This window comes from Vipera ursinii, assembly GCF_947247035.1.
Source record: "Vipera ursinii genome assembly, chromosome: 2".
NCBI classification, from domain to species: domain Eukaryota; kingdom Metazoa; phylum Chordata; class Lepidosauria; order Squamata; family Viperidae; genus Vipera; species Vipera ursinii.
In genome coordinates, this window is record NC_139513.1 from 249,923,261 (window position 1) to 250,067,439 (window position 144,179).

At 37.4% G+C, this 144,179-nt stretch overlaps 3 protein-coding genes across 16 annotated transcripts in view; all 3 read right to left on the reverse strand.

Annotated features, from left to right (window-relative positions):
- Nucleotides 1-21,278: 21,278 nt before the first annotated feature.
- MACIR (macrophage immunometabolism regulator) lies at nucleotides 21,279-36,079 on the reverse strand. 6 transcript variants are annotated; one of them, XM_083354732.1, is made up of 3 exons: nucleotides 35,776-36,079; nucleotides 30,525-30,700; nucleotides 21,279-24,447 (listed from the first exon to the last, which is right to left on the reverse strand). In XM_083354732.1, exon 3 carries the CDS (start codon nucleotides 24,424-24,426, stop codon nucleotides 23,800-23,802), a length of 627 nt encoding a protein of 208 aa, XP_083210858.1. In that variant the 5' UTR covers nucleotides 24,427-24,447; nucleotides 30,525-30,700; nucleotides 35,776-36,079; the 3' UTR covers nucleotides 21,279-23,799. The 6 variants fall into 6 exon arrangements, with proteins under 6 accessions (XP_083210858.1, XP_083210856.1, XP_083210859.1 ...); XM_083354730.1 differs by lacking the exon at nucleotides 35,776-36,079 and adding an exon at nucleotides 33,522-34,273; XM_083354733.1 differs by lacking the exon at nucleotides 35,776-36,079 and adding an exon at nucleotides 32,440-32,456.
- A 4,598-nt stretch (nucleotides 36,080-40,677) lies between these two features.
- On the reverse strand, nucleotides 40,678-104,237 carry PPIP5K2 (diphosphoinositol pentakisphosphate kinase 2). Of its 3 annotated transcripts, XM_083354543.1 has the most exons (31): nucleotides 104,124-104,237; nucleotides 93,613-94,007; nucleotides 92,688-92,883; nucleotides 91,760-91,850; nucleotides 90,026-90,111; nucleotides 88,155-88,309; nucleotides 86,291-86,392; nucleotides 80,331-80,492; nucleotides 79,423-79,544; nucleotides 78,555-78,656; nucleotides 76,833-76,919; nucleotides 74,858-74,933; nucleotides 74,648-74,757; nucleotides 71,640-71,725; nucleotides 71,205-71,330; nucleotides 70,987-71,108; nucleotides 68,273-68,455; nucleotides 66,226-66,367; nucleotides 65,563-65,786; nucleotides 62,210-62,337; nucleotides 61,395-61,509; nucleotides 60,630-60,737; nucleotides 60,432-60,548; nucleotides 59,491-59,664; nucleotides 54,842-55,003; nucleotides 53,567-53,636; nucleotides 51,146-51,265; nucleotides 50,338-50,400; nucleotides 46,376-46,525; nucleotides 44,881-45,009; nucleotides 40,678-43,009 (listed from the first exon to the last, which is right to left on the reverse strand). In XM_083354543.1, exons 2-31 carry the CDS (start codon nucleotides 93,751-93,753, stop codon nucleotides 42,978-42,980), a joined length of 3,681 nt encoding a protein of 1,226 aa, XP_083210669.1. In that variant the 5' UTR covers nucleotides 93,754-94,007; nucleotides 104,124-104,237; the 3' UTR covers nucleotides 40,678-42,977. The 3 variants fall into 3 exon arrangements, with proteins under 3 accessions (XP_083210669.1, XP_083210667.1, XP_083210668.1); XM_083354541.1 differs by lacking the exons at nucleotides 50,338-50,400; nucleotides 54,842-55,003; XM_083354542.1 differs by lacking the exons at nucleotides 50,338-50,400; nucleotides 51,146-51,265; nucleotides 54,842-55,003.
- Nucleotides 104,238-128,387: 24,150 nt separating this feature from the next.
- PAM (peptidylglycine alpha-amidating monooxygenase) overlaps nucleotides 128,388-144,179 on the reverse strand; it is a 159,304-nt gene continuing 143,512 nt past the window's right edge. For 5 of the 7 annotated variants that reach the window (XM_083354552.1, XM_083354546.1, XM_083354547.1 and 2 more), the window contains 6 exons: nucleotides 140,957-141,075; nucleotides 139,014-139,113; nucleotides 135,371-135,424; nucleotides 131,931-132,131; nucleotides 130,294-130,350; nucleotides 128,388-129,596 (listed from right to left, as the gene is read on the reverse strand). In XM_083354552.1, the coding sequence (XP_083210678.1) occupies nucleotides 129,418-129,596; nucleotides 130,294-130,350; nucleotides 131,931-132,131; nucleotides 135,371-135,424; nucleotides 139,014-139,113; nucleotides 140,957-141,075 (710 nt within the window). In that variant the 3' untranslated portion in view covers nucleotides 128,388-129,417. The remainder of the gene's footprint in view (nucleotides 129,597-130,293; nucleotides 130,351-131,930; nucleotides 132,132-135,370; nucleotides 135,425-139,013; nucleotides 139,114-140,956; nucleotides 141,076-144,179) is intronic. The other 2 variants (XM_083354549.1, XM_083354550.1) reach the window with 2 other exon arrangements.

Here is a 144,179-nt window from a genome sequence, read left to right on the forward strand (position 1 = left end):
TCAGAATTCAGATTTATATTCACATGAGGTCAGAATAGATCCAGCAAGTTTAAAACAATAAATCCTCATAGCTGCCCTCTTCCCATAAGGAGAATGTACAGAATAACTCAATGAAAAATCATCCATACAAATGGGACCTGCATACTTTATTTAGAGAAGCATAGCTGGTGAAACCTGACAGATTAAGTGTTGTCTCCATGTTTCTGCCTTGAGATGACCTTGGGCTAATGTTGACACTGCGTAATATGAACACATCAATTACCCACAGCAGAAGGAAAAGTCTGCTGAAATCAGCCACTTGTAAAAGGCACTGGCAAAGGCAAAAGCAAAAGGGGGGAGGGTGGTTGAGAGAGAAAGAGAGAGACAGACAGAATGTGTTCACCAGAATAGAAATATCCACTGTCATTCACATCACTAAATCATGTCCTTTTCTATGCACCACCATTTAGTTGATTTGCCAGCAGTGACTCATTGGAAGGAGTATGTGGTAAGAGGTCAGAAATTCACAGATTATTTGTCATATTATATCATTCCCTTGAAGTCCTGTTCCAAACAAAACCTTATTACTGTGGCATTGTTTCAGAATCCAGCCTTTCAATCACAAATTATAAGACCCACTGTTGTGAACAGAAGGACTGACAGAGGATGTTTCGTTAGCTGATGTAGATGTAATATTATGCACTTCCCTTGACATCTTATTCCAGGATGTCAAGGGAAGTACATAATATTACATCTACATATACCCTATACCGTAGTTGTTCATTAACTGGGGGCAGGGGAGGAAAACAGTTTAAATTAAATTAAATTAGCTGGTTTGGTCTAATGGTTAAGGCCTTAGGCTAGAAAACCTGAGACCTTGAGTTCTAGTCCTATCTTAGCCATAAAAGCTAGCTGGGTGACTGGGCCAATCAGTCTCTCTCAGCCCAATCCACCTCACAGGGTTGTTGTTGTGAGGAAAATAGGAGCAGGAAGATGTGTTGGGTATGTTTGTTGCTTTGATTTGTAAAAATAATAAAAAGGTGGGACATCAAAAAAATAAATACAAAACAGATTAAAATTGGAATTGAAAGGTATTCTAAGATGTTGTTTTTTAAAATGGATATTCTATGCAAATTACTCCCCAAAAAGTCAAAAGCAAGAGCCTGTAGAATCACCCCCACCAGCTGTCTTGTAAATGACTGTTTCTACTAGCCATGCCCATGATGGAAACCATTTTATACAGATAAGGTATCAACAGACAAAATATCTACTTGTAAGTGATCATTTTGTGAGAAATACTAAAAATTCAAAATATGACACAAGCCCTATTGTTTTAAATCTATATTACAAATCTATATTGTTTTAAATCTATATTAAATCTATATTACAAGCCCTATTGTTTTAAATCTATATTACAAATCTATATTATTAAATCTATATTACAATCTATATTGTGTGCCTTAAAGACCTTTGTGTGCCTTAAAGACCTTTTCCCTAATCAGCACATCAAAGCGCTAAGGCTGAGAAGCCATGTGATCCTGGAAATGGATGCATCAGCTTTAATGAACCACAGACAATGCTGCCTTCATGCTTTTATACTTTTCAAAATACATCTTCCAAATTGAATCTGAAGCATTGCATAGCTGAGGGCCAATACATGATTTAAGTGATTGTGTGTGTGTGTGTGTGTGTGTGTGTGTGTGTGTGTGAGAGAGAGAGAGAGAGAGAGAGAGAGAGAGAGAGAGAGAGTTCTTTGTTTCATAAATGGCCAGCATGGACATACTATTTAAATTTGGGGTCAGATAAACACCAGGGGCCATAAAACTTTCTTCTCCATATTTAAATATTCTGGTCCTTAAAAATTGGCTTGCATCCTCTGCACTTGTTATTTACATAATAGAAAATTCCTTACTGTATTGAATTGAAGCTACCAGAAGCCTTTTCTTCAGATAACTTCTTCAGAAGGAGCCTTTTGAAGCAGTATAGCCTCTCTGCATGATTTAAAACTTTAGAAGATCAAGGCTTTAAATTATACAAGGAGGAGGCCTTCATGGCTAGAGAAAACTATTCACTGCAGAAAGTATCCTCAGCAACTAGCCATATTTAAATTCCTATTGCATGTTTATGCCAGTTAATATCTAAACAGAAGATAATAATGACAACAGGAATAAACAAAATTGGAAAATCCTTAGACAAGAAAGATGTATAGAATATACAAAAACCAGGTCAGTACTTGTAATAAGCCAAAAATGTAAAAAAAATTATTGGCTATAAAATATTCAGCCATCCTGAGATATTCTCATGCAGCACATTTCATTCAAAAGGAATGGAGTGAAATGTGAATGCATAACTTGTCTCTGAAGTGTCCCTTCTTTATCCCAAAGTATTAGAATCTGAAGCACAAAGAAATCAGTGGAGATACACCTCCATAGTTGTAAAAACATAATTATGCAGACACAGGTTTTAGCAGTGTATCAGCAGTGACACATTATATCTCCTCAGAAACATACACATTTCTTTCATATATGACAAAAAGGTTCATTTGGAAAGGTTTTTGTTCTTATGGAAAATGAATATCAGCTTTTGGAGAATTGTTCAATGGAAAAAAAATCATAGTAATGTATATATACAAATTGGCCCAAGATTTAAAAGCCACACATTCCAATCCCAGCTCAGCCCTTTTCTGAAACCCTGGAAAGCACCAAGACTGAGAAATTTATTTATTTATTTATTTGCATCCCATCTTTATTATTTTTACAAATAACCCAAGGTGGCAAACATATCTAACACACCTTCCTCTTCCTATATTCCCAACAACAATAACCCTGTGAGGTGGGTTGGACTGAGAGAGAGTAACTGCTTCCTCTGCTTTGTATTTTAAAATTGTTTAAGATACAATACCCCATGCTTAGGAAGGTTTTTTTCCTCAGAGAATACTAAGACATCATATCACATTTATTAAGGTAATATATTTAAATGCCCTCTACAATATTTAACCATATTTTTTTAAAAAAAAACCTGCTTATCTCACCCACAGAGGGACTCTGGACAGGGTACAAGTAAAAAAATATTAAAAGATAAAAAGTCTAGGAAATTCACAATTTAAAAAGGCAAGCTTGGATTAAAAAATATTAAAGTTAATTGAGAGGTGGGGGTAGGCTTTCCGAGTGCCAACCAGCCTCGCAGCTGTGTGCTCCTCTGTGAGCCCCAAGCAAGGTCACAGAGCCATGTTTTTACACCTTTCTGAAAGGCCCAGAGAGTCGGGCCACACTTTAAGTTGGTTTTGCTACAGGAGGATTCCAACTAAGTCATAACTAAATACCTTTGCAATGAAGAGGTCCTAACATGGCAATTATTATTTTTTACATTTTAGAGGTATATCTTATGTATAATAAACACCAATAGTGAGATAAACAGCATATAAATTTAATAAATAAAATAAACAGATAAATAACTTTGTCATGGTACCTCATTAAAACAGCAGTAGTAGACAGCAATAAACTCTGGAAAAAAATAAACAGGTAATATGTTAAAGCTTCTTCCTACAGTTTTGACGCATTTCCCAAAGGCCAAGCACTAACAAAAGAAAAAAAAGCTTTGTTATTTATTGACAGTTGAATTATACATGAGTTACATACATTGTACAGGTAGTCTTGTTTAGTGACTGCCTCAGACAGTAACCATTTGCAGTTATGATGCTGATGAAAAAGTAAGTTTGCAATCAATGTCCACATTTATGCCCTTCAGTGTATTTCTCAGTGACATGTTTGCAATTACAGTCCACACAAGTTGTCCTGTGCCTGACCCATTTTTTCCTCCCCCATCCCCAGTGGAGAAATTGTTTAAACAAGCTATCTATTTCTGAGCTGCTTTTCCCAGGGCAGCACTGCCTACAAAAAGAGCTAACTGCAAGTTAACAAGTTGAGTTCTGTGACCTTAATTAGTTGATTGGAATACTCTACTGACTGACAAGCTGAAGCTTGCAATTGACCAGACCCTAATCAGTTTCATGTTAAAGGCTTTTGTTTGCCTCCTAAGTAGCTGAGGGCTAAGAGCTGGCAGCTGCTAAGTAAACAGCACCTTGCCTTTGGTGTATATTCCCCATTGAGTACCTGCTTACTCTCTTGTAATCTCATCTGTAAAGCAAAGGAAAACTGAAGAGCTACCTTTAAGGTCCTAACATTTATGGGAAGTCAGCCCCCCAAGAGAAGGAAATATTAAAAGGGCAGAATATATTTGTATTAACTCAATGTTTGCAAAAAAGGATATTTTGGGGAAAGAGGAAATCAACTAAAATTAACATATGGAATACAGATTATAGAAATTAATTGTTAAAGATTGTTTTACAAATGTAACCCAGACAACAGACTGTTTACCAATTATTGATTTATGCAGTGCTTTTTTTGTAAAAGAAAAAGGTGCCGGAACTCACACATGTCATACAACCTGCCTTGCCTACCCTACAAGGTTCCATCCAAAAAAGGTGCCGGAACTCCGTTCTGAGCGTTCTATGAGAAAAAAAAGCCCTGGATTTATGCTTTGTTAAAAAAAACAATAAAATATATTATATTAAAAAAAGTCAGATAGCTATCAGGGGAGCATGATTGAAGCCACATCCCCTTTTCACAGGAAAGCAAAGGAAGAAGAATTTTGATCTTCCTGCTGTAACTGCCATCTTGCCATTTTTGAACCCCTCCCCCACAGGCACTGCTGTGTACAGTCTGACTTGTATTGAGTTATTGCTATGAGTTTACCCTTGTGATAGTCCTAAACAGCACGACTTAAATAAAGACTTCTTAATTCAAGCTATTGGGGGGGGGACATGCCAGGAGTTGTAAACATCTCGGAATTCTGATCTTTGGCAATTCCAAAATGACACATAAATTTGAGAGTTGATAACAATGCCCCATATTCTGGGTTTCTTCCTTTGGCATCAATCTGAGGCATTTAAAGTTAAAGTGAATGGCAAGGTCAGGATTTAGCAGATTGTTTTGCCTTTTGCAAAAAAGAAAAAATGTGAAGTGCAAATCTCTGATGCAGTCATTTGTTGTTAAGCAGCTGAAATAGGTCATAGTGCCTAGAGCAGTCAGTAAACTTTTAAAGCTGCATTAGCTTTTACATGAGCCACATTACATTCTGAGGTAGACAAAAAGCTTTTACGCACATATGTACATCCAAGGTAGTGAAGTTATACTGTGTAATCAAACTACAATAAAAATATTTTAAATCATAAACATTAAAAGAAAATGTTAGTATGTACTATTTCAAATATGTAACTTTCAAAGTTTTGTAAATTGAGGGGTGGAATGCCTTTTATTTATATTTCTTTTGTTTAGGCCGTTGGCAAGTTGTCTCAATATAGGTTAATATAGTCTTTCTCAAACTTGAACTTAAACTCTCAGAGCTCACTGGCAAATTGAAAAGTAAAAAAGATATATAAAAATGGAAAACGGGGCTTGTAACTACACAATAGTGGCCACTGTCTAGTGTTCAGCTGATTGGAGAAGTCCACATATTTTAAAGTTGCGATGGTTGAGAACCACTGGATACTGTTTTTGGTATTTGTGGTTTTGCAGCACAAGCCAGGACCTTAATTGATACCATAATTATTCTGATTGAATGCTGATAGAAAAATAACTCCAGCATTTCCAGATGACATCATCCCATTCATTTTTTAAATGAAGGGCAAGAGGGACAAGCAATGCAGAGAAAGATCTTGATGCAAAATAACACCTTCATGTTTGTTTTCTTTAAATATCTATGTTGATTCAGCCTGAAAACACTTATCCTCCTGAATTAATGAACATTGGATTGCTAATATAAAAATAAATCAACAATAATTACTGAATATCCTAATAATGTTACACCCTAGACTAGGGGTCCCCAACCTGTGGGCCATGAGGGGATTCCAACTGGGTTATGGAAATGGCCGGCAAGTGCACATGCGCATCCTCACTTGCACCAGCAGTGGGCAAGCTCATGTGCGCATACTCCATTTGTGTGAGTGGCAGACACGCATGCACAACACTTGTGTGGAACCATTCCTTCTGCCCCCCACCAGTCCGCAAAGCTGGAAATGTTGGGGAACTCTGCCCTAGATTATATGTGCAGTAAGGCATGTAGTTTTACCTACAGTATTACATTTTAACAACTACTTCCTCCTCTTAGTATGTTTAAATTGATTCTTTGCTTTCCAAATTGTTTTCCAAAATTTTCTTTCTTCTGTGACATGTTCTTTTGTTAAATATATCCTAGGACTGAAAAACTTGAATTCAGTAGAAATATGTGAAAATATTTAATTTCTTTTTCATAAACGAGAATATCTTCTACAATAATAACTGTATTGTAGGGATGCTGTATGCAGAAATGCTGCTTAGCAACCACTTGTAGCTAGGAATATCCGTCCTACTGTATTAACAAAATAAAGCTTTTTTAAAACAGCAGCAACTGTAATTATACAGAGCACCATGAAAAGAACTAACCTTTATATAACTGATATTTTTGTATGCCACCATTCTAATTAACAGTGAACAGAATTTCTCTATTTGGACTACAATCAATAGTTAATCTTATTTATCTCCATGCATCTTATATATGAGTTTCTAGTGTACTGAGGCAGGATGAGACTAATTTCCTACAGAGGTGATTCAATATATCTGATTAGACTGATTGCACTAAACTGTTAGGAAAAGCTGATATAGAGGGATAACCTACATTTTAAGGCATGTTTGTATCTGTGAGTGCTTTCTATTTATCTTTATCTTCTTTATTAGACTTATATACCGCCCTTCTCCCGTAGGACTCAGGGTGGTTCACAAGGTTTTTGAAATAACAATACAACAATTACAAAAATTAAGAACAGTTAAAATGATTACATTTAGACCTTGAATAAATATAAAACCCCAATTAAAATCCAATTAAAACCCCAATTAATACTCTCAGTCCAGGCCAGAAAGCTCAAAGAGCCAAGTCTTCAGGTCCCGGCGGAATGAGTGAAGGTCAGGGGCAGTCCTAAGCTCTATGGGCAGCTGGTTCCAAAGGGCAGGCGCACCCACAGAGAAGGCCCTCCCCCTGGGTGTTATCCACCGGTAATCTTTTACCGGCGGTACCCTGAGAAGACCCTCCCTGTGGGAGCGCACAGGACACAGGGAGCTTGATGCCGGCAGCAGGTGTTCCCTCAGATATCCCGGACCCAAGCCATTTAGGGCTTTATAGGTCATTACCAGCACCTTGAATCTCACCCGGAGGGCAATCGGAAGCCAATGCAGCTCGCGGAGCAGAGGTGTTACATAGGAGTATCGGGAAACCCCCATCACAACCCACGATGAGCATCTCTTTTAGAAATGCTCTGGAAAAGAAATTGGACACAATAGAATGGCTACAAGAATGGAGCTAAGAGAAAGAGATAATTTAACTTTCTCCAATTTTTATAACAGCTCCAGTTGTCTGAATGCATCTTCTCACTGGCATATTTTCTTATTTAAGAGTGTGTGTCATGGATGATACCAGTTGAGAAACTACGCTTGAATTCTACAGTCTTCTGTAAACAACAGACAAGCAGGAAGCTCTCAACTGGGTCCAGATACAGTTAATCTCATTGGCATTTAATAATGGCTGACTATTTATATACAGGAATAGTTAAAACCCTGACATCTGAATTCAATTTTAATATTTGGGGGAGGATCAGAAAATGCACAGTGATCAAGGCAAACTCTTAAGTTAGTTTTAGATGCATTAGTGACTCTCAGTTATTAAAGTTATATTTTACACTAAAACTTAAATCTCAGCTGCTTCCTCTTGACAGGGTCCTTTGGAAATAGCACTCAACACATATAGAAGTTCTTTTGTTTTAATGAGCTTAACTGTTTCACTTTTTTTGACAAAAAGACTCATAATACATTTTGATCAATATTATTTCAAACAATATTATGCTTATGTTTTTTAATGAATCCAATTTTCTACCATTGAGGCAAAGTAGAAAGAAAGGAAAAGAAGCAAAAGAAATCCCGTTAATGATATTTAAATGCCTTCTCAAATCCTGCTCTCATGCATTTTATTATCAGCATCTTTTAAGGCTTGTTCTCCTACCCCAATTAACATTCAAACCACTCTAAGATCTTAAATTTCTCTGTGACTAAAGAGTACATAGAGATGTTGATTTAGTCATCAGCTGCTTGATATGAATAAGTTCATTACACTTAAAATCCAAATGAAAGCTAAGATGTTAAGCAGCACTGGGTTTATCATTCAAAATAATATATGTGTGCTGCATTTTTATACTATTCTCTTGTTCTGAACTATGAAATTGTGTCAGAAAGTTCTTTTCTTAAACCTCACGGAAGGAAGCAATTGACTCTGCCCTTTAGGGTCCTAACACATCCAAACTGCTTTAGGAGATCTTTAAAATATCCTGTAGAATACAGATACAAGTATACAAATTGTAAATAAATAGTGGATAATCTAGTTCTGCAGAACTAAAATTTAAGTAAATAATGGAAGTGAAACACGGGTGGTAGAAAACCAGGAAAAAAACCTATGGAAATTAGGGAAAGGAGGAGCAAAGCAGGAAGCTGAAATAAACAGGACAATGGGAGAAAATCCTAATGATCAATTCACACATGCTACCTTGAACCCGCTGGAAGAAAGGCAAACATTCAAATATAATACAAAGATAACCAAATACAGTATGAAGGTGCTTTACTAAACAAGACACATACTATTCTAATGTATGATACAAAATGGGGAAAACCACACCTAAAGAAGCGCCGGAGTCTTGTAGTAACCTCATATGTAAATGTATAAGATAATTGTTTTTCAAACTTGGCAATTTTAAAGTGTGTAGACATGCAGGCTGGGGAATTCTGGGAATTGAAGTCTACACATCTTCTTAAAGTTACCAAGTCTAGGGAATTGGTTAACACATGAACTGTAGTTTATGTGCAGTAGCAGTTTATGACTGTGACAGTCAGAAAGATACATAGATAGCCCTCCAACCCCATTCCTTGTATATACTTTTCCATTAGGAGAGACCCCTGTAGCAGTGTTATGTAGAGCAGAAATAATCACCTGGTTAGGCTATACTAGTGTTTCTCAACCTTGGCCACTTTAACATGTGAACCTAAAACGTAACTCCCCAATGGACTAACTTCCTTTCTGAAGAAGAAAGTCATTTGCCCCACCCCATCAGTTAATACTACTAAAATGCTACTAAAAAAAGTTTCTTTTTTGTATTACACCACACTTGGTAGTTGGAATATATCCAATTACAACTGATTTAATAGGATTTGATGGCCCATATTACATACGAGAGGCAGAACCTAATATTCTATGATTCATCAAATCCCATTAGATCAGCTATAATTGGATATATTCCAGGTAAAGCAATATTAAATGTGGTCTGCTACAAAAAGCTGAAAGTTGCCTTCTAATGATATAAATGGAGAAAAACATTAAACATGATAAATAATTAAAATTTTGATTTGAAAAACTATTTAGTTTTTGTCCTGACTCTTCTCATTTGTTGATTCTAAGTTTAAAGTTGGTCCCTTAGCTCAAAAAAGGCTGTTTGTCCCTATGCTAAGTTCAGTTGTTATGATTTTGAAAATGGTTCAGACCTTGGGCAAGCACAGCATCTCTCTTGGTATTCATTAAAAAAGTCCTCTGTCCAAAACCCTGGACAGAAAAAGTGTGGCTGCTTTAAGGAACCAGTTTATTAACATTACTGGGAATTTCAAAGCAGCCACACCTTTTTTCAGGGCAATAGAAGTTCTCCCAGGATCTGAGCTATGGTAGTTGGAGCCCCTTGTAAGTTTATTCATTTTTTTAAATCTCATCTTTAAATGTAACTAAAGGTGGCAAACACACCTAATACTCCTTCCTCCTGCTATGTTCCTATTTCAAGAAAGAATGACTGGCCCAAAGTCACCCAACTGTATTCATGTCTAAGGTGGGACTAGAAGTCACAATCTCCTTGTTTCTGGCCTGGTTCCTTAACTATTAGACCAAACTGGTTAAAGACTATTTTGTTACTTGCTTTTTGCCTTATTCATTTTATTGGTTTTTTTAATAGCATGCTTTTATGGTTTTTACATTGTGAGCCACCCAAAGTCATTTTGAGTTGGGAAGCATCTAAATAAAAAAATACATTAAAATTAAATAGAAATGTGTTGGTCTATCTGCTTTCCTGAGAGGCAGGCATGTTAGACAGATTCATGTAAGGGTCGTGCAAGGATTCTATGATGGGTAAGCATGGGCGGTTTGATCTTCTTGTACTATCTTTGTTCGTTTTAGTGTATGTGTGTGTAGATATATGTGCATCATTTGTGTCACATGATGATATACGTAAGTTGCTGTTGCCTATTTTATCTAATTATAAGAAAAAAAAACTACCTGATAAAATTAATAAAAGTGGAATAGTCTCCCTACAATGGTTGTGAGCTTTCCATCTCCGGAGTTTTAAAAAGAAGCTGGAGGCTACCTCTCATAGATGGTTTAAATAGTTTTCTTATGCAATAGAGACATTATATTAGATTATCCTTGTGACCCCTTCCAACTCTACAGATCAATGATTCTATGAAATAATGCACAAAACTGATTTTAAATGTAACTAATTTTCTTTTTTCCTTTTTAAACTGTTGTTAAGAATTTTAAGTGCAATAATACAGTACTTAGCTCAACCTGAAGGCATTAATACAGTGTAGAACACAACTTATATATCTGAAATAAATTTGTGGCACAGTTTTTCCCCCCTGGATTTTTAACAATCCTGTCTTATTAAGAATTGTTGGAAACTCAAAACTTTGTATGTTGTTTTGAACCTTCAGTTGGCCTAACAAATGCATTGCCAATTATTATTATTATTATTATTATTATTATTATTATTATTATTATTATTATTACAATTCAGAATGACAGAATATTATAATTATATCATTATTTTTAATGTTCAACATAGAAAAATACAGCTATTCAGTTCCAAAAGAGTTGTAATTTTTACCCTGTATTCTACATTATCAAGACTACATTAATCATTAACTGAATTTAAAGTTGGTGGGTTTTCTTCTGCCTATTTTATTTTAACTAAAACATTTACAAACCTAGAACATATTATTTTCTCTGTTAGACAAAATCCAAATAAGCAGGCTATGAATCTCAGTCTATTGTTGTTGTTTCCAAATTTGCCCTCTAGAAATGGTTCACTAAATTGATTCACATTTCTTTCTACTAACTCAAGCTTGGCTCATTTAATCAAGGAAGTGTCTCCATTGGACTGGGCAAGGAAACCCACTGTTGGGAAGGTAATTCAGTGCTTAGAGAAAGAGGAAGGGAAGATAGAAGAAATTCAGACATTTCTTTCTCAACATTACTCATCTTCTTTCTTATAGGATCAACACAAATTAGTGGTAGTGTAATAGCTTCCTTCTGCTGCAAGTCCTCTGGTTTTAAATAGGCTTCTATTGAATGAATTGATGTTTGTTTAAAATGTTGATGCCATTCCATGGCTATGTTGTTCAAAATATTTCAGTGCTATACCTTAGATAAGACAGACAAGATTCAGAAACTGAATATGGAAGAAAGGAACAGGAAATTATGAATTCAATATAACAAAAATAGGTAGACTAATATGATAAAACTAGCAAGATTGAAACAGTCACTCAAAAATAACTGTAGTGTAAACATATAACTATATGGCCTATGTAAAGAAACAGCCACATCAAGTTTTTTAAGAAACAAGAAATATTATTTTTTTCATTAGTAGCAATTTTGAAGTTGTTGAAAAGCATCATGCTAATTAATGTTCAGAAGATCACTGAAGCAGCAAAAGTGAAGCATTACTGTAGCTTCTCTAGTAGTGCTTGTTAAATTATTTGTCCAAAATATTCAGAGTTTTGAATATCATTACCCCCCACCCCAACAGACTCTTCTTTCACACAAGGGTCTCAGCAGCAACAGTCCCAAATGGAATCGCCAATTCACAAACAAGCAATCATAAATTGCTCCATTACCCACAGGATATGCCCAAATTACTCCCTTAGGTAATTATCCCCAGTTTAAGAATCTCTGTCCAAATGCTGTGCAAAAGTACTGCAGAAGTTGAGTTTGCAAAACTGCTTCAGCAGGATTAGTCAACTGACTCGCCATCTCATTTAACTAATCTGTTGAAGCTCTTCACCTTCCTTACTATATCGTATTTTCTGGCGTATAAGACGACTGGGCGTATAAGACGACCCCCTACTTTTCCTGTTAAATTATAGGGTTTGGGCTATACTTGCCGTATAAGACTACCCCACTGCATACAAAGTCTGCTTGGATTGGGTGGGTCAGCTCTCTCTCCCTCCCTGCCTGCCCAGCCCTCCCTGTCTCCAAGACGCAATTTTTTTAAAAAAAAAATCCCATTTATATCCCGCCCTTTTTCAAAGACTCAGGGCAGCTTACAATCTAAAGCACAAATCAATGTGCTTAGCAATGTACAAAGTACACTTCTGGCATCCAGAGCCTGCCTGCATTTCTTTAACCTCCACATGCTTCCGACTCTCGACAACTTCAGCGTTGTAAACCTTGCTGCTGTTAGTATCCTGGGTGACTCTTCTCCAAACCCCCTCTACCCCAACCCGGGTGAAAACGCTAACGTGCTCCCAGTGTGTGCCTATCCCTCTCCAACCAACTGCCCCCCCATCCGTATCTGGCTCCAGCGGGCTCATCCACACGTCCCAGGGCCGCCCTCCAGCAGTCCCCGGCTCCGGTCCATCTGATACCGACGGAAAACAGCCGGCCCTTGCCTCCAGTGCACAGGCTATAGCATGCAGTCCCGGCACAGGTCCATCGGCAGGCAAGGGAACAGCTAGCATGTTTTGTAGTGCCCAGGCTCCCTGTACGACAAGGCAAACTGGGCTGTCCTCCTGAGTGCCTGCGGGGTCCTCAGCAAAGCCCTGCGATGCAGGCGCATGCAAATGCCGTGAAGTAGCTGGTTGTCGGGTTTGCAGAGCCAGGAACTGGCGATCAGCTGATAGTCGGGCTTGCTGATTACGGGGACCTCCTCCCTTGTTTGTCAGAGCGCCGGGTCATGGAGCGAGCCGTGTGCAGTGTGGGGGGGTGAGTAGGTGAAGCAGGGCTTGTTTTTGGAATGAGACCCCCTGCGTAGTGTCGGGCCTGCAGGGCTCAACAACAGACAGCAATTTTGTGATTCTCTCCCCCTTCCTCCCCCCCTATCAATGAGCTGCCAAGGTTGCCTGCGTGTGTGAATGTGTGGAGGGGTGTTGCCTCTGGTTTTTCCTGTAACATCAGACAATAAAACTGCCCCTAACCCTAACACCCGGCATATAAGATGACCCCCGACTTTTGAGAAGGTTTTCATGGGTTAAAAAGTTGTCTTATATGCCGGAAAATACGGTACTCTTTCCTAGATAGTATAGGAAAATAGAAAAGTTTCTGCACTTGGACAGACTACTATGTAGCACAGTATAGGTAAGAAATTGCTTAGTTCTTATTTTTCTAATACATGTACTTATCTTATTATGCATCTATATCCAAGTAGAGTCTCCTGACACCTACCCTGTCACTAATAATGGCTCTGTAATTTAAGTGTTCCTATAAAGTAGATAGGGAAGTGGTGGCTCAGTGGGTTAGGATGCTGAGCTTGTCGATCAGAAGGTCGGCAGTTTGGCGGGTCGAATCCCGAGTGCCTCGTAACAGAGTGAGCACCTGTTACTCGTCCTAGCTTTTGCCAACCTAGCAGTTCGAAAGCACGTAAAAATGCAAGTAGAAAAATAGGGACCACTATGGTGGGAAGGTAACAGCGCTCCATGCGCCCTTGGCGTCTAGTCATGCCGGCCACATGACCATGGAGACATCCTCGGACAAGCGCTGGCTCTTCGGCTTTGAAACGGAAACGACTAGCACACATGTGCGGGGGAACCTTTACCTTACCTTTATAAAGTAGATATAGCCTGGTTTTGGTGATGGGATGGTATTTTTTACCTGCTAATGTGTCCTTTGTGGGACTTCCAGACTTTCCAGACTCTTGCTATAAAACTACATATTTTAATGTGACAGGAAAAATATTGTCTTTTATTTACATATACATTAAACCATTTGTCCTGGCTCAGCTCACTTCTTGAGCATATCAAGAGATCTCTAGGTTTCTACTTAAAACCTAAATACAACCTTTGCCCTGGAAAAAAACAACAACTATTCCAGCTGTGGGCTCATGTTGAATATCTTTAAAATCAAGGAAATAACTTTAAAAAAAATCAATAACTTTAAAATAATAATATACCTACCCAAAGCACCCAATGAGTTCTGTAAAGTTCAAGACATGCTTTGAGTCTGAATTTAGTAATAAGAGTCTGAAGAGACAGCCTAGAAGGAAAATACAATGCACAATATACTGATACTCATGGCATAAGTATTCAGTATATGGCTTAATACTGAGAGGGCACTTCCCAAATAAGATTATGTCTGCCTACTTCAGGCAGTCAGGAAGCACCTACTAAGGATACCCATCTGCAAACTGTGAATATTGTCTATAGGAAGTTCTTTCTTATAGGACTGCTTTTTTCCAAAGGGAACATGGTAAGAACTAGCATTTCTGGAGGGTCTTTGGGACTTAGCTGTGAAGCTATCAGCACCTACAGTGTTTCCCTATCTCTTCCTAACTGGCTCAGAAAGTTTGGAGTTTAAATTTAAACAGCCTAAAAGTTGTCAAGTTTCGGAAACACTGGTATAATATATTTTTGGAAACATTGTGTTATTCTTAATGTTTTGTTATTTTATTATTATTTTAATATTTTTTAAATATTTGTTAAATATTAACAAATCACCTAGAGTCCTGCAGGCTGAGGCAAGGAGAAATTGGAAAAAATACATTACTGAGTTTTCCTTTTAAGTTGAACTAAGGAAGGTACAAGTTTCTTTGGCTAATTCACTAGAAATTCTTCATATTGTATATATTTGTCCTATCATTTAATTTTTATTAATATTCCTTCTCTGGATTTCCATATTTCCATACTCATCATTGTTCAACCACATCAGCAAATCTTGTATTATTACTATAATTGCATTTCTTGTTTATGACTACAGCTAAAAAAATTGCAATAAATAAGCTTATCATTTCAGATTTTGCAGAAAGTGTAAAATAGCTGAGATTTAGCCAATTACTTTAACCTGCCAGCAGAAATCTTGCTATTTTTAAAAAATAAGGAAACAATGTAAAGAGGAATAACCATGGAATAGCTTTTATATATATAGATAGATAGATAGATAGATAGATAGATAGATAGATAGATAGATAGATATAGATATAGATATAGATATAGATATAGATATAGATATAGATATAGATATAGATATAGATATAGATATCTGACTGTGGTAAGAAAAGAGAGCATTGGAAAGACTGAGGTGAGCATATAGTATTTTTTCCCCTTATATTCCCTTTTTAAAGAGGGTATTAGTCCTTTTGAGTTCTTTAAAAACTTGTCTACTAGTTTAAAAATAAAAGAGGCTACGGTACATTGAGGTTTAATAATCATTGGCAATTAGCAGCAGAAAGGAGTTGGAGTCCAGTGAACAGTCTGAGGAGGCTGCAAATTTCCTTTGTGAACAGATTTCCACCCTTAGTATAACAAGGGCAGGTTACCTTTCTGTGGTTAAGGGCTGCTGGTGGTTGTGTTCCACCTGCTGAGAGGCACAGAAGGTAGTGAGATTATCAGAGGGGGTAGGGATTTTTACTCCTTTGTAAGCTTTTGGGCTTCCCCCACCTCATTTTCCTGCAAATAAATAGATGACTTATGTCTACTGGAGGTTTAACTTATTTCTATCTAATGCCCCAAATTGTGGTTCACTGGCATAATCTTAATTTTAGGGCTGCTCTGATTAACATACCGTAGTAGTGCTCCAGTACAAACTGCAGTATGGTCCTGTGTGTATCATCACGTCAGGACTCTTGCATTTATTGCTAGTTTAGTGTATATATAATTGTACAACAGTAAACTTCATGTGAATATATTGTAGCAGACCTTTTCTACCCTGATAAATCAAGAAAGCCAAGTATTAAAATAACAGTGTGTTTTTGCTAGAGTTCAATTATTATTAAAACTATTTTTTAAAAGTGCCATAATAGTATGCTATGCAGAATGATTGTTAGCATAATGCCCAACATCTGACTGCTGTGATTACAGTAACTCAGATTGTAAAACTCTGTTAAGCCTTGATGGCTTATATATACACTCACCCTGCATTATTACTAAAAGAATACATAGTCCAGGGTGATTCTGTAGTTTTGGTTCCAGGGTTAGTCCATGAAGAAGGGCTTTATTGCAGGTGTTTACTTTATTTATTTTATTTATTTATTTATTGAATTTCTATACCGCCCTTCTCCCGAAGGACTCAGGGCAGTGTACAGGGCAATAAAAGTACTACATACAAAAGTTAAAAGATTAAATTAAGTTAGCCCTAACAATAAATAGTTAAAATACCCCAAATCCTAGACCAGGCCGGCCTGTTCAAATAAGTAGGTTTTCAGATCACAGCGGAAAGAGCAAAGGTCGGGAGCCATCCGGAGCTCAACCGGTAATTGATTCCAAAGGGCTGGCGCGCCCACAGAGAATGCTCTCCCCCTGGGGGCCGCCAGTCGACACTCTCGGACCGACAGCACCCTGAGGAGGCCCTCTCTGTGGGAGCGCACAGGACGAAGGGAAGATGACGCCGGCAGCAGGTGATCCCGTAAGTAATCCGGACGCATGCCATTTAGGGCTTTATAGGTAATCACCAGCACCTTGAATCTCACCCGGAGGGCAACTGGAAGCCAATGCAGCTCGCGGAGAAGAGGTGTTACATGGCAGTATCGGGAGACCCCCATCACAACTCGCGTGGCCGCATTCTGCACCAGCTGAAGCCTCCGAGTGGTCCTCAAGGGCAGCCCCATGTACAGAGCATTGCAGTAGTCTATATGTTACAAGTATGTTACAAGACCATTGGGACTACATAGGAAAGAGTGCTAGTGAACATGAGGGGGAAAAGAATATGAAGAGAAAAACAGAGGATTTTAGACAAGATTCCCTAGAATAGTCCTGGCCCAATATTGGGCATCAAGAGAACCTTCGGCAGATCCACAAAGATTTATTTGATGGGATGAAAGATTTCATGTCTGCAGGTGCCAGAACTGAGAAGTGCTGCCAGGATGGATAATTGCAGCTACAATTAAACTCTCTGGGAAGCATCTGAAGATTTATTTTAACATCTATCAGATGACCTAGATCAGGGGTAAGCAACCTTGGCTCTTTTATGACTCATGGACTTCAACTCCCAGAATTACTGAGTCAGCAGGAATTCTGGGAGTTGAAGTCCATGAGTCATAAAAGAGCTGAGGTTGCCTACCCCTGACCTAGATTGAAATATAAAAGTACATTCTCCAGGCAAATGTTAAGGAAAGCTGAGGTCAGTTTTCCATCCATTTCCAGGCAAGAGAACAGGAGTGAGATGGAGGGATTTTATAAGTTTTAAAGTTCTCTGGAAAGTTAAAGGTCCTAGGATGTAGGTGATGGGAATTAGAAGAGTGGTCATGGAATTGAGCCATGTGGGGCAGCTCTGCAGATGAAACAGCAGAGGCTCAATAATAAGAAAATGGAACTAGAGCAGGGAGTACTGAGTATATTGTTGGGGAAGAAAGGGGATACATACATTAGTTCAGGTTCATTCTAAGCCAATGATTCCCCCTCCTAGAGCCAGGATAGCAAGTTGAAGGGTACTTTAGTCTTCAACTGTTGGTAAATGTCAGGTTTCCCTACAACAAAATTCATCTGATATGGTGATGGACAAATGACTGGATTTCATACTTGCATAGGGCTTAGGGGGAGGGGGTAGTGTCAAAAACTTCAGGACAGTGAGCACGACATAATTGGAGATCTGCTCTTTTTGTACATGTGTGCTATGATCATTCACAGAGGTGGGGAGCACTATCTCAAATATAACCAGATGCAAGTGCCTATAAATGGAATGAGGACACACTGACAAACTAGGGCTGTTGCTGGTGTCACAAGCTTCTGGATCTCATCACAGTGCTGGTGCTGGAGTTCCTAAGACTGTTGCTTGAGTAACTTCATTTTCCATGCCCTGCAAGAGAAGTCTGGTGTAGCTTGTAAGTTCATATTCACAAGTTTGTCACAAGAAATTGCAGATCCAAAATACAGGATATATTTGGTCTTCACATTGGAACAGATGACATTAATACCTTTCCTTTGCCTTGATCAAATCACCTTGTTAAATTACAGATCATAGATAACTTAAAACTCCTGCAAGAGTAGTGGACCTATTACAATGTCGTAGAGTAAATTAAGAAAAGGGAATGCTGTATATATGTGCCACGAGTGCCAGGGGAAAGTTGGGATACAAAATATATATTGCTATGCCAGACTAAGCTAGAGATACTATGGAAATTTTGAATTAGTGCCTGTGACTGACTGACTTACTTACTTACTTTATGATTGATTGATTGATTGATTGATTGATTGATTGGGACTTATATGCCGCCCTATCTCCCGAAGGACTCAGGGCGGCTAACAACAGTAAAATACAAGTAAAAATACAAATATTAAAAATTAAACTATATCTATAGCCCCAACTACAACCAATAAAACCTTAAAACCATATTAAAAACCCCTTATCATCAGTCCAGGTCAGCCTGTTGGAAAAGAAATGTCTTAAATTCATGATGAAAGGACCGGAGGTCTGGGGTCATCCGGAGCTCCAGGGGAAGCTGATTCCACAGGGCAGGTGCCCCCACAGAGAAGGCCCTCCCCCTGGGGGTCGCCAGCCGACATTGTCTGGCCGACGGCACCCTGAGAAGGCCCTCTCTGTGTGAGCACACAGGGTGATGGGAAGTCGTTCCTGGCAGCAAACGGTCCTGCAGGTATCCCGGGCCTAAGCCATGTAGGGCTTTATAGGTAAGAACCAGCACCTTAAATCTCACCCGGAGGGCAACCGGTAACCAATGCAGCTCACGCAGGAAGGGTGTAATATGGGAGTATCGGGATGCTCCCATCACAACCCGTGCAGCCGCATTCTGCACCAGCTGAAGTCTTTGGGTGGTCTTCAAAGGCAGCCCCATGTAGAGAGCATTGCAGTAATCAACACAGGAGGTAACGAGCGCATGAGTGACCGTACATAAAGCATCTCAGTCCAGATAGGGGCGCAACTGGCGCACCAGGCAAACCTGGGCAAATGCCCCCCTGGCCACGACTCCTATATGATCTTCTAAAATGAGTCGTGCATCCAGGAGGACACCTAAGTTGCGTGCCCTATCAACAGGAGGTAACACCTCTCCCCCCATAACCAAAGATGGAATATCCTGGACTACACGAGATGCCGATACGTAAAGCCACTCGGTCTTGGCCGGGTTGAGTTGGAGCCTGTTCTTCCCCATCCAGATTCGTACCACTTCCAGGCAATGGGACATCACGTTGAGGGCATCACTGGGTTGGTTTGGGGTAGAGATGAAAAGCTGGGTATCATCAGCATATTGATACCTTACCTCAAAACCACGGATGATCTCACCCAGTGGCTTCATATAGATGTTGAACAGGAGGGGAGAGAGGACTGACCCCTGGGGCACCCCACAATCAAGGGGCCTCGGGGTTGACCTCTGCCCCCCTGCCAACACCATCTGTGAATAGCCCGAGAGGTAGGAGAACCACCGTAGAATGGTGCCTCCCACTCCCAACCCCCTGAGACGTCACAGCAGGATACCATGGTCGATGGTATCAAAAGCCGCTGAGAGATCTAATAGGACCAGGACAGAGGAATAACCCCTATCCCGGGCCCGCCAGAGATCATCCACCAGCACGACCAATGCCATTTCCATGCTGTACCCAGGCCTGAAACCCGATTGGTATGGATCCAGATACTCAGTTTCCTCCAGGACCAGCGGGAGCTGTCGTGCCACCACGCTCTCAACAACCTTCACAAGAAAGCGAAGGTTGGAGACAGGACAAAAATTATTCAAAATAGCTGGGTCCAAGTCAGGTTTCTTGAGGAGGGGCCTCACCACTGCCTCCTTCAAAGCAGCAGGGAAGCACCCCTCACTCAAAGAAGCATTAATCACTGCCTGGAGCCAGCCTCGTGTGACCTCCCGAGCTGCATAAACCAGCCAGGAGGGACACAGGTCCAACAAACACATGGCGGCACTTAATCTACCCATGATCCTGTCCACTTCATCCAGAGTCACAGGGTCAAACTCCTCCCAAATAATGTTGGCCAGACCTGTCGCTTCCCTGTCAGATACTGCCCAGTTGGAGTCCAGACCGGTCCGGATCTGAGTGATTTTGTCCAGCAGATGCTGACTAAACTCCTCAGCCCGTCCTCGCAAGGGGTCCTCCCCAGTCCCCTGATTTAAAAGGGAACGGGTCACCCTAAACAGGGCGGCCAGGCGATTATCTGCAGATGCAATGAGGGTGGCGAAGTATATGAGAACTATCATCATTAAGTGAGCATTAACATAACATATTAATGGTTTCTTTTAAAGAAATGGATTTGCTTTTATGTATTTTTATTTTTATTCGTTGCCAAGTATGTCTGAATTGGAGCAGGAGACATTTTGCTAAATAAAATAGAAAAAATAAATTTAAAATTTAAAAACTTTTTAAATTTTTTGAATTTTAAAAATAATTTAAAAGTTAGCAATGTTTCAAAAACCTCTGGAATTTGCTCCTCCCTCTCAGATGTGATATTCTAATATTGGACTACAAGAGTGCTCACATGTTGAGAAGAAAGGGGATATTTTTGCCTTTGCCATAAACTTGACTATATTTGATCAAGGTCACCACTCTACTCTCCTTTAAGTTGGCAAAATATAAAGGAGACCAACCAAGTTACACAAAAGCTCCTCTGTGTAATGGAAAGTATCTTCAAATCTTCACATCATCTTGGGCTGGGAGGCATCTCCTCATCATTCCACCAGTTGCTTGAATGAGATATCTTTTATTAAGGTAAAAAAATTGACATTTTTTCATAAAGAAATCTTGTATAGAAAGAGAAAAACCCATATTCCTAGTGAAACTCAATAGTTAATATTTTGGGTTTTGTCATAAGTCTTGATTAAAAAAATATGAATTACTTGCCACCTCAAATGTTCTGGGGGAATCAGGAAGGGAAGGAGCCCACATGAATGGAGTAACAAAGTATGGAAACATGCTCTCAATGTATCAAGGATATGGCTTGTGATTGGTCTGTAAAAATCCATGTATAAAAATACTGAACTCAATAAATGATTACTTGGTAAGAAGACTTCAGGTCATAATTTTCCATTCAAGTTTTACTTTCTTGGTAAATCATCATTCAATATGCATTTCAAGTTATCTAATAAAATGAATGTATTAATTTAGCGTTAAATGCACCCAACTCTCAAAAAACTCTTTAAAACAATGATAAAAGAGCAAACTCCAGGCAATGAATTCAATCACTGAAATAAATTTTCATACAAGACAAGAAATTGATATGCTATAGTTTCAATAACTTTTAGAACAATTTTAAAAAAGTGGGGGGAAATGTCAAATTTGTATTTTCCCACTTTTATCCCATAAGCTGTCAGCAATGGGCTGATTATCTTGCCAGGGAACTGACTTAAGAGATGCAGAGAACTTTAGAAATTAAAAACAAAATTTAAGAAATAACTTTTTTCCCCAAGAAAATATTTCAAAAGCCACATAAATTGAGGCCAACCATTTACAAGCAAATTTTATAACAACAAATCTGAGGATTCTCTTATATGTATTATCTATCTCCCAAAATGCAGTTATTCATTGCACATCATAACAAGAACAGATTCATGCATATACCATGGCTATATCTTTCCAATGGGCAATTCTTTCTCAGATAAATAGAAAATCACTGAGAAGTCTCATAAAGTGAGCTGTAGGCAAATGCAGCTGTTTCTGCTATTACAATGGCAAGGAAAAAGTGATTAGATTTTAGCAGTTCTCTTAATATTAAACGTGTGGTAGTTTCCATGTCACAGTTTCTGAAATATGGAAACCAAATTCCTTTTGTGTGTCAGGGTCTACAATATATATGAAAATATATAAATTGATGCATACATTTATAATATACATACATTTTTAGGAAAGAATGTAAAATGATATATAATCAGGCAGATTTTCTTTCCAGGTTTTAAAAGAGCAACACATACCAAGGGCCACACTAAAGTATGGATATTACCCTTTTATTTTCTATCAATGTTGCTTTCATAGATAAAATCAATTATTATTATTTATGCTTAATCAATAAATGTAAAAATCCTTTCTTTGGCATTGGACAGTACACTTCTGTTTACATTAGAAGGCCATGCAGAGTAGTTCCTTAGGAAATCATTTTTCACTCTAATATAGCAGTGCAACTTGTAAAAATTACAAGCATCTTCTCAAGTTAAAAAAAACCTGATCCATAGTTTATACACTGCCAGTTGGGCATAATTTTTGCACAAGATGTCAAAGAAGAGGCAACCCTTATGCATTCAAAGCATATGCTGTCTGTATTCATTCTTAAGAGACAAGTCTTTTCCAAGTAAATCAAATCTGCAAGGAATGGTTTTAAAAAGGCTTAGTTTCATAAACAATTTAAGCATTCCTTACTTTATCCACAAGAGTTAAGCTTTCATTTCTAAATAATTTACAGATCAAGAACATAACATGATTGCACACTCTTTCTGTAATAAGCAGCATATCTTAAAAGAGAGTAACACTAAATATTAAAATTAAAATATGATTTGTTTGGAGATGATTTACACCAGTACATTTGAAGAAATCAATAATTTAGTTGTAACCCGAAAGGCTTTTTTTTACAGAAAAACAAAACAAGATGAAGTTGTAATGATCAGTGCTGTAAATAAATTGGAATGTTCAAATGCAGTGCTAAAATGTCGTTAACAACCGCTCATCATACCTATGTAGTACTGTTACTGTAAAATCTAAATGTTAAATATCACAGATGCAAATGCAGTTTTCAGCATTTGTGCATGTGTATGTGTGTGTATATACACACATATACATACATACATACACAAATATCTATATTCATACTTACATCACACACTATAAAAGTTTCTGTGTTAAGATAATTATTTAAAAAAACATACAAAATTAAAGTCAGTGGTTTTCTTTCAATATTTTTTTCTTTAAAACACATTTTAGGATTTTGTTTAAAAAAATTACACTGAAATTAGTTTGAAATGCAAGTAGTTCAATTATTATACATTTAAAAACAGTCATCTCTAGTAATGTAAGTACTGAGGCTTAATTTCATTAGTGATTGTTTTCTTTTCTTTTGTTCCCAGTGCAAATCCAGCTACACTGAGTGCAAACTGGACTATTTTAAAGAGCACACGGTTTTAGTGAAACATTTTGTCCTATAATGCAAAACTCATTGCATATGCACATATGATTAATATTAAATAATATATTTCAGTGCTTATCCATGAGTAATTTCTTACAGCAAGCTCAGTCAGAAACAAAATTCACATTACATCAATTTTTGAGTGTTAAATTGCCATAAATTTCAGGTACCCATGTGCAAAACATTTGTTTTGTTACAATATTCCAAATAAACTTCTTGTCAGAATTTTTCAGTATTCCTTTCTCTTTCCATGTAGTTTCCACACACGCATCTGCGCGCGCGCGCACACACACACACACACACACACACACGTACACCTTATCTTCCTATGCTTTCTTTGTCTAATAACACTTTTCTGATCCAATCAGGTACCAAGTGCATGACTGCCTACTTGTATAGACAATCTTAATGCAGTGAAGAATGAAGGATGATTTATGTTCATGTGTTGTTCCTAGCAAACATACGGTCCCCTCTGAGCGTGAGGTGCTGGAGCTGATATTGAAGCACTTCTGTATCAGCTGGTTCCTTGATGTTCATTCTGTCTAAATTGAGGTAGTCTAGGGATTTTGAGTGAGCTCTTTTACCTTTGAAAAGGCAGAGAGGCAAAGGACCATGAAATGCCTTGTATGGTTCATAAGGTAGTGGCTTGCTGCATTTATCCCCTGAGCTGGGCATTCGTCGCCTTCTACGGCCATTGATCGCTGGAATCTCGTAAGGCTGGTAATACCTGCTTCTGGCTTTGCACACTCGGGAAGAACGAGAAAGTCCTGAATCAAGCTGTTTGGAGCGCAAAGTAGGCCCTATCATTTCAACGTTATTCTGTTCTTCTACAGTGCACTTTTGGGCTAATTTCAGGAGCTCCTCTCCGGTAGTGAAGCCAACCAAGTAGTTAGAATCCATGTGGAGGATTTGGTAACCTGAAACAGTCTGGCGCATTGGTGAACATGGGGTGCTGGAGCAGCGAGGTTTCTCGTTGTCTGTTTTGCTTGTAGCACTCACTTCAGCAATAGGCAACGGGAGAGGGGCTAGCATAGATCTGGCCTCTCCATCAATGTCAACTTCCATTTTAAGTAAGAATCCAATAACCTAAAAATACAAAACAGCTTTATTAGCATGACACAAACACAGGTGGAAATGGTGTCGGTTGAGAAATGGCAGTCATTTCTGTCTTTAGACCTTACTTTGCAGAGACTGCATTGTAAACAAGCACACGGTAACAAACAGATGACTGGAACTGGACTTGCATTCCATTTTTGGCAAAACACTGGTCTGTGTCTTTATCTATCATTCTTTTCTTCTTTCCTATGAGGTTCAGCTCCCAACCTTTATCCATAAACTGAAAATACTAATATCCTCTCGCTCTAGTACTACCTGTGAACAGTAAACATGACAGTTCTGAATATAACCGTATTTCAGTTACCAGATCTTACCCTAGTAGTAGAGCCACAAGACAACAAATTAGACATTAGATATTACAGATTAAAAAAGTAAAAGCAAGGATTATCTTCAAGATAAAATTCAAAATGTCTTTTTATTTTCACATACTACCACCAGTTAGGGGCTAAGTCAGTGTTCAATTTTCTTTATTACATGCAGACTAAATCCCTAAACAGGAACAGCCATGTTTTCAGATGATGGCTTGAACCATTCTCTACAGAATGGTGCACAGAAATCCACTGAGTGAACTTGGGTCACTCATTCCCTCTCACCTCTAATCAATCTCAGCCTTTGCAAGAAGCCAAATGAAAAACAAGGTTTATTGCATCATGCATTGACAGGTTTGAGTGTGGACTAGGCAAGTGCAGTGCAAAACAAGTGAGTGCTGCAGCCAAGTGGGAGAAACACTAAAAACACCACCATTACAATTTAATGTGGAACTGGAATGGAAAATAATTTTCCCTGAAGCCACTCTACCCTTGCTTATCTTTTTCCATGCTATACTGAAATGAATCTAATATTCCAAATGCACAGCTAATCAACAGATAAAAAGCCTAGCATGTTTCTAATTACTTTCAGTGCAAGCTCGTTTGTGGGGAACCCCCCTCCCCCAACTCAATTTCTACTTCCTACTCAACCAGAGCACATGACCCTGGGCTCTTATGGTACAGAATTTAGCTCAGATAGAAAACAAAGTGATTATGTCTTAATAAACCCTTTAATAAAAACTGCAGTGATCCAAAGATTAGGTTGATGCCCTTTTGTCAGTAGGTTAAGCTGTTCTTATTTACAAAGGGATATTCTTAGTTGCCACCTTTTATCATATACTTTTTATAATATAACTTATCTGCCACTTTTTATAATATAATTCTCCTTTGCAATTATTTTCTTTTGTGATACGGTGTTGTCATGTACTGACAATAGAAGATGTTGTAGAATTTAGCTGCTCTAAATGACGTTTGACAGTTTTGGAAGGCAGAACTGTATTTTCAAAACGAACATGTTCACTCATGCAACCCTTTGCCCATAAGAATATCAGTCATTAGTATACATCTATTTTCTGATATGCCAAAAGGTCAAATGGATGGATAATTCAGAGGATGAATAAGCCACTATTATATAACCTCACTTACAATTAACAGATTAACAGAGTTGGAACGGACCTTGGAGGTCTTCTAGTCCAACCCCTGCTTAAGAGGAGACCCTGTATCATTTCAGACAAATGATTGTCCAATCTCTTCTTAAAAACCTCCATTGTTGTGGACCACAACTTCTGAGTCATTCCATTGATGAATTGTTCTTAGTGATAGGAAATTTCTCCTTAGTTCTCTCCTTGATTAGTTTCCATCTATTGGTTCTTGTTCTGCCTTTAGGTGCTTTGGAGAATAAGATGACCCCCTCTTCTTTGCAGCATACCCTTAGATATTGAAACAACACTATCATATCACCCCCTGCCTTTCTTTTCATTAAACTAGACATACCCAAGTCCTGCAATGTATTTTTAGCCTCCAGTCCCCTAATCATCTTTGTTGTTCCTCTCTGCACTCTTTCTGGAACCTCAACATCTTTTTTATATCATGGTGACCAAAACTGGATGCAATAGTCCAAGTGTGGTCAAAACTTTTGATTTCAAATTCCATTTGTGATCATTAGAAATGGTAGCAATTTTGCTTTCAATGTGACGAATCTTGAAATGATTTTGACCATGTAGGGAGAAAAGAACTGTGTGCACCTTCTCACTATCTAGCCTATGTCTTATCATGATGCATGTATGATGTTTGAAAGTTATTTACACCAAATACACTATCAGAGCCACAAATTAAAAAAAAATAGACGAGTGCACCTACTGGAATCTGTCAACCTCAAACTAAAAGGCCAGTAAATTACAGTAGCAGCTTATTACACCTCTCTCTCTCTCGCATACCCACCCACACCCACAACACACTCCCTCTTTCTGTCACACACACAAATATCTGCAGGACAAAGACAAAAAAACCCTGCAATTGTTTGTTTCAATCTGGCCTACTATTATTGGGACAAATATTGGGTAGGTTCTTATTCTAAACTATTGATTGCTTCACTAGGTTTACTGAATAAATCCTAACTGGATGTGTTTCCACATCTTCTAGATTACAAACTATGGTTTGCAAGTATCTGTGTCAATAAAACCAGCAACAAAAAGCCATGGTTCTTTTTTGTACATTTGTGCCAGTAGCAAATGCTGTTTTGAACCTATCAAACATTACACAATGAATTTTGAGTCCTACAGTACTGAATAGGCCTAAACCTCTTTCCAGTGCGCTCCCACAAGGAGGGTCTTCTCAGGGTACCGCCGGTAAGAGATTGCCGGCGGATAACACCCAGGGGTAGGGCCTTCTCAGTGGGTGCGCCTGCCCTCTGGAACCAGCTGCCCGTGGAGCTTAGGACTGCCCCCGACCTTCGTTCATTCCGCCGGGACCTGAAGACCTGGCTCTTCAAGCTCTCTGGCCCAGGCTGAGAATTTTAATTTCAATTTTAATTTTAACTGGGGTTTTTATTTGTTCAGGGATTGATATAATTTTTTAATTGTTTTTAACTTTTGCATTTTTCCTTTTAATCATCCTGTAAACCGCCCTGAGTCCTTCGGGAAAGGGCGGTATATAAATATAATAAAATAAAATAAAATAAAATAAATAAATAAATCTTGGACTGCAACCCCTGATCTCAAGAGAGCACCATAGCAATAGTAATAGCACTTATATATTACTTCAAAGTGCTTTACACCCTCTCTAAGTGGCTTAGTCAGCATATTGTCCCCAACAATCTGGGTCATTTTACCAACCTCAGAAGGATGAAAGGCTGAGTCAACCTTGAGCCACACAGAATTGAACTCTGGCAGTGAACAGAGAGTTAGCCTGCAATACTGCATTCTAATCACTGAAGCACCACAGCTCCTCAATAACCACACCACCATCCCTTGGTTATAACCCACTTACTTACAAAAGGGCTGTATGTGATCCTCTACTTGATAAATCTATTTACACTGATTTTGAATGAACAAGATCAGGTATAGGAAGGTTTTCTTTTTCATCACAATCATAGGGAAATTTTGCACTGATTTTCACAGACATTACTTTCAATCTGCAACCTGTTTTACAAAATACACACCTAATAAACACTGAAGGAAACAATATACAATCCATGTGTATAGATGTGCCAAACAAACAAAAAAGACTATGTTCCATTTCTTATTTAAAAATGCTATTAAAAAAAATCTGTGAAATAATATTCACCATAGAATTTTTTTTAAAAAACAAATCCTTTTCCTGCGATCTCAGAGAAAAAGTACATTAGATAAAGATTTATATTTCTAAAATGCAACAGCAGAAAGAGCCAAACTATAATTCCATTTGTGCATAAACCTGCTGTGGTTGCTCTTCATCAAATACATGTGCTTCTTATGCACACCATATAAATAAAATAGTGGTAATCTTCACAGAAAAAAATAATTTTGTTAATTCAGCCTTCACAAAACTACAGTCACGAGTCTGAGGATCACATGCTGTCTGGGAATTATGAGGCTGTAGTAGCAATATATCTTGAAGGCACCAGATATAAAAAGTTGTGAGAGTCTATTATCCAGATTTCATTTTATGAAAATAATAGCTCACCACTATCTTAAAGATGGGATTCTTGAAGTGTTTGTGTAAAGCAATCTAAAATGAAGCTAATTGAACATGTAATCTCCAACTGTAGATAATAATGAATTGTACAAATGGGTACTTTCATAGTTCATCACAGATATGCCCATTTATACATACTTGGCATTCTCAAAGCATATCCTGTTACATGTGTAAGGTTTATTAGGAGTACAATTTGCAGAGTATGTGTACCGTCTTTCTATCCAGAAGTTTATGATTTATATAGCAAGTATAATTGAAGATCAATGAATTTTAAATCACAACTGAACATTTTACTCAGTAGATAGCCAAAGTCCCAGATCTGTTTGTAGCTGATTCTGGTTTTTTATTTTTGATAAAAATCATGTAGTAGACCTTTTCTCCATCCCAACTGTTCTGGTTGGTTTGAGAGAATACTCTGAAATAAATTTTTAGGATATTCCTGAGGGATTAATCATCCTCATCTAGTTTTACTAACAGAAATTGGAATTTGCCATTTTTTTAATGCTGTTATTGTTAGCCTGTCAACCCTTAGTACAAATAGTACAAATAACATTCTTCACAAAATCTTCTGCCTCCTCTCTGGTCTCATTGCCCTTCAGAATAGTTGTTCTTTAGAGTTTTTTAATTCTAGTTCTGATTTATATGGAGCATAAGACCAGAAAATATGTACTGATATAAGCATGGCACATTGAACTGCAATTATGGATGCACGTTAGCAGATCTGCCCAATCTGCAGCCTACCAAGCAGTCTTGTGTGGATGGCTGGCATTTTTTAAAAAAATAGTCAATCCACTGATGCCAGGAAGGATCCACCACTTCCTAGGTTTTTGGAGTCATCTTCATCCCAAAAGGCATGTTGCTGAGTACCTCCAGGCCTCACAGCCAGCTCCATTGCTGCTGCAACGCTGAACAGTTGATCTACCTGCCAGCTATTCCTTTGTGACCTGTAATTTTTAAAGTAGTAAACTTTCCTTTCTACAAGTTTTGTGGGCCTGACATTAGCATGGTAATTATGTATCTGTTTGTGCAATAAATCATGGTAATGCTAATATTGCTGTTAATATGGGCCAATGAACTTGGAAAGTACATTTGTCACATGAAGCCTTGTAGACTGTGGAATATTGCGAACAACTGGCTAATTCTTTCTTTGCTGTTTTGTACAAATTATTTTGAAGGTCAACAAACTTTTGTTTTTAATGTAAGGAATAACATTTTAATATAAAGATCTCTAACATTTAGCACGATGTCTGACAAATGTAGAAGAATAACTCAGCATTAGATTTCTCTAAAATGTAATATTTATATCACTTGCTGTTCTATAAGTAACAAATCTCACACAAATTTCATAGACTAAAAGGTTTAAGAATTAAAAATGACAATGTCTGCATCTCCTTACAACTTCCTTATCCAATTTAATCGTTTCCAGTTATGCTGGGGCTACAGTTTCCAGAATTACCAGTTAATCCACTTAAATTAGCTAGAAATTGTGGCTACTGTAGTCACAAAATATCTGGAAGGAATCATTTAAGTGAAGGATATCTTCCAGTATTAATCAAATAACATTATGAGATGATTATAGATTATAGATTATGAGCATATGCATTATTTATTGACTAAAATCTATATGCCATTCAACAAAACTCTTCATGGCTGTAAAGTTTATATTTACCCATTGTTCAAAAAACCCAGTAAGTCAGTGAGATTTAATTCAGTTTTATTAATTTTATTGTTCAATATGTGCATGTATGAGAAGAAGAGTAATAAAAAAATATTCCAGGGAGCATCAGCAATTTCTTTTTGAGCTCCTCTAGACTGTAAAACTGAAAATTACTTACCCAATTAGAGCGGAAATGCTAATCGGAAACAAAAACTTTTAGAATTTCACAAAGTATGAACCGTTTCAGAAGACGCCAACAAAAGAGGAGCAGGATGCATGGTTTTTCTAAGTCTTGAGTTGCCAGTCAGCTGCATGTAGGGTCATATTTGATAGGAATATAGTACTACCCTTTAAGGATTCAAGAAATGTTCGTAGAACATAATATACACAATATACAGTAGTTTTACCAACTTGTCTCTCTCCAGTTGTTAACTGTCAACATTTCCGGAGAGCAAGGATCTGCTCAGAGACCATTTTATCCAAGACTTCTGTGTGTTTCATTCCATATGCATCCAGGCAGTGCCTGGTTAGGAAAAGCAGGTAGTAAAAAGAGTAGGGTTGTCATCCTCACTGGGATATTGTTCTATAAAGAAACCATAAGAGCATGACTCAAGCAATCATAAAATCACAGCAGGAGTCGTTTAGCCAATCATGTCTGTACTTGGTATAACAATCCAAAGTTAAAAAATTCATGTAATGTTGCAGTCTCTACCTCTTCTTTACATAAGTACTTTAAAACTCTCTTAATGTTAAGACATAATTTCTAGTATTCAGTCAGTTCTTCCTGCAACTGAAATTATTTCTACCCTGCACTCTTAAACGACAAAGAACAGCTTTGACTCTCTGTGTGACATCCTTTCTCCATCACATTCCCTTTCCCCACAAGTCTAAAGTCTTAAATATTTCCAGTTCTTTCCATATCTTCTTGCAGGTTATTTTTTTACCCTCTCATCATCCTTGTGATTTCCCTTGACCTGTCCAGGTGATTTGAATCCTTCTTAAAATGTGTTTTCTTAAATTGACACATTGCTGAAAATGGGGTTTGACTAATATAGAATAAAATGGCATTTGTCTTGTTCTGCAGCTATGTCACATTGCTGACTCATATTGTTTACAGCTAACTGCTATTCTTAGATCATCTTCACATGTAATGCCATTCAGGCAGGTAACTTGCATTCAGTATATATGTATTTTGATTTCTATTTCCTAAGTGAAAAAGTGTACTTGTCTATATTTAATTTCATTCAGTAACTTTCAGCTTATTTCTTTTAGGATTGGATTGTTTTAAATTTCTGTTGTTGATTTCTAGAGTAATAGCTAGCCCACTAATTTTTGCATGAAATCTGATAAGCATTCTGTCTTCATCCAAGTGATTAACATGTTGAAGAATATCAATAATAAAAATGTTCGATATTTCAATTTAATGAGAACCCACTAAACAACACAGATTCCCTGCAATTTCAAGCCAGCTATAACCATCAAGCAAAAAAGGATATAGTTGAATCATTCACAGTGATGACTCACACCCTGGACGGTATCTCTTTACTCTCCTACCATCAGGTAGGAGATATAGGAGTATAGCCAGCCGCACCAACAGGCTGAAAAACAGCTTTTATCCATGGGCTGTTAGGCTTTTGAACAGGAAATAATTTTTATAAACTTTATGCATAATTGACTTGCAAGGCTGGTGTGTTGTGCAATTAGTTCACATGGTGTAATAAGATGGAGGGTTTGTGTCACTGTAAGCTGGGGGGGGCACAAAGGGAGGCTCAGCCAATCTCAATGTATACATGGATGTACTTTGACAATAAAGGTTTATTCTTTCTAGAATTTTTGTCCACTCAGCTATAATAGAAAAATATCCACTGATACAAGTCTGTATTTTTCCTGAGAGGACAATAGTACGAGATAAGGATAAGAGGGGTTTTTTGCCGTATCACCCATGTAAAATATCACTCAATTATTTTTTATGAGTGATAATTAGGCCTGGTTCATTGTGAAAATGAGATCACATCAACCAGTCTTAGTCCCTAGTGAATATTCTCTCCCTAGCAACAGATGTTTCCTAGAAATGTTTTCAGTGTTCAGATGTCTGAATATTTATGTAGTTCATACATATTATTTTTGTCATATTCTCCAGTTTCTTGCACATTCATATTTGAAGATTTCTAAAATTTAAAGCCAGTGGACAATTTCAGAATTCATATAAAGCTTACAACAGAACACTTACATAATGGATTTACTCATTTGTAAAATGGCTAAAACTGTCATTTTAACCAGTTAAAAATAATTCCAAATTATGCTAACAGGGATATAACTTACCCAAGAAACAGCTAAAGTGAGGGCTTCTTTTGAATCTAGATTTTTTTTTACTTTTACTTGTTTGTAAGAAAAAATAAATTCAAAATCAAACTGATGAAGTTCAAAGACAAGCAAAACTCTACCCAATGAGAAAATGACACACAGGCAACATATATTTCATTATGAATACGAACTGGCACACAGAAAAATAGACTATACCAAAAGAAAACCAACAAAATCAGTCAAAAACTAAAACAGAAGAGTGGCAAAATGACAGCCAGTTTGTTCTACTGCAGGGGTCTTCAAACTTGGCCCTTTTGTGACTTGTGGACTTTAACTCCCAGAATTCCTCAGCCAGGCATGCTGGCTGAGGAATTCTGGGAGCTGAAGTCCACAAGTCATAAAAGGCCTAAGTTTGAAGACCCCTGTTCTAGTGGTTAAGGCACCGGGCTAGAAAGCAGGAGAGCCTGAGATCAAGTCCCAGCTGGGTGATTTTGGACCAGTCACTTGCTCTCAGACCAACCCATTTCACAGGGTTGTTCTTGTGCAGAAAATAGGAAGAGGAAGGAGTCTTATGTATGTCTGCTGCCTTGAGTTACTTATAATAAAAGTAGTGAATGAATGAATGTATGGATGGATGAATCAGACATGAACAAAACAATGTCTCCTTCCTACACCCTCATCCTTTATTTTCTAAAATTTATCTAGGGTCCCTGGAAGTCCCAGAGGTGTTCCTGGATATAAATATGGCACTGGACACTGGATTACAAATAAATATATTACATATATTCATAAGCGACTGGGAACCAGATGGGTACCAATGAAGATATCTTTCCATATAAATGTTTCTAGCATATAATTCTGTACCATAAAATCATACATAAGTGTTTAATAAGGATTTTTTTCTCCAAACTAGAGTCTGGCATGTGTCTCTGATAAATTACATTTGCATGAGATTGTATTAAATCTTACTCTACTGGGCCAGGAATCAGATTTATCTTTACTGATCTACTGCTGCCTTTTTATATCTTTCTCTGTATGTTTGTGTATATGTGTGTGTGTGTGTATGTAGTTAGAGAAATAATGGAAATAAATATACATACCTACAGCACACACAAACACGTACACAGAGCTATCTTCAGTCTTAGTCCAATAACAGACCACTTGACACCTTCTCAGTTGTTCTTCATGAATTCATGATTAAATATTGAGACAAGCTACAAAACTATGATGCTGTGGATATTAACTTTCCTTCACCCTCTGCCATTCAAAGGATTATATAATGTATAGTAGATCTTCTGAACCTGTGAAGTAGAATGCTAGAAGCAGATCTCAGGTTTTGCATGTTCAAAAATTACTTATAGAAATGGCAATAGATCAAAACACAGCTTAGCAATTTTATACCAACATAGAAAATATGTAGTTTTATTAGATTGTTGGGTATGATTTTTGGGGTACAATGTTTTTACATTTAGTATTATTGTTGAGCTTAATATTTTAATGTTACTGTTGCCATTAGTTTTTATCTTACTATTAACAATGGTTTTAAAATATATTATTGTAACTATTTATATACTAAGAGTTTTTTCTTTTTCTTTTTCTACTCTAAATGGCATCCTAAAAAAACAAATTTTAGAAGCGAAGCTGCAAAACTAAAAGTCCTGGGATTATTAAAAAAAAATCAGCTGAGAAATAAAATTACTTATAGTATGAAGTCTTTGCTGAAAATATTCAGCTGTCATCGTATCTGCAAAACAACAACAACAACAACCTCTAGCATTTGCATTTTTAAAAACAGCTTTGCTGTTGGTTGAAAACATTACATTCTCAAGTCTAAATGCTAAATTCATTTTATTTGCAGTCATTCATTCTACCGAGATTCCCCTCATCATTTAGATCTGATTTAGGGGAGCAGATCTAAGAAGATACATTTGAATGCAAGCCAGAGGAAAGAGATCTCTGTGTCATGCAGGGAATCTGTAGCTGCCAAGAGCTCTCCATAGTGCTACTTCCTTTTATGGACAATGAGGCAAGGCAGCAGTACCATGGAGAGTCCTTGAAGCACGTGGGCCATACGCACAGGCTTAACAACTATGCTTCAGAATCAGCTCTATTTCTCAATGGGAATAGACAGGTGTGATGAAGTATATGCTGCAAATAGACAGCAAAACTTCAGAGCTCTACTACCTACTATGAAATTGCAAACAAAAGAAAAACACAGGTGGATCAAACATCAAATGCTGTACATAGCTTGAAGCTTGCTCAGATTCGTGGCTTTGCTCCTTGGCTTCTTAAAAGTCTTGTAAAATCAAAGGCTTAGTACAATCAAATTACTTAAATCCAAGAGCTGGAGTCCATATAGTGGAAAAAATATTGACATATCCTACAAGATATATCCTACCTATGCAAACTAAGCAGGATACAGCAAGGATCAAAGCTCCATAAAAGCCACTGAAACTAGCAGCATGTTGAAATATAGATGGGGCTGCTTCTCCGAATAGGAATGTTTACTTAATTTAATAATTTGAATCTTGATCACGTCATAAAAAATATCTAATAAGCAAAGGCTTTTGGTCCAAGAACGAACCTCCTACATGCTAAACTAGAGGAAGCTTAAATAAGTGTACCTCAAAGTCAAAGTTACACGTATTCACACGCCCACAACCGGCATAAAGTAGGCCGAGACAATTTGCACTTGTTTTGTAAATCCCGCACGCGAGAATTCGACCTCCACACGTTCTCCGAACGAAGCAAAAAACCCCCACCCCCCGCCCCCAAACACGTCGCTTGGCCCGTCCGGATAACACGCAGACACAATGAACACACTGCGTCACGGATGCTCGAGCAGGTGCGCGCGCACCGGGATTTCTAAATTCGCACGCAAAACCCCCAGCTAGCGTCGGGAAGGGTTTACCTCACATCCGCGCGTAGGTGACCTCTATAGAGAACCGGCGACCTCTCCTCCGCCGTCGGGAATCGTTAAGAGGCAGCCTCCGGCTCCCGTACAAAAAAAAAAAAAAAAAAAAGCAAGGCGCGCCCGGTCTGTTTACAAGCACCGACGACTCTTCGAGGGTGGCGCCCACCCGCCTATTCCCTCCCGCCGCCAGCCAGCCAGCACACGCGGGCTGGGCCAACGCCGCACCGCAGTCAGCGGGTGCGAGCGCGCTTGCTCACCCTCCTCGCGCCGCCTGGCTGACGCTGCCGTCTCTCTCGCCCGCCCGCTCCGCAGCTTAGGGCTGCCGGGGCCCGTCCCGCCTGCAGGCTGCAAAAGGCGCGCCGCAAAGCCTCCGCCGGCCCCAAGCGCCGCCGTCGGTCTCGCGGGCGCCTCAGCCCTCCGGCACCATCTCGCTCTCCTACCTACGGTCCAGGATGCCGGGCCTGCGGGCCGCCCTCCCGCCGCCCGAGACGCTGAGCGCAGGCTATAGAGCGAGCGAGAGGCAACCGGCGGCCCCTCCCCGCTCTTATTTTGCCGGCTTGGGGCGGGGATTGGGGTTGGCGTGGCGAGGCGAGGCAAGAGAGCCGCTCCTCCTGCTGCGGTCCCGCCCACCGGTGCCTCCGTTAGGGCCTCGCTTATTGCCAGGCCTGGCTCTAACCGTGGGAAATGCGGAGCGCGTAAACTGACTGGTTTTTTTTTTTTTTTGCCTTCTCTTAAATGGCGCTGTTTTTTTTCCCCCCACCCGTCTTTGCTCCCTCGGTCGCCGCCGCCGCCTTTCGCGCGTTTTTGTTTAGTCAGAGCTGATGGAATTTGTGAGGTCATAAAGAAGGAAAAGGAAGGTTGCCGGCACTTGGAAGGACCGAACTCTTTTTCTCCCTATCTCAATCCCGGACATTCTTAGAAATAAAGCCCAGACGTTCTCAGGCACGTGTAGGCCTTCGTGTGGGTGTAAGGCTCCATTTGCCTCAGCAGGTGGCTGACCGGCGCTAGCCCTAAACCAGGGGTAGGCAACCTCGGCTCTTTTATGACTCATGGACTTCAACTCCCAGAATTCCTGAGTCAGCATAGCTGACTCAGGAATTCTGGGAGTTGAAGTCCATGAGTCATAAAAGAGCCGAGGTTGCCTACCCCTGCCCTAAACTGTTAGTACTTGGATGGGAATCTTTTAGGGTTGTTGGTGGCTGGGGAATTCTGGGAGCCGAAGTCCCCGCATCTTAAAAGTTTCCAAGTTTGAGAAATATGTAGGACATAACCAGGGCTGATGGACTTCGCTGGAAAATTGAAAACATCCTGGAAGAACACAAAGATTTTCTTTCCTGTTGTTAAGAAAGCTGTCTGGACAGGTCAATAAAATCACTAGGGTTCAAAGTCAACTTTTTCCCTTTATAATAGCGCTTCCCAAACTGGATAAATTACCCATTATTGTGTAAAGGTGTTTTTTTTTTTCCTTTGGGTAACTATACATGAACCCATGTGGCACAAGATGAATATTGTAAATGACTTAAAGATTGCCAGTTTCCTAGTCAGACAAAAATTGTTCAATGGATATTTTTTTTGAAATGACATGAACATTAGTTAGTGGCGGTGTTTTTATAATGTAGGTAGTCCTTGAGTTAGGATTATTTGTTCAGCTTCGTCAATGCTGAATGAAGGAACTTAAGACGGTCCTCTAAGTTTGATAACTTTCTGATAAGCTGTTTTGGATAATGAGGGGAAAAGTTTGGGAAGCATTACTTTATAAGTTTCCTTCTTGTTTGAACTGAAAGTTAAAACAGTTTTGAAGGTGTGATATTGAAGGAATTATTTCCATTTTTTTAACTTCTGTATTTTATTGTTCTTCCAGTCATCATCAATGGTCCCATTTTCTGGCCAGGTTTTAACTAAATACTCCTATGCCTTCTTAATACAATTATTTCCTTCCTGGATAGACTTAGTCATCTGTTGTTGCTATGAATTTCCCTTCTATGGATTTTTAAAAAAACAAACCCTGAAATGTTGGCTAGGCTGCTGACAGGGTTCTGAAGGAACTAGCTCTTGGTGGGTGAATGAAATATTTCAGTTTCAAACTAATTGTGAGTTATCCAAATGTTTTTATTGGTACATTTAAATAGAAAGGAAACATATACTTAAAGAACTATACCTTAATGTGTTTGTTTAAATTCAGGCTGAGTAAAATCTCGTAAAGATAATTACATTTCTCAGTAGTCCAGATTTCATCTTGCTGTTCTTGTCTCCTTTTCACTTTGACTGGTTTAGCCATCAGAAATTTAGCCTTAGAAATTTTCTCCTTTTCTCTCTCCAAATGTTTATGCCTCAGTGGTGGGTTTGTTGGTTGCAATTCTCATTTCGCTTAAACATCATGACATATGAGGTAACTTAGGATGATAGGAACTAGCACTAAAGCTAATTCATAAGTTTCATGGGCTCAATTTTTTTCCAGGATACAGATTTAAAGGTAGTGTATCATTGAATACACTAAGTCTTTGTGTTGCAGGTCTTTGGGCACAATTTGTGTGTGTGTGTGTGTGTGTGTGTGATGGCAGGTGGACCAAGGCAGTCATAGGAATTGGCTCTCTTGCACCCATTTGTTTGGTGGGGGGAGCTTAAGCTTTGGACAATTCCCCTTAGTTTTAAAAACTTGCATCAAACCCACGAAGTGAATTGCACCTCTTGTTCTGAAATGATGCGATCCGGGATGCCATGGAGTCTGTACGTATATTGGATAGAGTCTGGCTAAGGCACAGGCTGATGGGATCTTTGGATATGGGATAAAGTAGACCTGTTTTGAGAATAGGTCCATAACCACTCAAATCACGGTATTCCCTGTGCTCTCAGGCAATTCTACTATAAAGTCCATGGACATTTCCTTCTAGGGTACATGGGAGCTTGCCATTGGTTGTAAGAGTCCCATGGGCTTCCCTGGCCATCTTTTTGCTGAGGCACATACTGGGCAGCTAGCCACATACTGTAGCTCTCAATATCTTTTTTGAGGGATGGCCACCAAAATTCTCTTGGTTAAATAGGTTTTTTACAAATCCAAAGTGCCCCACTGCTTTTGAGTCGTGGCAGGTTTGTAAAATCCTGGCTGACAAGGAGGCAGGGACGTATAGTTTTGACCCACCCAAGCAAGTCTGTCCCTGAGGGTGCATTGCTACTTGTGGGCTATTAGCCATTCATCTTTTAGAGATGATTTTAGTTGGTTTAGCATTTCACTGGATATGTCTGGTTTGATTTTCTCTGGGCCCTCCTAACCACTGCTGCTGCCAGCTTGTTAGAATGAATGACCAGACTATTTTGGGTCTGGCACTATTGTATTGCAGTAACCTGTACAGGGCATCTGCTAGTTCTTCCCCCCTGGAATATAGCATAAAGAAAAGTTAAATCAATTGAAGTACTGTGCCCATCAGGCTTGTTTTGGGAATAACTTTAGTGAGGTTTTTAAAGCTTCCAAATCCTTCTGATCCATCCATATTTCAAATAGGTGTTTAGCCCCTTCTAAGTGCCATCACATCAGTAACACCTATTGAACTACATAAGCCAACTCCTCCCATACCGCCCACCTGTTCTGTATCACTTAGTTTTTTGGAGGGGTAGGCACAGGGTTGAAGGATTCCCTGGGGTTTTTCTTGTAACAATACAGCTCCTACAGCCACATCACTAGCGTCTGTTTGAATCACAAAGGGGGCATCGGTGTTCGGGTACCTTAGCATGGGTTCTGCTGCAAATAGCCGCTTAAGTTTCTCGAAGTCTGCCTGGCACTCCATAGTCCAATTAAGTGGCAATGCTTAATCCCATACCTTTAAAATTGTATAGTAGATACCACTCATAACTGTGGGATACTACGCTTACTAAATTTCTTCCTGTCACACAAATCTAATGTATTATAATTATGTATACTTTGACCCAAATTAAGAAAAAGAGATTCTTTACTGGTCAGTAGTACTTTCCTATGAACAATTTAGCATCACATCTTTGAAGATTTTACAGTATATCTTCTAGTATCTGAGTTGAGGACGTGGCAACCCACAATCTACTGACATTCCAGATAGTAATAACTCTCATAACAGTATAAACAATAAATGTATAGCTGTTCCATTATGACATCATGGTATTACTTATGCCTCTGTAAATTAAAAGGCATGTTTCATTAATAGTTTAAATCATTAACATAGCTATCAATAGCTATTAATAGCTATTAAGTATTTTCTTTAAAGCTGTCTCAAAATGTCAGCAAAATATAGAATAAAGCAGTATAAAATTTGGTACAAACCTATTAATAGCTTTAATTCTATTGCAGTGAGCTAAAGTAATAAACAGTAATGAGAAAATGTGGCTGTAGTCTAAAATGAGACTGACGTAAAATTGAAATTTCGGAGAAAATTTGAATTTAGACTATTTTGTGTTACTAGCAAAGGAACTAGAGCACAGAAAGAATCTTAAAAATATTTCATTTTGAAAGGGTTAGACGATCTAATGTTGAAATGTTTTATCAGTCTTTTTTTCATCATTCAAAATTTTATTAATTTTTTTACAAAGCATAAAATACAAAAATATAAAGAAAGATGAAAGTAAAATAAGGGAGGAAAAGGGGAAGAGATAAAAGTGTAGGGTAGAGTCTTTAGTCTTGTAGGAAGATCAACGAGGGAAAAGAGCAAGAACCATCTTTGTAGAATTACAGGAGACCATTTAACATTTTGAATCCAACTCCCTTGTCACTAACAACATCAAAGCAAACATTCTGCATAGATCACTGCCTAAGCTTTGCTTGAGCAGATTCGGGGAAGAGAACCCACAACTATTTGATTAATTGGATCTATTGTTAAATTGTTCTAATAGCTAGGAAATGGGGTTCTTATAATCAATCTGCTTTCCTATAATTTCCATTCATTACTGTGTGTTTGGCACTCTTATGTAATGGTTAAAGGTTCTGATCTAATGTCACATCCTTTCAGATAGTTGAAGAACAAGATATCCTGAAAAACATCCAGAATATTACGTGTATCTGTCAATTAAGAGCTTATCCCTCATATTTTGCACTGTGGCTCATAGTGAGGTGTTCCCTTTATTTATACTAATGCATAGATTTATACCAAAGTGTCATATCATTTTGATTTGAATATAGAAGAGCTATTTTCAATACACTATTTTGTAGGAGAAGGAGTGGCAGAACCTGGAGGCAGAATTAAAAGAGGATTCAGCCTATCAACTCTATATAGCCACAAATGAACTAAGTCCAATACCGCTTGAATTGTTGACCCTTGTCCAGCATGTATAAGCATGAATAGCAATAAAAAAATCCTGTAAAAGATCAAGTAGAATGGATGCTGGTTTTTTGCAGACTCTCTTTTATTCAAGAGCACGTTCAATTTTTATTCTTTGGTTGACTGGAATGTTACACATAAACATTTTGTATAGAAAAAGAAATATAACATATACATTCATAGGTGAGCAAGACAAACATTGTCCATATTAAAAACTTGTATTTTAGAATGCAATGAGAACTTTGAACCCATCATATATTTGGTATCTTAATAATTAAAAATTGCTTATATAATCCCACATAATATGCACAGCAATGCCATGGCAAGCTTTATAAGCAATTACACTTTTATGGAAAATTACTGAACGAGAAGTATTTTTATTCTTATAAAGGCACTCCATCCAGGCCTCTTGCAGCATAAAGGAAAATATTGCCATTCATAAATTACAGAGTTACTGCAGACTGAAAATATATGAACCATTCAATAACTGAACAGGATACATATGGTAAGTCAAAAGACAATTAATATATAGATGTTGACAAACCTGAATATTTTTTTTAAAAAATCACAGTTCCAGTTTTTGGGAGATCTGATAATGCTGATTATTATCTTTAAACATTGTCCGCCAGTAGGCATGATTAAAAGATCAGTGATATGCCTATTTTCTATATGGGGTTATCCCCATACATTCAGTGATGAAACAGTTAATTTCATAGAATTAGTTCTGTTGCAACTTCTTTTCATTTGAAAACAGACAAATGACAGCATGTACAGATATATAAAATTACAATCATGAATGTAAACAGACCAGCTGTTTCTGCTTTTCTAAAGCCCTGTTAACCTTTTATAGGAATATACTTTTAAACAGTGTTCTGCAGAAACCTTTGTTGCAAACATTTTTTTTTTAAAAAAAGAACCTTTGGAGAGTATGTAAACAGGAAATAAATTCATAAATAATGCAATCAAAATTAATTCATGCCCTATACTAAAGCATAGGTTAGAATACACTTGCACAAATTCTAGATATTGATGTAAACAAACAATGTGGTAAATCATGCATATACTGTCCATGACTGACTCCCAAAATGCCTCATGTTCAAATAGGAAAAAGTAAGAGGTACTTCTATACCAAGACTGAGCACAGGTGTCTGCTTCGGGCAAGATACTAATTTATGAGTACATGACCTTTTGGACAGTGCAACTTTAGCTAAGAAATCTCACTAGAGGTACCTCGATATAATAGGAAAGGATGCAATGCTTCCAGAAACCATATTTAAATTGAAGCATGGAGAGAGATTACAATCTAAACCTTGCATTTGACAGACGAAAGACTGAACAGAATGGAGTTAACACCAAGATTTTGTTCCCTATACAACTGCTGCTGACAGAGAAAATAATTGACATAGGATGAGAATGAGTTTTTAACTTAGTAGTGAGCATGCATGAAATGGAAATAAAATACATTAGCATTAAAATGTTTTCTTTTTAATTTGTTTTTCCTGGCCCTGACTCTTGTCAAGTTAGAATAAATTTTCAGTGAAGCTGATCTGTGAACTGAAACCAAACTTAACTTTTAACGATACAATTGTACAATATTATATACAGTAGATGCTATTAGTCCTTACATGACTCCAAATATATGACACATTAGCTTTAGAGTATTAGTTTCTACAACAGGTTGTTCAATTTTCCTTGCATTTTCAAAGTCCAAGAACCTAAACAGTTTTCATCTGTAAGTCAAACAACATTCATGTGTACCAGAAATAAAGTATAAGTTGCTAAATTCTAGCTTAGGGATCAGTATTCAGAAAAGTAGCCATTAACCAAAGCCATGTTAATATTTCTTGGTAGTGAAAAAAGGCTTATTGTAAACTTTTAAAAGGCCTATTGTAAATCTATCTCCAAATAACAGCCGTTTAAAAATATTTTTGTCTTCTCTCTCTTGCTAGCTGTATCTGCAATACAAACTACTATGCTAGGCTGTTTTGGTTTTGCATTGTGCGCATATTTTAGACAACAATGATGGAAATATTTTGTGCAGTTTTTACATTTAAGATATTGGTACCTTAAAATTACAAGTGTAAACTTTGTTGCTTTTTATATTTTAGAAAGGAAGTCACCTTCAACCTGAAAAATATACAACTTATACATTCCAGAAATTATTTGATATACAATGAAACACACACTGTGTGGCAAATATGATTTCAAAAACTGTCTTTTTCTTTAAGGATTTGTTCGTTATAGAAGAGGCAATGAAGTGTTCCTTCAAGTTTTGACTGAAGTGCTTAATTCCTTTTCAGAAAGCATTTTACTACTAACAACACACTAGTATTATTTAAATCCTTTTTGTCTTCTAATGGTAGTCAAATATCAGGAACTGAAGAGCAAGTGGCATCTGTACAGAAACAAAATATTATTTCAGTCAAATTTTAACACCTCATAACTCACTCTGAATTCAAAACAATTTCTACAAATGAGTTCAAAAATTTTCTCTAACAACTAGTCCGTCTGAAACTTGCATTGTACTATAAATAACTGGGTTTAAATTCAGAATGGTGTTTTGCACACCATTAAAATACATGCTTATGTTTTATGAGCAAAACTAAATCAGAACAGCTGAAAGTCCTTTCAATGCTTAAAACTAAGCTCCTTGCCAAACCTGACTAGATCAAGAGTTTACTCAATTTTTTCAATTATTTAAATGTGTGTTTATCCACTTTTTTGAATCATTCTTAGAACTAAAACTTCTGGATATGTGTTTTACATCATATATCAATTTAAAAATTGGTAATCCTCCACTAAACTTAAAATTATAACTACACATAACTTACAGAAATGTTTACATAATTGGCCTCACATGTGGCTTTTAATCTGAACTTGCAATATTTAATAGAATCCCAAGAAATGAAAAGGACTGGAAGCAAACTGAACAGTTCTGGCAAATGATAGATAGTAAATAAGTCAAGATATTATGAGCAACATCACACAAAATACTTTCAACTATAGTCAGTTAAATCAAGATCTGCAACATATGGGGAACACTACTTCTGGAGCATTCAAACTAAGTAAAAGAGTCTGAAAAATGTGCCAAGCTTCATATTAAACATGATTATTATACAGTACTTTAGAGCAACTCTTTTTTCAACTTTTTCAAGTCACTGGTGCAAGCAAAAACATTTTTAAAAAGGGAGTTTAGAAGAGTTTCTTTTATGTACAGTATCACTTCCATAGGTCAAACTATTTTTTCCATTTGTGTATTAAGCACAATTGTAAACACAGATAGTCCTTGGTTAACAACAATTTGTTCACTGATTGTTCAAAATTACGATGTAAAGAGACAATGCGTGCAGTTACGGCTGTTGCAATGTCTGTGATCATGATTGCAATCTAGTTACTGGCAACCTATTCACACATTACCATCAAGTGCCCCGCAATCATGTGATCACCATTTGCAATATTTCTTGCTGTCTTCCCTAGAAAGTCAATGGGGAAGACAGCAGGGGAGGTCACAAGAACTCCCTCTGGTTTCTGGGGGCTGGGTGGAAATGGTCCATGCCAAAATCCATTTGCAGCATGAGGTGTTTGCAGGCAGCCCCCAGAAACTAAAGGTTATGGGGGCTGACTGCTGAAAACACTCCATGCCAAAATCCTGCTTGGATTTAAGGGTGGACCATTTTTACCCAATCTTTGCAGGACAATGCAGCATATGTCTTCTGATCTTGGGAGGCTGGCTGCAAAAACTCAATAATTATGCCAAAATTCTGCTGGGATTTTTGGATGGACCTTTTTCAGACAGCCTTTTTTGAGAACAAGGCAGAATTCCTCCAGCAGGCAGTTCTTTGACAGGAAAAGAGTAGCTTATTGGAGGGATACAACTCGATATAAAACACTCTTTTTGCTCTGTCCACTTGATCCAGGAGATTGCTTAATGACCACAACCAGGAGTGCTAGGACTGCATTTGTTAAATAAATGAGTTGTAATATTTTGCTTAATGACTGTTTCACTTAATAACTGAAGATTGTTATCTCACTTGTGGCTGTACGTTGAGGACTACCTGTACTTATATGTTATCAGTTAAAGTAAAAAGGTTTTGCCTAATAAAACATTTCTCATCTTTTTAATTCAATGCTGATCAGATAAAACAGAAAATCAGGTTTGTAAAGATTTTAATTAGATTAAAAGTATATAAATTTGATTGTTAAAAGTATGACCAATTAAAAGCTTACTGATATGAGAACATTTAAACTTTTTCAAGCATTACTTACCTGAGGGGCTTCGCTCAACAGATCTCCGCCCTGCAAAGTCTTCAAATGTTGTTGGTTGGATTTTAGCAGGGGTATATGTATTTAAAGAACACTTTCTTTCTGTAATGGATTCAATAAATGATGGAGAACCTAAAAGATTAATGGGGCAGGATAAGTTCTGTAACAAAACCACATTATTTTTTTTAGCACTGCTACGGAGAAATTTCCTCAGTAGAGAACAATCAACCTGTGGAATGGCTTGCCTTCAGAAGTTGTGGGTGCCCCATCAGTGGAGGCTTTCAAGAAGAGACTGGAGAGCCATTTGTCTGAAATGGTATAGACTCTCCTGCTTGAGCAGAGGGTCAGACTAGATGACCGCCAAGGTCCCTTCTAACTGTTATTCTATGTCTATGTGAATCTTTAGGCAATAAAATTACTCAATCTCCCTTAGATCATGAACCACATCATTGAAACACTGGACAGATCGTCTTTGGAATGGTAGTGGAAGTACACTTTCTGGAATTTTCAGTCATCAGTATAAGCAGCTGGATATTGTTTACTGTTGTACATTTGGCTATAGGTTTATTCTTTTTTTTAAAATTCATTAGATTTATCTCTTGTTCTTTCAGGAGTTCCAGACACTATACATTATATATTATCTTCTAGTGAGTTTCCGTGGAGTTAAATCTGGGTCTTTCTCTCATAATCCACACCTTATGATACTACCTTATGATATTACTTCGACTGTTCAAAATTATGACCAAATGGACTTACAACCCATGTCTAAAATTACGGCATAGTTCTCTCACTTGACAACCGTCAAAATTTGCAACCGTAATGGGAAGGCTTATGTGATATTGTAATTGCAATATCATATAAGTTGGTACATGGAAAAGTTTGTAAGTTCTCTTGAGCCTTCAGATGTAGGTGAAGCTGATTGAAAAAGTAGTCTTGAACAAGAGATTGTTGCTGTGGATGGAATAATACAAGCAACTTAAGATTATGGGGATCTTCAGTATTTGTAGAGGTGGAAATAACCTTTGTTATTATATATTCTAAACACATAAATTTGGCAATGTTATAGTATTGTTAAGCAAGTTTCAGCTGAGCAAATCTATCAAAATCCTAAAGCAAAGGAAAAATAAGAAATGCATATTTGTTTGGAAATTGTCTGGCATCCACTAAAGGTCTGGCCATCAAAATGAGTTTTTTCAACAGGCCTTAGGATGGAATATGTACCCTGCATTGTTTGGAATCAAGGTTTTTTAAAATTAAATCTATACAAACAAACAAGCAAATTAATACAATTGTAAGGTAGCCCCTTCTGTAATCTGAATTTTGTTTATCTTAGACATTGTTTTGTACAGTATCTGTGTCTTAGATTCTGTTCTTCTAAACCTTAAGTATATAAAGAGATACGTAAGGAACTCAAAGTGCTAATTCTCATTTTTAATGATTTGTCTACACTTAGCAATGTTTTGCAGTTTGAAAAATAGAATGTATAGTAAATAATTACGAAAGGAAGCTGTAGATGTACGTGGAAAATTTTCACACGAGGTTGAGGCTGTAATTGAGGCAAGAAATTCATCCACTTGCTTTAAAGACAAGGAGTTATGGAGAGTTTCTAGAGGACAAATTGAAGGCACCATGGAATATAATTCAAAGCCTAAAAAAGAAAAAAAACCACAGATTTTTACCATAAAAGCCCTGAAGCACTGAATTCTTTTTTTTTTTGGGTAGTAAAGTGATCTACAAAAGTTTAAAGGTACAATAGGAAAAAAAAAGTACCCGAGGCCATGTGTAGTGAAATATGTTTCAACAGAGCAATTTTCTGATTTTGACAATTCTTTTGTTCTCATCAAAAGTAGTTCCAAAATTTTGCCTGATTCTACAGTGTAAATTTTCAGAGATAGTACACGTCAAACAGGAGAATAAAGAATGGCCAAAAATCACTCAAGTATATAAATACATATAAATACACTGACCACTTCACAAACTAAAGCAATACTTAGACCAAAGGATTCAGAGGTTATTTCACATGAAGCTTATAATTCTATATAATCTTAATAGAACATGCATATTTAAATTAGCAATTTATCCATAACTTACATAGCTGTAATCTTACAGTCACATATATATGCATTTTAGCAAAAGACCTATTTAAGAATTAGTTAAGTTAATGTTGAAATATATCCTATGAAACTGTTTCCCACCCACATTTGAAAATAATTTGGAAGGTTTTAAATTATACAATTCTGAGTTAAAATTTAAGAAAGCTCCTTTCATAAAATATCAACATGCAAGACTTTACATGTGTTAAATAATACTTGCCTCATTAATTATATAATTATTTTAGACAAAACTATAGGTATTCTACTATTTAATAAGAAAACTTAACAAATAAACAAATAGTTGATTTTGTGTATATGTATACATACAGACATACATGTGAGATTTAAAGGAATTTCATGAACTGATTATGACAGTGGCCCACAAAATGATGTCCATATATTATATTGTTTAAAGAATGAAACTGTATTTCATTCAATAATTTAGATCTCTAAATTATTTTCAAGGCATTTATTTCAAAAACAAGGACACATTTAAAATGTAATATTAATGTTAACACAATCTATCAATGATTTCAATATCACTTTTGCCTCATTTTTTTAAAAACCTGTAATATTTCATATGTAAAGTAATATTTATTAAGGATATTTAGGCATTTGGTTTAATTGTAGCAATTAAGTTTCTATGGATAATTCAAATTAATTGTATTTAATGCTTGGTAAAATAAACTACAACAGTATACATGCAGGCAAGCGCAAACCCTTTCTTTGCATTACAGTAAATTCCACAAGAACTGCAGCTTTTCTTTACCAGAGAAAAATCTATAAGCACAAGTAACTCCAGGATTACAAGAAGGAATTTTATAACAAACTATTTTTTCTCTTAAAGAGCTCATGCCTATCCAAATGCTTAGATATCAGTACCTTGGAAAAAATGTAGAGGAAAATTGTGTTATAATTAGTATCTTTCCTTGGCTATAGAGTAGTCACGCAAATACTCAACCTTTAGCAGTTCTATTATCTAATTATCAAATGCTCTTAGATATTTCCTAAGAGGCTGTTTCTGTGAAAAGAAAAAGAAAACTTCTTTCTTAAGTTAATGTCTTAAAAACAAGCCCAGCTTTTAATTAAACAATAGTTCTAGGGTGATTTTTATTGCAAGATATACCTCTATCTCAAAATGGAAGACAATGAAAGGGTTAGCGCAGCAAGAGAAAGCCACCCTGCCGTCTTACATTTGTAAGCTATAAAGACGTACCACTGAAGCCTAGAAATTCCTCAGAGGAAACCGACCAGCACCTATAGAGGTCTGGATGCTCTGCACAGAGGCCCAGAAAAGGTAAAGCACTGTCAGTAGGTACTGATTTCACCGTATTTCTTTTACTCAAGATGAAAAAAAAGGGAAAGACTGAAAAAAAGGTTAGGGTTACCAAAGTCAAGAGAAAGAGAGGCTCCAATGAAAAGGTGAAGAAAAGACAATAAACCACACCTGTCTCTAAGAGTCAGTACCAATGTATCAAAAATATCTTTAACATTCAAATGAATACCTAAAGCATACAATAATTTATTAAAGATACTTAGAAACATATTTAATAGATCAGAGAAAGCTTTGTAATATAGTTGTGCATAATATACAAAGTATATTAAGAACATAATTTAGGTGAAATGTATTTAGCTATTAGAATTTTCTTGCTTATGTAAATATGTAATAGTTAACATTAAAAATCCAACGTTGTTGCTTTGCATTATTGCATTAAGCTTCTCTCTCTTTTTAGTTGGCTTAATTTTAGAGCTCAAACATGTTTTCACATGTTCCAAACAAATTTCCAAATCCATAAAGTATTTAAAATATATACAAAATGTCTTCAAAAATATTTTTCATAACTAAAGTAGACCTGTTACAGGTAGTCCTTGCTTTCTGACTGTTACTTAACAACCATTTGAAGTTATGATGGACTCAAAAAAAGTTACAACTATCCTCAAGTTACAATTGCTGCACCATCCTATGGTCACATAATCACAGTTCAGGTGCTTGACAATTTGCAACCTGGTGCACTATCCCATGGTCACATGATCACATTTTACAACTTTTTTGCCATTTTCTGGCAAAAAACACCCATTGGATAAGCTGGATTTGAAGTTATGAACATGTGATTTGCTTAACAATCATTTAATTTGCTTAACAACCACAGTGAGTCACTTAACCATTGTAAAAACAGTCATAAAATCAAGTCCAGTCATACGGTGACTCAACTTCGGACCACAACAAATTATGACGAAAATTCCAGGCTCAACTATGATCATAAGTCAAGTATTTCCTGCGTTATTTAGATTGTTTCTAATAATCAAGTGTATCAAAGAGTTAACAATAATTCTGTAACTTCAGTAAGACCCCACATTTCTTTTTTACTTATTGATTTTTTTTCTTACTTAATAGTACTGGAAAATATGGAATTAAGGACTAAGGGAGCATTATTATTGTGTGGCAGTCAGTTCAGTTTCTGTAATAAAAAGATTCACTCTGGAAAAGTTTGTGCAAAATGTTTCATATGGGAATTGAAAAAGGCTGTTTTCCCCCAACATTTAATTTTAACAACAAGAACAGTTTTGAATTCATTCACAGTCTTGAAGGGAATTCAGCTATATATTGATTAAATAAAACCCGGTTCCATCATAATGGGAAGATGATTTAAATAAGGGAAACAACTCATGATAATGTTAGTATAGTGTACTGTTTTAACTTTTATTTTAATGCAATGCAATTTCAAGAAAGATGATTGATAGATTTCATTTTAAATGACAATTTAAATTAACAAGGTGCTCTTATCAATAACTGTTAATGAAATTAAATAAACAGTACCCCAAGTTTAAAGGCAGTGTAGCTTGGGGTGCTGGAGACAAAAAGAAGTAGAAATGCCTTTTCTTTTTTGCCTTCTGCAATTCTCAACACCACCTGATGGTTGCTATTGGAAACAAAATGCTTAAGAAAATACACTTTAATCTGATTTAGCAAGACATTTTTTTATGCTGTGGTACAAAGGTTCAGGATGAAAATATCTAATGCAGCAAGAAGGCAAAGAATATTATGAAGAGAGTCCAAGGAGCTTTAAGATCAGAAAAGTTTTTAAAAACATTAAGATGTATTCATTGCAACAGTCATTTGGATGAATGTGTATAATTAGACTTGAACTAATTTTTCATATTATTTCCCCAAAAGATTTGATGTGTGAATTAAAAAAAATAAAATTAATATATGAAAAGGGATTAATTAATTGCCATACCTAATAATTGGATAAATGTCTATGTGCTTAAGATGGAATGTAGAAAGATAGTGGAATAATAATATGCATCCCATTTTTGAGAGGGATGAAGCAAGGGAATATTTTTTTTAAATAAAAGCAAAACATACCATTGGTTGGGTGTCGAGCAAATGTGATAGAAAACCTTTTAACAGCAGAACCACGTGTGGTGTCTGAGAAAGAGAAAAACAGGTACCTGAAATTCAAACCAGCTACCGGAGAAGAGGGACATTTCAAGAAAAGACAGGAAGGTGGGAAGAAGGGAAATTTTAAAAAAAAGGTTAGAATTAAGTGGCATGCAAAAGGTATTGGAAAAAGTGCATAGGCCAGATAGATTTAAAAATAACTTTTGCTTGAGATTAACTAGGATTTGAATGGAGTGCATGGATTTAAAGGAGTAACTGCAAATTCGATGCACAAAATTATGCATGATTGGCATTTAATGTTCAGGTAGTGACAGCAGAAAAAAGGTGTATGTGTTTTTATTCTCAAATATGTTAGAAAACATTGCAATACCATTCAAAATTTTGTGCTGTCATTTCCATTAACTGTCCAAAGCCTAAACTATAATTTTAAAACATCTATATTTTTATTGTTTCATTCCTTACCAATTTCAAGAATTTTCAAAATACATTTTTCAAAACACTTTTGAAGTGATACTTCATAACATTAATATTTTTATAGATTGTATTTCTTAAAGCTTTTATTCAGAAGATATGTTACAGAAGAACTGAAGAAACATTAACCACAACCTAATGCTGAAAAAATAAGCAGTAAGATTCACTGTACTTAAAGTGCCAAATAATAACCTAGCTTTCCTCTCAGTCAAAAGATTTAGGCCTTTTTTAAAGTTTTCCTTAGTGTGCAATATAGAGGGCATGTGTAAATGTAAATGCATGTGCGAAAGTGTGCACATACCATCTATGCAGCCAGAAGAAGTCAGCTTTTTACGATGAGTACGAGCATAATCCTGTAGATTAGGTGCACTTGAAGACCCCCCGAGCACTGAGGTGCTAAACAGGCTCGCACAGTGAGACCCTGATGGGAGTTAGAGAAAATACATACAAAAACCAGGTGTTCTTCTATTCATATTGGGATGCATGCAGCATGCAAGCACTTTGATCTTACCACACAGAAGGCACCTTGTGGCATTGCCTTGGACAGATTTACATTATGCTTGTAGCATCTTAGTGATATTTACAGTAATTTCCTATAATAATTTGTGTTTAAAGTTCTTTTCACCAAAGATAAGGTTGTCCTTAAATGAAGGATAAACAAACTTGGCAAAGGAAAAGCAGGCAATATAAAATAAAAAGAGTGGAATTATAAAGGTTAGATTTCAGAAACTGTACTTGAACTGGAAAAAAAATGAAGATAGAATTCTAGATACAGCAGAACTGAACACATATTCGTATGCAAATTTTCCTGGAATTCTTGAGTATTTATCAAACAATGTGCTTGTGGCTTACATCCATTTGGGTCTTTGGTAGATGGATCCTATGAAATATACCCAGTAGCTAAATTCACTCTACTTGTATTAAAATATATTAATTTCAAATTAATATTGAAATTGTATAAAACAATTTTTGCTAATAACTAAAAACTTACTTATAAAAAGTAATATTAATATACAATAACACAAGGTTTTTTTCTGTGGCATATCTACACTATCTAATTCACATTTAAAAGTTACAAAAGAGGCTACTGTAGATGCAATTTATTTTTTTCAACTATTGATATAATGCGTTTCTCAATTGAACTTGTAACAGGGGAAATTTCCTACCATATTTGAAAACTGATCTATATAACTTTAACCATATATGCCCATAACTGCAAGGAGTTGCAGTAGCCATTGATGACCTAACAAAAAGCAAAACATTACTAGCACCTGTGATGATGAAACCCATCCAATGTAAACGAGTGCTACATCTGTAGCAAAAATGTTGGAACCAAAGATGTACCTTCACTTATGCACATAAGTAGATCAGGTGTTTTTTTTCCACATTGACAATACGATATAGCATAGAGAGGAAGACTGGAAATTAGAAAAAGTAAATTCAAAAAACCGAGAGCACCTGATGTATATACATTTGTCTAAGGCAGGGGTCAGCAACCTGAAACAGTGAAAGAGCCACTCGGAACCGGTTCCCTCACAAAAGGAAAAACTGGGAGCCGCAAAAATGTGTGCACATGCGCGTACATGCGCACATGTGCAGAACAGGGTTTGACTGAAGAGTGGAGCCAAGGCAAGATATGCGCCTACCCTGCATATTTGAATTGATTGGTTGAACTTTTTTAGTCCCACTTTTTTTTTGGGGGGGGGGAAACTGCACATGGCAGAGGACTGGGAGCCGCAGGAGACGGCTGAAAGAGCCGCATGCGGCTCCGGAGCCGCGGGTTGCAGACCTGTGGTCTAAGGTAACTTCTGATATGATTTAACACCAAATAGGCTGCATTGAGGGACTAAAGAATTTAATAGAGAAATACAGAAATTTTAAACTGGTTACCTGTCAAGTTATTTGCCAATATTTATAATTCTGGATGTTCTGAAAGTTATACAAACCAGATCATCTATATCTAACAACACAAATAATCAACAATGTACTACTGACAACATATTAGGTTGCAGGAAGTGAATGCTGAGCCTAAAAAGCCTCTACATTTGCTTTGTTAGAAGACTAGTTCCGCTGAGCTGGTTCTCTTTCCCAGTTAAAGAGTGTATAAAAAGAATTTTAGCTTTGAAAACTGGTAACTTGTGATTACTTTTTCCTTTCTTCCTTCATCATCCCTTTTTGGATTTGTGAAATCATTTACTGTAAACCTGTAAATAATTAATGGCTTTGTTGGTTTCTGATTTTTATTGTAACACGCCCTGGAAATCTTTTTAGATGAAGAAGGCAATAATGCTTTCAATATTGATAATACCATAAAGTATGATTTAATAAAATCAGTATCCTTCTGCAGTATTATTTAGAAAACAGTATTTGGATTAAAATAAAATGTGCTATAAGACAGCAGTTACAATATCTATCTATGTTTATATACTGAAAGCTGTAGTTGATGGAATTTGGGGTAGTGCAAAGAACTTTTACTGTTGTTTTAAAGAAAAAAGGAAGATAGCAAATAAGAAAAATAAGAATGGCTTGATTTTCAAGAGCATCTTAATTGATACAAAGGAATATCATCCCAATAATCTTAGTGTTTTTGGTATTAATCCAATATCAGTTGGTATTAAAATTAGTGTGATGCCAAATTTCAGACCTACAAGTTTTATCAGAACAATATTAAAACCAGGGTACTTCTATTTCAAAAAATTGGGATTTTATTAGATATACATACCTATACTACTGGTCTTTTGCTCCACAATTGTTCTTGGAGGTCGAAAAAGACTATTATTTTCTGATGGTGCCTGGACATAAGAAAGAGATAAATAAGGAAAGCAGTCTAATGGGCTGGTTGAATCCATTAAACTTGAAACAGCCACCTGCTAAGACAGACAAGTATTAAAAAGCCATACAATGGGTTAGTAGAAATACCAACATAATATGAAAGATCATGCAATTATTGCTGAAGGGGTTCCATTTCACTCATGAGATCCTTGCAATGAAGTGGTGCAAGCAGGCATTCATGATAAAACAGGACAGACACCAAGAAAATTATGAAAACACAGATCATTTTAGTTTAGTTTACCAAATGAATACTCCTAAACTGCGCCTGTATTGGAAGGGGGGGGGGGAAAGGAAACACAGACAGGCTGATGAAGTCACCATACAATCACTGAACCATATGCAGCCCTACGAGAATGAATTCCTGATGTTCAAAACTTAATACTTATTCTCTACACATCAAAATATTTTAAGTCGAGAGCAAATAGAAACAACAGTTTCTTAAAGAAAAGTTTTCACAACAGAACACCATCCGTTGTTTAGTATAAACAATACAACTGCTTTAAAGTATTAGCCTTTGGACTAACGTATTTAACTAAATATACAATATTATATTCATTTTCCCATTTCAGCATATTTTATACGACAATGGGTGAAGTACTGTGAGGAGGAGGAGGAGGAGGAGGAGGAGAGGGGGGAGGGGGGAAAAGTATATCCAGTTAATGTATGGAGAAAATAATGATTAGTACTAATGATTTTTTTTCCTGCACAGTTAATGACAACTGAAAATATTATCTATTTCTAACCCCAAATATAGCATAATCCAATTATTTCCAAATCATTCAGTTTTGCCTGCCACCAAATTAGATGCTCTGCTATTATTTATTTAGGAAAAAAAGCCTTGAAGGACAGCTAAGCCAGAGCTTAGGTCTGTTTCATTAGGCTGCAACCCATAATAATCCATACAGTGCTGAAAGAAACTAATTCCATACCCAAATACGTTCAGTGAAAATTGTGTAGGAAAAAGCGAACAAAAATAAGACATGCACTTGCTTTTTTCCCCCCCAGGCATTTTTGGAAGTAACTATTATTTTTAAAATAATATTTTAATGGAAGGTGAAGTAATTTACTTTGAACAAAATCCAGAACAAGGGATTAGATGTCCTTAAAGACAATTGGTTCCTGCTTGGAATGCACAGTAACGTTTAATGAAGTAAAGTTTAAAAACCTGTTGCCATGAGCCAAAAATACTGGATGTGAAAGCCAATGATTTAGGGGAGACAGGGGAAGAAGTGATTTGTTCCCCTGATCTGCGTCTTCGACGCCCAGTACCCACACCACTGGTATGATGCAGCCACTCTGGGCTAGACACACTCAGGGGGCTCTCTTCCTGGAAATGAGAAAGGGGGCAAAAAAACAGCAAAGCATGCAACGTTAGAGTCAGAGCTAAATGATAAAAAAAATAAAATATAGTTCCACTCTTTTCTAAATAGCTCGATTCTAACCAAACAAAACCCATCAGCAACTATTCAGCTACTGGTTTTGCTTCAGGTACATCAGCAATATTAATAGTGATTTTTAAAAGTCTACACAGAAATGAGTAAAACTGTGTGTGTATGTCTGTGTGTTTTAGACATAAACATAATTCTGGGTAAAACATACACACAAACACATACATACACTTTTGCTGCATCTTCTACCATTAATGGAGTATTCTTATGAAATAAAATTAAAAACTCTTTGGAAATTATATAACTGAACTTTGATAGCAGTAGCAGATAACTTCTTAAAGCTGAAGATATACATTATTAACTTTTTCTAATTAGAAATCAGTGAAATCAATAGTCTGGTTAAGCCTTATTTTTCTTTTGGTTTTAAGTGCAGATAAATGAACCAAATCAGTCACCAGTAAAAAAAAACTTCCACATCAACAATGTTCCATACACGTAAATCTCAATACAGTAGATCACTTGAAAGATTGTTAAGTATTAAGTATCAAGATCAAGTTCACAAGGAATATTTTCTTTAAAAAAATAACATTTTTTGTTTATAAATGACAAAATTACAAATAATTTATGTCGATATACACTGATGGTAACAATCTCAGGATCTAGAGAAAAAGTGAGTAGAAGTCATTTTATGAAATATGTTTGTAACAAAAATATTTTATTTTAAATAAGATTTTTCAGTATTTTTCTTTGAGATGAAAAGAATTTGACAATATCCTTTAAATGTATACAAACGATGCCTTCAAAAGAAATGTAATAAAGTGTAACTGTAACAATATTTTCAGGCTTCCATATTTAAGTTTCAAATAACTACCTTCAGTAAATAAAGATTTTAATTGGTATAGAACTAATAGAACTCACATGTATAAATCAAAAACTAGAGAGGATAGGTATAATACTGTTATAGCAGATCTTTTTGCATCCTGAAAGAAAGCATGTTTCAAAAATATTCATATATTATTACAAATTATAAGCTGTTGAAATTTAATAAAAGTATTTATGCTATTATAGTAATACATTTTCCCATTATTGTAAGCGACAAATGCTATGGAAATATAGTAAAGGAAGGACAGGTTACAGAATTTGGTTACAACAGACCAGCTAACTAAGAAGTGTTCTTATGTCAAAAGAATTCAGTGCAATTGCTAGATGAAAGATAGGAGGGCTCAAAATAACAAGACATACATTATGTACAGCAATTGTTGGAAAATAGAAGTTTATGTCACAAGAGCTAACACTGAATTGTCAATGGACAGAAGGAAGAGCCCCTACAAGTAAAGATTTGGAGACGTCTGCAGCAACAGTTACTGGCTTCAAAATGGAAGTGTGCAATGTGTGCAAAGCACATTATGTTGTGATTCAGGGTCAGCCTGTGGGTTCGGCAGTTGGGTCGGACGACTCAGAGGAGGAGGAGGGGGGTGTTGAAGACCTTGCTGAGGGGGTTGAAGATCTTGCTGATGAGAGCCCTCAGCCAGGCCCCTCCCACTTGGTCACCATGGAGACCCAGCTGTGTGAGCCTGACAGCGTGGATGAAGATGACCCACAGCTGGCCCTGTTCAAGGACGCCCGACGCAGGAGGCAGTCAATTAGGAGTAAACAGAGGAAGGCAATGGGGCTCCTCGGAAGGAGGCAGAGAGAAGCCACGCCCTGAACTCTATATAAGGGGAATGTGTGGGAGGGCTGGTTTGCTGAAGGCAACCGCTTGGATAGTTCCTGTTTCTTAAAGCTCCTGTTTGTCTTGTTCCGTTTGTTTTTGTAGCAATAAATTTGGCAGGCGTAATTCCAGCCTCTTGCCTTCTTGTAAAAGGGGTTGTCCCTGCCTTTTCTGCAGGGCCGGTAGCAGGCTGGTACAGAACACATTAAAAGGGGCTAGGGCTTTCGTTTTGAAGCCAGTGACTGTCACTGTGGATGCCACTGAAGGCAGCTTAACTGATTATGTTTGCTACATTTAAGCACCGTTTAAGCAATTCTCTCTGCCAAACCTGAGCTACTGTTCTTATAATGGTTACTAATAGACCTTTATAGACAGACAAAACTTGCACAAAGCAGAAGATATTTTTTTAAAGACTGAGAGGAATGGCAGGTAGTACAAAGACTAATAAATTCTGCCAAAATCTTAAGACCTACAGCAGACAAAGGAAGATTTTCTATAGTTCAACCATGCCATAAGAAACACCCATGGACAGTTTGGACAACTGACCACTTCTGCTCCGGAATACAAAGCGGAAGCAAAGAAGGTTTGTTGTCAAACCACTACTTCCAGATTATCTAATGCCTCAGTTTTTCCTACGTAAGCAATGCCAATTACTCTTTAACTGTTTGGATATTTTTTTTTCTCTTCAAGTCAGTTTTTGACTGCTTCCAACTGCCTGGTCTTTTCCCTGCAGTTTTCTTGGCTAGATTTTTCAGAAAATCCTGCTTCCCTGGGCTGAGAGGGAATAGCAATAGCACTTAGACTTACAGTATATGCCACTTCATAGTGCTTTACAGCTCTCTCTACAGAGTCAGCATATTGCCCCCAACAATCTGGCTCTTCATTTTACCGACCTTGGTAGGATGGAAGGCTGAGTCAACCTTGAATGGGTTCAGCAGTGAGCTCCCAGCAGTGAGCTGAATTAGTCTGCAATACTGCATTCTAACCACTGTGCCACCACAGCTCATGACTGCCCTTGCCTAAGACCAGTCAGCTGGCTTTTTGCCTGAAGTGGGACTAGAACTCATGAACTCTAGTTTTCTAGCCCAATGCCTTAACCCAGGGGTAGGCAACCTCGGCTCTTTTATGACTCATGGACTTCAACTCCAAGTTGAAGTCCATGAGTCATAAAAGAGCCGAGGTTGCCTACCCCTGCCTCAACCATTATACCAAACTGATTGCAGTACTTCTGTTTAAACTAGTTAAAAAATACTAAAATTCAGTTACATTACATTGCCAAATGTTTTGGAATTACTGTACTTGTATTACTCTTTCCTCAGAATTAAAATGTAAAATATTAGCATACAGGATATGATGTAGTTTGGGGTTTTTCTTCAGCCTTTGAAACCATTCATAAAAAGGTCAGTGAACATCTTAATCTGTTTCACTACTGAGAAATAAGTTTATTATAGCAAATCTCTCTTCCTGAGTCAGACCACCTCATTTTACGATTTTTTTGCTAATCCATATTCCAAATGTCTAGGAGCATCTCAATTTTTTATTGCATGTGGAATCAGGATTAGGTTCTCTATAGGGTCACATGCAGTTTTATAATTTAAAATTTAGGCTAAAATTTATTTTCATTAATGGCTCGCTTGTCTCTCTGATTCTTCTGGATACATTTCTATTATCTTGAAGAAACATATTCCAAATCTAAAATATTGTGAACTCTTCTGTCCAACTTTTGGTTTTCCTTAGGTTTGAGATAAAATGGAACTAAGGTAAGTATATATTTGGCAAGAAAAAAAAATAGAACATCTTCCAAAAACTATGACAGTAGACTATTGGGAAGAATTTCAGCCTATTAATACCGCATTTCTACCTCAGTGGAGAGTGCTTAATTTGGCCAGATTTGATGCTGTGCCATACCTATTTGATATTTTACATACTGTAGTTCAAATATTCTCAGCAGGTTATAATCATGTCATTAAAACATCCATGGTACAAAATAAATGAAGTATGCAATTGTAAATAATCTTAAAAAGTTTAAACAAAAAAATAAAAATAGTAGAAATAATCAAGCAAGCAATCAAGAAAGATGACATCATGTCAACATAAAAAAGGCTTCTGAATTAATTTTTAAAAGCCTAATAAGTGTCAAAGAATGGAAGCGAGTACAATCTTCTGGTGCAAGAGTAATTATGCCATACCTGGTGAAGGAAATTGAGCATGTTATGCATGTATTGCTGTATTGTCAATTTTACACAGCCAGAAACACTGATTTAATATTCCCACTTTATCCAATTGTGCCAGTATGACTCAAAGCTGATTAATTCCCAGAAATCTACAAAAGGTTCATTAATTCTGTTCTATAACTACTATTCAGAGTAATGCAGACTTTCCTGAGATGTTTAAAAACTTGATTTTCCCTTTGCTTCCTTGAGTATCTTCCTGATTAAGTATAATATTATAATTAAGTAAATTATATACAAGAGTATTGTGGGAATGTGTGCACCAATGGAACACCTCAGAGGCCAGATTAGGTATAGACTGCCATGGAGAAAATCTATCTTTATGGTTGCTAGGAGTTGACAGTGATTTGATGGTACATAATCAATCAACTAACCACTATAATACTAGTACGTTTTCTAATTTTTCAGTATCACGAACATTAATTATATTGATTAGTTGGGGAAGAACTGTAATTTAAAAAATTACTGGGATATCTAAACTTACTTCTGCTGAACCCATTTTCCTGGGTCTTGAAAGGGGTGACTTCCTGTGTATATGGATTGGATCTGACACCATTGGCTTGAACATCATTACTGAACGATCAGTTTCATCTCTTTTATAAGCATGGGGGTCCTCATCATTCTCATTTCTATGGGATGTTTGTTTTGAATCATCGTTCTACAAGAAAACAGATATTTCATGTGATATAAAATTTCATCAAGCATACTAAAAGCATAATTCCTCTGAATATTAAATACCATGACCCTAACCAGAATTGTACAGTGTTGCGACTATGACATACTTACAATGTCATTCCCATTCAGTTATTAATCAAGTAATGTTAAGAGAGACACCTGTGATTTTACTGCCAGCTTCTCCATTGACTCTGCTTGTTGGAAGCCAGTTGCAAAGCACACAAATGGAAATCACATGACCGCAGGCAGGACACTGTAACAGTAAATGCCCACCAGCTGCAAAGTGCCCAAATCTCTATCACTTTACCGCGGGGATTTTGTAAATGTGAGGATCAGTCAGGAAATTATTTTTTAAGTGCCACCGTTAATTTCTAATGGTCAGTTAAACACGACAGTTCTTAAGCAAGATCTATTATATCTTGTCCATATTGAAAAGCACTCTAAATCAAACATACCTAATAACAAAGGTATTAATTCTATTATAACAGCAGTCTAATTCAATTTGTAATGCAAGTCCTTGCTAATTATCACTTGATAGACTGGCTTCTGATTTTTATACAATTACATGGAAAAAGTACAATACTGACTGCCTTAAAATAGTTAAGTACATCTCCAAATATATTTAAAAGAAGTTTCTAAACTTAAACCAAAAAGAAAACTGGAGATTTTTATTTAAGCAACCAAATGCTGTGAAATGACATGAAAAGTGCTCTTAAGTTTCATATGAGAAACATTTCTAAAAACACTTACCTCCCGTGAAGCAGGTCTGTAACCAAAACCTGATGGTAAGTTTTTATCTTCTTCACAGCCTTTAGCTCCTGGACTAAAATGTAACTCCACATGGAAGCGTTCTTCTGACGAAACCTCCTAAATAAATGGATGTCAGGTCATATTCTGACTATATGTAATTGGCTTTTGTCTTAAATTATTTTTTTATTGTTTCCTTACCTTATTTGGATCTTCATACAGCATGATAACTATTTGGGTCATGTAATTGAGTTCACTGACAACATTGAGATAATCCATAGCTCTCTTCCACTGTTCATCTTTTGATGCCTTAGATAAAAAAAAACACGTACATACCATTTGTTTAGTATTGTCTCTGTGTTGATCCCCCTTTTTACCTTAACACTTATATTAAACTAATTGTATGTTGCAATCCTAAGCGAACTTACCATATAGGAACTCTGAATGTATTTTCAATTGATCTATCTTATAATTCATTTTTATATATTAACTTATCAAGTGATGACAAGCAAAACATCAGAAAAATAAAGACACATAGCCAGCCAGAAATTAGTCTTAAAACATTCACTTTTTGCATATTATTTTTTAACTTACTAGCAAATTCAGTAACATGCACACCAGGCTATTAAGCTTGTTCAACAAAATATGGCTTTAAACCTTAGTTTAGTTCTATCTTTTAACTAGTATTTTAATCTGTTTTAGATCACAATGAAATCACAAAAAGGTGATTAGATCACCTTTAGATCACAATGAAATCACAAAAAGATTTTTGCAAGCTATATCAGTCAATGTTTCCATTATTGAAATGGTTAGAAGTCAACTGTGATGACTCTCTAGATAATTCTTCAGGTTATTTGCTGAAAGAAAAAAATATTACTGAATAAGTAGTTTATTGAGTTGATTATTAAATGTGCCTACTTGTATATCTTCAGCGATTCTGAAAAGGAATACCACTGAAACACTTACATCACATAAAGAACCATAGCGAAGAGTTGAAAGCAAAGAATGGACATGACTCTCACTGGTGAAGTACAGCCTAGTTCGAACATGACGTTCAGGAGACATAACCCCACTAGAATATCTAAAAATAAAATTGCAGAAGTGAGTAAAGGGCACCATACATTGCATCTAAATCTAAAAATCTAAAATTTCTAGATCTAAACTCTAAACATTAACTAACAAACGTTCCCACAGTTTTCTACTAATAATAATGAATTAGGCACACCCTTTAAGCTTCTGTATGAATTTTCTCCTATTCATGATTAATTCACCTAGGCATAAAACAATATATTTTTGGTTTTTTGTGCTTAAATTTTATACAGCCTTTATGAATACATACTTACCTTGGACCTAAATTTCAAGTGGGGGAACTCTGAAATCTTAATCAGTGCTACATTTATGTTTAAGAAAAATATATGCTTTATACTCTGAATTATCTGAAACCCTTGTTTTAAGATGCAAAATATAATGCTGTATTTGAAAATCTGCACACCCTTCATCAAAAATAAAATCAGAACCTTTGCCTAGAAGCTAAACTGCAAGTGTGACATGTGAGATATTAAAACTTAATTACCTTTGAAAGTAATGGAAATTAAGTTCAAGTGTCTCAATTTACCATATTTGCGATCATGTATAAATGAAGACCATAGGTTTTTTAATGCTTAAATTATATAGATTTCATATAAGGACTGGAGGCTATCATTTTAAACTAAACATTTAGCTAAATTTATTGTGATTTAAGGGCTTTAGTAATGTCCAAAAAAATAGTTTAAAAAACTTACAAAGGATGGAGTTTGTTAACAGTATCATCATCCTGAGTCCTCTGAAGATCAGACCGAATTTTCCTCAAAAGTGGATTGCAGTAACCTTTAGCAATCTCTAGTTTTTCAGCCTCAGTAATGCCATATTCCTTAAGTGAAAAAAATGTGAAAATAAACTTGGATACTCCTGAAAATTCCCTATCAATCTAGAACTCAGTTGGTTAGATAAGTACATATTTCTACCTAAGCCCTTAATGAGATAATTTCACTTTCAGATAATATCACAGTAGTAAATGGTGATAGGTATGAGCCTCTGATCCTTGTCCTGCTGCTGGATCTGCCTCTGGACTAAAAAACAAAATAAACACTGCAGTTCTTTGCTAAGTTGTAAAGTACTATTTTTCTTGAAGACAGGATGGCATGTCAACTCAGAGAGCAATGATATGGACGAGAACCCCTAGGATTAACCTACCCATAAAGCAGAATGGGACCTAAACAATTACAGCAGTAGAAAACTTGTTTCAACCTGAGTCCACATAGCTTTGAGCAGTGTTCTAGGGGTTGTATGCTAGTTAGTAGGACCATATATCAAAATAGGTGAGAACACTTGATAAGAATAAGCAGCCCCAGGCACATTTTTAGATACAGGTTCCTCCAGAAAATGCATCTACTGGATTCACTAGATACATTTTAAAGCCTTATTTTATGGCAGGGACAAAAGGTTAAAGATACAATATTCACTGGAGAGAGAATCAGTTATTCCTTCTTACCTCTACAGTAGTGGCCAAAATTGTGGAAACCTTTTGGGAAAAGTGTACAGTAGAAATTTTTCTTCCACCAATTTTTCTTCTAATTTCTTTATAACTGTAGCATTGTTCACTTAATAATACTATTTTACATCACTTTCTGGGCAACCAGTCAACTCTTTGCACCATTACTTTAATTTTATTACATTTTACAAGCTCACTAAATGAAAGAACACAAAAAACCCAACCAACTTGATAGCGATCACATAACACACTGACAAATGTCCTGCTCTAAGCTTCAATACATGACATCAATAACTGAATACTACTGTGATCTGACTGGCTCATTGCCAAAACAAGATGACACTTGATTGGCTCTCTAAACACTCATGCTCATTTGCTACAATCAGATGAAGGAAAGCTACCTGATATCAACCTAAGCAAGTTGGGCTTCCTTTTTCTGGTTATTTGGCTATAACTTTTCATAGAATTCAGTACAGATAATTGAACAAACTTTGTTGCATTACATTCTTGATTAAATTATGTTTCCATTGATGTATAACTTTATGGTACTACTCCAAAAAAAAAGTGGTGTTATTAGTCATCAAACCTCAAAAATACACTTTTCCCAAAAGGTTTCCACAATTTTGGTCACTACTGTATATTACACAATTTTAAATCACCACTGGATTCAGATGAGATATTTTAAAATGGAGCTTCTATGCAATAAAGATGTGGAGACAAGCTCATTTTTTTTGCTGACATTATGGCTAAAAACATCCCATTTTTTTATAGGATATTACAGGAGATCATTTATGTCCAGTGGTGGGATTCAAATATGTGAACAACCACTTCTCTGTGTGGATGCCGCTTTTGGAAGTCCATTCGGGCCTGGGCAACAAAAAATTAGTTACCGGTTCTGCTGAACTGGTGTGAACCGGCTGAATCTCACCACTATTTATGTCCCATCATCACAATATCATGAGGTGATAAAACGCTTTCACTTCAATTCTTAAAACAATTAAAACAAAATAATTGATTAAAATGGGGGAAGGGCAAACCCATGGGAAGAACTTTAGACAAAATGATGACAACACAGGTCTCATTATGAGTCTCAATTTTGGTCACATTGGCTTCCAGGTGCAAAATCACCACGATTTTTGTTCTGGATGATAACATTGCCTATTTGCTAAGTTCCAAATATAGGATCTGTGTTTATGTTGTTCCATGAACATTATTTTGTTAGTTTTTATTGTTATCTCATTTATAATAACAGAATTTATATTATCATTGTTATTTTGTACTCTAATTTTGTATTCTGTATGAATCAAATAGCTATTGGTAATAAAATAATTCTCTTTGCAAAATGTAACTTAAGACCATACAATTAGGTTACCTTCTACATCACGGGTGTCAAATTTATTTATTTTTTATTTTAAGTCCATTTATATCCCGCCCTTCTCCGAAGACTCAGGGCGGCTTACAAGCTTAGCAGTAACCTTCATTCTATGTATATGCCTGCTTATTAGGGCTTTCACACCCCCCCCAAGCGGCATTATTACAAAGTCAGCTTAATTGCCCCCAACAATCTGGGTCCTCATTTTACCTACCTCGGAAGGATGGAAGGCTGAGTCAACCTTGAGCCTGGTGGGATGCGAACCTGCACTAATTGCAGGCAGCTGGTGTTACTTAAGGAGGCATTAGCCCACTGCTCCACCAAGGCTAATATTGCCGGCCCGCAGGCCGGACACGTCATCCGGAAGCCACACCCACCCCATTGCCAGCAATGGCGAAACCATCCCAATACGTTGCGTGACGTCACATGATATTGCAAGTTTGACATGTCTGTTCTACATGTTAGCAATAACCGAATTCAAATCCATCTATAATTCCAATTCCTCTATTTCATTGATCATTTGCATTCCAATCACCCATTAGTACTGTTATTTGCTTTCTTGATACTGAATTTGGCAACCCTTGTAGTTTGCCAAATATTTTTTGATGTCTTCCATCAGTGCCACCACACAATGATGATCATTATTATAGATCCATTACCTCTAATCTAGATGATCCTGTTGTTTACTGTATATTATTAAAGTACCTACTTAGCAATATTCTTTGAGTATCATTACAATCCTATTTCCTTTAATGGACTCATGAATAGTGTATCGTGTAATCCTCATATTTTAATTTCTTGAACCGTGTTTTTGCTCCTTCTTATGGAGTAGATCTGAGTTAATCATAGGATACAAGCAATATGCCCCATGATTCTATTGGAAGCCACATTAAAATAATCTAGTTATTTGGATACAAGGCTACAACTAGGAGAGAACCTAATGAACTGTGTAGAATCCACAACTGAGTAAATAAATATAGCATTGCACCATTATTCTGGATTCAGTCTGTCAACAAGATGCGTGCCATTTTTTAAATATCAGATTCCTCAATTTAATAAGGGAAAGAGGCACTGCTTTTCAATTTGTGATAATTCATAAAAACTGCTTTATAAACTACAAATGCATTTTTAGACAGTAAATTTATTCATTTCCCTAACAGTTAATAAATATGGTCTGGAGAATATAGCTTTTTATTTTGATGAGAGTGTTATGTAAGCTGCAATGTACATACCTGAGGGATCACAATGTCAGCCAAAGCCTTTGACAGTCTGTATAATTCCATTGTATTTTCTAGCTTTAAAGAGACATTATGCTGAACATCATATTTTATGCAGTCATAGATATCTGGGATTTTACTTATATCATATTTTCCATTCTTTGTTTTAAAGTCTTTTTCAAGCTTGGCCCACCTACGCAACATTAGTTCCAATGTTTCACTGTGATAAAGTTGAATATCTAGTTGGACAAACAATTATGAAAAAGTGATAATGAGAGTTGATTAAAGTAACATAAAGGAATTTTACAATAGACATTAAAGAAATATTCCTACCCATTCCTTAAGCTTTAGAGCAACCAGTTTTCTTACAGCTTGGTTTTGTTTTATTTATTTTTTTACACATCCACACTTGTACTTCTGCCATTCTGGCATTAACTAAGCCTATTGCTATCTTCTTTCCTGCACAAGGTTACTGCTATTTTACTTACGTAGCCATCTACATCAGTGAAGTTAATTTGCTATTAATATATTAGAGTAGCTAAGAGTCATTGAGCAAACTATTACAATTTTTTATTCTGAAAGTTGTTCCTGAATAAAAAGGTGTCATAACAATTAATTATAAGATAAATATGCGTAATTAATATTACCCAATCCAGTCTGATCAAGCAAACTATTTACCTGCAAATTTAGGATCTTCCATTCGTTGTTTGATTTGAGACGTCAAACTCTGGATTAAAGAATATACCTTATCACATGTCTTAATAGGATTTTTTATCACTTGCATTGATTTTATCAGAGAAACACTGCCAGATGGTGTCAGCTGTAGTACCAGACCAAAAAGAAATATGTAAGCTATAATACTTACAGCCTACATGTATAGCATCTGATATCCTAATCTCTGAAAAGACGTATTTTTAAAATGTGCTATGCTAATATGAGAAAAACTTATAAATTAAAAAAACCACACATTTTGACTTATCTTTTAAATATAGGTAATCCTTGACTTAAAAGAGTTTATTTAGTGACCGTTCAAAGTTACGACACTGAAAAAAGTGACTTATGACCATTTTTCACACTTATGACCCTTGCAGGAGTCCCATGGTCACGTGGTTAAAATTCAGACACTTGGTAACTGCCTCATATTTACGACAGTTGCAGCGTCTTGGGGTGATGTCATCTTTTGCAATCTTTGATAAGCAAAGGCAACACGGAAGCTAGATTCACTTCGCAACCATGTTACTAACTTAACAGCTGCAGTGATTCACTTAACAACTGTGGCAAGAAAAGTCGTAAAATGGAGCAAAACTCACTTAACAAATGTCTCCGCTTACCAACAGAAACTTTGGGCTCAATTATGGTTGTAAGTCGAGGACTACCTGTATACTACTAAAAACCCTATGCTAAAAGAAAAAAACTAATTTGAAATAATTACTATATCCAACAATTTTATTAGTTCTAACTTACAAAATCCAATTTAACTGATATCCATCTTTGCCTTATTTTCCATTAACTCTCCCTACTTTAATATTTCAAGTCATGTAAGTACAGCTACATACTAAAACATATATGTTGTATTTAAGAACTCCAGAAGGCTACAAGAAATATACCAGTTTGACCAGGCTTTAGACTAAGGCACATCATAGAATTTGCACTCCTAGTGTTAGTGAATGATCTTTGGAGAGATCAAGATCAGGGAGTACAACCTTTCCTGATGTCTCAGTAGCTTTCCATATGATTAACCATGATATCTTTCTGGACTGTCTCCAGAGAATTAGGAGGTTTATCCTTCCTGAGGGCCGTTTACATTTCTTCTTTCCCTCCCTCCCTTCTTCCATTTACACAGTCACACATCTCAAGTACATGATTCTAGATGTCTTACAACTGTTATAAAACAACCACATAAACAAAATGCAATATAAAAAAGACATAAACACATACAAAGCATCCATGTAAACAAAATATTAAACCTAATCAGATTTCAGAAATATGGATTCAGAAGGATACCATACCAAGAGGTCAAGAGGAGCAAGAATGAATGCATTATACCAGAAGTCATCCAAAAGTGACAACAGTGCAGTTTCAATCCGATACCCAGGTCTGACACCTGACTAGAAGGGGTCTAGATAATCCTCTTCTTTCAAGGTACTCTGAAGTAGTACAACTGCCTTCTTTAAACATGGAAAGCTAGAGCAGGGGTAGGCAACCTCGGCTCTTTTATGACTCATGGACTTCAACTCCCAGAATTCCTGAGCCAGCATGGCTCAGGAATTCTGGGAGTTGAAGTCCATGAGTCATAAAAGAGCCGAGGTTGCCTACCCCTGGGCTAGAGACTGAACAAAAATTGTCTATTATAAATGGGTCTTATGGATGGCTTCTTGAGTGGATGAACCAATTCTTCTTTAAGAAGAATTCATCACAGCCAAGTCTTGGCTAACTGTCTCCTCCTAGGATGTAGGCAACCTGGGGACATGAATCTAATATACAGATGGCCATACTCGCACTCATGAGAAATCTGTCCATTTCATAAGGCCCAACAGGTTCAAACTCCTATCGGGTAACATAGCAAGACTGCACCTAGGCACCCCACAAGACCTGTATAAAGCCTGGTGTGCAATTGGGAATGGATTAAAGCAATTTTGTCCAACAGATACCTCCAAATAGCCTTGTACTACCTTTCCTGTAAAATCTTTCACAATTTTAATTCATCTGTAGAGTATTTTCTAACCTTTTCATAGTCTTCAGAAGTAAAGTCTCTATCTCTTTGGAGAATTTCATTAAGGCGTGCCTTCACCCGATGTTGGCAACTGCTAAGAGAGTCACTGTCACTGTCCAACAGACCATTCATATTAGCACTTTTGACCATCTGCACAAGTATAGGTGTGAGTTCCCCTTCCAATGCCAACAAACCCTGGGAAAAATAAAATTACTGAATAGAATTAAATATATTAACTCTCAAACTAAAAAGAATATATAAAATGTGTAAGTAATTGTCTCATCCTTTATGAATTTGACAGAAGAACTGCATTACAACTTACATATAGATAAAATAAATAATTCTAATGCTGTCCAAATTCAAGCCCATCAATATGATACCAAATATATTTATATATTTATAATTATATTTATATTTGCAGTGAGGAAATATTATTTTAATTCATTACGGATTTCTCATCTCTTCTTTTTATGTGATGATTCTAAGCTTGTATTATGATAGGGGAAAAACCGTACTCAGTTTTTCTACACTATGGTTTATTTTACAACTTTACAACTTTTTCTATTTTATCTTTTTAGTAAGTTAAGCTATAAACATTATATTTTGTCATAGAACCATTTGCTTCAGCTCCGTATCATTTTTATTTTGTTTCTGGGCACCATTTTTATTTTATTTATTTTTTAAATTCCATTTATATCCCGCCCTATTCCGAAGACTCAGGGTGGCTTACAAGCTTAGCAGTAGCCTTCATTCTATGTATATGCCTGCTTATTAGGGCTTTCACACACACCCCAAGCGGCATTATTACAAAGTCAGCTTAATTGCCCCCAACAATCTGGGTCCTCATTTTACCTACCTCGGAAGGATGGAAGGCTGAGTCAACCTTGAGCCTGGTGGGATGCGAACCTGCACTAATTGCAGGCAGCTGGTGTTACTTGAGGAGGCATTAGCCCACTGCTCCACCAACTCTCTAAACTGGGTTTGGGATGTGATTACCAAAATGAGGAACAATACTCCATGTATTTTATTGGAGGTTTTTAAGAAGTCACTGGACAACCTTTTGTCTGAAATGGTATAGGGCAAGGGTGTCAAACTGCCAGCCCGCAGGCTGGACGCATCATCCGGAAGCCGCCCTCACCCCATTGCTGGCAATGGCAAAACTGTAGTGATACGTTGTGCAACGTCACGTGACATTGCAGGTTTGACATGTCTGGTATAGGGTTTCCTGCCTGAGCAAGGGATTGGGCTAGAAGACATCCAAGGTCCCTTCCAACTCTATATTATTATTATTATTATTATTATTATTATTATTATTATTATTATTATTATTATTATTATTATTATTATCATTATTTATTATTATTATTATTATTATTTATTATTATTTATTATTATTATTATTAAAGACCATGCAAACTTATAAAGTGTTACACAATAAAAATAGCATTAAGCAAAACAAAAAAAGCCCAATCACAATTCTGTTCGACAACCTGTCACACACATTGTATACACATTGTGCTAAACAATAATATTGTCAGGTTTGGGGGTAACATATAGCATGAACTAAGGGACGTGGTGGCTCAGTGGGTAAGGACGCTGAGCTTGTCGATCAGAAGATCGGCAGTTTGGCGGGTCAAATCCCGAGTGCCGCGTAGCAGAGTGAGCACCTGTTACTCGTCCCAGCTTCTGCCAACCTAGCAGTTCGAAAGCACATAAAAATGCAAGTAGAAAAATAGTGACCACTACGGTGGGAAGGTAACAGTGTTCCATGCGCCTTTGGCGTCTAGTCATGCTGGCCACATGACCACAAAGACGTCCTTGGATACTGGCTCTTTTGAAACGGAGATGAGCACCGGCCCCTATTTCTAAATCACTTCATTTTGATCAAAAGGCATTTTCTGAACTTGATGATTGGTTGTTCAAGTATTAATTTGTATTTATGAATAGGCCATCACAGATTGAGTTTTTGAAATGAATTAGTTCATACAGGAGAGCCAATTTAGTTAGTGGCTCAGATGCTGGACTATAAACTGGGACACAATAAGTTTTAGTGTTCCCTTTACACGTGGAAACTGGCTTGGTGACTGAGTCAATTACACTCTCTCAACTCAATCCACCTTACAAGGTGGTTCTTGTGGAGAAAATAGGGAAGAAAAAACAGACACAAACACACACACACACACACACAAACTAGAAATGCATATGTCATCTTACACAATCCATTATGAAATTTTGGCAAAGGATTTGTGTGAATTAAAATTTCAGTCTAGTGAGTTCCAAGTTTGGGAAAGGCTGGTTGAGAATGTCTACAACTCATTATCTAATTTTATTTCAAAATGTATTGCTAATAAATACGGGATATAAATCAAATAAAAAAATTGCTTTCTAATTAGACTCAAATTAACTAGGCTCAGAGAAATACATTCATGCAATTTTTATTTTTTAGATTTATTTTTGTATCAAATTGCATGCAATTCCTAAAATATACTAAAATATATTTTTCTATGCAATAAAGAAGCAATTTATACATTTCATGCAAACTGGCTGAAAAAACGTTGGTGCTGATTAAGTACTGATGAAGTAGTCCATTTTGCACTGAGAGAATGGAAGAAGTTATCGTGTGTGCGTGTGTTTGTGTGTGTGTGTATAAAATGCAGAAGAACTGAACTCTTCCTGCAAGTAACGTATACACAAGTAACATTTCATATTTTCTATTGTTATACTACCTTTGCAAAAGCTGCAGCTGTCATTTGAACTCTTCCTTCATCAGATGCATAGATTTTGAGATCATGCCGATAGGTACTATGCAATCTAAGTAGGCCACATCCTGGAAATCCTGCATAGTCACCTACCAAAGCAAAACAATGAAGTTTCTCATCTGCTTCTGTAGATTTTTTTTTTTCATAGATAAGACTTCCAGCGGTTACAAAGAAAAATCAGTTACCTTGTCCACCTGGGTACATACATCGGAAAGCTCTTCCTAGTTCCTCTGCCTGAACTCTACCTGCAGGTGTCAATTCTCCTCCCCATTTGAGAACTAAGAGTAGAGATGGCTCTTGTTTGCGGTTATCTAAATACATACAGGCAAGTAAAAGAATGTTTTTTACTTATGTTCAAAATTTGTTCAGAACTGCAGTTTGATAATATTGGATTTTGGCTATAAAGTTGCCCTAACTAACCAAAATGGAAAAGAAAATATTATAAGCTGAATTAATGTATTGATACTAATTCAATATAAGCTACTGATCAATTGAAAGAATAATCAGATTGGCTCTAACCCTGTTGACATTTCACAAAGCTCTAAAGGTATAACTGTGTTCCTAGGATTAAATAAATAAACTAATTGATGCAAATTAGTTCCTAAAAATAACCAAAATACCTTCTTCTTCACTAGATGTTTTAGGACAACCATGAGGAAGATATGTCAGTTGTACTTTGCGATTTATGCCAGAAAAATGTCCATACCTAAAAACAACAAGAATAGCATAAATGATATAATACTGTAAAAGAAACACAAGTAATCAGATGAGTTGGTAATATGGGATACTGCAATACAGATACAATAAACTGTGTTTCACTGTCTGGAGAGAAAGCAATCATGTTTATTGTTCAAATTTTTAACCAAAATACCAAGAAAAATGTGTCACCCACAGATAAGGCAACCTGCATTTTTATGTAGATAAGCCAACCTGTATTTTTACCATTTTTTATTTCACATGTACTTTAATATATATAAAATCTCATCCGTCATCCTCAGGCTGGTGACTTCAGCTTCGTTCTTCTGGGAGAAATGTGTGATAGTGGCTGTTTTTTCTTCTTTTTTAAACTGCCAGAGGGGGTGTGTTCTGTGGGTGGAGGCTTGGCTGTGTTCTGATGGGGTGGGAGTGTGTTTTGAATGGGGGCTTCTGATTGGGTGGGGATGTGTTTTGAGTGGATGGACTGGTCTCAGCTGCCAGCCTTGGACCTGAACTGGCGAGTTGTACTGCTTTTGTTCGGCTCCATGTTTGTGGTGGTGCCATGTTTTTATAGTGGGTGTCAGTTTGCTTATTGTGTGGTTTGGAGGGGTTTAAAGTGGCTAATGTTGCAGCTGTAGTTAGGTTTCTGTTTTGTGGTTGTGTGTCGTTATCGTTGTGGGTTCTGATTTGCTTTTTGAATGGTTGTGTGGTGGTGATGTCATGTGATGTTATCATGAGTTTGGGTCTGGTATCATTCTTGCTGGTTGGGACTCGTCTGTCAATCAAGGCGGGTTTACAAATGGCTGGTAGGTGAGAGGTATCATCTCGTTTGTTCATGCTCTGGGGGCGTTTTTCTATCTCAATGGCTTCTCTGATTATTCTGTTGTTAAAATGTTCAATTTTGGCGATAGTTCTGGTTTTTTTAAAATCAATTTTGTGTCCAGTGGCTTTAAAGTGTTGGAACAGGGATGAAGTTTGTTCTCCCTTTCTGAGTTCCTGTGCTCTTCAATGCGTGCACTTATTCTAGTCTAGTCTTGTATACCAATGATACATCATTTTATAAAAATTCTCTTTATAATTCAATGTAAATTTTAACCCGTTCCTCCACAGGTTGTCTCATTGGTCCAGCTGTATATATTATATTATATTATCCACTCAAAACACATCCCCACCCAATCAGAACACAGCCCCCATTCAAAACACACCTCCACCCCATCAGAACACAGCCAAGCCTCCACCCACAGAACACACCCCCTCTGGCAGTTTAAAAAAGAAGAAAAAACAGCCACTATCACACACTTCTCCCAGAAGAACGAAGCTGAAGTCACCAGCCTGAGGATGACGGATTTCGTCAAAACGTTGCCCTGATACCTCCAATTCTATGTGGGGAAAAACCTGAATGACCAAAGATCTACATACAAACACCCGCGATATATATATTCATGGAAAAGCCTATCTGTGGATGAACTAAACCTGTTTTTTGGATGCATTTGGACACCTAAAATTCTTGCTTATCTGTTGGCTCATTGTCTTATACTATTAGCAGAGTTCAAGAAGAGCAGTAACACACATTACTTTTCTATTATAATTTTCTGTCCATCCTCTAATGATGTAATATTAATTAACACAATTTAAATAAACTGTTCTCATAGAAAAAGATTGCATGCATGCAGAAAAAGTTTAATTAATGAGTGTAATGTGTATATGTATAGGTGGTTCTTGACTTACAGCCCAACTGACCCCAATTTTTTTGTTGTTAAGTGAATTTTGCCGTATTTTACTACCTTTCTTGACATAGTTAAGTGAATCACTGCAGTTGTTAAATGAATCTGGCTTCCCCATTGACTTTGCTTGTAAAAAGGTCATAAAAGGTGATCACATGATCCTGGGACACTGCAACTGTCATAAATATGAGTCAGTTACCAAGTGTCTGAATTCTGATCATGCTGCAGTGGTTGTAAGTGTGAAAAAAAACAGTCATAAGTTACTTTTTTCAGTGCTGTTATAACTCTGAACAGTCATTAAACGAATGGTTGTAAATCGAGGATTATATGCATAATATGACTTAGAAAGTAGAGCAGATTCAGCAGAAATCTCATATTAAATTAAAATGGGGAAGGGGGAGTGCAGGACCTCTTTACAACAGCCATAACTTTCTACAGACCAGCTTCAAACAGATGCTATTGTTTTAAGGAATCATATTAAAGATACAGCTGCATTAATAAATAACATAGCATGTTTTTCTGCTCACATGGAAGTCTGCTAAAAGACGTGATTATTCTAAAAAGGTCCTGATCTCTTCTGCATTCTGAAACATTTTTAAAAAATTTTTTATGACTCTGCAATTCCTTTTATCAGGGTGGAGTCAGAGTGACTGAATGGAGCTGAGTGATTACTTGCTGGATACCCTTCCTGACGCCTAAGCGGAGTTTGCAACAGATATTTTCTCTTTGCATCCTGGCAGAAAAACATCTGTCGCTGGCTAGGATTGAATTCTCAAACTTCTGAGTGGGAGGCAAGTGGCTTCACCTCTAGGCCAGTGCACCGCTCCCAAACAAGTTATTTACATTACTTGTATATTTTGTTCAAAATAGAAATGGGAGCCCCACTTTTTGAAAATATCACGATCGTTTCAAAAGAAAGGTATCATGAAATTAAGAGGTTGACTCCAATCCTTTAAAGAAACACCAGAAGAAAAAATATATATTCTGGTTTCTTTATTGTCTTCTCAGTGAATCTAATATAACCTACTTCCTTTCAGACAAATAAAACAACAGTCAGAATCAGGCTTAGTTTAGCAACTAATCTAACAAGGTAGATTTGACTAGTTCCAAAGTTATAGATCTAGCTATGAAGAACACCAGATGATCTTTACATAGTCATTCTAAAATGTGTTTTTATTACATCAAAAATATTGAAATAAAATACTTACATCTCCAATACAGTCTTTAACTGCTCAAGTTTAGATTTGTTTTCTTCTATTTCAGAGTCATTATTCTGTCCTAGCTCAATTAGGAGCTGTCTTGCAATATCAAGTACTTCCTGAAAACAGTGGCAATTTTACAAGTAGTTCATAAAAATGGATAATAACATGTGTCTAGAGAAGAAAAACAAAGGTTTTTTTAGAAAACAGAAACCTTACCTGTAACTGCCTTGGCTTCTTCAGCTTTAACTTCCCAGATTTATATCCATTGCATTTTTCAAAAAGATCAAAAAATCTTAAAAAAAATAGGGAATGATTGAATTATTTCACAAGATAATCACATACAGATTCCAGCATTACCTGGTGATAATGGCACAAATATCAACTTCCCATGAATTGATTGATAGAACTGGTATTCATTTCAGAAAAAAATAATTTGCTGAATAATATACTAGAATTAGGGTTACATGAAAATTCAGTAAGGTATATTTATAATTTTTTGAAGAAAAGTTCAATTTTCTTAAAAAAACATTTATTTATTACAATGTATATGGCTGCCCATCTCGTTATGATGACTTTTAACAACTAAAAACATAGTGTTACAACATAAGCACATAATCAGCAGCCATAGTAAAAATCACAAATAACAATCAGCTTAACCATCCCAGAGGCTGTGCCACATTCTGACCTCCATTCCCAATGGCATAGCCAACTCTTCCAAGACTTATAAAAAATAAACAGGATTAGGGCTAATCTATGCCAAAACTGAGGGATGATAAGCCAAAGTGTGTGAGCCACCACAGAAAACAGTCTCTCCTTGGGTCCCACTAGATGTAACACTTTAAAAAGGAGTCGCAGCATGCTTTCTCCACCAGATTTGATGAGAAAGGTAAACACAACTGGGGAGACGTGGTCTCCCAAATAACCCATCCCATGCTATGAATTTGATAGGTAACTACCACCACCTTTATGTGAACCCATAAGCACGATGGCAACCAATGTGTCTCATAGAACAGAAGTGTAACATGGACCAGTCAAGAGCACACATAATTGCAAATGAAGGCAAATATACGTGTCCCAGGATAATGTTGCAGGATCCAATCTGGATCGGTCACCAGGACCAGTGGTTTTGTCTTCTGAGCTTTTAGACTCTTGCTGGAGCCCATAATGACCAACCCAGATTGGACCCTACACATAATTGTCCAGACTGCTGCATTATGAACCAAGAGCAGTTTCTAATTTTCTTCAAGAGCAGCCTAATGTTAAGCACCTTGTGGTAATCTATTTGGGAGGCAACTATAGTATGCATGATTGCGAACAAAACACCTCAGTCCAGTAACGGTTACAGGTCGAGCACAACACAAAGCTGACCAAAAGCTCTCTTGTCCGCAGCTGCCACCTGTTCCTCAAACAGGAAACACTGCCCAGAAAGACAGCCAAATAGCACTGCATCTGTTTGGGGTACTATACCCTCCAGAACTAAAGATAGAAAACCTTGTATCTTGGAGGCTCTAAAACCAGAGCCACTCTGCATGCTGGATTGAGTTGAAGCCTGTCCTTCCTCATCCAGACCACAGTTTCCAAACATGGAGACAGAATCTCCATAGTACTGCTTGGTCAGCCATGGGTAGCTGATACTTATACTATATAATTGATGATAGGGGTTAAGTATAGGGGTTAAATTTCTCAAGTGAGCCCTCTCCCATGGTCTCCCACTATGCCTTCCTCAACCATTACCATACATGTGTTCTACCCTATCCTTAAGACACACACCCCAAATCTCCTCCTCCCCAATTCACTGGCCCATCTCTGGATTTAAGAGTCTTAATCACATCACAAACCACAAAGTCCATCCCTTGGGGTACTTCTATTCATGCCATCAATTCCTCCAGCAGCTCTAGACCATACACTTTACCCCTACAAACTTCACAGTTGTATCCAATCATACTTTAATATCATAAGAATTTCATCTTATGATAGATGAAATCTATCCTTAGGAGGATTTTTCCCAATGTAATGCCCCTCAGTTATGTTTAAAGTATAATCCTGAGGATTCCAAGTCTGCAAGCAGAAGTAACAGTCCCAACATACGTGGAAGACACTTGTTGTATAACGCCTCTTAGCTCAAATCCTAAATTTCAAAAAAGTATTCAACTTAATTATTTCACTATTCTTTTTATCACCAGATGCTTACTTTTGGTGTTTAACTTCCATTTTCATTTTTTGCTTTGGTGTGCGATCTCCATGCCGTATTACAGCAATGACACATCTAAGCTCCATCCTGCAAATATATAAGGAATGTGATTATATGTTTCTATTTATTATTGAAATGAAACAATCTGATTTACTGATAAGCAAACTATATACTAAACTTGTAGAAGCCACCAACACACAAAGTCTAAAAAGACTTAGTAAGCATCCAATTTAAGCATCTTAAATTAGAATAAAGAGAATGGCAACTTTTTCCATAAAACAGCAACTACTATGGAATAATTATCCAGAAAAATGGTGGGCTTGCCTTTACTATATGCTATATACTATATGCTATACTATATACTATAAGCAGAGACTGCAAGTATCATAGATGCTTTATTTTGGATTCCCAAACTGAGCAGGGGGATAGGACTAACAACTTAAATGCCCCCTTCCAACTCTATGAATTTATGAAATTCATATTCCTGAAAAACACCCATACTTAAGGTTACTTCCAACAAGTTAAGCATGGGAATTGGGGATAACTCAATATGGCACTGGGCAAGTGGGTGGAGGTCTTAAGTCTGAATGCATTTGTTTGGAGTAGATCTAAAGTCCATTCAAAATAAAATATTTTCACTGAACTCAAGAAAGATATCTAGAGTTAGAAACTCTTAATTGTTGCAAGTGTAGCAGAATTTAATCCTGAACATAAAATACCACATTTATGAATAGAAGTCTGTGTTCATGATACAGCAAGGGGTGAGCCTTGCATTAGATAGTAAATATTTATTCTGAGTAATGCATTGCTTTTGGTTATGTATGGCGGTGAATTACTTCTTACCTGGAGATAGCAAAATTTAGAGTCCTTTTTAACAAAGGAAGAAAAAGTTGAAAAACTATGAATAGGGGAAATATTTGTATTCTGTTTTTCTCTTCAGCAGCCTTGAGCTCTGAGGAATATGAGTAACTACTACTTTTGAAATGATAAGTAAAAGCCAAGGATTTCAGGTTGCATTCATGACTTTGTCATTAGAATCTATTATTTTTGCTTAGAACTTTATGCTCTACATTCTGAACATATCCAGCAAAATTTCATTTTATCTCTTGTAAGAATAGTTTATTTTCTATAGGGGGAATGAAATGAAAGACTGTACCATCTAGTCTGATGATTGTATGTCACTCAGGGGCAGGTTATATTATCAACATTATTTAATTTTTTTGCCATTTTTAACAGTACAAGTTGTAAGAGAATTACCAAGCCCATAATCTAAAGCAAGAGGCTTAACCAAAATGTGAAGTCCACAGGCCAACTGGGGCAAGAGGACTGGAGATATCTAGCTTTCCACTTGATAGGCTCAGCTCTTCTGCTATTGTTATGTGGTAGAATATGGTGCTGAGTCGCATGAGGAGGGGATCATTCCCAATGACCAAAGAGGCAAATCAGCCTGGAATCTTTGGCATGCAGGAAGGAGCCAGAGAGAATCATCCCTAATCTTTCACAAGGTTTATCTAATAGTTATGCAGATTGTGCTTCAGTCTGTCAAGATTCCTGGCTGTTGGTGAGCAATAAACTCAGAAACTATTCTGAGTAGGTCCTTCTGTTGTTCTTGGTTCCATGAGCCTGACAAATTGCTATCTATGGAATATGTATATTTACAGAACCTAACATGGATAAGAAAAAAAATTTGGGGGTAATTTTATGCAAGTATTTTCTTCTTACATTGTTCCTGAGGTGGTTGGCACAATAGGAATATCTTCTGCTTCCAAAGGTATAGACCAAGGGATCTGAAATTGTGGAGCAAGTTCTCTCATAACAATATTTCTGAAAGGGGAAAAGTAAATGACTTATTAAAATGTCTTCATTTATCTGAATAATATATACTATGAAATGAATAATTTGTAGCAATATCTAACTATAATTTTAATAATTAAACATATTAGGGTTTTTTACATTTCAGTAAAGAAAACTCCTCTGAACAATTTTGAGAATAGCCAATCATTATCATTTAACAGATTAAGACTCTGCTTAAACATGGTGATGTGAGAACATATTTATGAAGTCTGTCAGGAAACCAAAAACTATAAACTATGGAAGTTCCTTATTCCACAAAAATCACTTTCAAAGCTAGACTTCTAAAAATGTGCAAGTTTCTTAACTAGGGCATTCATGTGCTCTATATAGCTAGTATAATTGTCACTATATATATACATATACATACATACATTATATATATATATATATATATATATACATATATACATATATACATATATACCGGTATACACATATGTATATATACACACACACACACACATATATCAATTTCTAGTAACTCCTGAACAGTAAAACCTACTTTTGAACAAAGTAAGCACATCTTGATAAATCTCTCAAAAGGCTAACTTCCTGAGATCTTATCCAATGTTGTTCTCCCAAAGCATCACTAGGAAATTATTATTTTTTGTTAAGTTTTATAGCACAAAAATGACAAACATGGGAAATGGAAAAATCTGGAATTTGAGTCAAATCAAATATCCTTATAGGTCAATAATAGTGTCCCAGAGCCCACTCAAATTCTTTAAACTATTACCCAAGGATTTTAGCGCAATCATCATAATACTTCATAGAATTCTTCACAAAACTGAAGCCATTGACATCACAGACGTAGGACTGCCCATTTGCGCGCAACAAGTCAAATCCACAAACTGTTTGCTATCAGAGAAAGCAACAACATGCTCAAAACTTGCAAAATATTATCTATAGACATTTAAAACTCAGTAACTATATGTAGCAGAAACAAAACATCCCACATATTAATAATCTAAAATATCACAGGATAGTGTTCTGTTTTCTTATATCTCTTTAAATCTATATCCTGTCTTAATCTATGCTTAAATGGAACATTTGGAAAGACATGTCATTTTGAATTTAACATTCTTCTAAATTCTTATCCTATTCTTTCTAAAATTCCAAAATACCTTTATAAAACAGGTTAACAGTACAAACAGCTCTAAGAAATGCCAAACATCTATTTGTAGGGGCTTGCTCCAAGTTGATGTAAAGAGACTTTGTTACACATTTTCTTAATAGATTTTCTCAGCTGATCAAAGCAGGAGAAACAAACACAGAAAAAGTAATAATTGAAAAGCAAGAGATACCCTCTGTATTAAAAAGAACAAAAATGAGTTTCTACACATTTTTGATGCCAGGGTTCAGCAGTATGATAGTACCAATGCTGAGCTGTTTGCTATATCATAAAATAGCACTTGCTTTGTAAATTGAACAATTATTTTTTTAATGGCCTTATCTTATTAGATTAGAATGCTCATTTTAAATTCCATGAAATTTGACCATTTGGGGGGAAGAGTTATCTGGTCCATCATGTGAAATCATTCAAAAGTATCCAAGACCTGAAAATGGTTTGGACCCCTGGAATAGGCAATAATTTCAGGAAATAATAATTTGCTTTGAGATGTAATGTTATTGTAGTCTTGTTACCTTAAAAGCTAGGCATACTTTCCAAGCTATTAGCTTTTCCCGTGCATTAAGTATCACTGGATACCTCACTTCTTTGCCTTCACTATCCCGCTCCACCTTGCCATCCAAAGCAGGGGATTTACGTGCTTCTGCATGTGCATAATCTGGACCTACAGTGTACACCTATATTTGAGAGTAAAAGGAAAGACAAAGAAAGTAAAATCTTCTTGGTTAAATACATGGCATTAGGTGCAGTTTCACCTCACAGCCAGTTCCATCTCCAAGTCTACTAATTTATGCTTTTACAAGCAAATTAACAATGCTATCGAAATAATTGATAAACAACTTTTAATACGGCTGTGCATATTCACTGAAAAGTGGGCTCAGGAACACTACCATAAAAACTCTTTTTGAAATGCTAAAGCAAATTGATGGTGAAAACCACAAAGCAAAATAAAGAGGTGGGAGTGAGGCTTCTAGTGTACGTGGCCAGCTTACCAGTCTAGATAGCTCTTTCCAGACCGAAGCTTGTTCAATTTACAAGTAGGGAACTGAGTTGCCTAAGTATATACAACTCTCCTACGTTAGGGAGGGTCCCACAGTCATCCTCCAAAAATATAGCAATGAGAGTCTGGAGCAGCATTCAGAAGTAGCCAGGTGAATCACTCTGCTGGGAGGCAGGGCTGCAATCATGTTCTTGTTAAAAAAAGTAGCCAAACGGACAACAGGTCATGCCTTTCACTTAAACACCTTATTGATTATATTTACTAAGTTAAGTGGGGCTCTATTCAGTCACAACCTATTATTCCTTTTTGAAGATCTGTGCCATTTTTGAGAGATCATTGTACAGGAGAATGGTCACCAGAGGTAAAGTAAATTAAGGAAGTGTGGAGTATTTTTTTTAAAAATTTTGATGGAGAAATATAAGGATTTAAAAAGTTGTGTTTTATGTTGTCATTTTCATGAATTTGTCAACTTTATCTGACATTAAGTGTTATAATTTGCAGACTTCCGGCCTTGCGCGGTAGCGACTGGTCGTGGGCTTGTGGACCGCTGCACCCCCCCAGCTAATTTTCATCCTGCCTAGAGATCCTAATGGGTCCAAGCCGCCCTGGAGAGATGGTGAAGAAAGAAGGGTGCCCCGGCAACTCTGAAAGAACTAAGCAGCACAACAGTAAACAGCATGCTTGAAACTGGGTGAGGGATCTGATTTTCCCTTTTCTATTCTACACTTGATTTCCTGGAAAAGATCCCCAAGAAGCAGAATACCTCCAAAAGTGAAGGAGGGGGACTTCCGCCCCACACTTATACTAACAGAAGCTGCAAATTAAAATTTCCATGGAGGATCAAAATATATGGTAGTGAAATAAATTTATAAACTTGAAAGCTAAAATTTAACTTTGGACAAGTTTAAAATTGTTGAATGGTTAAGACTCATTTTAAAGACCATTGTTCATATTGAAAACTAAATAGATGCTGACACCTAGTGGTGGATGAAGATTAGGGCAGTTATGATTTCCATAGAGAACTTGCCAAAACCTGGGAAAAGCTTATCTGTGTTTGTGACCTTCAAAGCTTTAATAAGAAAGAACAGCTGTGACAAAAAGAGAGAGACAACAATCTGGGCTGCAGACAAAGAGAGAATTATAAACTTTAGAAAAAAAATCTTTTTTGAACTCTTTGGATTACAAATATCTATTTAACCAGGACTCTAAAGCTATTTGCAGATAAGAAGGAAAACTTTCAACTTTTGGCCATCATGGATCAGAGACATGTAGATAGAACACACCAAGAAAACATAAATACCTCTCAGGAGGAGATATATAGTATACTGCAATTAATTCAAATAATACTGAGTTCAAATCACAAAGAAATCCAAAATAAATTTGAAAATGTAAATCAATCTATTTCTAAGTTAACTCTAGAACAAAAAAACTTCCAGGAAACAACAGAGAAGGAGCAGACAAACAAATAAGTGGACATAAAATTGAAAATAGAGATTCAAAGATGAAACTTAACAAAGCAAGAAAACATGACTTAATCCTAGTGGGGAAAAATTTTTCAAGAAATGGAAAAAACAACTCATCCCTTAAGACTACAAAATAAATCTGAGGACAAAAAAACAGATTGGATAAAATGGAATATAGAGATGTTGAAAACATCAGAGAGAAAGGAAGTGATAAGAGAAGCAAAGAAGGAGAAAAAGAAAAAGATTCTCAAGAAACATGGAAAGGCAAAAGCTTCATATAAAGATACTTTATTTGATTTACTTCTTATACCTACAGCAACAATCATGAATATATGGAAAAACTTTTTGATTCAGCAAAACACATTGATCAAAAAATACTGGTCAAAGGAAAAAGATTAAAGTGAAAATTAAGAAAATAGATGATTTGATCTACCAGAGAATATGTAAAAAAGAAACATTTGTTTGAATATGGTTAAAGAAATAGAAAAGATTCTGAATACATATGTCTTTCTAAGAGGGATGAATTCCTTAAATAATACTGTATGCTTTCCCTTTTTTATTTTATTTTTTGATATAAGTAATATAATACTGTTGAAATAGCTTAGATGAAGGAAATGTTTTAGATATTTAGGGAAATTATGATGTACAAAAAAGAAAAAAATGTTTTGAATAAGAGTTAAAGGATTAGATGACTAGACACATTAAATGGAATATTTAAAGATTAAATATATTTTTAATTATGGTTAAAAAGAATAAGAAATTATGAGGAATATATATATTAAGTAGTGTTTTACTTTTTATGTTTCTTTACTCTTGCTCTCTTTTCCTTTTGTTTACTGTTTTTACTTATTCTTTAAGAAATGTAAAAGTGTTGAGATGGTTTATGTGGGAAAAATGGATTTAAACCTTTAAATGTAATTAACTGTTGAGAAAATCTTAACCAGCACGAATACTTTGAACTTTATGGGAGATACAAATCTAAATAAGGACTGTAACAGGATATAAGATGAGGCAACCAGAATGATTACACAGAAAATAAATATATTGATGTGATCATTATTTCTAGGAATATTGGTAAAAAAGGCATATATGTAACTGTTATTTATCAAAATAATAAGAACTGTATTAATTGAAGGTTTGCAAACAAGACATCTTGGGGAAAAGGGGAAATCAACTAAATGCACTATGTGGATTATGGATTATAGAAACCAATTGTTAATGATTTTTCTTTACAAATATAAACCCACCAAACACACTGTTTATCAACTATTAGGTGACTTATGTTTTAAAAAAATCAATAAAATATATGGAAAAAACGAGTTATGATTTGCAAGTTTGGATTGTATGTTATGGGAAGGAAACTTTTCCAATTTTAGTGAATTCTGATTGGCCAGGAGATACCAGCTGATCTACAAATACCTTTAAAAAAATTCTTTGATCAGAAGAAGGAACTAAAGAACAGAAGACTAAGCAATACTGAAGGCATCAAAGCCAAACAGAGATTGCAAAAATTATTCTGGAACATTTAAACAATTCACTTTATAAAACATCTATGTTCCAAAGATGTCCAAAGAGAGCAAGACAAACAAATTATTCAAGTAAATGGAAAAAAGATACCGTATATACTTGAGTATAAGCCGAATTTTTCAGCCCACTTTTTGGGCTGAAAAATTCCACTTCGGCTTATACTCCAGTCAACAAAAAAACTTACCGAGGACTTGTGCGCGGCCGAGGCTTTGGTGCTTCCGGGATCGCGCGCACCTCTCCCAAGCCACCGCCGTCCGAGACCTGCCGAAGTTTGGGGAGGTTTGGGGAGGTGCGCGCGCACCTCCCCAAACCTCCCCAAACGTCGGCAGGTCTCCGTTCCTCCGCGCCCTGCCTGCCTGCTTCTTTCCGCAGCGGAAAGAAGCAGGCAGGCAGGGCGCAGAGGAACGGAGACCTGCCGACGTTTGGGGAGGTTTGGGCGCCTCCCCAAACCTCCCCAGGTCTCCATTCCTCCGCGCAGACCTGCTGACGTTTGGGGAGGCCATTTAGCTGCCATTCAAAACAACAAACACCCCAAAACTACAAATAACCTCTTTCAAATTTATGACAAATGCAGCGCTCCAGTGGTCATTCACACTTACCACAGACCCTGGGGATGTTGCGCTGTCCTCCCCTGCCCGTCTTCCCCTGCAGCACTTAGGCCTGCTCCCCAGGACTCCTGGAAGCAGCTGCGAACAATTCCTTGCTAAAATGGCGGCTACTTTCAGAGCCTTCTCCGCTAATCAGCTGTCTGCCCATCAGCTGTCCATAGGGATGCTGCAAAGCTCTCCTTCTCTAGGCCTTGGACTCCCTCCTGGCTGAAGAGTAGATGAACCAAGCCAGCAAGGAGACAAAATGTTTCTGCAGCTGTTTTTCCTCTGAAGTTTTTTTTTTTTTTAAAGTAATCTCCGAAGGTTATGCCAGAAAATGGAGGACGCTGGGTCTTTGCAAGCTTTAGCTGTCCGCCTGGCTGCCTGAAGGCCGCCCTTTTCAGGCAGTCTGACAGACAGCTAAAACTTGCAAAGACCCAGCGTCCTCCATTTTCTGGCACAACTTTTAGGGATTTATTATTATTATTCCTACTACTACTATTACTACTACTACTACTTCAGGAGTAAAAAGTTGCAGAAAAAAATTCTCTCCTTACTAGCTTAGTTCCTCTACTCTTCCATCTGGAGCCAAGGTAAGATTTTAAAAAGGGATATTGGTTGGAAGGCAGAGGGAGAGTTTAGTTTTAGCATCTAAAAAAAGGGGGGGGGGAAATCAGCGAGTACATCCCAACCAGCTTTTTATGTTTTTGTTATTGAAGAAATATGGGGGAGGGGGAGGGGTTCTGGGGTGGGTTTGGGAGGGGATAATATTGTAACTTCAATAAAAATTTTCAATAAAAAAAAAGAAATATGGCTTTCTGGGGGAAGGTGGGGAGGGCGTTAAGGAAGGAAAGGGTTTTTGGAAGCTCGTCCTGAAGCTGCCTTTTGTGCAAGGGGCCTTTTCTCAAAGCCTAGAGAGGCAGCTTTGTTGCCTCCCCGTAGACAGCTGATGGGCGAACACCAAAAGCTCCAAAAGGCTAGGGAACTAGTCCCAGAACAAAACGGAGACCTGCCGTTTGGTTTGGGAGGCGCCCAAACCTCCCCAAACGTCGGCAGGTCTGCGCGGAGGAACGGGCGTGTTTCCTCGCCTGCTGGGCGCCGCGATTTGCCCGGGGAACGCGCGGGCCCCGAATGGCAGCGTGGAGTGAGGAAGCGGACAGCCAGGGCTTCCCCGAGAGCCGCGGCCACACAGGGTATTCCTGTGTATTCAGGCTTGCAAAATGGCGGATCGAGCCTCTGCTGGCGGCAGAGGCTTGCAGAGCGCGGATCCAGCCTCCGAGGCATGCAGAACGGCGGATCGGCTTATACTCGAGTCAACAACTTTTCCCAGTTTTTGGGGGTGAAATTGGGGGGTCTCGGCTTATACTCGAGTCGGCTTATACTCAAGTATATACGGGTAAGTAATTCAGAGAGGCAACTGTGTAGAAAGTTATCAAATCACTTATTGTATTTATACAGTATTTTATAATATTTATGCACTTAGATTACTGTATTATAAAGTATTTGATAATAGAAGGGACATCTTTTTTTCTCTCCTTTTTTTATCCTGCGTTCTCCTCCCTTTTAATCTTTATTTTCATTGTGTTTTATGTTATAATAAACCTTAATAAATCATTTTTAAAAAGCTGGGAGCAGGTTATAATGCAGCTGTACAACACAGGAAAAAATGTAAGTATTTCAACTTCAAAAAGACATACTTCATTTGCACTCTCATGGTCTTCAAAATATATATTTAATTTTTTTTAAAGAACAATTAATTTTCACTGAGGAAAACAAATTATTCAATTGTTTCACATCTAACTACAGCAATATTTCAGCAACACTAAATGTTTCACAGGGTTGCTAAATTCCTCAATCATTTGATTGTTCCAAAATTAAACCTAAATATGCAATTATACCTTCACATCAGTACCATCTGTAGGCATAAATTCCTCATAGATATATGAACCAGTTTTTCTCACGTTGCTTTCAGGAGAGTAAACACTGCTTCTGCTACCAATCTGAAATACACATGTCGATCAATGTTATTTTATGCTAAAAATACTCACAGATTTTTTTCTTAAAAACTGCTTTGAAGTAACACTGTATATTTATAAATGTTTATAAAAATAAAATGCAACGTTCTTACCATACTATACTGTGACAGCTATGAAGGAAAAAGGAAAATACATTGCCTGCGTGGACTGGGAAAAAAACACCTCTTTTAGAACGGTTTTCTGCAATATCCTAAATGTATAGAACAGGATATTTTTTTAATCTCTCCTTCTGAAAAAGGTCACTGCTCACTTTTCAATCTTAACTTTGGTTTTATCTTTTTAATTGAAGGAATGGCATTTTAAGTGGCTTAACAATAGATATGAGAGCAGAGGGGTTATTTGGATGAAAGGCAGGTTCTCAGATACTATTTAATTTTTTTTTAGAAATTCCTAGGATTGGATTGAGGGGTCCTTAGCACTCCCTGATCGTGGCTGTTTCTTCCCTACCAACAATCAATTCTCAGATGAGCAGAGATTAACACCAAGATTAACGTCAGACCAACAATCAAGAATTAAACAATACCACAACCACGCTAACAGTAAACAGACCAAGAAAGGATCACCAAGACCACTCCCACCAAGAATGACAGGAAAGGCCACTAGAGTATGACATGAGTTCAAACTCCACTCCCTATTAGCACTCATGATGTTACTACTTGATTTGGGCAATGAAACATCTGCAAGAAAACAATCAGACTCAGATCTCCAAGGAACCCTCATTTCAACTCCATGTTACAAATATTCTCCTCTATCAGTATTATTGGATTGACTGGTGATAGTACGTGACTTTTCATATCATGCTTCATTACATACAGTATAATAAATATTCTACTCTATCATTAACATTATCCTTTATTTTTATTTCATTTTTTTTTAAAAAAATAAAACAAAACCACTATTCTTAAAAAGAAACCCCCTCCCTCTTTAGCTCAGATTCAAGGAAACCCTGTTCCTTGGAGTGGTGGATCATTAAAAACCATTTGGAAATGCTCAGATGAAGAAAAGAAGTTGAAAACAGCATATTCTGTCCTGTTACGAAGAGAGAATTTACTTAAAATTTATTTTTACATCTTGAACCTGTTATGGGAGAAAGGCAAAAAAGTACTCATCATGTTGATAGGAATACTACCAATTCAGTGGTTCTCAACCTTTTCTTCACCATGGACACCCTTTAAATACCCTGTGCAACCATGGACCCTGGCCACGGACCTCCAAAACTTAACTCAAGATTTAAATCATAATATTTTTTCAAGCCTTCGCAGACCCCCCTGTGATGACACCATGGCCCTTCAGGGGTCAGCGGACCATAGGTTGAGAATCACTCCTATAATTGAGGTATTCCTGATATTTTCTTTACTTATATGGTGGGAAGGGGAATACGTTCAATAACATTTCTTTTAGCAGAAAGATGGGAATACAAAATGAAATCTAAACTAAACTATAATCTAATCACTTCTTTACAGATCAAATCTATCTTGCGGTATTTAGTGGCTATTTTTTGTATCCAGTATTTTTTTTTTACTTATTTCGGCTTCATTCCATCCCATCCCTCATTATGAAACACAGATATACAAATTACCTGTAATTCTTCAGATAATGCAATTTACAAGATAACTCTCAGAATGGAATGCTATTCTTTTCAATCCAATCATGACCACCATCGTCACAGAATATTTAAAAGAAGGGGCAAACTAGATTATTCTTGTGTAATTTACATTAGTCTTACTTTCCGAAAGAGCCTCTGACTTCCCCCACCAGCAGATGTTGGATAATAAATATACACATTGTGGTCCTCTGCACTAACTGGTTTTTCCACAAATGGCTTTTGGAAAACTTCTCCATTCACTTCCACATGATCTTCTCCTTCAATCAAACTGCATTCTGGAAAAGGAGCATAAATAAATGCAGACTTCAGGCTTCAGTCATAGATAAAAATTCCATTATAAATTGACACAAGAAAACTGGCTAGAATCTCTAAATGTATTTGAACCCATGAACTTCAGCAACTTCAAAACTCAACATACTAAGCCAGAGAGAAGCAAACATTTTTTCCTATTGAGGCCTTGTATGTCAAGACCATACAGGAATAAAGTAATAAATGTATGTTCAGATTATCTTTTTACTCTGTTTCCTTAGTTATTATCATAAATCAATTTCCTAGTGCAAAGAAATATCTGTTCAAAGCTTTAAAGTGTGCTGTTATTATCATTACCATAGAAATTAAGCAAACAAAAAGTGGGAAGTCACAAGGTAGAAAAAAATGAATACTGAAAAAGCCAGTCTGGGACAGAAATAGGACCATGGTAATGCCTGGGAAGGAGAGGCAAATCAGAATGAGTTGAGGAAGAATTGGAGGAAGTGCTTTAAAAAGCAAAACAGGGAGGTTGTGGAAGAAAATGGTAATGGGATCTGTTGAGCATTTATTGAAGCTTAGCTGATTCTTCATGGGCTATGATGCAGTAACTCATTAAATCAGCCATATCTCTTTTTTCAGAATTTCAGAGATCTCTGAAAAAAGATGCTGTTATTTTGCTGAGATGCTATGATACTTTTGCTGTGCAAACAAAAGCATGCTTTCCAAATAATCTTGAAAGCATGAATAGCCCTAGAAATGATGCACAGTAGTAAATGGAACGGAAGAGCAATGGAACGGCAAGATTAGAAAGAACGGAATATTTAAAAAAGCAGGCAGAATAAACTAAATTGCCTGCACTGCCTAACTTTACTTCACATAGAACACATTTGGATATCAGTGTGCCAAAAGATTTATCTGTCCAGCAACAACATGGACACACTATCTACTGACTACTTTTAGATTGCTATGTTGTTTGAATACAGTGATAGCTTTTTTGGCCACAAGCCAGAAAAGGAAAATCAGAAGAAGCCATGGGTTCCCTCTCTTGTTACATTTAAAAGGAACACCAAGTCTGAATGATATGATAATCTAAAAACAAACCATACGTTTGATTTGCAACCTCATTGTTCATATGGAAGAGGCTATAGATAAAATGCAGTGGGCTTTTGACTATAATGTAGTTGTGTGTGTTGTGGATAAAATGCAGCTACTTGTGGCTACATTGCCTTAAAGTATTCTTTGGGAAGCTGTAACATTTTAACTGAAATGAAGGCTACTTGCAGGCAGACAGACAAACAAACAAACCATTAAGACTGTTGAGGGCCAAAATAAATGAGTGCCTAAAAACAAAAATTCTAGCAATATTTACACCAAAACTTGTATTTTCTGTATTTGATCCTAGCTATTACAGGAAACTGAACACTGAAGGATATAAAAGGAGCAATGGAAGCAATTTTCCCTAACTAAAGTTTAGCCTAAAAGAAGGATCAAAGAATATACCCATAGAATATGAATCATTTTGACAAAAAGCATCTCCTTCTAAAGTTTTCTGAAATAGCTTGTTTAGTAAGTCTGTCTATCTATCTATCTATCTATCTATCTATCTATCTATCTATCTATCTATCTATCTATCTATCTATCCATCTATGTATAAAGTAAATTACTGTAGAAAAATAACATTTTATTAAACAGACAAGAACTGTTTGTAGAGAAGTCCTTTGAAACGCCAATATAATAATTACCTTGGGGATTGTTTGGATCCCTGTTTAGGACTGCATAACGAGGAAGTAAAATGCCTTCATCTTTAAGGATGCCATAAACCTCTCTCCTGAAAAGAAATAATATATCCCACAAAACATTGCAACTACTGGAAAAAAACATGGAAATAACTTTTAATAATTCCTAATTATAATCACGGGACAGTCAGAAAATGTTGTGTAAAGTTGCAACAAACATCTAATTAGAAAGTTACAGTGTTAAAAATGGGAGCTGGAACAAAATGTAGACAGAACCTATAGTCCTAGACACAGTACATTTCTAATTCAGTTTTAAAGTATTACATGCGCCTATTTGCACAAGAGAAAAAAAAGAAGACGGTGGGAATTAGGACAAAAGCCTCCTCTCCCAAGTTACTGTGCATTTTGGTGCAGTACAATCAGATTAGAGCAGACATGTCAAACACAAGGCCCGGGGGGCGGATCCGGCCCGTGAAGTGGTTTCATGTGGCCCACGAAGCCATCCTGGAAACAGTGAGGGAACGGCCCCCACTGCCTTGGCCCTGGCCCAGAGACCCTCCTTCTGCCAGAGACCCTCAGATCTGTCCCACTCCTGCCCAGGCCTCCATAGGCACCCTTGATACGAGCGATGTAGAGTTGGCCATGCCCACCCAGTAGGCCATACGCACTCTAGCTACGCCCACCCAGGCCATACCCACCCGGCCCCCTGAGGGCAACTGCAATGCTGATGCGGCCCTCAATGATATTGAGTTTGACACCCCTGGATTAGAAGATAATTGTACAACTGAATTTGAGCACTTATTTCTTCAGGTTAGTATTATTGATATCAAATTCTCACTGAAGGTTATAATTGCTGCAGTCTAGAAAATGAAATTATCAATGCAGAAACTGCTACCATGGAGAACATACATTTAAGATCTGTATTTCATCTGCAACAGCTTGATGCTGAGAATAACCACAGTGATATGGCCTTGACAAGGGAATTAGTTTGAATTTGTACAATCAAAAGAAAAAAGGAGAGGAATCATTTAGAAACACTAGAGATCCTTGAGAAAAATGAGCGACATGTTAATAAAATATAATAAAGATGAACAAAATACATACTATGAAAAATGTAAACTTGAAAATTAAACATTTTCAGAATTTCTTTAAATATGAGGATATTCTTTGCCAGTACAGTAACTAATGTTCCACTTTGATCATCCTGGTACATCCTAGAGCAGAGGTCCCCAACCCCCAGTCCGTGGACCAGTACCAGGCTGCGGCATGCCAGCAACCGGTCCGCAAAGACCCATCCACAAGATGCAGGCAGCACACGAAACCACGCACCCTCCAGTCCGCGGAAAAACCTCTCTTCACAGAACTGGTCCCTGGTGCCCAAAAGGTTGGGGACCTCTGCACTAGAGGCACACTTGCAGGTTGGTAGTTAACAAAATGCAAGGAAAAAGAGCCATGATGGTGTACTGACTAGAATGCAGTATTGCAAGCTAATTCTGATGATTGCCAACTGCCAGCAGTTTGGCAGTTCAATCTTCACTGGCTCAAGATTGACTCAGCCTTCCATCCTTCCGAGGTTGGTAAAATGAGGACTCAGATTGTTGGCGGCAATATGCTGACTCTGTAAACCACTTAGAGAGGGCTGTAAAGCACTGTGGAGTGGTATATAAGCCTGAGTACTATTGCTATTGCTAAAATACCTTAACAGGCATTTACATCTAGGAAGCAGAGTTATTTATTTACCTGTCTTGTATATGATACTGCATATTCAAATCATTAATAACAAATGGATTCCTGAGTTTAGAATAGGCAACTGCTTTGTCCAGTGGAAATCCTAAAGAAAATGTAGCAAAGAACATGTATATTTAATTTTTTACATAGTTCTTAAATGCATAAGAATTACAACTGATACTTTCATAATTGATTTATTTTAGATAAGTTTAGAAATTATTTTAAATTCCTTCATCTATATAATTACTCGGATTAGTTTCATTCATCCCATTTTAAAACTTTCCTTTTTTTGTTTACCCTATTTTGTTCAACTGAAACATCAGGTATCCTACATGAGTTAACTATCAATTTAAATATAACAATAAATCAGCAATCTAGTATTTTATTAAGATATTTTTTTAAAGTCAAGGAGACAATAACATTACTATCATTTAAAGTAAGTTTCACTGAATTGGACCTATTTCTGACAAAACATTAGTGAGATTAAGCATTCATTAGAATTCCAACATTTTTTAAATAGCAAAACAACAAAGTAATGGGAAAATTGAGAATAGAAGAAAAAAATAATTTAAATCAATTTAAAGGCTCAAAAGGTTTTGTTATATACATGCTACCATGCACCATGTACTGCCTTCCAAAATTAGCATTAGCATAGTTTGACATAAATTGTTTCCAAGGTTAAGTATTTTTATCTTGTGTAAAGTGGACCGATGACATTTTTCTGTAATAATATCAGTCAGTACTGTATTTATTTTGAAACACTGGACTCCACCTATTCTTACATACCACTAGATAATTCCAATACATTATTCTTTAAATACAGTTCAATGTAAGACAGATTTCAATAACACCATTCAATATTATTAAAAATTCTCAAAATTGTAGCTGAAATTTTCATAGTTCTGAAATGTTTACATTGTTCCGAATAAAGAGCAATCACCTTTAGAATGAAAAGAAATGAGACAATCACATAAAGGCCAGTTTTCTACTGCTTCATTCAAAATGACATCTTCTTCAAATATTACCACTGTGATATATTTAAACAGGGAAAGCCGTTCAAGGATTTCATTCATTGGTTTTGATTTTGATTTTTTTGCCATAGAACATATTCCAACCATGATCTGTCTTTCTGGTGGCTAAGAAAAATAATAATTATTAAGGGAATGTTTCTATTCTTGTTTGATAAATGATTTTCATGATTATATTATCAGGTTCATGGGTTTATTAAGAATAAAATATGAACTGGAAATCAGTGTTTAATTTTGCATACGGTATACAGTAAAAAATAGCGCAGAGAAAAACTTTATGATGCATAGAGAAAAAACCTCAACTATGCCCCTTTCACAATATTTTTTAAAAAAACGTTATATAAATTTGAAGTTACCATTTGAGAGTGAAAACATCTTCCAGTGCATTAGGTTATAAAATTATAGAAAGCACAATCTGTAGAACCACCCTAAATTTTAATGGCACTTCTAATGAGTTATAATACAACTATGGTGAGAAGCATTGTTGAACTGTATCTACGTAGTTTGTATTTAGATGGTATTTGCACTGCTCCACAAATGGAGGAGAAATTTCTGAACTATTTTCAACAGAAAATAAACTATTTTCTATGCAAAGAATGAATGTTTTGATACTATAGGAATGAGGGATTAATGTTAGATACTAGATTTTACTTTTTAACCAAAAGTCCATTTTTTTAAAAAAAATAACAATCTTAATTTTAGAAAGTTTCCCAAACTCTGATTACTTGTAGCAAAACACTAAAATCCCTAGATAACCCCTGCTAATAAAGTCTAAAGACAAAACTATGGATAGCTATATAAAAGCTTTAAATAATAAAAAATAAACACAGTACATACAGAATCATACTCTTCATCATCGTCCTCAGGATCATAGAAGGAGACAAAATCGGAAGATCTGGCACAATCCAAAAGCTCTTCCCCATCTTCACCGCCCACAAAAAATCTAGGAATGTCACTCTCTGTGGCATTAACAGACATTATTATAAATCTACATAGAAACCGTAGTTACTCGGAGTACTCAGCCACTGCACATAATTCTCAATGCCTGGAATAGCAAAAAATCCTTGCAGTTTGGATTGCAGTTGCTTACGTAGTTGCTTGCTGTCTGACAAAGTCAGCTGCCAAATGCAGTTTAACTGATATCATCTGTCCATTGTTTTCATTTGTTACCATTGGTGAAAAAGAATCCTGCAGATTATTTCCCTGAGACAAAGCAACAACTTTCTTCTATCCTAGAAAGGGAAGGGGAGGAAAAAAGGGAAGGGAAGAGGACAGGAAGGGAGGGGAGAGAGAGAGAGAGAGGGAGGGAAAGAAGGAGGGAGGGAGGGAGGGACGGAGAGAAATTTATTCAACGTATTTCATTACCAAGAGACAGCTGAAATATTGAAAATATTTGCATTAATACAATGCCGAAAGGTATTCTGTACATTATATATAGAGAGTACTACATGTGGAAAATAAACATGTAAGGGAAGACTGGGTTTATGTGTCATACTACACCACATTGTGATTTGTTTAGTTTCACTAATTATGATATGCTAAATCAGCCATAGTGCTTTATAAACCATGATTCGGCACTTAGCCTTATGTTAAACAGGTTGATCTAGGTTTTGTTTTTCAAGCCATATTTAAAGTAAATCCTGGCAAAGTGTGGGGTGAACAACCTATGGTTCCTGTTTGAACAGGACAAATAAATGCTGCACACAGTATTACGTAGTTTTTTGGAATTTTTTTCTGCCTCCCGGTATCTGCCCAAATTTTTGCAATCCGCTTCTAATGGCCTTACTAAATAAAATGAGAAACTAATAAGCTAAATTATAAAGTAAACCTGATAAATAATAAATACCCTGGAAGTTTAAATAAGGAAGCAGTGGCTTAAATAGTTTAGATTCATAATGCAAAAACAAAAATAATTGGAGAAGATCCTACTACTTAGAAAAATTGTAGGCAAGCAAAAAAAAAGAGCTGACAGAAGACAAGGTCACTAGATGATGTCATTGTTGACACATGCAAGAGTTTACAAGAACTCAAAAAAAGTTACTGACAGAAAATCCTGGTGAAAAGATGACATACAGCAAAGAATCAGAAGTGACTGGATGAACAATAAGTAAAAAGAAATGTGGGAATGGAAAAATGAAAGCAATGCACAAAATTAATTTCCAAACCAGTTTTCCAAGTAACAAAGACTTTTACTCAAATTCTCAAAACAGAATAAGGATATAAATTTTGTTCTTATACTTTTTAATTTCATTCATCTAGTATACCTTCCAGATTTTAACTCACAACTCTGAATGGATGAGAGTACCAGAATATATTAGCAAGCAAGGCAAACATATTAAGAAGATACAGATCAAATGTATAAAATGCAAAAACAACTGATTAAACAAGAAAATAAAAGGTTCAAAGTAAGCTACCAATGTGCCAACGTATTTAAATACTCACTGCTCTTAGGATTAATATTACAGTTTCAGTGTCAGTATTATTTAGCACCTAGAAAGCTTCTTTAGCATCAAACAAAATCTATAGTCTAAACAAAATATAAAATGCATCCACAGAGCAAAGAAGTGAAGACTGTATTACAGATGCTTCCAAGTGTTAAGTATAAAAGTATGAAATCTAGTGACCTATATTTTTATATAGTATTAATAATTTATTTTTTTATCTCTAATACATTTTCCTATCACCTTTGAAAGTCCATTGTTGGAAAATTGAGCCCATAGTCAGTATCAAGCACTTAGCCTAACCCCAAGAAGGATGACATCAACAAGCTCTAAGGGCAGTATTTATTACCTCACTGCTAATATCTAACCAACAAGCAGCAGCATTGCAAGAAAATGTTTATAATAATCAGATGACATATAAGGTAATATTTTGCATTTGCATCAATTGAATATCTACGGCCACTATATATTGTCTGTATCAACAGCAGAAAGCAATATTCAACTTACTATATTTCTATTTCCAACATAAATCATTCCAGGTTTACCATAACATTCATCTCCTAGTTCGCATGCAGACAAAAATTAAAATATAAAAACAATGCCTTCATTTTCAAGAAATTTGGAGATCTAATGAAATTCCATGTTTATATTGTTTTTTATATAGCTCTACATTTACACTCCAGATTCCTACAGTGTTAGTAAGGTGTTAGATAGCCACTCTCCCCTGCCTTCTCCTGCTTGGGTGGGGAGTTGGACTAGATCAGGGGTGTCAAACTCAATTTCATTGAGGGCCGCATCAGCATTGTGGTTGCCCTCAGGGGGCCGGGTGGGTGTGGCCTGGATGGGCATGGCCTACTGGGTGGGCGTGGCTAAAGTGCATATGGCCTACTGGGTGGGCATGGCCAGCTCTACATCGTTCGCATCAAGGGTGCCTATGGGGGCCTGGGCAGGAGTAGGGCAGATCTGAGGGTCTCTGGCAGAAGGAGGGTCTCTGGGCCAGGGCCAAGGCAGTGGGGGCCGTTCCCTCACTGTTTCCAGGATGGCTTCGCGGGCCGCATGAAACCACTTCACGGGCCGGATCTGTCCCCCGGGCCTTGTGTTTGACACGTTTGGACTAGATGACCTACAAGGTCCCTTCCAATGGTATTATTCTAATTTTAATTTCCCGCCAGGCAAGCAGATGGAGGGTTCTCATACTATGCTCCCTAGTGGCCAATGGCACGGGGGTTCAGGTTTATTTACTATTCAGGACTCCTAACAGACAGGAAGGAGGAGTCAGCATTTGTCTCAGTACCAGCAGCTGTTGTCTATCAGCAAGGGAAAAGATAAGTCTCCAAAATGTTGTTAAAGTTCACAAGACAGCAATACTAGGCTCTGAATCCATGATACTCATCCTATCCAATCATAATATACAGCGCAATGATTTTGACATTATGATTTTTTTCACTATGGAATTTGGTGTATATTAAAATAACCAGTACTGTTTCTAGGAAAAAAGAGCTCTTGGATTTCTGACAAAAATCTAGACTATACTTATCTCTTTCATTCAATAAGCAACATGCTTTTTTCTCTTCACACAAAACTGTCATCTCTCCCTCTTTTTTCACATTCTTTCACTCACTCAGTTCCACACATATATGATCTTCTTAGTTGATCCTTATCCTCCAACTTCAGAAGAAAAAAACTCCATTACTAAATGGGACTAAAAATCTCTTTGTTGCCAGTCTAATGGTTGTCTATAAAGTCCTGCAGATATCCAGTCCTTGTCTCCAAGTCATCTCTCATCCAAGAGGTCACCCTCTTCAGGAGCCACTATTTACATCTGCTGCTACAATAACTTGTCTTGTTTCTCTTTCAATGCTTAACTCACAATTTCTCAACCCTAGCAACTTTTAACATGTATGGACTTCAACTCCCAGAATTCCACTGAAAGAATATTGTGATATTTGTTATTATACATAACACTGCAGAAAATATTTTAAGTGAAAGATATAGTATTTCTCACAATAAAAAAAATGGATGGGGAAAAATTGAGATGGCAATTTAACTTTTTTAAACAGATTTTATTCTGTTTCCATTGGGAAATTATTTCTGAGTTTTATGCTCAAAACAGGAAAAAAAAGGAACTTAGACTTTGAAGATTGAATAATTGTGTTGTTATAGAAATGATTTGTAATAACTAAATAATTATTACAATTATGCAAAATGTTGAAGGCTGCAAATGTAGCTAGTATTCACTGTACTGAAAAGAGTGGGAAGTCAATCTCCTTTTTTTTACCTCCCGCCGCCGTCCCTCCCCTTTTTAAATCTTAATTTTCATTGTATTTTGTACTATAATAAACCTTAACATTTAGAAGAGAGAAATACTGCTCTAGCTTGATGTATTTAGGGAGGAATGGTGTGGTATGCAGTTTTTAGCTCAACCAGGAATGTAGCAGGTACAAGACAAAAGATTGGCAGAGCAATATGCCAAAGAAAGGGAGTGTGATCTGGGTAGAGTATTTGCTCAAGCAAATATTCAACGTTCCTGCGGCTGTGTGCAGCTGCGTGTACTGTTAACTATGCATAGTAGTAATAATAGTAGTAGTAACAATAACAATAATAATGTTGGAAGGGACCTTGGAGGTCATCTAGTCCAATCCCCTGCTCAGGCAGGAAACCCTATACCATTTCAGACAAATGGATGTCCAGTCTCTTCTTAAAAACTTCCAGTGTTGGAGCATTCACCACCTCTGGAGGCAGGTTGTTCCACTGATTGTTCTGTCAGGAAATTTCTCCTTAGTTCTAGTTGTTTCTCTCTTTGGTTAGTTTCCATCCATTGCTTCTTGTCTTGCCTTCAGGTGCTTTGGAGAATAGCTTGCTTCCCTCTTCTTTGTGTCAACCCTAAGATATTGGAACACTGCTATCATGTCACCCCTCATCCTTCTCTTCATTAAACTACACATACCCAATTCCAGCAACCGTTCCTTACGTGTTTTTGCCTTCAGTCCCCTAATCATCTTTGTTGCTGTTCTCTGTACTCTTTCTAGAGTCTAAACAACTTTTTTATATTGTGATGACCAGGGCTTTTTTTTTCTCATAGAACGCTCAGAACGGAGTTCCGGCACCTTTTTTGGATGGAACCTTGTAGGGTAGGCAAGGCGGGTTGTATGACATGTGTGAGTTCCGGCACCTTTTTCTTTAATAAAAAAAGCACTGGTGGTGACCAAAACTAGATGCAGTATTCCAAGTGTGGCCTTACCAAGGCATTGTAAAGTGGTATTAATACTTCACGTGATCTTGATTCTATCCCTCTATTAATGCAGCCTAGCACTGTGTTGGCTTTTTTGGCAGCTGCAGCACACTGCTGGCTCATATTTAAGTGATTGTCCACCAGGACTCCGAGATCCCTCTGTTACTACTATTGAACTACCTACACTATACCAGTGCATTTGGTTTTTCTTGCTTAAATGTAGAACCATAGTTTTCTTACCATTGAATTTCATTTTGTTAGATAGCGCCCAATGTGTCTGTCAAGATCCTTCTGTATCTTAAGCCTATTTTCTGGAGCAGGGCTTTTCAACCTTTTCACCCATTGTGCCACTTTTAGGATATGGCAACATCCGAGTACCACCAGTCGCATAGCAAGGTGTCAAAAACTTGACCAAAAAAAAAAGGGGAAAGTGAAGTACTGGTAGTCCTCGACTTACAACAGTTCGCTTAGTGACTGTTTGAAGTTACAATGGCACTGAAAAAAGCGCCCAAGCCACAACCAAGCAAGACACCTGCCTGCCTGCCTGGCAGTGCTCTTCCTCCTGTCCAAGGTTTTCATTGTTGTGAGCATTTCTTTTGCAGATTGGCAGTGGGGCTGGGGTGGGGGGTGTTCGGTTTTTATTCGTTCCGTCTGCTGGGTGGGTGGTTTGACCTGGTCTGATGGGTTAGGGTTGGGGTTTTAATACGTCTTAATTATTGTTTTAACCTTGGGCATTTATTTAATCGTTTTTAACTTTTTTATTCTGTTTTTGTATTTATTGCCCTGTACACCGCCCTGAGTCCTTCGGGAGAAGGGCGGTATAAAAATATAATAAAATAAATAAAAAATAAAATAAAAGATGTTACTGGCTAGTTTCACACTAATGAACAAACAAATAAAGTATGCCACATAATAGTGCAGGTAAGGTAAAATATAATTTAGTCGTCTCTAGGAATACAAACATTGCATAAGTTCTGTTTCTTTAAAAAAGAGAAAGAATAATGGATATTGGGATTTTGTTGCCAAGTACATGACATAAGCAAGTTACATTGTGTAATGATTAACAAAATATTTCTTGAAGTATCATATGTAATAATTAATTAATTACAGATAACATTGATCACACTGAATTTTAAGCCAAAGAAAAATGTATGCACATATATGTTGAAAGAACTTAGAACAGATTGAGAAGTGGCTAGACAAATTCTTACCTGGATTCACAAACTCCCTCTCTTATTAAAAAAAATAGCCACCTATATACTTTAAAATGTTAGTTTTTTGAAATGTTATTTCATTAATCAGAAATAATTTTCATAATGTTGATGTGCAGCCAATGATATTTTCAGTACAATCTGTAAAATATTTGATAATAATGCAGTTAAACTTAATGGAATATCTTTTAAAAATGTTTGTAATGTTTAATTACAAACTTTTTTACTAGGAGGAAAATTGAAACATTTCTCTTTTCTTTTTCCCTTCCCAAGTCATGTAATACTGAATCTTTTTACATTTTTTTGCAATTAAGCAACCTTTAAAAATATTAGTAATTTATCATCCCCAAAATAAAAAAAATTATCTATAATGCTGTTCTCAATAACTTGTTTTATTTCTTCAGCAACATATCTTAGTTATTCCATAATACTCAAATTCTGAATTAACATATGCAACTTTTATATGTACCATATTTTCCGGCGTATAAGATGACTGGGCGTATAAGACGACCCCCTACTTTTCCTGTTAAATTATAGGGTTTGGGCTAATAACTCAATATTTCACTTCCTGGCACACAATCTGCATATTAACAACCCGTTTAGCGTTAGTACCCTTTTTTTTATAAGTGCCATGATGTTGCTAAAATAAAAGAGGTAAACTTCGTGACCCTCCCAGCCCGTGCATAAAACAGAAATGAAAAGTCTTAAGCCTTTCTGTTCCCAAATACCAAGGTTTCCCCAGAGTTTTGCGCGGTTAAACAAATGGCATTTGCGTATTAATGTTTCTCCATGGAGCACAAAATTTGCCCGAATTAAGGAAAGTGGGGAGCTAAAGAATCTGGGGCTATGGGGAATGCCTCTGGCATGATGGGCAACCCTGGGAAACACGAGGACTGTAGCGGCAGTCCTGGTCGGCACGGGTCAGGCGGTGCCTCGGCAGGAGCAAAGATGCTCCCTTCCTACTGTCGAGCAGCGCGCCTCTGGGAACCGCCTGCCCCTCCTCTTGTCGGGGACCTGACAGCCAGCATTGGAAGCGCCAGCATGGCCAGTCCTACAGAGAACAATGGCGGACAAGTAACAGGTGCTCACTCTGCTACACGGCACTCGGGATTCGACCCGCCAAACTGCCGACCTTTTGATCGACAAGCTCAGCGTCCTAAAGAGTATAAAAAACATTCCCCCCAAATAAGACCTGGTACCTCTTGGAGGCAAAAAAAAAAAAGACCCGGTCTTATTTTTCGGGAAACACGGTAGCATTTATGATGGCTGCAGTTTCCCAAGGTCATTTGATCCCCTTTTCCAACCTTTTGACAAGCAAAGTCAATAGGGAAGTCAAATTCACATAACAAACATATTACTAAGTTAACTGCAGTGATTCACTTAACAATTGTGGCAAGAAAGGTTGTAAAATGGAACAAAACTCACTTAACAACTATCTTGCTTAGCATCAGAAATTTTGGGCTCAATTGTGATCGTAAGTTGAGAACTACCTGTAGGTCAAAATACTGGAAAGAGAAATGCATACAGATGAAAGAGAAATGTAAATAGGAGATAGAAACACCTGAATTACAAAAATGGAAAAAGCGGCATGCATGAAGTTATAAAAATCCAGACGTACAGTTGAAGTAGAGGCAAAACAGTGAGAAATTTTTACTTGCATTAAGCTTATTAATCTAATGAATGACTTAAAGAAACTTTACAGAGGACATGGTCCTTATGTTGTCAGTGGTAGAACATTATCTTTTAAAAAGGCAAGATTTAGAGAGCACCTAAAACCCAACATCATTACAACACTTCTCCTCAGCCTCAAACCCCTCAAAACTCTCAGCAATGGACTTGAATATTAATTATCTCACCTTTAAGGAAGTACACTGAAAATTTATGATTTCAAAAACATAAATAATACTGTCGCACATTTTTTTCTTATCAGGAACCTAAAAGGAAAGCTGAAAAAGGTAGAAAGAACAACTCATGAGATAGCATACTTAGATGCTCCTTAGATGCAAAACAGTATATTCATCTTTCAGTTATATACTTGGCACTGCTTTTCATCAGATAATTTCCTAAGATAGAGGAAATAATCAGATATAAATGAATTCCAATGTACTGCTGGAGGAGTTAAATCATTATTAACTTCTCTCCTTTCTCTTTGTCTTTTCACCCCTAATTTATCTATTAGCTGAGAGATTATTTTAAGCTACTAAAAACATACCCCAAAATGAGCACTTGACGTTTATTGATGTCCTTTGTTATATACTGTACTTCTGAAGTAACACAAGTATTTTCATTGTTTGTAGTCCTTATGAAAGACTAGTAAGCCTGAAAATCCACTGGTTCAATTCATTTGTTGTTGTTGTTAGCTGCGAAGTCGTGTCCGACCCATCGACCCATTGCTTTCCTCCCGAGGAGTGTCTTTTAATTTCTTGGCTACAGTCCTCATCTGCAGTGATCTTGGAGCCTCAATTCATTTAGCTATGTTTAAAATAGCATATACAGGTCAGCTGACAGAGGCCTACACTATGCATATTCTGAATATATGTAGTTTAGTTATTCATTTTGGTTAACTCCCAACTATTCAAAACAAATTCTTTATTTAAAAGGTTATGCTTATCTACCACTAAAGAGGTGGAATAAACTCTGGGACTTTTTGTACATTTTTGGTAGTTGGGATTTTTTTTTATTTTCCTGCACTTTTTTTTTTACAAAAAGCATGCAATATATATGCCATTGTAGAGCCATACGTAAAGAACTATTTCATTATAGGATAAATATCAGGAATTATTATAATAAATTGTTACCATATACATTATGTTTGGAACAGTTATGATTGTTTTTAATTTAACATCATAGAAAAAATACCACAGTAGAACAAGACAGGTAATAGTACTGTAACTTATCTTTTTGAAATTACAAAGTAAAGAAGTAATAACCAAATTATGTTATCTTAAACCAACTAGTGAACAGTGTCACACCACAAAAACTAACAAAAAAACCTAAACGTAACAAAAGCAACTTACACTTTTTCTATTAGCACAGTCAAACTATGTTGCGGATACTAATATAGTTTCTGAGAGATTACAAAGAAATGTTATAAAGATTCCCTTTAACACTCCCAAACTATCAATAGTGCATCTGCAAGTCTACTTCAACTGTAGTTATACAGTTCACTTATACAGCACTATGTTATCTAAAACTCATTATCACAACATTTTATTGTATCATGCTAGCACAAATAAAATCAATGCCTATAGAATTTTAACTTTAGTAAACTCCTTTGGCTTATTTCTTAAGACTTTTTTATTTAGCTACTAATTAATGTGCAGCAAAAGTGGAATTTAAGTATCAATATTTTCTGCTTATTCTAAGTTTTACAAAAAGGAATAAATAAAAATAAGAAAGTGCAAAAGAAACCAAGAATGAAATGCTCGAGGTATACCCTGAAGATGGCAAATGTGCACTTTGAGCCTAAGTGATACAAAGGTCAAAGCATAGTACTTTTTAAATGTGAGGACGTTAACACTGCAAAACGGAAGAAAATTATGAAGCATATACATTGTTCACCCAACATACTAAAATCATGCATGAAGATTCAGAAACCACCATCTGAAAATCAAGGCTTTTTTGTTTTATATTTTAGCATGATGCACGCAGCAAGCCTTTATAAGGTGTCTTTTTTAAAAAAAAATGTTGCTTCCTTCAACTCCCTACGTTAAACCATAATCTGCTTTATATATATATATATATATATATATATAAAGATATATATATATCTATGTTAGGGCAATACAGCTATTAAGATTTGCTAACCGCAGGTTGAACTGCAGCGTGCTCGGAAGAAGAAACGTTGCCAAACGACCCGGAATCCCAAATAATCGATGCTACTACCCCGTGTCACTGCCCGACCGTAATAAAACTTGCAGTCGTTCCTCCTGCTGCTTTTTCGGGAGCAGCAGCGATTCAACCGCCAGGACCCCGGCGACAACCTTTCACTACTCCGGAAGGCTCGTCAGGGTGCGAACCGAGCGGAACTGACGGGTGGCAATCCTATCTCCCCGGAGTCAATGCGTTCAAGGCGGAAGTTTTATTGCTGTGCTTTGGAGAAGGGAAGAAAACCCCTGAACGCAAAAAAAAGCACCTTCGGATTTTCTCCTCGGCTACGCCCGGCGACGCCGCAAGAGAAGAGAGGAGCAAAAACTGGCAGCAGCTGCAGCGCTCAGGAGCGCGCGCCTTTGCCCGGGCGGAGGGGGGGGGCGGGGACAGCAAACGTAGAAGGCGCGCGCCGTTCGCCTTTTACCTAACGTTCCACACACCTGACAAGCTCGCGCCCTGGATCCGCCCTTCGCTTCATCGGCGCCCTGCAAAGTGAGCAGCGCTCAGGGCGGGAGAGGTCGGCGTCACCCGCCAGGAGAAGAAAAAAAAAAAACAAAACACGCCCCACTCTCAACCAGCAAGAAAGGCCCTCACCTGCTTCCCCTGCGGTTGCCATAGCGTGCCCGCCTCGTGCTTTACTTCCTTCCAAATTGAGGGAGGGGGGGGAAAAGCCGAGGCTACCGTGGTTACCGCCACCACGCCCCTTCTTACCCTCGACCCGCTGCTCTTTCTCCGCCCCCTCCTCCTGCGTCATAATGTCGGTCGTAGGGACTGTTCGGAAGAGTGACGCCGTGTCAAGGACTTCCGGGCTCCTTTCCAGACCTTTTTTTTTTCCTTCTCTCCCCTTGCCGCGAAACGTGAGCTTCGTTCGTGGGTTGCGGAGGAACGTGGGTGTGCAATCCCTAACTCTTAACTGGGCTATCCGGGAACCGAAAGCGGCTGCGCCTATCCGACTTTGGCTAAGGTCAAAATGGTAACTCGAATCAGAACGATCCGAAAATGTGTGTGCTGGACTGCGATGGCCACAAAAAACTTTACAAGGAAAGAGGTTGTGTTTTTTTTTCTTTTTCATTTCTTCCTCCTCCCATGTTATTGCCGAGAAAAATACTGCCATCATGTCCCCAGTTGGGTTCAGCCAAAGAAATCTTATCTGTTTAATGCCAGGACAAACAATTGGCATCATTCCTCATCTCTATTAGAAGGAAGAGTAAAAATCTGCATATTTTTAATCTGGATTTTACTCTATATTACAAGCTAAGAAGCATGGGCTGAGAAAGGGCACCTTGCAATTGTTCATCAAAATAATTTAAGGAACGTATATTAGGTCTGGATGAAGGTTATTTATAAACGGGCTCATATCTTTTCTAGGATTATCAGGCTGGGACTGTAAAAATTCAAATGGTCACTAGGCAGCAGCAAAGAATTTTTTTTTGCTGACATCTAGTAGTTTGTTGCTCTTTTTCAGTCTAAATCTAGTAGTCTTAATTTAATCTATAAATTATTATTATTAAATATTGTTATGCCTTTTGGGTTAAAAAAATCTTCCAAAAGTATCTTTGAAGATATCTTACTGATTTCACATTTAAAATTCTTCTGTGATGTACTCATTCTTTTATTGTATTGATTTCTTAGACCCACAATCACTTTGCAGTGCAATGTTGCATGTACACTTTGGAACATTTCGTGTATCATAATCATTCCTTTGCTTAACCATCAAGTTCAAGAGTGGCCCAGTTTTAGATTTCAAAACAATAACAAACAACCATGTGATGTATCAAGGCTGGAACAAGGGCTGTCATATATAAGAAAAATCAAATGCACAGGTATAGTATAGGTGGTACCTTGCTCAATAGTAGTAACTGTGAGAGAGATTTCGGAGTCCTAGTGGACAATCACTTAAATATGAGCCAGCAGTGTGCTGCAACTGCCAAAAAAGCCAACACAGTGCTAGGCTGCATTAACAGAGGGATAGAATCAAGATCTCGTGAAGTACTAATACCACTTTACAATGCCTTGGTAAGGCCACACCTGGAATACTGCATCCAGTTTTGGTCACCACGATGTAAAAAAGATGTTGAGACTGTAGAAAGGGTACAGAGAAGAGCAACAAAGATGATTAGAGGTCTGGAGACTAAAACATATAAGGAACGGCTGCTGGAATTGGGTATGTGTAGTTTAATGAAGAGAAGGGTGAGGGGTGACATGATAGCAGTGTTCCAATATCTCAGGGGCTGCCACAAAGAAGAGGGAGCCAAGCTATTCTCCAAAGCACCTGAAAGCAGGACAAGAAGCAACGGATGGAAACTAGTCAAGGAGAGAAGCAACCTAGAACTAAGGAGAAACTTCCTGACAGTTAGAACAACTAACCAGTGGAACAACCTGCCTCCAGAAGTGGTGAATGCTCCAACACTGGAAGTTTTTAAGAAGAGACTGGCCAGCCATTTGTCTGAAATGGTATAGGGTTTCCTGCCTGAGCAGGGGGTTGGACTAGATGACCTCCAAGGTCCCTTTCAACAACTACTACTACTACTACTTCTTCCTCTTCCTCTTCTTCTTCTTCTTATTATTCCTGAGCTGCAAAAATTAAGATGAATTCTAGATGCTACAAAGTGATAACAGAATATATATATATATGGTTCTATGGAATTTTGCAGCCAATAACATTGGAGCTCTACTGGAAGAGATATATTGATGTAATAAGATACACCTCTTCGAGAGGAACTTGTTTCTCTGCAGGTTTTTCTCTAATAGCATTGACCATCTATAATTATGGGTGATTGGTGAATTAAATTGGTTTTGTTTAAGAGATGGCTTTTCTCCTTTCCTGTATGGGCATTAAGGGATTAACAAAAACCTACTTATTTAGTTACCTGTACTTCTGTCTGCCTGTTCCAGCAAATTCAGATGGCTTTTACAGTGTATGAAACTTAAGGCAAATCAAAATCAAGACAAAACAATTTACCATTTTAAACGAAACACTGTTAAAATAAATACTGCAAGGAAGTTCTTCCTCCCCAAATGCTTTTCCAAAGAAAAGGAAATGGACAGCTGCATTGAACTCGCAGCAACTTCCGAGTCACTTTCAAGAACAGTCTCATATAACGTGAATTGCAGTAGTCTACCCGAGAGATAGCTTGAGCTTCATTTTTGGCAACTTTTGCTTTAGGAAAGAATTCACATTCCTGGCCATTGTTCCTGTTTATCTCTTCACATACATCCTTGTTCATGGAATCACCTTTATCTCTATAGAGATTCTCAGTCATGTAGGTCATGGCTGTCCCAAAGGTGCTTTTTCTTTTTTTCTTTTTTTCTTTCCCCCCCCCAAAGGTGCTTTTTCAAAAGTCAACTGGACTTTGTTTTTCCTTGAAGAGGTTTTGCTTCAGTTGAACTGAAGATGCTTCTTGGATGAGAAGCAAAACCTCTTCAAGGAAAAAACAAAGTCCAGTTGCCTTTTGAAAAAGTATCTTTGGGAATCACCTTTAAAAGTAATTGTCTCCCAGGCCATCTCGCTTTTACATTTTCCCCTGCAATACCTCCTGGGTAATCATCTCCCAGCCTAAAGCCCAGCTGTGTGCCCTTTCTCTCCTTTTCCAAAACCATGTGGTGCCCTTGTGGAAAAAGGAAGCCTTCTCTTTTAAGCCAACCAGGAAGGACAGGAAATTATCGCTCTATTTTTATCTCTATGATTGTGACGGATTCCGCCCTTTCTCTAACGCCACTTCCGCAGCGTCAGAAGTGTCTTGAATCGCCGCGGTGATTTCCGTCTATGCCAGGGGTAGGCAACCTCGGCTCTTTTATGACTCATGGACTTCAACTCCCAGAATTCCTGAGCCAGCTTGGCTGGCTCAGGAATTCTGGGAGTTGAAGTCCATGAGTCATAAAAGAGCCGAGGTTGCCTACCCCTGGTCTATGCATAGCGAGCTGAACGTTGCGGTACAAATCTTCCGCCGAATGGCAACTTTCTTCCCGGCGCGGGGAGGGGAGGATATTTCTGGGCTCGGAAAGAGGAAGGGGAAGAGAGGCCGGAGGAATCCGTCGCCGGAGAAGCGCCCTCTTTGCTGCCGCCAAGCAGGGTCCGGGAACGCGAAGAGGGAATCTGCGCCGGTGTCCTCGGGTTTTGGACGCCAAGAGCGTTTCTCGTTCCGTTTTTTTTCCCCCCAATCTTGGCAGTTTTTAAAGATCTGTGGACTTCAACTCCTGGAATTCGCCCTAAACATTTGGGGAGTTGAAGTTACCAAGGTTGAAAAACGCTGGGCTAAAGCGATAGTTATCTTGTCAGCACCAAAAATGAGCCGCATTTCATGATGCAATGCATTTCGAATAGAATAAAATGACATTCAGGTATCGGGGTTTGGGACTAGGGGAGTCAGTCGTATATGACAAGGAATGCGTGGAAAAAAATCGGGGAAAACATTCTTAAGCTTTTTTGTTTATATTTTGCAGCTATAAAGATGGTCAATAAATGACAAGCCTTGCCTGGGCTATTAATGGGTTACTACATGTGGAAGAGAAGGCTGAGATTAAAAATCCCCTTTTCTGTGATTTGCTTTTCTGTGAAAAAAAATTAAATGGCAATGAATCCTGTTTTTTTTTGAAGCAGTAGAGTATTCCTTCCCTTGCTTCTTCCTTCATATTATAAGGACTCAATACTTTGTCATAATTTATTTTGTTAAGACATTGTAATCCGCATTTCTTTCTCTCATTTTCCTCCTTAGATTATTTTTTCTTTCCTTTATATATAATTCTGATTCACTTCTCAGTCCAAGTGTATCCAAGCATTCATTTTTGCTGAATTTGTTATCAGCATGTGACAAATTACATCCATTTGTTATGCTTGCTATTTATATAATGACCTTGTTATTTCAAAAAAATATGCAACCTAAGCATTTATGTAGGTTTTTTTAATGGAAACTTTATGTTGCAGCCATAACTTTGGGGACCAGACAAAACTATTATTCAGCACCACCATAACTTTAAACAGTCACTTAACAAATGATTGTTAAGCAAAAACTATCTGTAGAGCTCCTCAGTTTTCTACTCCCAAGGCAATTAGCATTCCAGAATGGCTTATCATGAGCATGAAAAAACTCAGGCTTCTTTTAGAATAAGCCCATTCCTCCCTTTCCTTCTGAAAGTGGGTAGTGCATCCATCTGAAGAGTAAAGATCACAATTATATCAGTCTATTGATGAGTCAATATAACATACTTGTGAATCACCTCTTGCATATAGATTTATTACTTTCCCATGTTAAGAATCTGACAGTTAAAGTTTTTAGATGCTGTTTCTGCCTAATTAATTTATTTTAAGGTTATACGTGTGTGTGTGTGTGTGTGTGTGTTTGAGGAGGAGACAAAAATATTATATTTTTGATCTGCCCAGTAAAAATGTGCTTTTTCTAAGAAAATAAAAAAAAAAAATCCCTGTTCATTGTACAGTAGTGGCCAAAATTGTGGAAACCTTTTGGGAAAAGTGTACATTTGAGGTTTGATGGCTAATATCACCAGTTGGACCATAAAAAAGGCTGAGCGCCAAAGAATTGAGGCCTTTGAACTATGGTGCTGGAGAAGACTCCTGCGAGTCCCTTGGACTGCAAGGCGATCAAACCGGTCAGTCCTAGAGGAGATCAACCCCGACTGCTCTTTAGAAGGCCAGATCATGAAGCTAAAACTCAAATACTTTGGCCACCTAATGAGAAGGAAGGACTCACTGGAGAAGAGCCTAATGCTGGGAAAGATTGAGGACAAGAGAAGAAGGAGACGACAGAGAATGAGGTGGCTGGATGGAGTCACTGAAGCAGTAGGCGTGAGCTTAAATGGACTCCAGAAGATGGTAGAGGACAGGAAGGCCTGGAGGAACATTGTCCATAGGGTCGCGATGGGTCGGACACAACTTCACAGCTAACAACACCACCATAAAATTACATATCAGTGGAAAGGTAATTTAATCAAGAATGTAAGGCAACAAAGTTTGTTCAATTATCTGTATTCTATATAGCCAAATAATCAGGAAAAGGAAGCACAACTTGCTTAGGTTGATATCAGATAGGTTTCCTTCATCTGATTATAGCCAGTGAGCATGAGTGTTTAGAGAGCCAATCAACTGTCATCTTGTTTTGGCAATGAGCCAGTTATATCACAGGATTCAGTTACTGTATTTATGTCATGTATTGAAGCTGAGAGGAAGATATTTGTCAGTGTGTTATGTGATTGCTATTAAGTTGGTTAGGGGTATTTTTTGTGTTCTTTCATTTAGTGAGCTTGTAAAACACAATAAAATTAAAGTAATGGTGCAAAGAGTTGACTGGTTGCCCAGAAAGCGATGTAAAATAATATTAAGTGAACAAGGCTACAGTTATAAAGAAATTAGAAGAAAAATTGGTGGAAAGTTAGCCAAAGGTGGCATTTCTAAGTTTTTGAAGAGTTATAAGGAGACTCAAAATCACACTGGTAAAGGCAGGAAAAGGTGCACAACAGCAGGTGATGATAGAAGAATTAAGAGACTGTGCCTACATGACAGAAGAAAATCATCTGGGTGTATACAAGATGAAATGGTTCAATGCAATGTGAAATTGAGTGCAAGGACTGTTCAGCGCAGACTGCAGGAATTTGGCCTAAAATCTAGAATTCCATGAAAAAAGCCACTTTTATCTCTCAAAGGTTGAAAAGACTAAACTGGGCTAAAACCCATGTTACCTGGACAGAGGAACAATGGGACAGTGTTATTTGGAGTGCTGAAACCAAGATTTCCCTGTTTGTTAGTGATGGCATAGAATACGTAAGGAGAAGAATCAGAGAAGATTTGCATCCTGATTGCATTACATGTACCGTGAAACACCCAGTCAGTGTTATGATCTGGGATGTATGACATCAAAAAGTGTGGGCAGAATTTGTGTGATTAATGGTAATATAAATGGCCAAAAATACATTAATGAAATACTTGAGCCCAAACTGAAGCCTTCTGCACATGATCTTTTCCAAGACAATGAAGCATTTATATTTCAACAGGATTCAGCTCCATGTCACGTTGCTGTTATGTGCAAAAAGTGGTTTCAATATAATCATATTCTACTGCTGGAATGGCCTGGGAATAGCCCAGACCTTAACCCAGTTGAAAATCTATGGAGCCGACTAAAGAAACTTGTTAGTCAGAAGTGACCCAGCAATAAAACCCAGTTAATAGAAGCAGTCATTCAATCTTGGTTTCACATTATAACAGTTGCAGAACTAAAGGACTTGGTTCACTCCCATAGGAAGATGTTGTAAGGCTAAAGGTTACCCAACTAAGTATTAACTGACATGGTGATAATTTTTGTATATAGTTTTTTCTATGGTAATAATTTTTGTATATCTCCTTTTTCTATGGTGATAATTTTTGTATATCATTTTTTTCTATGTGTTTCACTTTTCTTCTTTATAACTGCTATTCTAATAGCAAATCCTTCATAAAAGTTATCGCATTACATTCTTGATGAAATTATCTTTCCATTGATATATAATTTTATGGTACTACTCCAAAAAAGTGGTGTTATTAGCCATCAAACCTCAAATGTACACTTTTCCTAAAAGGTTTCCACAATTTTGGCCACTACTGTATGTGAAGTATGCTGTATGTAAAATACAAATACAAATCAATATCTTTTTGAGTGGCCACTAAAGAGGAGCTAAGCAGCTCAAGTGGAGTTCATCACTTCATATTAAAACAAAGAACTGATTAGCTAGGGTTGGTTGTTTTTTTTAACCTTTCCACTGAATTTTTATTTTTACGGTTTCTAAAATTATTTTTCTAATGGATTATTCAAGCCAGTAAATACCTGCCATTGATTTGATGTGGAACTATTGATGAACCTTCTTTGAAAGCAGTTTTCAAGAGAGTTGGGAATCTATTTAATTGCCTGCTAGTTTGTTTGGCTTTGAATTTTATCTGTTGAGAAACACTATTTTTATAGCCCCTTCTCCTCAGAAAATGACATGTTTTTACTCAACTCATTGAACCAATCTTCATAGTCTTTACCCAAAAAAAAGGTCTCTTAAGGGAGTAATTTGAATTTGATGGTCCAGTTAGTGCAAATTCAGTCAAGTGTGAGTTTGAATAGCCCTTCCCTTTTAAGAAACATAAATTAGTTTCCGCTCCGAGAGTCTGCTTTTCATGAGCAGGCTTGTAGAACTAAATTATACCCAACCCAAAAAGATATATGTAGGTCTCAGAAAAAAAAGGATAATTAAAGATCATGAGTCTAGAACAGGGGTAGGCAACCTCGGCTCTTTTATGACTCATGGACTTCAACTCCCAGAATTCCTGAGTAAGCTATGCTGACTCAGGAATTCTGGGAGTTGAAGTCCATGTGTCATAAAAGAGCCGAGGTTGCCTACCCCTGGTCTAGAAAGAGCTATAAACCCATTGACAAAAACTTTGGCCTCCATCAATCCATAGTCAAATAAGTTCAAAGAGAGACGGTATAAATGTTCCTCCTCTTTAGAGTGGTTAAAAGACAAATGGTATTTCAGGAGTGGTTCGGGCTCATGACGGTAGCATAAATATTGCAACTCATGTTTTGTGTAATGAAAAGATTACATCTTCCTCATGTTAGAGTTATGAGAATATTTTTGAAGATTTTGAACCTACATAATTTATTAGAAACAGTCAATAGTGCTTATGAAAGAGGTGCCTTAAACATCAGGTATTCAGCAGTTGCAACTGCATATAGATGTTTTGAAAATATGTGCATGTTATATATCAATTATTAATAGTTTGGGATAGCACAGTTATAAACAACCGTTTCAAGTTTATTTATTCATATTTGTATAGCCACCCATTTCACATAGTGACTCTTGCTATTTCAATAGGAATATGAAGATTTTTTAAGCATTCCTCCTATTAAAGGTCAACAGTAAGCTGACTGAACTCTTTGGGATGAAGGAATGAATAGTGCCATATCCTCAAACCAAGCATGAAAAAGAAATTAGCAAGCCAATCAGATCTTTTCTTTTCAAATTTTGTATGGAGCATAGTTGGAGGCAATGAGTTGGACAATCATTTGCCAGCTATTCCATAGATGTTCCATTTGATCCATTCAGTATGTATGGACATGGTATACGTTGCATGAACTGAATGTTTTTAGTATCACAATATAGATAAGAATGTGTTTCTTTTTAAGTCCTTTGGAAAAAAGGACAGTAATTCAAATACACCATATTTCAAAATGTTTTAACACAAATTCTGATATGCCAAAGATGCTTTTTCATGAGGCAACTGGACTTTCTTCTCACTCAAGAAGCTTCTTCAGCTCTAACTGGATGATGGATGAGAAGCGAAACGTCTTCAAAGAAAATCAAGAAAGTCCAGTTGCCTCATGAAATAGCATCTTTGGCATAACTATGACCTGGATGACTGAGAATCTCCATAGACAAATCCTGATATGCCACCAAATTTACAAGAAGGGAAAATTATGTTCACAAGAATTGCAATTGCAGGTAAACAAGCCAAGAGAGTGATGAAGAAGAGGACTTTGAGTTGCCAGATAAAACAAAGTCAGTACTCATTAAAACAAAGTCAGTACTCATTGAATATAATGTGGTGGTATAATTTTACTTGATGCAGTCCTTCAGCTTTTAGAGTTAAAAATTGCTCTTACTCTTCAAAAATGGCCAATCTACCATACATAACTCTCCAACTGCCAGTTATTAATGAAGAAAAGGAAAAGCAATGATTTTTTTTTCATATTTTTTGGGGGGAGGGGGGATTTGCTGGAGATGGCCATTAGCATTGGGAGACCATGCCAGGGAACTGAATGATCATCTGGCTGCTAAGGATGATAATTTTTAAAACTTATAATGGCAGCAAGAAACCAACAGTTGGTATTCTGCCACCTAGTGATATCCTTGCTTAAGACAACAATTAAGATAGACTGCCAGCTAGCAAAGCTGCCTGGAATTGGGCTATGACAGAATGCCCATCAGTCAGCTCACTATCAGAATTGGAATGACTTACATTGTCAGGTAGGAAGATCTTGACAGTGAGAGATATAAATTTGGGAACAGAAAGGTGCAGAAAGATAGGGAAATGAAGCATAAGGAGCAACTTGAGCCCCCTGGATCATTCCAAAGTTCAAGAAATTTGTCAAGAGGGAGTTGATCTTCTATTCAGAGAGACAAAATTCAATTAGCCTACACAGTGAGGGAGATAAAGGAAACCATCAAGTTAGCTTGGCAGACCCTCATGGGTTGGAAGAGTGGAAGGCAAAGAAGAAAAGGAACAGCATGGGTAGAAGATTGGCAGTGCATTCTGCCATCTATTCAAACCCTTTTATATGCTTTTATCTGGAGTTCATAATGTTTGGAACCTGCATGAAACAGCAAGACGTTTACTTATTTGTGCTTAAACATGGATTTAATTATGAGTTTTTTATTAGTTTTTAATCATTTCTACATGGAGGAAGCCAATATGGAGGAAGTCATATTAAAAAAATTGGTGGTACTTCTAGCAACATTTTTTTAGCTGAGAATTGGAAATTATCCTCTGTGTCCTACAATCCAGCATAGATCTAAGTTTAATTCTTGGCAAATACTCAAAACCAGGAATCTTGTATACATTAAGTAAAGCAACATCATCCATAGGAATTATTTTAGACAGAAAATAGAGATCAGTTATTTAGACACATATAACCAACAATGGGTACGCAGTGGCTCAGTGGGTTAGGACACTGAGCTTGTCGATCAGAAGGTCAGCAGTTTGGCGGGTTGAATCCCGAGTGCCGCGTAACAGAGTGAGTGCCTGTTACTCGTCCCAGCTTCTGCCAACCTAGCAGTTCGAAAACACGTAAAAATGCAAGTAGAAAAATAGGGACCACTACGGTGGGAAGGTAACAGCGTTCCGTGCGCCTTTGGCGTCTAGTCATGCCGGCCACATGACCACAGAGACGTCCTCAGACAAGCGCTGGCTCTTCAGATTTGAAACGGAGATGAGCACCGGCCCCTAGAGTCGGAAACGACTAGCACGCATTATTTATTATTTTATTTTAATCCCATTTATATCCCGCCCTTCTCCGACGACTCAGGGCGGCTTACAATTTAAGCACAAACCAATGTGCTTAGCAATAGCCTTCATTCTATGTATATGCCTGCTTATTAGGGCTTTCGCCCCCCCCCAAGCAGCATTACCTTAACCAACAATGAATATATGTTTTATACACACACACAATGAAACAAAATGATTGCATCAAGTTTATATGTATCAAATATTCTGAAATCATGTGACAATCTCTGTATACCTTCAACCAAAATAATCTAACTAAAAGATCCTTTACTTTCTTAGAATTTGAAGAAAATATATGTGGATTCAGAGTAGGAATAAGGCCTATGTTAGAAAAAAACCTGAACTTTTTTTCCTTAAAGTTAAACATGATGTCCTTAGACAAGACAAAACAGTGGAAAAGATGGGTGCTTTTACCTTTTCATCTGAATAGGTTGGCCTTCTGCATTATAGACTATATCACTAATAATGGATGTGCAATACTCAAGAGATGCTGCAGACTCAAGATTGAAACAATCCATCAAAATAAACCATCTATAAAAGGATCACATAATCAAAGTAAAAGTTGATGTTTCTGATTCTTTGGGTAGGGGAAGAGTTTTATTATAGAACAATATAAATAGAAAGCCATTTCTGCACCCTTTCGAAAAACCCAGTCTGATGTTTTGTGTTGTGTAGCAGGTTCTTTGGCGCAGGAATGAAGACGAGGCGCGTGAATATAGGAAAACTCATGGTTTATTGCTTGCAAGATCTTAACTGAGATTTGGGCTGTAACCATCCGCAATATATAGTCTAGCCCCTAGGTGGCAGCCAATAGGTTTGAAGCAACCATTGCCGCCTAGGGACAGCCAATAGCAGCAATGGAGACTTGTAGTCTGGGTTGCTGGAGAGCTGTTAGCTGTTCCAGCAACACACATATTACCATTGAACCCAATACATAACATCCCTCCCCTCTTAGATCAGACAATATTGTAACACAATTTAGTCTTAATACAATTATCCAGATTCATTATCAAAACAATCGTAAATAATAATAATAGAAAATAAACCCATATTGGTTACAAGTTTAACTTACAGCATCTGAATGAATAGGCTTCATTGACAGCACACTAGACAGTTAACATCATAGCATCTGAAAGAATAGACCTTCATTGACAGCACACTAGACAGTTAACATAACTCCCAATTTCTGTAGTACAGTGGCAAATTGCAATACAACAACATTATAGATCTTTATTTTACAACGTAATCGGCAAGATATGAAGGAGGCTTGTGTGCCCTAATGGAACGTCTTGGAGTTCCAGTCACTTTGTGGTCTACCAGCTTACCCAGTGGGCTAGGTAGACCCATGTCCCTTGTTGCTCCTGAGTCAAGGGGATTAGATGCTCTCTGGCTGGCCTCTCCAGGTTGGCCCACCCCAGAGTCAGACTGATCAGTAGAGTAGGCACAGCGGTTACTGAAATCTGGTTGGCTTGCTCCTTCAGGGGATCCATGTTGCATACCTGGATTCCCCACTTCTCCATCTGGTTCCTCATCGGTTATGAAGGAAAAGTCCTGAGAGTCCAAGTGAGGACTATCTTGGCTGCAAGTTTGAGGACCTTGGGAGGGACTTATGACACAGTCCTCAGTGGCCATTCTGGAAACCATTTTCTGAGTTGATCAATGTGGCGTCTGACAACTCGCCCTCCCTCCAGCCCCACTTCATAAGATAGGGGCCCAGATGCTTTGGTAATTTGACCAGGAACCCACAGATTCCCATGACCATAGTTCCTGGCCCAAACCCAATCGCCCATTTGCATCTCCCTTGGGGGTTTTGGTCGAGAGGCTTCTGCTGCCACGCTATCTGGATGCAACCTGTCCAGTTTAGTGATCAAACGCCTCCCCCAACGCAGTTCTGCAGGACTTTTGCCTGTAGCAATGCAGGGCGTAGAATCTGCCAATGTGTGATGCCAGTCACCTGTTACAATGCGCTTGAGTGATTCCTTCATTGTCCTCACCATGCATTCAGCTTGGCCATTAGAAGACGGATGAAAGGGCGCAGACATTGCATGTCTGATGAGATTTGCTCTAAGGAAGGCCTGAAATTCAGCAGCAGTGAATTGGGCCCCATTGTCTGAAACTACGACATCAGCCAACCCATGTGTGGCAAAGAGTTTTCTCAGCACCTGGATGGTCCTAGCAGTAGTCATGTTAGGGACTGGAATTACTTCCAGCCATTTGGAGTGACTGTCCACCACTATGAGAAAGAGCTGGCCCTGAAAGGGCCCAGCATAGTCTATGTGAATTCTAGACCAGGGAGGGTGCGTTTCCTCCCACCTGTGAACTGGAGCCTTTGGCATTTCAGGCCTAGATTGCTGGCATGGACTTGTGCCTCAATGTCCTTGTCAAGGCCAGGCCACCAAAGGTAGCTTCTTGCTAAAGCTTTCATTCTGACTATGCCTGGATGGCCTTCATGTAATGATTGTAAAACCCTGTCTCTTAGGGAAGAGGGAATTATGTTTCCCCATAAAATGCACCCTTTGTGGGCAGAAAGCTCATGTCTTCTGACGAAATAATTCTGAAATTCAGGACCTGGGCTTTTATACAACCACCCTGTGTATACCCATGAAAGTACTCTGCTAAGTGTTCTATCTGTAGCTGTTTCAGCAGCAATGTCCCCAGCATGGAGGGGAAATTCAGGCAGGTCCTTTATGGACAGAATTCTGGCAGCAGGAGCTGGATCTGGTTCCATTAGTGGCAGTGGTAGTCTACTGAGGCCATCAGCATGGCCCATTTCTTTGCCTGGTTTGTGAATCAATTTAAAATTGTATGCAGAAAGAAAAATAGACCATCTCAACATTCTTGGGGACAGTATGTGGGGGGTTTGTTTGTCTGTTGTGAAAAGTCCCAACAGTGGCTTGTGGTCTGTAAAGACCGTGAAGTCCCTGCCATATAAATAGTCATGGAATTTTTTTAATTCCAGCAACAATGGCTAGGGCCTCTTTGTCAATCTGAGCATAGTTGCACTCATCAGAGGACAACGTCCTTGAGTAGAATGCTATAGGAACCTGTGTTCCATTCTTTTCTAAGTGACTTAAAACTGCCCCCACCCCATAGGGAGATACATCACATGCAAGACATACTGGTTTAGACTCTTTGTAATGAGTTACAGTGGACTTTTCTGACAATAGTGCTTTTAAGTCCTGGAAACCTTTTTCATGTAAATTAGTCCATTTCCATGGAGCTTTCTTAACTAAAAGCCTGTGCAAAGGCTCTGCTAATGCTGCCTTATGAGGTAGAAAGGTGTGATAGAAGTTAAGGAGACCCAAGAATGCTTGTAGCTTCCCTTTGGATTCGGGCCTAGGAGCCATTTTAATGGCCTTCACTTTAGATTCAGCAGGGTGAATGCCGTTAGCATCAATTCTGAATCCCAAGAATTCTGTTGAAGGAACCCCAATACTACACTTGTTCTTTTTTAATTTGAGGCCTGCTTCACGAAACCTCTGAAAAACAGCTCTGAGCCTGCTGGCTAACACTTCTGGGGACTCCCCAGCAATAAGAACATCATCAAAATAAGGGCAGATGCCTTGAATGCCCTTGAGTGTGCGTTCCATTATTTCCTGGAAAATGCCTGGGGCAACACTGACTCCAAACTGTAAGCATTTTACTTTGAAAGCCCCCCTGTGAGTCACGATCGTCTGAGCCACAGCTGTGGCCTCATCAACCGGCAATTGCTGATAGGCCTGTGCTAAATCAAGTTTAGCAAAAATAGTACCCCTTTGCAAGGAGGCTAAAATGTGGTTGACCACTGGAACTGGGTATGCGTGTTGCTTGAGGGCTTTGTTTAGGGTGCATTTATAATCAGCACAAATGCAAATTTCCCCGTTGGCTTTAAGTGGGGTGACTATAGGAGTTTCCCACTCCCCCCCCATCAACTGGCTGTAAAACGCCCTGTTCTACAAGCTTGTCAAGTTCAGAATCAATTTTATGTTTTAAGGCAAAGGGGACCCTTTGAGGCTTAACCCTAATTGGAACTACGTTGGGGTCTAGCTTGAATGAGATAGGCGGGCCTGTGTACATTCCTAGTGCAGAATCAAAAACGTCAGCATAGTTCTCACATACTGATGAGAGGTTTGCAGTTTGTGTCCGGTTGATACCAGTAATCTGAATACCTAAGGCATCAAACCAATTGGGTCCAATGAGCCTTGTTCTCTGGCCCCTACTACTATGACATCCAGGTGCCCATAAAACCCCTTAAATTTTACAATCAAGGTGGCTTCTCCCTTAACTTTAACTTGAGCATTTTGAAAGTCAGTTAGAATTATGTCTGAGGGCCTCAGTTTGGCCCAATTGTTACTGCGCCTACACACGAAATCAAAAGTGTCTTCAGAAATAATGGAGACTGCAGAGCCAGACTCCAATTCCATTTTACAAGGAACTCCTTGTAGCTCTACGAGGAGTCTGAGTTTAGGTTTGAGGGGGCGTCAGGCCCCAGTGTGGCACATGCTTCTATGGCTTCTGAAAAACCCCACACTAACCAGACCCTGGGCCCCAGTACCTCTCCTAGTTGGTTCTTCCGACTGGTGTTTGGGTGGCCGATCCCTCTGGCGGGTTCTGCAAACCGCTGCGATGTGGCCTGTCGGGCCGCAGGCTCTGCACATGAATTCCAGCTGACCGGAATCTGCAATCGGTGTGAAAATGGCTGCCGCTGCACCCCTTACATCTAGGTAAGAGAACTGCATTGTAAGTGTTCTCTTGTTCCTGGCTGTTGTGGTGTCACGCGTTGGGCTGCTTTTGAAGTTTGTTGATTTCTGGTTCTTCCTCCTCAGAGGACTCTTCAGGGCGTTTGGTATCCTCGTGGTTGACCGTTTCTTCATGCTTTGTTGTTTTGGCAGGCTGGACTGCTTGAACTGCACCCCCGGCAGCTTCATCGGCCAAAACTTTGTCTTGTGCTTCAGAAAATGTTAAATTCAGTCTGGCAAAGAGTCTTTGTTGAAGTATTTGGTTCCGTAGGCTGCAAACGAGCCGATCTCATAGTCTCTCTTCTAAGTTCGAAAATTTGCAAAGGTGTGTGGCCTTCCTCAGGCCCGCGATGAATTCTGAAGCTGATTCATCAGTTTGCTGCACTCTCTGATCAAACTTGAAGCGCCAGGCCATTTCAGACATCTTGGGCTGGAAATGTCCGGTTAAATTCTTCCTGAGGTCCGCGTAAGAGACCAATTCTATTGGCGTCAGAGTGAAGAGGTTCTCAGCCAAATCAAAGGTTGCTGGGCCGCAGAGGCAGAGTAGCGTTGTGACCTTGAGGCCTTCTTCCGTGATTTGGTTTGCCCGGAAGTAGTTTTCTACCTGGGACAAATAAGATGGCCATTCTTCTGGATGCTTCACATCAAATTCTCGAAGTCTTCTGACCTTCGGCATTCTGTTTCTTGCTGGTTCCTGTGATTTCTTCCGATCCTGCTTCCAGGCTTGGAATGAGTCCGCTGAGCACGAGGTTGCTAGCGTAGCTTGCTAGCCGACCTTGGGGAGGGGTGCAGAGGCGACAGCTGCGTTCACACGGGGGTGCTGGAAACACCGCTGAACATCTGGTGAGCCTGATGAATGCTCCCAGCACCTCCATAGGCAGGCTGGAGCTGACTTCCCTGGAGCCGAACCTCCCTCCCCCTTCCAACTGGCTGAACACCCAAAGAAAATAAAGAAACTCACCGGATGGCGGAATTGACGGCAGGATGGAGAGCTGTGCGGACAGCAGGGGACCATCAAAAGCTGTATCTAGGGAGGAGGGAAGGATTTATACCCAACCACCAGGATGCTGGCCTGTTGGGAAGGGAAGGGTGGAGCTGGGTGGCGCTGCAGGGTCAGGATATTTAGAGCACTGGGAGCAAACCACTCCCAGTGCTAACTTTGTTTGCGTTTTCAGCATCTGTTAAAAATTTTGTTCCTGTTTCCCAGTTTCCTGTATATTTCTTGCCTGTGTTGGTGTGGGGAAAAACCAGGACCTTTACGGACTTAACATTGTGCTTCTACTCTGCCTCCAGTTGGCAATACTTTTCCTCCAAGTTACTGTTTGTAAAAAGACAGGTTTTCCTCATGAAATTATTTTGTGTGTGTGTATGTATGTGTGTGTGTGTGTGTGTGACAGAATGAGAGAGAGAGAGAGAGAGAGAGAGAGAGAGAGAGAGAGAGAGAGAGAGAGAGAGAGAGAGAGAGATTAAGACATGTGAACAGATACTGTCCACAAGCAACAATTGCTGAGAGCTCTGGATTTTATTATTATTATTGCTTTACATAATTTCTGATGGAAGCACACCAGTACTAAATAAGATATAAAAGATGCTTCCTATCTTTATTTCTTCCCTAAATTTAAATCATTTTGTCTAATCTAGCCAGTAAAAATAATGAATTTTTGAATGCCTCTGAAACTGGTACCTCTTAAAACTATTTTATGCTTTTATTGAGGAGATGTCAGTAAGTACTTCACAGAGGAAGTTTTTGATTTATTTTTTGTACTACTTCAGAGGAGATTATAGAAATATTTAATTCTAAATACCAGCTTAGTTGTGATAGATTCAGCAATTTTATTTTTCTCTTGTGTTATTTCATTCCCTTTAAATTAGTAATGAATCATTGAACATGATCATTAGAAAGAAGCCAAATAGTAACATAGTTTAAAGATCTATTTGCAACACAGAATGTGTGTATTTTTGCAGCCTTAACTGTAAAATGTACTAGTGAATTATTTATTTATTATTTTTAGAAAGAAGCTTCTCCATGGTCAGTTTAATTGCTAAGATTCTTAAATGAATAAATGTTCTCTTGATTTATTTCTATTAAGAAATGATGGATATGTAGTTACATAATTAAAGGAGAATGTGTGAAAATGTGTTATAGAAAGCTAAGGATTTTGGCTTTCTATAACGTGAAGCTTGCAGTGTATCCGCAGTCATTACTTTTACTATTTACAGTGCTTTCCAGAGAAATGTCCACATATCAGTCTTTTTTTACTTTGTTTTCAGTTTTTAATCTAAGATTGTTTGTGCCTACCATAAAATAAAAGAAAGAGAATTGCCTGTTCTGCTTTATTGTTCTTGCTATTTTTATATGAAATGTAATATAGGTTTTGGGCTTTGTTTTTTGTATTTTGCAGACATTTTATCATCCTTACTGCAAAACTGAAGAATGGTCAGTGGAATTTCTATCCTGTTAATACTTCCGATGAGATAAATGTACTCTTAATGAAGATGTATGTCTGTTGCAGATAGCAGATATATCTGACAAAATACCATTGTGGTTGACCATGACTATGTTGGTTTATTCGAAACAGCCACAGAGCAGAGCAGAGTAGAAGTATTCTTTGCAAAAGAAGGACTTATTTCTGCCCATGGTGAATCCTTCCTGAGGAAGGACCTTCTTTTTCCAGAGTTTAAAAATACCTAGAATTTGCACATCCAAACTACTACTTTGAATCCCAAGCAATGGCTGGCATTTCTTTTGGACTTATAAGGCAACCTGAGTAAAATAAGGCATAGACTTCATTAGAAAAAATAGTTTCTGAACTTTTCAGTTGAATGCAAATTAAAAAGTCTTTGTTTAATTTCCTATTCACTGGGCTGCTCTGGGCTCAGCTACTACAAACACACATACCCATACTTCAAACTTTTGAAACTTGCTCAGAAATAATAATTCTGTACTTGCAGATTCTGTCCAGAACCATCAAGGGATAAAAATATTGGCAAGTTCCTTTGAAAAATAAAGGTCAATATTTAAACATTCCTAAAGAACATACACACACCTCAAACACACCAATATGTCCGAATTTGGTGTACTTCAGTTAAAAAAAGCTATTTCTATAAAATATATCAATATAACAGATTATAGGTGTCCATTGATTTGATTTTATGTTGAATGCAAAAATTTGAATTTAATACTGAATTAGATCAGTAAAAGGATAGCAGCAAAGAAGGCAGTTCAGGTCAATCCAAAGCATTTTAAACTATTTTCCTAATTGATATATTCAGGTCTGAACCAAAGATGTGCAACCTGGGAGAAAACATTCTGAGAAAATTGCTTTCCCCCCAACATTTTCTCAGCTAAGCAACTACGGTAGCAAAACTCTACTCCCATATAGTTCAAGAAAATTATCTGGAACCTTTCAAGCCATCACATAAATAATAATTGAAGAAAACTAATACTTGCTTTTAATCTCAGCTATTGTTCCTTTCCTAGCCTGATAAAGAATGCAAGAGAAATTTTAGTTATGTTAATTTGAAAGGTAAAGAGCCAGTGAGGTAAACAGTTGTTTGCAAATTCATTCTGTGTCCCAAATCCATTTCTTTAAGCAAGAGTCCATTTAATATAGATATATATTTAAAAACGGTACATTGAAATATGATTTTACCATTCAGACTTATATTTCAAGAAGTGCCACATTTTTCTTTTTAGATGCACTTTCCCTTACCTTTTGGTCTCAGCATTTCAAAAATATGGAAAATGCCTAACTTAACTGGTGGCATATTAACCCCCCACCCCCCAAAAAGGAGAAACAATTCCCTATCTCTCCCCACCTCCATAAGGGCCACCTTGAATGGCGGCACTTGGTGGCAGCACCAAGGCTGGGTCTGAAATAGAGGCCTAAGCTTCAACTTCAGCTTTGGAGAACCGTAAAAAAGAGAATGGTCTTCTGAGGCTTCAAAAACTGTGCGAAAGCATGTCACATTCTCATGAGAGTTTAGAGGCTCCAGAGGCAACTTGAGAGTGCGGCCCTTTCAATGCAATTTTTAAAGACTGTGTAAGAGCACAGTTCGTTCTTCTGCAGCATCTGCAGCCCCACAAAATCACGTGAGAATGGGACAATTATTTTGAAAACAGTTATTATTGCATGTCATAGTTTCATCATCACTGCCTTAGAGCCTTGTATTATCTAAAGTTGCACTGGCCCTACATCTTAACTGTGTAATTTCAGACTAGGTGAGGGGCTATCGAAAACAAAATCCATGGAAAACTAGGAGAAGAGTTATAGTTAAAACGTTTGCACTGATTTACAGCTTTTCTGTTTCCAGGGAATATTTGCATTAATAAATATTAAATTTTCTGCAGATTCTCATGGGCATATTCGCTCACTTAGAAGTAATTTTCCATAGCTCAGGTCTTGGTCTGACATTGCTTTTTTGATTCGATGCCACTGTCCTGCTATGGGATTTCTGGCTATCAGTATCTGAGATTGGAGACTTAGATACATTAATGCCTCATGTTTCAAAAGAAAGCCAGTTTTTACAGCAATTCAAGTATTACATCTATCTATCTGTATATCTATCTATCTATCTATCTATCTATCTATCTATCTATCTATCTATCTATCTTACCTAGAATAAATAATAATTCAGTTGGATGGCATAAACTCTATGATACACAACTGTTGTACCTAATGCATCCTAGCACAAAATTATAATAATAATCTGTGTTTGGATTATTCTCCCATCAGTTGTACTAAAACTTCCTGCATTTTTTTGTTTTTAGCGATGCTCTCTGGGGTTGCTGGGAGTTAATATACAAGGAAGTCTCAGAGTAAATTTGTATCTTCCCAGAGTTTATGATTAAATATTTTGGAGAAAAAGACACTAAATTGGGTCTGTTATATATGAGCAAGTGCAAGCATATAAAGCTTATTTATATTGTTTAAATTGTTGAACATTTAAATCTATAACTGATGAGCAATCAAGTTCCTGGTGCATCATTATTATACAAATTAGAAAAAACAAGATATTTTTGATTGACTGGTGGAATTAGTACCGGTATGACAGTAAAACTTCATTCAATATTGGTTACAAAATAAGTTATTCTTTGTCTTTTAGCCACTAGGTGTCAATCACTCACCGAGTCTTATGGCTTCAGGGACTTTTGGCTGAGATCAAGCATAATGGGTACAGCATTTAGTACCACTATAGTCTTAACCATTAATACAGCAAAAAGATAAACTTAAGATTGGTTAAAAGGTACCACTGGTTATGAAATGTACACTGTACCTATTCCCTGTAGGAGCTTAGGAGGACTAATTCAGTTGACTGACGTAGCTAAAGACAGCATAACTAATTCTCACTCACCAAATTAGTTTACTGTGAATTTCATTGGAAATAGCAGCTAAGTGACAGACAAGTTTTTCCAACTTCCTAGTTGTATATTTTGCCCACGTTTGGGCTGTTATATTTGTACTTTGAACAGCATTTCCGTTCACTTAAAAAAATTCTTCTGGGAGATTAATCTGTTAACAGAATTGTTGCCTCACAGAATGGGACTAGTCGCAAATCACAAGAAGTCTTTCCTCTGGTCTGCATTCTTGAACTCCTACTGTTTAAAGCTTTCTGGACAGGTAAGCATATTCTTCAAACAAAGCACTAGGTCATCCTTTATATTTATATTTTATGTTATTGCCTTGTTGCATTTTTGCTTTTCATATCTATGCTTGGGGGCAAGAAGCTATAAGAGGTATGGTAAATTGTGTGCTTTGCAGCATGGCAGTAGTTGCATCATTTATTTGCTTATTTATTTTTAATGCAATGAACCAAGAGGAGCAGGGATTTTCTAGCTGTAGATTGAATCCCAAGGACTAGAATTATTTCATTAATTACTTTTAATACATTGAATGTTGCTGTTTTATTTCTTACCCAACATTTTAAATCTGCTATTATTTTTGGCTACAAAAAAGGCCAGTTTGTAATCTACTTTTTACGGATCAAGGATAAAATCTACATGGATTGCATAATCTTCCAATGGCCACTAATTCCTCAGATGGGGAGAGAGATTGGGACTGATGGAAAACTGTACTAGCTCCTGAAACGTAATGCAGAATAGACTATATTTTATTGCATTTCTATTTCATTGCTATCTTTAATCACAACAGAAATTGATGCTGTCTCATTTCCTCCAAATGCTGCTGCTATAATAAAGGAGAATACTATGACTAGCACTGATGATGTTACCTAGTTTGGGTAATGAAAAACATCTGCAAGAAAACAAGCAAGCTCAGAGAGCACAAGGACCCTGCTGCTGCTATAATCAGGCAAAAACTGTAGTTATAGTAAGAGAGGAAACCTGGCTTAATCTTGATGTTGCATTGTGAATAGCCTCAAACTTCCAAGCAACCGTGGTTTCAGATGTATAGCTAAAACTTTCATTTGTCTTGCACCTTTTATAAATAGCATGTTTGTCATCCTGATTTGGGGTTGCAGGAATTAGTATCAGAAGTGATAGCTAGACATTATGATCTGAAGGAATACTCATAAATCAAGCTAGGAAGGGTAGGATAAGGATGGGGGAACTATATAGACACTATACCGTGCTACTCCAATATACCACATTGATCTATAAATTCTGATTAACTACTTTAGTGCACTGCTTAATTGGAAAACACTACTTAATCAAGATGCCTCCCAGGGAACCAATTTCCACCTAATGATATTTGATGGCAAGGACAGCTGTTTAATTGGGATGGTAATTCCACATAATTGGAACACCTTCAGGTAACTGCATGATGCTTAGGTTGGCATGCTTGTCTGTGGTGCCTTGGGCCTTATCTGCTCTGTGGATAAAAGGGTGGGATCCTAGTTAATTTCAATCTCTATTGTATCCATCAGGCTATCAGTAGAATCTGATCAGTTCCATAACCTCAATATTAGAGATAATGAAAAGTGTTACACTTCAGCAGTGTGTAAACAATGCACTGCAGTTATCACTCTTTCTATAGCAAGTTCCCCTGCTGACAAGACTCTTCCTCTTGTTCTGGCCTGATGACTCTATTTTTCTATTTGTCACTAAAATTCCAGCTAAAGGTGCTTTGAGGTTTGCTTTTACAAGCAACCTGTTTGTGCATAATTGGACATTTACTTTCTTTTTTGGTGTGTTTGTGTGTGTGTGTGTGTAAGAGTTAATATACTATTGCAATATATTGCACAGTATTACTCATATGGGGACAAAATAAATGACATTTTGCTTTTGCTAAAAGTACGTAGAATGGCCAAATAAACTAAACATTTGCGAAAGACTATAGACTTTAAAGTTCAGGGAAAAAGGGGGAGGGAGAATAGCTGAGACAATTCTAATATACTTCATATTTTCTGCTCCACTGCAAGCAGCTTATTTATTCTCTATTTCCATTTTTTCTCTTTGCATAATGTTGGTTTTTACAAAGATATAGAGTAATAATCAATAAATTTCTTTTCTTACAATTTTGTTTCATCAAGAAATTTTGCTTCCACCTTTATTTGAATTGCTTCAAGAAACTTATTTTCAGACATCAGGAAAAATAGATCTGGACATATGCACAAAATTGTCGTCCCTTTCTATGAAAAATCATCTTTCAAACAATATATTTTTAAGCTTTATATGGCTGCTCTTAAAATTATATTAATATAATGCAATCCTCAGCAAAGATAGAAAGGTTTCAGAATTAGACTTTCTGATCTCTACTCTCTTTGTGGAGGATTTTGCATGGGACCCCTTGTTCCTTCGTTAAAACAGAGGTGGCCAGAATTTTTTTTGAAAAAGAACATTTTTAAACATTTAATTTTATTTCTTAAGATTATGAAATACAAGAGAAGAGTCTACTGTTGTCTGTCAGAGAAACCTAGTATGGAATATGCAATGGAGCTTCTCCTACAAGATGGATGTAGCACTCTCACTGGAGATTAGATGAACCCACCAACATAGAAAGGGGCCTTGAGATTCTTAAGCCAAAGAAGCTAAAAAGAAGCATATTATAGAATGGTCATGTGATCCAAGAAGAAAGCCCTTATTAAGCCTGCATCTGAAGATATTCAAAGATTTCCACCAACATTGGAAATGTGATTATAAAATATTGTTGTGTTTACCTAGTCCCGTGGTGGCGAACCCATGGCACGGGTGCCACAGGTGGCATGCAGAGCCCTTTCTGTGGGCACGCATGCCGTCACCCAGTCCTAGGCTTTCAGCTGGGTTTTATAAAACCTTTTCCCTTTAGGCCTCTGCCGCCATGTACCCCCCAAAAAAGGTTCAATTAACCAACTTCTTGTGGGGAAAAAAGAACTTGCAAAGTTGGAATTGATTGATTGAACTTTTTAGTCTCACCCAGTCTGCAGCTACCACTGCAGTCACGCTCATCCAATTGGCCACACCCACCCAAAGGGCCACACCCACCCGGCACCCGATGATACATAAGTGGGTTTTGGCTTGCAGTTTGGGCACTCGGTCTCTAAAAGGTTCGCCATCACTGGCCTAGTCACATAAATGCTTGTATGGAAAGATACTTCAGTAGTAGTAATACTAACCTAAAAGAGAAGGAAAAGCATAACAAAGATTTGTACATATAGCTTAAAAGAAAAAAGAAAAACATTCCTGAGGTTACAATTGTGTTGAAAAAGAAGAACAAATTAAATCAAGGGAACAGTTTGGAATGGGTGTACTTTTGACCTACTTTCTTGTTCTAATTCTCAAATTGGATTCTGTAGAAACATACAGCCTATGTATGATACATAATACAAGTATATTAATGATGTATCAATACACACATTTTTTCAGTAGTGAAATAAACTGGGACTGAAAAAAAAATTGTTCTCACAATGAGACTTGCTTCTGAGTAGACCTGCCTAAATAATACATTTGCCATGAATTTCCTTTTTGATATTTAACTCATATGCAATATGAAGAATATTGGTTGCTGCTTGAACTATTGGAATATATATCAATTAAATATTTTGAGCATTCTAAAGTGCTTTAAAATGCCAAATTTTAAAACAAGCCGACATGATAATCATATGTGGGCTATATGGTATAACTGGGAAAATATACAGGAAATAAAACAGTTCTTTGCAAGTTGACACACATTTCCTGTTCCGGCAATGTTTTATTTTGGTATCTGCCCTGGAAGATAAATATACAGGCCAGATTTAAAAAAAAACAAAACAAAAAAACAAAAACCCTCCCAACAACATGAATTTATACAGGTAATGGAATTTAACTTTTTGACTTGCTTTTTTTCCTCTTTTTAAAAAAAACACTCCTTAATAAAATATCTTCTTTCATACAAAATACCATTTGAGTCATCTTTTCAGTTAACTGTGTTTTTTTAAAAAAATGTTTTGTAGCTTTTTGGGGGATTGGTGGTTTTTTTTTTAAACTGAGCTGTTTCCAAAAACATTTCCCCTTCACCCGAAATGCAAAAATTCCACTTTGACAGTTGATGCTCTGCGAACACTTTATTACACAAGTTACATTCAGCTTCTGAAAATAGTGTTCTAACAGTATAGCCATCTAAAAATAAGACATCCTGGAAACACACAAAGTCTGAGCAAGAAGGAAGAGAAGGAAAAAGAAGATCCAATTATAAATAGAGACTTTTTTTAAAAATCTTTCCCTTAAAGTAATAGAATACTTGTGATATTATTTTTTAAAAAATAGGAGATTTAGTGGCTCTGTTTCATTGTGGCACTGTGTTCTCTCTGTTCTGTGATAGATTAAGGGCATCAAAAGTGAAAAGGCACCAAAGAAAAACTGGAAACCAAAAGTATTCTTAAAGCTGAGGCTGGGACTTATTTACAAATATAGAGATGGTCCCTCATTGAAATGAGTAAATATTACTATTTTTAAAGCATTTTAAAGCATTACTGCAATAAAGTGGGATTGCTCTGCTTTATTAAAAGGTTCACATAAAACAATGGCACTGGTAGGAAATGTTCACACTCCAAAACTGAACTGAAGCAAAAGGGGAGGGAAGGAAAGAACAAAACCAAAATTAATCTGTGTACAGCCTCACAAAGGACTAGTACAGTTTACAATTAAATACGTAAAATCTTAAAACGTGCTAAATCTGGCAATCTCTGTAGACTCGGATCATGTAACAATTAAAGGCCAGTTTCAGGAAGAAGATGACGGTATCGCTGGAGGCTGAGGGACAGGTTCTTCCTCTTCTGAATCTGTGGCATCCTCTTTTTCCTGATCACTCCCTTCGGTACTAAGTCTGTCAAACCCTTTTCGACTGTAACCTGCACGGCTTGCGAAGAAATTCCCAAGATTGAGGCCTCCGCTACCTTTTCCTGCAATGGAAATCAACTTTAGGACGAGGTTCATCTTTCAGACATTTTTGTATTTATTACTGAATATATTGGCTTCCCATCTTACCACAGAGTAATTCTGGGTGGCTTACAAAAAGACGTTAGTTACCATACATTATTATTTTGGTTTTTCGGGTTTCAACTTTTTCAGCTTATCAGCTCCTTCTAGTCAACTTCAAGGGACACCTTAAAAGACATTGAACTGTCTTCTGATCTCTCAACCAAAGGCAACATGTACCCTCTTCCTATTTCTTGTCAAGTGAGACATGATACAAGCACAAAGCAGAGTTATGACTATGAGGTATAATAGGCTTTGCTTTCTCTTTTCTCTAACCCTTTGTCCCTCCTTGCTTAAAATTAGCTCAGAGATATTTAGAATTTAGGCTGACAGAAACTACTACTATTTTTCTTCATTTTAGATAAAGGTCAGGTCTGGGGAAAAGAAATCAATTTCTTAGTCCTGTTCTTTGCTTTGGCTATGTTCCTCTAAGAAATCATCAATTCCCAAAGGCTTTGTCTGGTATATAAGTAGATGACTCACTAACATCATTACAGCTTTCTCATCAGGAGTAACTGCTGGATTCATTATCAGAGGAAAGACAACGTATATAAGAGAACATGCAAGGGAAATAACATCTAAGTTTTAGAAAGGCAACACTAGTTCTTTTATTGTACTTACCTCTAAATCTGCCCAAAATTCTACCTGAGCTTGAATCATGTTTATGATCAACATCAGCTATAAGATTGAGAGACAAATGTAAATTAAATTTTAAAATGAAATTACATGAAGCAAAACATGGAAGAGAAAGAAGACTATGTAGAATATTACCATTAAGGCTGTGATTTACAAATGATTCTAGTTGCCACTGATTCCTTGAACTATATTTTACTTATCAAGCCAAACATAAAAACCACCTTTTCTGATTGATACTTTTTATGGTGTCCCTGAAAAAATGAAGTCAAACTAGTAAGCTGAAACAATATAAATTGTTTTAATTTCTTTTTATAATAGACACCAGTTAATTCATAATGGATATCCATCTTTTCTTTCTCTCTCACACACAAACACACAGCCTTTTAAATTTATCAAAACTAAGTTGGTTTTTGTAATATAGTATTCAAGCTATCTTAAAAAAGTTAATAAACTTTCAACTTCAGATATTTAAAATACTTTTTTCTGGAAAATTTCATACTTGGGAGAGAAAACTGCATGTAATATTTGTGAATCTAAGCTTGTAAGGTCGATTTTGATTACAAACTGTTTCTTGCATAAAGTATGACTTTCCTCATAAAAATTACACTTACTCAAAACATTTTATATGTTCAGTTGGGGGCAATAATTTTCAGTCCAAGGGTAATATATGTACATTATACAGTGTTTGGGAGGAGAAATACACAAAAAAAGAGCATAAAAAAGGAAAGAGTGTATTTCTGTTACTAATCATCCATTCAAAACTGAAATTTAAAGCTTTAAAAGTAATGTTCAAATTTGGAAATAAACTCTGATGGTGAATTTTGACAACAATTAATGGGTTTTTGAGGCCTATAGGAGAACATAGGAAGAAAAGGCATTTGTGGCCTAATAAAGGCGATGAGAGGATTAGACATCTTACGTGCTTTCATCCCTTTTCTACTCAAAAGCACACTTGAAGCGGCCTTTCCTTAAAGAACTGGTATGGAGTTTAAAAAGGCATTCGTCCACAAATGCAATTCTTAATGCTTAATAATTGCACCAACATGTTTATAGAGCTGGCTAGGGAACAGATTTTAACAGTATGCTTTTACCTTTGCTGCAGCTGTGTGTATTTTTAGTGCACACAAGTTAACTGCTGCTATAATTTTGGAGCCTTGCAAGCACAGTTTTATGAGAGGTTAAAACAGAAAGTAGCTGTCTTTGGCTGGCACAGAGAGAATCAATGCCAGAATAGATTCTAACAAATACAGGAGAAACATCTGAAGGAATGGTTTCCATTCTGTCTTGTTCAGGAAAAGCTAAATAAAACAGCAAGACCATTCCAACAATCCTTTTTATGCAGTAGACATATATATTCCCTTTCATAATAAGCAATGCCATAAACTCATCCCAGATACCACAGTAACATTCATCCTAATTGAAAACTTAACTGAATATAAACGAGAACATTACAACACATCCTGATTTCTCAGGACAAAGATCCCACATTGTGTTTTTTGCAGTCAGTTAACATAATCAGAAATTGACTATGCTGCGGCAGTGGGAAATAAACATTTTTGAAGTTCTTCTACGTTATAAAGGTATTTATATGCTTGTTACCAGGTTAAACACAGATTAATTACCTCCATAGATTCTTGTCTTTCTCCACCAAATAAACATGGCAATTGCCAAAAGGACAACTACTGGAATAATTAGAAGTGTTGTAATAAGAAGAAAAGAAACAGAACTGGTAGCCTGCTGGACAACTTGATGTCTTTCTTCTTTCCTTAAAAATTCTTTTGATGTAGGTTTCTTTGTCAGCGTGCCTTCTATAATTGCCTCTGCTTTTTGTTGGAGAGAAGAAGAGATTAAAGACAGATTAATTCTGTCTTAATTGAGCCATGCAGAATCTGCTACAATATAACAGTTCATTTCAGAACACCTATTGCCGCTTTTAAATACCAGCTTTCAGATACTTGCCTTGAAGAGGGCAAGTATGATAACTTCCTAACAGAAAGTCAAAATTATTGACTGTGCAATCAATTGTTTGCAATTCCTCTCAAGTGCCTCATGTGATTGGTAGAAATTTCTGTTAATTGTCTTTGGTAGATACATGATGGATTTGTAATCAAGGCTTGCTAAACAGAGAGAACTTTACTTGTTAATATTCATTCTTTGTGCGTAAAACGAAAGACTGTTTATTTATCTTCACAATCAATTTATAAAGTTTGTTCTTCAACAATCTGTAGGTGTGGTGAGCTCTACAGTACTATAGATAGGAATGTGTGACTTTGAATCCTATGTTTGTGGCCAGTCCAAAAAGACCAAAACAGATGGAAGAGAAAGAGGATGAATCTTTACCACATGATTCTATGCAAATGTTGTTTTTATGACTACGTAACATGGTGGCTCAGTGGGTTAGGACGCTGAGCTTGTCAATCAGAAGGTCGGCAGTTTGGTGGGTCAAATCCCGAGTGCCACGTAACAGAGTGAGCACCTGTTACTCGTCCCAGCTTCTGCCAACCTAGCAGTCCGAAAGCACGTAAAAATGCAAGTAGAAAAATAGGGACCACTACAGTGGGAAGGTAACAGCATTCCGTGTGCCTTTGGCGTCTAGTCATGCCAGTCACATGACCACGGAGACGTCCTCGGAGAAGCGCTGGCTCTTCGGCTTTGAAATGGAGATGAGCACCGGCTCCTAGAATCGGAAACTACTAGCACGCATGTGCGGGGGAACCTTTACCTTTACCTTTACCACTATAAAATACTGCTGTTACTTTATACTAGATTCCTTTCCAGTGGCCAAATCATATCCTTTTTCAGAGTACTATAAATAATACATGATTAAAACAAACTTCATAAGGATTTTAGAAATAACAGTATTATTCTCTTAATGTTCTCCTCCTTATAATTCATTCATTCTAGTCCATTCTCCTACTGTCATACTTTTTGGACCAAGGACACTTAGTTCCTATCAGTGGTTGTAACTCATTGCCTAAATGAAGCTGATCATTCAATTTAATATTTAACAAAAGCATGTGTGTCAAGTTATATCCTTTTATTTCACATGCACAAGTATTTTCCAGACAAGCATCTATATAATCACAGAATGTCATTTTGCAAGGATAATCTAGTCTAATCTTCAGCAGTGTGTAGGAAACACAATTAGACTACTAATAAGAGACAGCTGTAGATCTCCAAAAATACAGAATTTACAACTGGGTGTCAAACTGCCGGCCTGTGGGCCGGACGCGTCACCCGGAAGCCACGCCCACCCCATTGCTGGCAATGGCAAAACTCTCCTGATACGTTGTGCAACGTCACATGTTTGACATATCTGATCTACATCCTCTACAGCTACAGTAGTGGCCAAAATTGTGGAAACCTTTTGGAAAAAGCGTACAGTAGAAATGCCACCTTGGTTAAGTTTCCACCAATTTTTCTTCTAATTTCTTTATAACTGTAGCCTTGTTCACTTAATAATACTATTTTACATCATTTTCTGGGCAACCAGTCAACTCTTTGCACCATTACTTTAATTTTATTACATTTTAGCTCACTAAATGAAGGAACACAAAAAAACCCAACCAACTTGATAGTGATCACATTACACACTGACAAATGTCCTCCTGTCAGCTTCAATACATGACATCAATAACTGTGATCTGATTGGCTCATTGCCAAAACAAGATGACACCTGATTGGCTCTCTAAACACTCACGCTCATTGGCTACAATCAGATGAAGAAAAGCTACCTGATATCAACCTAAACAAGTTGTGTTTCCTTTTTCTGGTTATTTGGCTTATAACTTTTCATAGAATACAGTACAGATAATTGAGCAAACTATGTTGCATTACATTCTTGATGAAATTAACTTTCCACTGATATAAAAGTTTATGGTGCTACTCCAAAAAAGTGCTGTTATTAACCATCAAGCCTCAAAAATAAACTTTTCCCAAAAGGTTTCCACAATTTTTGCCACTACTGTATACTGTTCCACTTTATACAAGTCTAACATCAGAAGTTTTTCCTTCTTCTTCTTATACTTAAATGTAAATAGCTGCTATTAATTCTAGCCCTAGCTTCTGCAGCCATGGAAAATAATTACTATCGTTTCTGTAACTTCCTTTTATGTACTTGCACATCGTATCTCCATTTAACCATCTTTTTTGCAAGGGGAACTTTCCAAGTTCCTTCAATCTGTTATTCAGTGCAAGACCTTAACTTCCTGTTTTATTTTCCTTGACCTCATTTGATCCCTCTCTATTTAGTCAATATCCTTCTGGAAATGTGGCACCCAGAATCAACACAGAATACTCTTGCTTTAGTCTCACAAGAACTGAGAACAGCAGAATCAGACATCTTAGACATGACGTTTCTTCTAATGCAGCCCAGAACTGTACTCACCCTGTCTCCTACTGCTGGCTCACATTCAATTTATTGTCAGTGAATACACTCTTGTCTTCTCAGATATAGTGTTTCCAAGCCAAGCTTCCCCCTTCCAAACATATTAGAGACTGCATATTTTAGAAGGGAACTCCTGTGTTGTATGTTGAGGCTTTGCTGGCTCTGAGTTTTACAAGCCAATCTCAAGAATTGTGCAGACCAAAGCCAGTCTACCCCCACTCCCAATTGTTGGAAAATAACAATGGAAAGGCTGGGACAACTAGTCTTCAAACTACACTGTCACACATCAACATTTAGTCTTTCTATTGCTCTGCAGCTCTAGTTCAGGGCAATATGGAACACTTAGGGCATTGCTTGCAAACTAGAAAGTACAAAACATTCTTGATGCTTTGGGGATGGATGTCTTCAAAGAGAATTCACGCATAAGTTACAAAACAATTGGTGATCACAATGCTCAGAACAGTTGCAACGCTCAAAGCAATTGTTCTCGAAACAAACAAGTTCCATTTCATGCCTGAGTTTTGTTCCAATCTTTAAATTAAACTCAAAACACAAAATCAGGGAAATCAGAACAGCTTCTTTGTGGTCAGATTGTTTTCAATTACAGCACTTTGCACATTCCTACACAGAAGCAGCATCTTTCCATAAGCCTAAATGGGAGAAATAAAGACTAACCTTTTATTTCCTGTATTTCAATCCCAGCCTTTTTAACAGACCGATGCTCCATTTCTGAAAACACAGAAATTGCTTTTGAAACACTGTGATGTCTATGATTCATTGAACCAGTAATGGTCACCAGTTGTGATACATAATTGATGTTCCAAGTATAAGAATGCGCAACAGCTCTAGCATAGCAGGGGTCATACTATAAGTAGTATGCAGTAAGTAGTACATTTCTTTCAGAATAAATAATGAAAGGTTTTCTACCCAGGAAATCAGAAATATAAACCAAAATGTCAGCACAAAACATTTATTCTTGGCGTGTAATAGGTTGGCAGAAGATTTATAACAATCACAAAAATTGTGATCAGGGAATCCTTTTAGTTCTTTCATTCTTACCTATTTCTGCTTTCAAATTTCTTCATTTTGTTGTTTTATTATGCTTTGAAAAAATATAAAATGAGAAAAATATCTACAATAGAATAATCCCTTGAAGACTTTAAGCCAGATACTGAGAGACACTTTCAGCCAAGAACTAGTGCCAACTTCAATGACCAAGTGACAGTAAATATTCCAGTGGGTACAACTTATTTAGGTTAACAAGATGCGAAAGTGGCACAGGAAAATGAAAATCAAACCATTTGCACAGCAGAGTGACTACGATTCTCAGCTGGCCTGTCAATGGACATTGCATGCCAGATGCTAAGAAACAACCTGGGTTGAAGAACTCTCTTTAACAAGATCATAAAGCCACACATGGCAACACAGCATTTAATATTGCAAATCATCTTGGTGAATCTCTAAAAGAGCAAAAGTAACAATCCCCGTTGGTCTTGTTTGGATTTGATTACAAGTTTAGACTCACTTAGTCTAGCTCTGATGATTCAAAGCATTACTTTTCCTTACCAATAGTCACTGAAAAAGAATAACTGTGTATTAACCACATTTTAATTGACAGTAGTTTCATAAGGCTTCTGAGAAATATGGGGAACAAACATTTATAAGCTAAAACTCTGGACAGTTTAAAACATTACAAATATAATTTAAAAACAAAATATGACTGCATGTACAGAACAATGATAACTTTTTAAAAATCATCTGGGGTTTCACAAACACCTTAACAAAATAGAACTTTAGGGGAACCAAAATCCTTCGTTAATCTGTCAAATAGCATTACAACCATTTTACAAGAATCTTGCCCCACATGTATTATTTATTTATTTATTTTTATTTATTTATTTTATTTTATTGAGATTTCTATACCGCCCTTCTCCCTAAGGGACTCAGGGCGGTTCACAGGGCATATATAAATAGCAGTACAAAAATTAAAAGAAAATTAAACCAATGCCCAATTAAAATACAACAATGATAAAATAATAAAAAACCAATTAAAAACCCATATACCCCTATCAGGCCAGACCAGCTAATTCAAATAAATGGGTCTTCAACCCGCGACAGAAGGATCGAAGGTCCGATGCCGTCCGGAGCTCAACCGGCAGTTGGTTCCATAATGCCGGAGCACCCACAGAGAAGGCCCTCCCCCTGGGGGCCACCAGTCGACATTCCCTGACCGGAGGCACCCTGAGGAGGCCCTCTCTGTGGGCACGCACAGGGCGGAGGGGAGTTGACGCCGGCAGCAGGTGGTCCTCGAGGTATCCCGGACCCATGCCATGTAAGGACTTAAAGATCATAACCAAGACCTTGAACCTTACCCGGAAGACAACTGGTAACCAATGTAGCTCGCGGAGCAAAGGTGTAACATGGGAGTACCGGGAAACTCCCAAGACAGCTCTCGTGGCTGCATTCTGTACCAGTTGGAGCCTCCGAGTAGTCTTCAAGGGAAGCCCCATGTAGAGAGCATTACAATAGTCTAGGCGAGAGGTCACGAGCGCATGAGTGACCGTACACAGGGCATCCCGGTCCAGATAGGGCCGCAACTGGCGCACCAGGCGAACCTGGGCAAAAGCCCCCCTAGTCACGGCCACTATATGATCTTCCAGAGTAAGTCGTGAATCTAGGAGGACTCCCAAGTTGCAAGCCCTATCCACAGGGGGAAAGAGCTCATCCCCCATAGAAAGCGATGGAACATTTTGAATGTCCCGGGATGCTGGAATGTACAGCCACTCAGTCTTGTCAGGGTTGAGTTGAAGTCTGTTCCTCCCCATCCAGACCCGAACCGCCTCCAGGCAACGGGACATCACAGCGAGGGCATCACTGGGGTGGTTTGGGGTCGAAATAAAAAGTTGGGTATCATCGGCATATTGATGATACCCAACTCCAAAACCACGAATGATCTCACCCCGCGGTTTCATGTAGATGTTGAACAGGAGAGGCGAGAGGACCGACCCCTGAGGAACTCCACAAGCGAGAGTCCTAGGGGTCGACCTCTGCCCCCCTGCCAACACCGACTGCGAGCGTCCCAGGAGATAGGAGGAGAACCACTGAAAAACTGTGCCTCCCACTCCCAATCCCCTGAGACGCCGCAGCAGGATACCATGGTGAATGGTATCGAAAGCCGCCGAGAGGTCTAATAGGACTAGGACAGAGGAATATCCCCTATCCCGAGCCCTCCAGAGATCATTCACCAGAGCGACCAATGCCATCTCCGTGCTGTACCCGGGCCTGAAACCCGATTGGTAAGGGTCCAGATAATCCGCTTCATCCAGGACCAGAGGGAGCTGATGAGCCACCACACTCTCAACAACCTTCGCAAGAAAGCGAAGGTTGGAGACTGGACGAAAGTTGTTCAATACAGCTGGGTCCAAGGCAGGCTTCTTGAGGAGAGGTCTCACCACCGCCTCCTTCAAGACGGTGGGGAAATAACCCTCACTCAAAGAAGCAGATATAACCGCCTGGAGCCAGCCTCGTGTCCTCTCCCTAGCTGCATAAACCAGCCAAGAAGGGCACGGATCCAATAAACATGTGGTGGAGCTCAGCCTCCCCATAATCCTGTCCACTTCATCAGGGGTCACAGAATCAAACTCCTCCCAGATAACAATGACAGGACCGCCCGTGTCCTGATCGCCAGACTCTGCCCAGCTGGAGTCCAAACTGGTCCGAATCCGAGCGATTTTATCCGACAGATGTTGACTAAATTCCTCGGCATGACCCTGCAAGGGATCCTCCCTCACCTCCTGATTAAGAAGGGAGTGAGTCACCCTAAACAGGGCGGCCGGGCGATTATCTGCGGACGCGATGAGGGTAGAGAAGTAATTACACCTCGCCGCCCTCATCGCTGCGAGATAAGACCTAATGTAGGTTCTTAACCGCAACCGGTCAGATTCAGATCGGCTGGACCTCCAGCGGCTCTCTAGGCCCCGTTTCCGATGCTTTGGAGAACCATGGAGCTCGCTGGGATCTGCACCGGGTCAGGGGCCGCAAGGGTACAACCCGGTCAAGTGCCTCAGTGGCTGCCCTTTCCCAGGCTTCCACTAAGGCATCCGCCGAGTTGTGAGCAATGGAGGCAGGTGGGGACCCCAGCGCCGCTTGGAATCTATCAGGATCCATTAAGCGTCTGGGGCGGTACCATCTAATTGGCTCCGTACCCCCACGGCAGGGGGTGGCAAGATGGAAGACGTAATGTATAGCAGCTTTAAGAATATCTTCTTTTTATTTGGACATATTAATGCTTTGATGATATAAGGCAACAATATCTTACTTTCTGTGGATGTAAATTTCCATACCGTGTTGGCATGAGCATCACCAACATATACCGTTCTGTCTTCTGAAGCAACAATGTCATGTGGCATCTCAAAATTCTGAGGAGGTAAATAGCCAACATATTAAAATAAGGAAGACATTGGAAATTATTCAGTAATTCAAGATGCAGAATTACAGGAATCCGACAAACAGTGTTTGAACTTTTAATCATAATTTGTATAAATTGTGGAAGATTTATAGCAGGGATATGGTTGAGGAAGCAACAAAATATACTTTTTAACTGTAAGTGGAAGACTCTGGAGAGATTTCATTCTGCAAAAATCCTAGATTGCTTCTAAACCATCATTCTTTTGATAAGATAGATGGTGGTTTTTACTAAACAATGTTATTTGTTTCCTATTCTCAATAATCAGAAGAACACATAGGTGGAAAAGGGAATTTATTCAAGTGTGCTTGACATTTGCTTTAAGTTTTCAAAGCAGACGAAAGCCTAGAATACTGATTAATTTTAATCTGATAGCAAGCTGATTCTACATGCATAGTGGCAGCTACAGACAAGCTGAAAATAACAGAAAACACTAATACAGTGTAGTGACTTGCCCTCAGTGAAATCTCTCTTCTCTTCCTACATGAACAAATCAAATTTATTTCTTGGCCTGCACTCTTATCACTTTGTGGCTGTAGCCTAATTAAATAAAAGCCTTTCTATATGAGACAATAAGCCACTGTGTGCTGCATAAACTCTGAGCCAGATATTGCATGTAGTATAGTTAAAGCTAAGTAGAAAATGGAGAGTTCATTGAAATATATTGGAAGACCATTTCCTCTTTCTTCCTTGAATTATTTTGCAGATTAAAAAAAAGCTAAAGAGGACCAATGCATGCACTTCAACTGTTATAAAGCATCAAGTTGAGACTATTAATTTCTATTCTGTATTTTCATATTTCTATTCTGTATTTCATGTAAATCATACCTATAAAACTCGAATCAACAATAAGGCAATAACATCAAATTTGGTCCAGTATTAATATAGAAAACCCCAATTTCCAAATACATTCATGCATGCCCTGTTATGTTTACAATACATTGTTAGGATCCAGAAATCAGAATTCTGTACAGACAGCTTTTCTCTTTGGAACATATTTTTCTCTCTAGTTGGCATTGTCGCTTTAAAGTTTTTCTAATAGTGTTTCATAATTCTCTGGCCACAGGAATTTGCTGATTCTCAGACACAGGTTAATGAAGTAGTTTCATCAATGTATTTAAATTTACCATCTTTTTTTTAGTTTTGGAAAATTCAACTATAAAATAGAAAAGGCAATCCAAAAAGTGCAATACCATCTGTTTCTGGTTTAGCTAACTAAGAATGCTTTCAGAATTTGGCAAATAAAAAGTTATTGAATTCACTGCTCCCCCACATCGAGGAACATCCAAAATCCTTAGGACAACTCTAGATTTAATCCAGTCTTTAGTGCATTACTTATATTTAAGGAAGCATCTTATGAAGCAATTGATGCAGTCCAATGGACCACCTAGTATGAAAATCTTTAAAGGGAAAATATATGCTGATTTTTTATTGGCTATTGCCACATTACTATTAAAATACTATTGCAGTAGTTTGTCTTGCATATTAATTTTTTTGGTTGAACTCTTTTAATAAATAATTCAAAATAGTTTTTTTCTGAAACATCAAATCCCATGCGTTGTTAGGTTAAACATTTTAGGGTCAAGTACCAGATTGCACTGATATGTTATTTAGTGATATTCTATAACATAAGAATTCCATTACATGAGTTAGAGGGATAAATCCATAAAAGATTATTTTAAATCTGAGATTTTTTCATAATGAAATTTGAAATGTGCACAAGATATAGAAAAGAAACAAAAAAAAAGCATTCATGCATTTTTAATAATACCAACTTAATTTTCACAATGTGTTACCTTTCTAAGTGGAATGAAAGTATCAATGATTTCTCCAGTTGAAAAGTTCATCACAAATGCTTGCACTGGCTCCCGGTCTCCAGGGTAAGGCTTCCCATTAACTGCATACAGGAGGCCACCTATAAACATACATTCATACTTTAATATTATATGTATAATGAAAGGTTTATTCTTTCTTACAATCCAGTCTAAGCACAACAATACACAATTGAGAAAAGTTACATATCCGTATTATTACTGTTTTCATTCCCCCAACGCTCAGTTGTGTGTTGAAAGCCACCTGTGATTTGTTTTTACTATTGCTGATTTGAAATACTAAGAATGAGGAGAATCCACCCTGACCCATCCTGCAGATTTTGCAGGAACTAAAAATCCTTTCTTACTACACCATATAAAAGAAGGTACAAGAGAACAAAAAAAAAAAGACCACACTTTGCATTTTGGCTGATCTACTACTATACAGAAGGGGCAAACTGACAAATTTCATGTTCATTTTGTTTGGAATGATGATAAAATGCTAGGGTTCCCCTCATAGGGACCTGAATGTCAGGAGGAGGAGAAATGAAGCAAGTGTTCTCTCAGTTGGAAAAATGGAACCCCAATGCTTCTAAAACCAGTAAGCCAAGCATTGTAGAATGCTTTACTGTTCTGCAATCAGGTCTGGGATTTCAGAACTTCAGAACTCTGAAGTTGTTTCTTGTCTAACAGAATCCTTTTTGAGGAAGTACTCTTAAAATCAACAAAACTACCAATGTACATGAGCTCATTGCTTTTGCAACAGTGAATTAATAGTGACAATCTTGTACCATCACACAAATATTAACTTTTATTTATTTTATTTTAATCCCATTTATATCCCGCCCTTCTCCGAAGACTCAGGGCGGCTTACAATCTAAGCACAAATTAAATGTGCTTAGCAATAGCCTTCATTCTATGTATATGCCTGCTTATTAGGGCTTTTGGGGGCCCCCCAAGTGGCATTATTACAAAGTCAGCTTATTGCCCCCAACAATCTGGGTCCTCATTTTACCTACCTCGGAAGGATGGAAGGCTGAGTCAACCTTGAGCCTGGTGGGACTCGAACCTGCACTAATTGCAGGCAGCTGGTGTTACTTAAGGAGGCATTAGCCCACTGCTCCACCAAGGCTCCTTTTAGCTATGACTATTAGGAGATAATTAGCACACCTTGCAGAGTGCAAGTAGTATAATCTTTAAGGAGAAAAATACATTGGGAAAAAATTAATTGCTGCAACAGGATATTTATTAATAAAATATACACATCACACATCTATCTCTTTGTCTGGGGTCCTCACTAGTATGAATAGAGATAAAAGCTAGACGTTCCCAGAATTTTTTGCCTTTCCAGAGGGTTGAAAAGCATCTTGAATATTAATTATATATATAGGAATGGAATCTCCTACACTGTCCCAAGAAATGTTACAGTTCTGTTATGTTCCTTTTACTTCTTCTCTTTAGGATTCAAGGTATCATTTACATCTTGTAAATGGATAATGTTTAGCTCAGGGCTACTGATAAGACAGTGTTGTGATGGCTTTACAGAAACATTTAGTTCTAAAACAGTAGAAGCAAACACTTGTCTGAAGTGTTTTCCATTTGTCTGAAATGGTATCCATTTGTCTGAAATGGTATAGGGTTTCCTGCCTGAGCAGGGGGTTGGATTAGATGATCTCCAAGGTCCCTTCCAACTTTACTACTACTTTATTATTATTATTATTATTATTATTATTATTATTATTATTATTATTATTATTATTATTATTATTATTATTACAAAAACAATATGCTCAAGTCCAGTATAAAGGATGGACTGGAGCCCAGATGGAGGTAAAACTGATACACTTCCAAGTCCACTCCCCCCCCAACTTTATCTTCTGATTTTTTAACACAGTTTATTTTTCATTAAATTGACTGAAAATTGTAAGCAAAACAAACAGGTTTCCAGTAAAGCACTACCACAAAGAATCTGGTCAGAGTCTTAATCAAGATAAGTCCACTGAACATAAGAGGGCAGCCTTGTCACAATGTGTTCTTACAGTAGAGTGAGTGACTGACAAACACTGTGGCAAGATATTTTCTAGAAATAAATACTGTATAATGGCCTAAAAATTCTTCATGGGATTCAATGATTTAAGTTCTCACCACTACATTCTTTTAAAACTCTTTAATATCACTCACCCCCATTTTTTTTAGTCTTATAGGGATTTTAGGCAGGTAAGTACATAGCACGTTCAACCAGCTATGGAAACCTGTAACTAAATCTCTTATTTAAAAATATAGAAAGGAAGCTAGTATTTAATCTCAAGGAAAAAAAACTTTGTTGAAATGGGAATAGTTATGTCACTAGCTCATTTCTACCCAGGGTAGTTAGATTGTATTTGGATAAATGCTAGGAGATATCTGATATTCAATATCTAGGAGCCTAGATATCTATTCTCTGATAACTTTCTTTAGCCTGAGAATGGAGACATATTAAATGTTTATAGTATGTCTCATTTGAAAAAATAGCACTCTGATTTCTATTCTTCACCTTTGGAGAGAAATCTATATTTATAGATGATTTTTGCTTCTTTGTCAATAACTATTAAGATCTATTAAGGAAAGATCTCAGATAAAGAGATAAAATCATCTCTGTCTTAAAAGAAAACAATCTCCCTAAACTTTACATCATAAAATGGTTAAATAATCAATAAAAGATAAGGTTAAGGGTTCCCTGTTTTGCTCTGCTAGTTGTAGCTGACTTTAGGGGGTGGTACCCATCTCCATTTCAAGGCCATTGAGGCAGAGCTGTCCAAAAACTTTTCCATGGTCATGTGGCCAGTGTGACATCAGACTGCAGAGTGGAATGTGCAGTGAAACATAAAGCCCCATCAAAGTGGTATCTTTTTATCTATTTGCATTTGCATGCTTTTGAACTGCTAGGTTGGCAGGAACTGGGGCAAGTAACAAGAGTTCACCCATTGTGCAGTGCTTTCCAGTCAACAAGCCCAGTGTCTTAACCACTGAGCCATCACACCACCCAAGTAATCAGTAGCTGCATCTTTATGCTTTGGTTTTCATGCAGTAGCAATGTGGTATGAATCCTAGAATCAATATGTATGTAATGTATGTATGTATGTGTGTGTGTGTATGTATGTATGTATATACATTGCTCAAAAAAATAAAGGGAACAGAAAATAAGACATCCTACTATTAAATTAAATTG

What these genes read in the sequence shown, in the direction of transcription:
- MACIR (XM_083354729.1), bottom strand. Translation starts at nt 24,426, where the DNA reads ATGGAAGTTGACATTGATGGAGAGGCCAGATCTATGCTAGCCCCTCTC.
- PPIP5K2 (XM_083354543.1), bottom strand. Translation starts at nt 93,753, where the DNA reads ATGTCTGTTAATGCCACAGAGAGTGACATTCCTAGATTTTTTGTGGGC. An exon ending in ATGGAAGTTAAACACCAAAA is followed by an intron (nt 74,934 to 76,832) that starts GTAAGCATCTGG and finishes ATTTTTTTTAAG; the next exon opens with ATTTTTTGATCTTTTTGAAA. An exon ending in CAGCTGCAGCTTTTGCAAAG is followed by an intron (nt 68,456 to 70,986) that starts GTAGTATAACAA and finishes TATTTTTCCCAG; the next exon opens with GGTTTGTTGGCATTGGAAGG.